Below are 144,179 nucleotides of genomic sequence, written 5' to 3' on the forward strand. Positions count from 1 at the left end.
GTGGCTGCCTCGCGGACCCCCCTAACTTGTTCCCGACGCCAAAACCTCTTATATATACCCAAACTTCCAGAACATAACCTAGATCGGGAGTTCCGGCGCTGCAAGCCTCTATAGCCACCGAAAACTAATCTAGACCCGTTCAGGCACCCTGCCGGAGGGGGGAATCCCTCTTCGGTGGCCATCTTCATCATCCCGGTGCTCTCCATGACGAGGAGGGAGTAGTTCACCCTCGGGGATGAGGGTATGTACCAGTAGCTATGTGTTTGATCTCTCTCTCTCTTGTGTTCTTGATTCGCACAATCTGGATGTATCGTGAGCTTTGCTATTGTAGTTGGATCTTATGATGTTTCTCCCCCTCTACTCTCTTGTAATGGATTGAGTTTTCCCTTTGAAGTTATCTTATCGGATTGAGTCTTCAAGGATTTGAGAACACTTGATGTATGTCTTGCACTTGTTTATCTGTGGTGACAATGGTATATCACGTGATCCACCTGATATATGTTTTGGTGATCAACTTGCGGGTTCAGTGACCTTGTGAACTTATGCATAGGGGTAGGCACACGTTTTCGTCTTGACTCTCTGGTAGAAACTTTGGGGCACTCTTTGAAGTTCTTTGTGTTGGTTGAATAGTTGAATCTAAGATTGTGTGATGCATATGGTATAATCATACCCACGGATACTTGAGGTGACATTGGAGTATCTAGGTGACATTAGGGTTTTGGTTGGTTTGTGTCTTAAGGTGTTATTCTAGTACGAACTCTAGGATAGATTGAACGGAAAGAAAAGCTTTGTGTTATTTTACTACCGACTCTTGAATAGATCGATCAGAAAGGATAACTTTGAGGTGGTTTCATACCCTACAATAATCTCTTCATTTGTGCTCCGCTATTAGTGACTTTGGAGTGACTCTTTGTTGCATGTTGAGGGATAGTTATTGTCGGCGTTCTGGGAACGGGGGTCCCCAGACTTGCCTGCCTGCGGCCCGCGTCGTGGCTCCACCAGCGGCCCTGTACGGCCCACCTTCACCAGCAAACACTCAAGACCCTCGCGAGGGGCCAAGCCTCGCGAGGCGGACGACACAAGACCTCCTTGGGGGCTTCCCCACCAGGCTGGCTCGCGAGGGGCGGAGGATCAAGGCAAGGGACACCTCGCGAGGTTCCTGTGACGCAAGCCATGACAACCGGAGCCAGGCGGGCGCTAGTGCGCGCAGTGTCCTCATTTCCTCTTTGGTGCTAAAGAGGCAAGCGCAGGTGAGGAGTCCCGAGGCATCAGGCAAAGGTTTCCATATCGGTGCAACAAGAACAAGACCAGTAGGATAGCAGGACGGAAGTCACCGTGGAGCCCAAGACGGTGTCACCACCAAAGCCTTTGGCAGGCGAAGACCATCTTTTGTCAGGATAGCTTGTACTAGTTGTCCCCCTTCAAATTGGCCGTTGTGGGATCCCTTCCCGCCTAATATTTGGGAAGAGGAACCGGGCCTCTATATAAAGGACTAGCCACCACCGCAGGGGATGATCGGATCTGGGATCTTTGACCGGATTCATTCCACAAAAGTCACCACACTCACCAAGGACAAGAGCACCTCTCCTCAGGAGGTTGTTCTTCCCTTGTAACTGTTCATCCTCAGCCCAAGAGGCAATCCACCACACCACACTAGAGTAGGGTATTACACCACATCGGTGGCCCAAATCAGTATAAACTCTTGTGTCCCTTGTTCTTTGGGATCGTCGAGATAGGCCGTGAGATCATGATGTGTGTGAGTGATACGTCTCTATCGTATCTATAATTTTTGATTGTTACATGCCAATATTCTACAACTTTTATATACTTTTGGTTACTTTTTATACTATTTTTTGGGACTAGCATATTGATCCAGTGCCAAGTGGCAGTTCCTGTTTGTTGCATCTTTTTTGTTTCGCAGAAAATCCATATCAAACAGATTCCAAACAGGATAAAAACTGACGGATATTTTTTTGGAATATATGTGATTTTTGGGATGAAGAATCAATGCGAGATGATACCCGAGGGGGCCATGAGGCAGGGGGCGTGCCCTGGTCCCTCGCGGCCAACCCGTAAGGCGGTTGGTGCCCTTCCTTTGCCGCAAGAAAGCCAATATCCGAATAAAAATCGTGTCCAAAATTCAGCCCAATCGGAGTTACAGATCTCCGGGAATTTAAGAAATGGTGAAAGGGCAGAATCAGAAAACGCAGAAATAGAGAGAGACATATCCAATCTCGGAGGGGCTCTCGCCCCTCCGCCGCCATGGAGGCCATGGACTAGAGGGGAAACCCTTCTCCCATCTAGGGAGAAGTTCAAGGAAGAAGAATAAGAAGGGGGGCTCTCTCCCCCTCTCTCCCGGTGGCGCCGGAACGCCGCCGGGGCCATCATCATGTGACGGCAATCTACACCAACACCTCCGTCATCTTCACCAACATCTTCATCACCTTCCCCCATCTATCTACAGCGGTCCACTATCCCGCAACCCGTTGTACCCTCTACTTGAACATGGTGCTTTATGCTTCATATTATTATACAATGATGTGTTGCCATCCTATGATGTCTGAGTAGATTTTCGTTGTCCTATCGGTAATTGGTGAATTGCTACGATTGGTTTCATTTTCTTGTGGTTATGTTGCTGTCCTTTGGTGCCCATCATATGACCGCGCGCGTGGATCACATCATAGGGTTAGTTGTATGTTGATAGGACTATGTATTGGAGGGCAAGAGTGACAGAAGCTTGAACCTAGCATAGAAATTGATGCATACGGGATTGAAGGGGGACCAATATATCTTAATGCTATGGTTGGGTTTTACCTTAGTGAACGTTAGTAGTTGCGGATGCTTGCTATTAGTTCCAATCATAAGTGCATAGAATTCCAAGTCAGGGATGACATGCTAGCAGTGGCCTCTCCCACATAAAACTTGCTAGCGGTCTAGTAAAGTAGTCAATTGCTTAGGGAAAATTTCGCAACTCCTACCATCACTTTTCCACACTCGCTATACTAACTTTATTGCTTCTCTACCTAAGACAGCCCCTAGTTTTTATTTACGTGCTCTTTATATTCTTGCAAACCTATCACGTTACACCTACAAAGTACTTATAGTTTTATACTTGTTCTAGGTAAAGCGAACGTCAAGCATGCGTAGAGTTGTATCGGTGGTCGATAAAACTTGAGGGAATATTTGTTCTACCTTTAGCTCCTCGTTGGGTTCGACACTCTTACTTATCAAAATAGGCTACAATTGATCCCCTATAATTGTGGGTTATCAAGACCTTTTTCTGGCGCCCTTGCCGAGGAGTTATAGCGTGGGGTGAATATTCTCGTGTGTGCTTGTTTGCTTTATCACTAAGTAGTTTTTATTTTGTGATCTTGTTTTCTATCTTTAGTTATGGGTAGGAAACTCAAAATACCAAAAAAATTAGTGGTACCTACTGAACCAATGGTTGAAGAACCACTCAAAATCTATCACACTACTGAAGCTTTTTACTTGGATCATCTTCAATCCCTATGTGCTCGGGCTGAAACCCCAACTAGCTTAGTTGAGGGAAAATCTTTAGATGAGCATGCTTGTTATGTGTGACACCGCATATCTGAAAAAGGGAAACTTTTACTGGATCAAATTCATCGTTTGCAGTGCTATGCTTGGAATTTATGTGAAATATATGATTTTACATGTTGTTCTGAAGACCCTAAGAAACACCTTCCCTACCCAATGTGAGTTTAGTGATAATGGAATCGTATCTTCGTATGCTAAGGGTGTTTAATTACTATGATGTTCAACAAATTGAAGAATTTGTTGCTTTTAAGGGTGCTTATGAAATTGCTTCTTTGATTGTAAAGTATGATGCTACTCTTTACAAATCTGAAAATTTTGCCATACTTAAATTTTTTATGATAATTATGCTTCTAATGCCTATGTTAAACCATATATTGAGGACTCCTCTGCTGTCCAAGAAGAGACTAATATTTTGCAATAGTCTATGGAAGAAGAAATTAATGACATTGTGAGCTCATTGGATGAAAAAGATGAGGAGGAGAGCGGATTACAAAAGGAGGAAGAGCGGACTGATCACCCGTGCCCACCTTCTAATGAGAGTAACTCTTCAACTCATATATTGTTTAAATTCCCTTCGTGCTTACAGAAGGATGAATGCTATGATGATTGTTATGACCTCGTTGATTCTTTTGAAACATCCCTTTTTGATGATGCTTGCTATGCTTGTGGCCAAGATGCCAATATGAATTATGCTTATGGAGATGAACTTGCTATAGTTCCTTATGTTAAACATGAAATTGTTGCTATTGCACCCACGCACGATAGTCCTATTATCTTTTTGAATTCTCCCTACTACACTATATCGGAGAAGTTTGCCCTTATTAAGGATTATATTGATGGGTTGTGTTTTACTACTACACATGATGATTTTGATAGATATAATATGCATGTGCTTGCTGCTCCTACTTGCAATTATTATGATAGAGGAACTACATCTCCGCCTCTCCATGTTTCCAATAGGATAAAATTACAAGAAACTGTTTATACTATGCATTGGCCTTTACTATGTGTGCATGAATTGTTCTTTTATGACATGCTGATACGTCTCCGTCGTATCTACTTTTCCAAACACTTTTGCCTTGTTTGGCACTCTAACTTGGATGATTTGAATGGAACTAACCCGGACTGACGATGTTTTCAGCAGAATTGCCATGGTGTTATTTTTGTGCAGAAAAAGAAGTTCTCGAAATGACCTGAAAATCAACAGAGAATTATTTTTGAATATATAAAAATACTGGAAGGAAGATCCACGTCAGGGGGCCTCCACCTGTCCACGAGGGTGGGGGGCGCGCCCTACCCCCTGGGCGTGCCCCCTGCCTCATGGGCCCCCTGACGCTCCACCGACCTCAACCCTGACTCCATATATTCACTTTCGGGGAGAAAAAAACAGGGAGAAGGATTCATCGCGTGTGACGATACGGAGCCGCCGCCAAGCCCTAAACTCTCTTGGGAGGTCTGATCTGGAGTCCGTTTGGGGCTCCGGAGAGGGGAATCCGTCGCCATCATCATCATCAACCATCCTCCATCACCAATTTCATGATGCTCACTGCCGTGCGTGAGTAATTCCATCGTAGGCTTGCTGGACGGTGATGGTTTGGATGAGATTTATCATGTAATCGAGTTAGTTTTGTTAGGGTTTGATCCCTAGTATCCACTATGTTCTGAGATTGATGTTGCTATGACTTTGCTATGCTTAATGCTTGTCACTAGGGCCCGAGTGCCATGATTTCAGATCTGAACCTATTATGTTTTCATCAATATATGAGAGTTCTTGATCCTATCTTGCAAGTCTATAATCACCTATTATGAGTTATGATCCGTTAACCCCAAAGTGACAACAATCGGGATACTTACCGGTGATGACCGTAGTTTGAGGAGTTCATGTATTCACTATGTGTTAATGCTTTGTTCCGGTACTCCATTAAAAGGAGGCCTTAATATCCCTGAGTTTCTGCTAGGACCCTGTCGGCGTCCTGGGAACGGGGGTCCCCAGACGTGCCTGCCTGCGGCCCACCCATCTTCATCGACAAGGCATTCAAGACCCTCACGAGGGGCCAAGCCTTGTGAGGCGGACGGTGCAAGACCTCCTCAGAAGCAGCCTCGCCAAGCAGGCTTGCGAGGGGCGGAGAGATCAAGGCAGGGCAAACCTCATGAGGTCCTCATGACGTAAGCCGTGACGATCGAGGCCAGGCGGGCTCCAGCGCGTGCAGTGTCCTTGTTTCCTCTTTGGTGCCAAGGGGTCAAGCGTAGGCGTGGAGTACCGAGGCATCAAGCAAAGGTTTCCATATTGGCGCAACGAGACCAAGACCAGAAGGACGGCAGGACAGAGGTCACCATGGAGCCCAAGACGGCGTCATCACCGGAGCCTTTGGCAGGCGAAGACCACCTTTTGTCAGGATAACTTGTACTAGCTATCCCCTTTTGAATTGGCCGTTGTTGGCTCCCTTCCCGCTCAATATTTGGGGAGAGGACCAGGGCCTATATATGTATAACTAGCCACCACAGTGAGGAAGAGGGACGACGAAGATACAAGAAGAGAGAGGATTGACCTCATCACAAGTGGGAAGCAGATACAAGTTCATCTCACCCACACAAGTTCTCCTAGCACAAGAGCACCTCAACCTCAGGAGGTAGTTCTTCCCTTGTAACTGTTCTTCATCAGCCCAAGAGGCAATCCACCACCACACTGGAGTAGGGTATTACACCACAACGTTGGCCCGAACCAGTATAAATCTTGTGTCTTTCTGTGTTGTGAGTTTGTTGAGTTCATCTGCGAGATCTTAGAAAGCTAGGGCGTGGATCGATAGGGAGAAAACCTCCGCGCGCACCCAAGTGTTCGAACCTCAAGGGTTTGGCGGAACCCATAATCTGACATTTGGCGCGCCAGGTAGGAGTGCGCAGAAGCTTCCTTCCGTTGCTCCGTGCTCTGTTGCTTCGTCGTCTCCATGTCATACACGCGCCGCGCTCGTGCCGAGCGCCGGGCTTCCCTCGCCGCCCATGTTGCTCAGACGGCTCCTGTCGACAGGCCGCCTCGTCGTTCCCCGTCGTCTTCCGCCAACGCCGCCACCGGCCCAGTGGGGAACGAGTAGCAAGCATGCTCGCTGCATCCCATGGTGCGGCGGGACGACCGCACCGCCACTCCATCGCTGACCCCGGCCGTATCTTCTTCCCATGCACGTCGCCCTCCCATGGATGCACGGGCTGCACTCCTCATGGCGCACGAGATCGTACGCTACCGTCCGGTCGACGACCTCTACGAGGACTGGCTCGACCGCATCGCAGAGCTTGTCCGCGCTGCATGGGGCTCCCCTGTCCTGCCCCTCTCTCCGCCTCGCCCTCCGCCAGCCATGGGCGACGTAGCTCACGGAGCGCCTCCACCAACTCAGCCCCAAGACGGCGCCCTAGCGCCAAGAAGTGTGGCTCCGCGACGCGACCCGCCATGCCCCGCGCCCGCGCGTGAAGAGAGAAGCTGTCAAGAAGTCCCTCGACCGCAACAAAATGCTCCGCCGCTCCTCGCGTCATCGCGTCAGGACTGGCTGCCGCGGCAAGTCCGCGCGCCACCTGTAGCGGCAGGGCGCGGACCCCATCAAGATCAAGCTCCACCCCCAAGGCGGGTCCCGGTGACCACAGCTGGCTGCCGCACCTTCACCCCCGAGCTGCGTAGTGTCGCCTAGTCGGGCAAGTTCAAACCGGATCTGCGTACTCGCTACGACGGCACCCCGACCCCGAGGAGTTCTTATAACTCTATGAGTTGAGCATCGAAGCGGCCAACGGCGACGAGAAGGTCATGGCGAACTGGTTCCCCATGGCTCTCAAGGAAGGCGCCCGCTCCTGGCTCCTGAACCTGCCTCCAGGCTCAATCTCCTCCTGGGATGAAATGCGCACCCGCTTCATCGCCAACTTCTAGGGCACTCGCGACCGCCCCCCGATCGCGGGCGACCTGCACTGCATCAATCAACAACTAGGAGAGACCCTACAGAAGTACATTCAGCGCTTCAACAGCGCACGGATCAAGATCCCCAAGGTGACCGATGAGGCCATTATCTCTGCATTCTCCGATGGCGTCCGCAATGTCAAGGTGAAGGAGGAGCTCGCCATCCATGAAGAGTTGTGCATGACCCTGGAGCTGTTCAACATCGCGACCAAGTGCGCTAGAGCTGAGGAGGGGCGCCTCTCCCTCCTCGAGTTCCCTACTGTGGACCCGGAGGAGAAGAAGGCCGAGGCCAAGGACGTGGAGCGCAAGGGAGCAGCCGTGCTCACAGCGGAACCAGACATAAACCGTTGCAGAGACCAACCAGAGTCATCCAAGGGCAACTATCCGTTCTGCGCCTTCCACAACCTGAACACCCACAACACCAGCGATTGTGAAGAGCTCAGGGCCATTTGCGAAGGGCGCTTCGGTCGACGCCCCGAGCTCGGTGACCGGGGCTACGACCGAGGAGGAGGACATGGTGGTGGACGCTGGGACGACCGTGGCCCGCGCTAGGAGTGGCGCGATCGGCCTCGTGAGGACCGCTGGCAGGACCAGCCTCGTGAGGGTGCCTGGAGGGATCAGCCTCGTGAGGATCGTCCCCAAGGCAACGCCGGACTCCCTCGTCTGCCACCACCGCCAAGAAGGAATGACGAACACCATCAGCACGAGGGGGCTGGGGGCTTCCAGGAACCATGTGCTATCGCCTATATCTTGGGCGGAGCCCAGGCCCCAGCCTCGCAGCGTATCTTCAAGCAGTTTGCTCATGAAGTGAACGCAATCCTCCCCAAGCTCGAGGCCACGCGCCCGCTCAGATGGTCCCAGTGCCCCATTATGTTCAATTCGGCAGACCAACTCAAGTGCGCAGCTACCGCTGGCACCCTCCCGATGCTCTGCTCCCTAGTCATCAGCAACGTGCAAGTTACCAAGACCCTCATCGACGGCGGCGTAGGGCTCAACGTCCTGTCCGTCGACACGTTCGACAACCTCCAAGTGCCGTATGACCAGCTTCAGCCCACCAAGCCTTTCTCAGGAGTGACCAACGGTTCTACCACACTGATAGGGCAGGTCCGCCTCCCTGTCACCTTCAGAGAATGCAAGAACTACCGCACCGAGCTCATCGACTTCGACGTTGCGCACATCCGCCTGCCGTACAACGCCATCCTCGGGTATCCAGCCCTGGCCAAGTTCATGGCGGTGACCCATCACGGCTACAATGTCCTCAAGATGTCGGGAAGCAGTGGGATCATCATGGTCCCATGTGAAGAAAGAGACGCGGTGTGCTCCCTCGAGCGTGCCTTCCAAGCTGCAGCAATCGACGACCCCGACAGCAAGGGCGAGGGCCCTCCTGAGGCCATCCCTAAGAAGAAGAAGCAACTACGACGCACAGGACCTCAGGAGGGTGACGCCACAGCCGAAGCCTCATCAGGATCATTGCCCGCTCCAGGGGCGTCTCCCTCCATCGCACAGGAAGGCGCGCCCGGCGCCCTTCTCGGGCAGGGCTCGAGGGCTTTCTTCTGGAAGGCCTCAGACTTTGCCCACATCACGAGAGCGCTCGGGCACCACTTGGAGGCGTGCTTCATGGCACGCTTCCCTCAAGAGGGCACAGGGCAAGGATCGCCCACCATACAGGAGTTCATCACCAAGACCACCCAGGAGTAGCAAGACACAAGGGCCATGCGCAGCGACCGCCGCTCATGAGACGCAACTTCCCATCCAGGCGAGGATGCCGAGCTGCGTGTTTGCATCGACGTTCCAAGGCTCAACAGGGCCACTTCTCAGGAGCTTTTCTGGCCTTTGTGCATGGGACACTGCGAGGGCCCATCGCACAACTACGTTCGCATGCCCTTTGGCCTGCTGAGTGTATCGTTCGCCTACCAGTGCAACTTGCGGCGCATCCTAGCAGATCAGGAAACCAGGCACGACGCCGTCCTGATGGAGATGGAGACGGTCCTCAAGGAACCACTTGAGCCTCCGGAGCCTCCCGAGGCTCAGAGGTCAGGAGGCTCGTGAGGAGCAACTCCTTCGCCATGCACCTTCAGCTGCCTCAACTCTCCTTCGTCAACATGACCAGGTGACATCTTTCCAAGTTCATTCAGCTGGGAGCGCCCCTCGGGCTGCATCATTCCCAGGCCGCGTAGGTCCGTCCCTGTGGCATGTATCCCTTTTCTTATGTCTTTAGCTTACCTTGTTGGGGGAACCCCTCGGGCTACATCATCCCCAAGTCGCTCGGGCCTGACCTAGCGGCACTTATCTCTCATGCACTTGCTTAAGCCTGCTACTCTCATGTTCGATCTACCTATGATTACTACCTCCTCAATCGTCGCCTCCCACGGGGCCTCAGTACGCTGGCACGGCGCTGGTGCATGGGTCCGTCCCTGCCACATCGATAAACCTGAGCGGTCGAGCTCTGGCTCACGGCACGCCCCGCGCACGTCACCTCACCAGGCCCTCAGTGCCTTTGCCCCCTCGTGGAGCAACCAGTGGAAGGCTAGCAACCATAACGGCAGATCGTGTTCTTCCTTGTGCTGGCTCGCAGGAACCTCATGAGGATAGCACCAGGCGGCACCGCGAGCTCCCACCTCTTCCAAGTAATCCGCTTGCACATTAAAAGGGGGATCCTTAGCATCGCGACTCAGGAGCTCTTACTGGCTCTCCAGCAATCACACCCTGGCCTTGACCATGGCACGCGACCTAGCATACCAGCGGTGGCTGAGCTCGCTCGAGGGCTGGGACCTGAGTTCGTAGAGCACAAAGGAGAGCATTGAAAGGGGAGAACTCGTATGGGCCTATCCTAGCTACGCTGCGGATTGTCCCGCACCGGCCTGGCGCATCACGAAGAATCGACCCCGGACCGCCAAGATAAGTCACAAGCTCAGATCAACCAATCGTTCGGACCTAGGGGACACGCTCGCCACAGCCCTGTTGCGAAAACGTCGCCTCCCTTTCTTATCTTACCACAGTTGCTTGAGCGCTAAAGGGGACCACCTGAGCATCGCGCCTCAGAGGCTCTTACTGGACCTCGGGCCGCTCACCTCCTGGCCTTGACCACGGCACGCGACCTGGCATACCAGCGACAACTGAAGCCTGCCTGGGGACCGGGACCTGTCAGTGTAGAGCAACAAGCTGTCACGAGGTTGGAAAGGGAAGACCGAGCCTAAACAGGACTTGTGCTAACAAGGCTTCCTTAATTAGGATAACATCAACAAAGACATTGCAAACCCTTTACATGCCCCCACGAGGTACTTCTTGATTCCTCGCAGGGAACAAAAGATGCGAACCTAGGAGAATCCTATCTGCACACCCCCGGAGCCAACGCCATCTTCAACAGTGGGCCGCGGGAGGCCGGCGCCAACCCATCCAGATCAGCGATGGCGGCGGCCGGACGTTGCAGCCTTGCTCCAGAAGCGGCGAGAGCTCGGGGGCACGTAGCTCTCGTCGCTCGTCTCTTGAGTCTCGTAGAGCTCGGGAGAACCGCTGGACTCCCAAGAGTCGCTGCTGCTGGAGCAGCCCCGAGCGGGGCGCGCCTCGTCCTGGCGCTCTCCTCCGGGGCAGCAATCCAAGCGGCGATCCTCTGTGTTGAAGACCTTGAAGAACAGCATGGAGGTGCCGTCGTACTCGAAATGGATCGTGAGGGCGCCCTCCGCACGGCAAACCCGCGCGATCTCGCCCCAGCCATGGGTCAGAAAGATCTTGCCGGTGGAGACTGCTTCAACCTCTACTCCGATCGCCGGAGCGTCACAGTCTGCATGCTGTAATCAGAGATCGAGAGGCCCCCTCGGTGGCATCACGTCGGAGAAGAAGCGCGGGAAGTGGATCCAGGAGCTTGGGGGCATCGCCGCCCACAGCACGAGCTCGCATGAGGAGTCCATGGCGTGGACTCCAGCAGCGACGGCACTCATCACCGCGGCGCGCCGACCTTGGCCCCGGTGCACGCGCCAATGCCCGTCGCTTCTTCCTCCCAAACCCCCGGCTTTGGCGTACAAGGGAAATGGATACCCAGGAGGAGGACGCTCGCACCAAGGCCTCGTTACCACCTGCATCTCCATGGTGTCGCGGCGGTGGATCGACCTCTTCTTCGGCGGGAGCAGCGCCGGCACGTCGAGAGGAACCTTTCCCATCTCCTTAGCAGAAAACCTACGGATCGGCGCCATTGAAGCTGCTGCTAGTAGTGGAGTGGAGGAAGGAGGGAGTGGAGTGGGAGAAGATGAGCGACGGGGGCTCTGCCCCCATCCCCATTTATAGCAGGAGAAGGCCAACCAGCACCCCCCAATCACAGGTAATGATGGCTTTCCTTGCATGTTGCAGGGGCTTGTCTGGTCAGGCAGTTGCCGAGGTAGCATGGGGAAGCGGAGACGCCCACGTCCAATCAACCGCCACGTGTCAACCGAGGCCGCAGGCTTTGCGCTTGACCCTTTGGCTTCGCTTCGAAGACAAGCCCGAGCGCGCCTTGGGCCCGGGGGCTACTGTCGGCGCCCTGGGAACAGTGGTCCCCAGACTTGCCTGCCTGCGGCCCACGGCGTGGCTGGGCTGGCAGGTTTGTATGGCCCATCTTCATCGACAAGGCATTCAAGACCCTCGCGAGGGGCCAAGCCTCGTGAGGTGGACGACACAAGACCTCATCAGAAGCGACCTCGCCAGGCAGGCACGCGAGGGGCGGAGAGATCAAGGCAGGGCAAACATCGCGAGGTCCTCGTGACGTGAGCCATGACGATCAAGGCCAGGCGGGCGCCAGCGCGCGCAGTGTCCTTGTTTCCTCTATGGTGCCAAGGGGGCAAGCGCGGGCGCGGTGTACCGAGGCATCAAGCAAAGGTTTCCATATTGGTGCAACGAGACCAAGACCAGAACGACGGCAGGACGGAGGTCACCATGGAGCCCAAGACGGCGTCATCACCGGAGCCTTTGGCAGGCGAAGACCACCTTTTGGCAGGTGAAGACCACCCTTTCAAATTGGCCGTTGTTGGCTCCCTTCCCGCTCAATATTTGGGGAGAGGACCAGGGCCTATATAAGTAGAACTAGCCACCACAGTGAGGAAGAGGGACGACGAAGAGACAAGAAGAGAGAGGATCGACCTCATCACAAGTGAGAAGCAGATCCAAGATTATCTCACCCACACAAGTTCTCCAAGCACAAGAGCACCTCAACCTCAGGAGGCGGTTCTTCCCTTGTAGCTGTTCTTCATCAGCCCAAGAGGCAATCCACCACCACACTGGAGTAGGGTTTTACACCATAACGGTGGACCGAACCAGTATAAATCTTGTGTCTTTCTTTGTTGTGAGTTCGTTGAGTTCATCTGCGAGATCTTAGAAAGCTAGGGTGTGGATCGATAGGGAGAAAACCTTCGCGCGCACCCCAGTGTTCAAACCTCAAGGGTTTGCCGGAACCCGTGATCCGACAGACCCCACTGCCACGGGAGTGTAGGACATAATATGTCATGCAAGTTCTTTTCCATAAGCACGTATGACTATATTCGGAATACATGCCTACATTACATTGATGAATTGGAGCTAGTTCTGTGTCACCCTAGGTTATGACTGTTACATGATGAACCGCATCTGGCATAATTCTCTATCACCGATCCATTGCCTACGAGCTTTCCATATATTGTTCTTCGCTTATTTACTTTTCCGTTGCTATTGTTACAATCACTATAAAACACCAAAAAAATGACTTTTGCTACTGTTACCTTTTACCACCGTTACCACTACTATCATATTACTTTGCTACTAAACACTTTGCTGCAGATATTAAGTTTCTAGGTGTGGTTGAATTGACAACCCATTTTCTAATATTTGAGAATATTCTTTGGCTCCCCTTGTGTCGAATCAATAAATTTGGGTTGGATACTCTACCCTCGAAAACTGTTGCGATCCCCTATACTTGTGGGTTATCAAGACTATTTTCTGGCATCGTTGCCGGGGAGCATAGCTCTATTCTTTGAGTCACTTGGGATTTATATCTGCTTATCATTATGAGGAACTTGAAAGATCCAAGAACCAAGATTTATCCCTCAACTACGAGGGGAGGTAAGGAACTGCCATTTAGCTCTGCACTTGATACACCTTATGTTTTGAGTAAGCTTGCGGCACCTAAACCTGCTTCTGCTATTAATTCTGATATGTCACATGTTATTGATGATGCCACTTCTGCTATGCATGATACTTATGATGCAACTACTTCTATGCTTGATACTACTGTGCCACCTGGTGAATTTCTTGATGAACAACTTGCTAGGGCTAGAGAGAATGAAATTATTGAAACTGATAATATTGATGAAAGTGATGATGACGACTCTCCCCCCTAGATATGAATTACCTGTTGTGCCTAAGGTCTATGTTATGGATGAAGAAACTGCTAGAGATTTTCTTGCTTGCACTGATAGGAGTGATCTTAAGAAATTATTAGCTAAGCTGAAACAAGAAACTTTGAATGCTAGAATGAAATATGATACTGCTTATGCTACTTCACCTATCTTTGTTACTGATAAGGATTATGATTTCTCTGTTGATCCTGAGATAATTACTTTGGTTGAATCAGATCCTTTCTATGGCTATGAATCTGAAACTGTTGTGGCACATCTTACTAAATTAAATGATATAGCCACCCTGTTCACTAATGATGAGAAAACTCGCTATTATTATATGCTTAAATTATTTCCGTTCTCATTAAAGGGTGATGCTAAGATATGGTTTAATTCTTTTGAACATGGTTGTGTTCGTAGTCTCCAGGATATGATTTATTACTTTTATGCTAAATATTTCCCTGCTCATAAGAAACAAGCTGCTTTAAGGGATATATATAATTTTGTGCAAATTGAAGAAGGGAGTCTCCCACAAGCTTGGGGGAGGCTTCTCCAATTACTTAATGCTTTTCCTGATCATCCTCTTAAGAAAAATGAAATACTTTATATCTTTTATAATGGACTAACTGATGCTTCCAGAGACCACCTGGATAGTTGTGCTGGTTGTGTTTTCAGGGAAAGAACACCAGATGAAGCTGAAATTTTATTGAATAATATGTTGACTAATGAAAATAATTGGACACTTCCTGATCCAATTCCTGATCCAATTCCTACACCAACTCCTAAGCCAACTCCGAAGAAAAGGGGTATTCTATTTCCCAGCCCTGAAGATATGCAAGAGGCAAAGAAACCTATGAAAGAAAAAGGTATTAAAGCTGAAGATGTTAAGAATTTACCTCCTATTGAAGAAATACATGGTCTTAATTTACCACCTGTTGAAGAAATGCATGGTCTTAATCCATCACCTATTGAAGAAATACATGGTCTTGATAACCCGACACAGGTAGTATAGGTAAATTCTCTCTATAGATATGATAAAGCTGAAATCCCATTTACTAAGTTTGCTAGCCCATGCTTAGATGAGTTTGATAACTTTATGGTTAAGAAAGAAAACTTCAATTCTTATTTTGGTAGAGAATTAAAACGCAATGCTGATATGCTTGAACACTTGGGTGATTATATGGATAATATTAAAGGTGAACTTAAACTTATTAGTAAACATGCTTCTATGGTTACCACTCAAGTAGAACAAGTACTTAAAGCTCAGAATGATTTGCTCAATGAATTAAATAGTAAGAAAAATGATAATGTTGCTAGAGTTATGACTAGAGGTGGTAAAATGAATCAGGAACCTTTGTATCATGAAGGCCCTATGAGAATTGACCAGGATTCTCAGAAAAATAATGTTGATGCACCTAGTACCTCTAAGAGGAAGAAAAGAGAAATGATAGGACTTTGCATGCTTCTAGTGAACCTGTTGATGACACACCTGAGAATCCCAATGATATTTCTATTTATGATGTTGAAACACAATTTGGTAATGAACATGAACCTAGTAATAATGTTAATGATGATGTTCATGTTGATGCTCAACCTAGTAATGACAATGATGTAGAGATTGAACCTACTGTTGATCTTGATAACCCACAATCAAAGAATCAATGTTATGATAAGAGAGACTTTGTTGCTAGGAAGCACGGTAAAGAAAGAGAACCATGGGTTCAGAAACCCATGCCTTTTCCTCCCAAACCATCCAAGAAAAAGGATGATGAGGATTTTGAGCGCTTTGCTGAAATGATTAGACCTATCTTTTTGCGTATGTGATTAACTGATATGCTTAAAATGAATCCTTATGCTAAGTACATGAAAGATATTGTTACTACTAAAAGAAAGATGCCGGAAGCTGAAATTTCCACCATGCTTGCTAATTATACTTTTAAGGGTGGAATACAAAAGAAACTAGGACATCCAGGAGTACCAACTATACCATGCTCTATTAAAAGAAACTATGTTAAAACTGCTTTATGTGATCTTGGAGATGGTGTTAGTGTTATGCCTCTCTCTTTATATCGTAGACTTGATTTGAATAAGTTGACACCTACTGAAATATCTTTGCAAATGGCTGATAAATCAACTGCTATACCTGTCGGTATTTGTGAGGATGTGCTTGTTGTGGTTGCAAACATTACTATTTTAACGGACTTTGTTATTCTTGATATTCCCGAGGACGATAGTATGCCTATTATTCTTGGAAGACCCTTTTTGGATACTGCAGGGGCTGTTATTGATTGCAACAATGGCAATGTCACTTTTCATGTCAATGGTAATGAGCATGCGGTACACTTTCCGAGGAAACAACCTCAAGTCCACACTATCAACTCTATTGGAAAAATTCCATCGATTATTTTTTGAGGTTTTAAATTTCCTCTTCCTACTGTCAAGAAGAAATATGCTATTCTTATTGTTGGGGATGTGCATATCCCCGTTGAGGTAACCTAGTGTTATTCAAAAATTCTCCGGTTCCATGTTATTCAGAATGAGTTTGTTAACAAGACTTGATCAACCTTGTTAGTGGATTCCTTTTGATGAGCATGAGATGGATGAATTTAGAAAGCACAACTCTCTGTACCCTCTTTTTACTTTCTGTTATTTATATTAAATAAAGCAAAAATAGTAATTTCTGTCTGTTTTCTGAATTATCAATGCAATAAAAATACCCCGAAAATAAAAGTTCTCCAAATGCCCTAAAATTTAAATATGTTTTTTTTCTGGAATATTTGAGAATATCTGGCACTGAGAACACGGCGGGGGGAGCAAGCACCTGGCCATGAGGGTGGAGGGCTCGCCCTACCCGCTAGGCGCGCCCCCTGCCTCGTGGGCCCACGGTGACTCCCCTCCACTTATTCTAGCTACCACACTCTTTATTCCTCCCACAGACATCACTAACCAGCTCAAACCCGAGTCCAAGTGATGAGGACATCAATACCATTGTTACACCCACAGCCCCTGCTGCTATACATACTGGACCAATTACTAGAGCTCGCGCACGCCAATTGAATTATCAGGTACTTTTGTTTCTTGGTAACGATTCTAATGTTCATGAGAATATGATGCTGCCTAAATTGGATACATTTGTTTTGCTTACAAATGAAGGGCCTAGCTTGGACAAGAAAGATGAACCTCGGAGCAAGTTCAAGCATGGAGATGATGGCATGCGCAAGGGGAACAAGAACGGACTTACAAGTGATGATTCTAGGACTCTGAAGCCACCATAATGAGTGCATGAAGCATGGGTCGAAATATACAAGATGCTACTTCATAAATTTCATCCAGAGGCTATTCTAGGTGCTGCGTCACCTTATTATTGGGCCAGGCCCATGTATTTTCGAAGTACTTAAGTATAGGATGTTTTTAGAGTCCGTATGTGTGGGGAAACAAGAGTTAGGGTTGGTTTCGGACCCCTCCACCAAGGGCCACGAAATTCCCCCTCTCTCCTCCATATATACAGTCCTTAGGGCATCGTTTAGACTTTGGGTTTTGTTTAGATTAAAAGTTCGCCATAGCTGCAACTTCGCGTACTTCGTTTGTGTCCAACGACCAGACCAAGACGTCATAGAACCCCACCTTGATCAATAAAGCTTTCATCTTATATTCGCAATATCCAGATTGCAATCTCAGTTTCTTGCTTATTCTTCGTTTGCTCGCAGGAAACAGACCCTCGTGGTCAGGTTGATCGTGCTCCGGCGTGGTCAATAACCCCTCGGAAGTTGGTTTAGCGATTGCTAAGGCGCAACGTCTCGCACATTCGTAGTCGGATCGTCAAGGTCGGCTCCCACAGAAACGATAGCCACCATCTCATCGAAACATCGGGACACCTTTGCCTCTATCAAGTGGTATCAGATTTCCAGGTTGCTCGGTGAGATTTTACAGTTTTTTGTAGTTTAGATTGAGTTTGTTCTTCATACCTACAGTCCACGAAAAAAAGCCAAAAAATTAGGGTTAGTTCATCATATCCAAACCAATCTGAGCCTTTGCATAGTCTTTTTAGTATTTTGCTATGTTGAATTTGCGGTTGCATCGTCGTGTCTAGTTGTTGGTCTTAGAGTCTAGTCTTTTAGAGTTTCGAGTTCTGGTCATAAGTTGTCACGCTGCCGCCGCACCATCATCATCGCCCCTGCCATCTACCACCACCGCTTATCCGCCACCAATCCGTCTCCATATACCATCACCAATCCGTCTCCATATACCACCACCAATCCGTATCCATATACCACTGCCAATCCATATCCATATAGCACCACCGCTGCCATATCCTACCATCATATATCCACCACCAATCCGAGTTCCTTTCATATTAGATTTGTTTTCGAGGTCCGTCTACTTTCCGATTCGTGTTTCCTTGCCTGAGTAGGTTTCGGAAAAAAAAGTCTGGAGACCCCTAGGCAGTTTTTAGGCCAAAATTTTCACAGGCAAATTTTTTTCCCTATCCTATTTTTAGGCTTTTCTGAGTCTTTTGAGCCACGTGCCATCATAGTGATTTTTTGGCGCACCTTTTCGTCGTCGCTGCCCTAATTTCGAAAAAAAAGTCGTAAAAAAAATTCCGTGCCCATCCTGTCAGTTTGTCGAGGGAAGAGTTTTGAGACACTCGCCATTATAGTGATTTTTCGCAAAAAAAGGAGCGCAAAAAAAGAGGAGCGCCAAAAAAAGAGCGAAAAAAGGTTCCAGAGTGTGCTCTTCCCTTGTTTACGTGTAGCGCCATGATTTTTGTTAGTGTTCTAGGCTCGCGTCTCTAGCACGGTCTAGCCTAGGACCAGCACAGTCCCGTCGTTGAGCGTTTATTCAACTTTGCATCTCTGAATTGATTATTGCTGACCCTTTTTCTACCATATTATAAGCCTTCCTAGCTCCACATATACCTACGTCGTGCGTTTGACTCTCCCTGGTAATCGCTCTATCCAAGCTTTGAGAGTTCCGACTACGACGGTTGCCGATCACCGCCTGCTGCTGGGTAAGAACTGGTAAGAATTTGAGATTTGCTTGACGGATTTGTGACACTCCACCACCGCCATTTTCTAGTAGTATGTAGGATCATATTCTTGTGTGTTTCTATTGCTGCTAACCATGGCAGGATCACAACCCGACGCGATTGACTGGGAGAACATGAGGAACAAAGAGTTACATGATAAGTTTCAGCAAATGATGAGTGGACAGGTGGAAGATGTGCTAAACAGATTTGAAGAGGCCATGGAGAAGATAGATGGCATTGAGAAGGCGTTCAAAACAAAGCTCGATAACAAGTTTAATGAATTGCTCGCGCGTCTTCCACCGCCCACTGCACCTGTCGCACCTCTACAACAACAACAACATCGTCTTCCAAATCAAGTGGGACGAGCACAACGCGTTCCCATTGAGCCTGGTCAAACTTCTGGTGCTGCTGTACCTACTGTTAGTGCTTCTGTCGCTCCTGCTGCTACTGCAGAGGTAGAGGACCATTACGAGGATGAGGTTGATCATAATCAGAACTACGTGCAACCACCAGCACCACCACCACCAGGTCGTCCTCATGCATATCATCGCAACGGTAGGGCTGCACCACCACCTAAGGTACATGACCATCTTCCTAAACTAAAATTGAATATTCCACCATTTGAGGGTAGATATGTTCCTGATATATATCTTACTTCGGAGTTAGAAACTAAACAATGATTTACATGTTTACAATATCCTGAGGAGAGACGTGTTCCTGCTGCTGTTTGTGCTTTCACTAGCTTTGCATGTGTTTGGTGGTCTGAACATTGTAGATTATATCCTATTCCAGCTACTTGGGCTACTTTGAAAACTGCTATGCGTACTCGTTGGGTTCCACCATATTATCAACGTGAATTACTTCAAAAATTACAGCGCTTAAGACAAGGAAAAAATTCTGTAGAAGAATATTATCAAAAATTACAAACTAGCATGATTAGATGTGGTATTGTTGAGGAGAATGAAGCTATGCTTGCACGTTTTATGGGTGGATTAAATAGAGAGATTTAGACCATTCTAGAGTATAAGGAGTATACTAATATCACTCGTTTATTCCATCTTTCTTGTAAAGCTGAACGTGAAGTGCAGGATCGACAGGCATTGGCGCGAACTAACTTTTCTGCAGGTCGATCTTCATCATGGACACCACGTGCATCCTCTACTTCCACTCCACCAGCACCTCCATCAGGTGCCACCTCCAGTCGTGATACAAGAAAGCAGGCACAACCACCACTATCTGCCAAGAGCACACCTGTCGGGCCTGCGCAGAGCTCTTCTTCTTCCATGGCATCAACAGGGCACACAAGTGATATTATTTTTCGTCGTTGTAAGGGAAGAGGACATTTTGTGAGAGAATGCCAATCTCAGCGCGTGATGATTGCTACTGAGGATGGTGGGTATGAGTCCTCTAGTGACTATGATGAGGAAACTTTGGCTCTTATTACACATGAAGAACACGGTGGAGACGATTCTGATCATGAAACGCAATACATGGCTGCTGAAGATGCTGACAGGTATGAATGTTTAGTTGATCAACGTGTTCTGAGTGTGCAGGTTACACAAGCTGAGCAAACTCAGAGGCATAATTTGTTCCATACAAAGGGAGTTGTGAAGGAACGTTCTGTTCGCGTCATCATAGATGGAGGGAGCTGCAATAAATTGGCTAGCATGGAGATGGTGGAGAAGCTATCTCTCACCGCAATACCACATCCACATCCTTACTACATCCAATGGTTCAACAACAGCGGCGAGGTTAAGGTCACACGTACTATTCGTGTGCATTTTAGTATCTCTACATATGCTGATTATGTTGATTGTGATGTGGTACCTATGCAAGCATGTTCCTTATTACTTGGTAGACCATGGCAACTTGAGAAAAATTCTGTACACCATGGTAGAAACAATCAGTATACTGTTGTTCATAACGATAAAAATATTACTTTGCTTCCTATGACTCCTGAATACATTTTGAAAGATGATATTAATAGAGCTAATAAAGCAAAACAGGAGAAAAATAAGAGTGAAAATCAGATTGTGGCAAAAGAATTTGAGCAACAAATGAAATCTAATAATAAACCATCTAGTGTTGCTTCTGAAATTAAATTGAAAAGTGCTTGTTTACTTGCCACAAAATCTGATATTAATGAGCTAGATTTCAGAAAATCTGTTTGCTATGCTTTTGTGTGCAAAGAGGCATTATTTTCTTTCGAGGACGTGCCATCCTCTTTGCCTCCTGCTGTCACTAACATTTTGCAGGAGTTCGCTGACGTCTTTCCAGAAGACGTGCCACCGGGATTACCACCTATTCGAGGGATTGAGCATCAAATTGACTTAATTCCCGGTGCATCATTACCCAACCGTGCACCATAACATACCAATCCAGAGGAGATGAAGGAGATTATGCGTCAAGTACAAGAACTGCTCGACAAAGGTTATATATGTGAATCCCTTAGTCCTTGTGCTGTTCCTATCATTTTAGTGCCGAAAAAGGATGGTACGTCTCGTATGTGTGTTGATTGTAGAGGCATTAATAATATTACTATTCGTTATCGTCATCCTATTTCCAGGCTAGATGATATGCTTGATGAATTGAGTGGCTCTACAATATTCTCCAAAGTTGATTTGCGTAGTGGATACCATCAAATTCGTATGAAATTGGGAGAAGAATGGAAAACAACATTTAAAACTAAGTTTGGATTATATGAGTAGTTAGTTATGCCTTTTGGTTTACCTAATGCACCTAGTACTTTCATGAGATTAATGAACGAAGTTTTACGTGCTTTCATTGGACGATTTGTGGTAGTTTACTTTGATTACATATTGATTTATAGCAAATCTTTGGAGGAACATTTGGAACATTTACGTGCTGTTTTTATTGCTCTACGTGATGCACGTTTGTTTGGTAACCTTGGAAAGTGCACCTTTTGCACCGACCGAGTATCTTTTCTTGGCTATGTTGTTACCCCACAGTGAATTGAAGTTGATAAAGCCAAGATTGAAGCTATTGAGAGTTGGCCGCAGCCCAAAACGGTCACACAAGTGAGGAGTTTCCTTGGTCTCACTGGTTTCTATAGGCGTTTTGTGAGTGAATTCAGCACCATTGCTGCACCTCTCAATGAGCTTACAAAGAAGGATGTGCCTTTTGTTTGGGGTATCGCATAGGAAGAAGCCTTCACGGTATCGAAAGATAAGTTGACACATGCTCCTTTAGTCCAACTTCCTGATTTTAATAAGACTTTTGAGCTTGAATGCGATGCTAGTGGAATTGGATTAGGAGGTGTGTTATTACAAGTTGGCAAACTTGTTGCATACTTTTCTGAAAAATTGAGTGGGCCTAGTCTGAACTATCCTACTTATGATAAAGAATTATATGCTCTTGTTTGGACCTTAGAAACACGGCAACATTGTTTATGGCCCAAGTAATTTGTTATACATTCTGATCATGAATCTTTGAAACACATTAAAAGTCAAGCAAAACTAAACCGTAGATATGCTAAATGGGTTGAATTCATTGAGACTTTCCCTTATGTCATTAAACACAAGAAGGGTAAAGAAAATGTTATTGCTGATGCATTGTCTCGTCGTTATACTATGCTTTCACAACTTGACTTTAAAATATTTGGTTTGGAGACCATCAAAGATGAATATGTTCATGATGCTAAATTTAAAGATGTATTGCAGAATTGTAAGGAAGGGAGAACTTGGAACAAGTTCATTCTTAACGATGGATTTGTGTTTCGTGCTAACAAGCTATGCATTCCAGCTAGCTCCGTTCGTCTTTTGTTGTTGCAGGAGGCGCATGGAGGAGGATTAATGGGACACTTTGGCGTCAAGAAGACGGAGGATATACTTGCTACACATTTCTTTTGGCCAAAGATGAGACGGGATGTTGAGCGTTTTGTTGCTCGCTGCACTACATGTCAAAAAGCTAAGTCACGGCTCAATCCTCATGGTTTATATATGCCTTTGCCTGTACCTAGTGTTCCTTGGGAGGATATATCTATGGACTTTGTTTTAGGTTTACCTCGAACAAAGAAGGGGAGGGATAGCATATTTGTTGTCGTGGATAGGTTCTCGAAAATGGCACACTTTATACCATGTCATAAAAGCGATGATGCTGTTAATGTTGCTGATTTGTTCTTTCGTGAAATTATTCGCTTGCATGGTGTGCCAAATACTATTGTTTCTGATCGTGATACTAAATTTCTTAGCCACTTTTGGAGATGTTTGTGGGCTAAGTAGGGGACTAAACTGCTTTTTAGTACTACTTGTCACCCCCAAACTGATGGACAAACTGAAGTAGTCAATAGAACATTGTCTACTGTGCTTAGGGCTGTTTTGAAGAATAATAAGAAAATGTGGGAAGAATGCTTGCCTCATATTGAATTTGCTTATAATCGTTCATTGCATTCTACTACTAAGATGTGCCCTTTTGAAATTGTGTATGTTTTCCTACCTCGTGCACCTATTGATTTGTTGCCTCTTTCATCTTCGGAGAAGGTTAATTTTGATGCTAAAGAACATGCTGAATTGATTTTAAAAATGCATGAGTTAACTAAGGAAAACATTGAGTGTATGAATGCTAAATATAAAATTGCTGGAGATAAGGGTAGAAAACATGTTGTGTTTGCACCTGGAGATCTTGTTTGGTTACATTTGCGTAAGGATAGATTTCCTAATTTGCGCAAATCAAAGCTAATGCCACGTGCTGATGGTCCTTTTAAGATGTTAGAGAAAATAAATTATAATGCATATAAACTTGAGCTGCCTGCAGATTTTGGGGTTAGTCCCACTTTTAACATTGCAGATTTGAAGCCTTATTTGGGTGAGGACGATGAACTTTCGTCGAGGATGACTTCATTTCAAGAAGGGGAGGATGATTAGGACATCAATACCTTTGTTACACCCACAGCCCCTGCTGCTATACATACTGGACCAATTACTAGAGCTCGCGCACGCCAATTGAATTATCAGGTACTTTCGTTTCTTGGTAACGATTCTAATGTTCATGAGAATATGATGCTGCCTAAATTGGATACATTTGTTTTGCTTACAAATGAAGGGCCTACCTTGGACAAGAAAGATGAACCTCAGAGCAAGTTCAAGCATGGAGATGATGGCATGCGCAAGGGGAACAAGAACGGCGTTACAAGTGATGATTCTGGGACTCTGAAGCCACCATAATGAGTGCATGAAGCATGGGTCGAAATATACAAGATGCTACTTCATAAATTTCATCCAGAGGCTATTCTAGGTGTTGCGTCACCTTATTATTGGGCCAGGCCCATGTATTTTCGAAGTACTTAAGTATAGGCTGTTTTTAGAGTCCGTATGTGTGGGGAAACAAGAGTTAGGGTTGGTTTCGGACCCCTCCACCAAGGGCCACGAAATTCCCCCTCTCTCCTCCATATATACAGCCCTTAGGGCATCGTTTAGACTTTGGGTTTTGTTTAGATTAAAAGTTTGTCATAGCTGCAACTTCGCGTACTTCGTTTGTGTCCAACGACCAGACCAAGACATCATAGAACCCCACCTTGATCAATAAAGCTTTCATCTTATATTCGCAATATCTAGATTGCAATCTCAGTTTCTTGCTTGTTCTTCGTTTGCTCACAGGAAACAGACCCTCGTGGTCAGGTTGATCGTGCTCCGGCGTGGTCAATAACCCCTCGGAAGTTGGTTTAGAGATTGCTAAGGCGCGACGTCTCGCACGTTCATAGTCAGATCGTCAAGGTCAACTCCCACAGAAACGATAGCCACCATCTCATCGAAACATCGGGACACCTTTGCCTCTATCACCAAGCTCATTTTGCTGCCATTTTCGATCTCCTTGATCAAAGCACCTCTCACAAAACTGCTTTGGGGGGTTGTTCCTTGGAATGTGACTCCTCCAATGGTCCAATTAGTTTTTGTTCTAGTGCTTTATTCATTACATATTTTTGCTGCTTAGGTGACCCTGTTCTTGAGCTGGCATGTCAAATTTATGTGGTCAAAAGTATTTTTGATGCATGATATTGCCTCTAGGCACTTGTAAGAGTGGTTGCTATCAATATTGTTGAGTTTGGTTCACTTTTATTTTGAAGTTACTAAAATTTCAGAAATTTTTCAGAGGAAGAAATATGTTTTGGAAAATGTACCAAGGTGGTCCTTCAAGGAAGCAAGGACCCAGGCTCGCAATACGCGATGCCGACGAAGAACCACCGAGGGAAGCTCAAGTGCGGGCTTGTGAATGGCCTTCCGAGGACTTTATGGATCGAGCAGGAATCAAGGAAGAATTTAACGCGTATGTGTGTAATGCCGATCTTGAGAGCTTCGAGGCAGATAAGTGCCGCCAATACCACTATCTCACTGATTCCTTTGTGAGGAGGTTTGAATTTTCATCGTCACACAATTCTCAAACTGTCATGTTTGATCTCTATGAAAATTCTTATACTATGGACTTAGAGGATTTCAACACTGCTTGCAAACTTCCACAATGGGGTTGTCCTAATGAACCTCGCAAATCTGAATTTAGAGATTTTCTTGCTAGTATAACTGTGGGGGAATCTAGAGACATAACACAAGCTACCATAGGGAGCATTCATTTTCCTACTATACATTATTTTGCTCTCTTCATAGGTAGATGCATTAATGGTAAAGATGAAGCACGACATATGTGTGTGCTTGATCTTAGCGTTCTCAGAAGCGCTATTTTAGGAGATAAACAATACAACTTGGGGGCTATCGTTGCACGTAGGTTGCATAATAATCGTACTCATGGAGATTTCTTTGGTGGAATTTATGCAACCCGTCTAGCTAATTTTCTTGGTATACCCATACGTGGGCATGATATTGAGTTGCCTCTTGTTTATATAGATTATGAGGCCATGGTTCGTCATCAGTTTGTTGAGATGAACGATCAGTTCCTCCGGTACCGACTAATCTTTGACAGACGACGCACCTATCACGTTGCTCTCCTTGCTCCTGCTTTCTTTGACTCTCAGGAAAAAGGGAGACATGTTATAACTAGGGAGGAGGCGGACGAGTATAAGAGGAGGACGGAGACGGCCCATCTCCAAGCGGTAGCTCATGAGGAAATAGCTGCTGCATCTCAGTACGACCCTAGCTACAACTTTGGATATCCGCCAGGCCAGCCGTGGCCACAGACCAACTTAGGCCAAAAGCCTAAGCTTGGGGGAGTACGTATTTCTCACCGACATTACATTCATGTTCACGCAGTCATTGCTAGTTGTCGGTGCTTATACTTTTTCATTGTATCATCCGTGCTAGTTTATTTTCCTTTTTATGCTTTCTTCTTGTGTGTTTAATAAACCTTAAGAAAAACAAAAAAATTAGTTGTAACTTTTAGTTAGTTTACTTTCCATGCTTGTAGTAGTAATTAAAAAGAAAACCCAAAAATATTTCTCATTCTTCTTTTGCTTGTTGGGAGCTTTCCCATGTAAATAGTTTTATTACTTTTCTTGATCTTTGGGGGTCAAGAGGAGAAGACCATAATTAAAATGTTAAAGTGGCTCTTATATGCATTATGGTTGATCTGACAAAGATCCCATATTACCTTGTCTTCTCTCTTGAATTGAATGCTTGCAGATTCCAGCTTAGTCCAATGCACGTGCACTATTATTATTATCCACACTATTCGATCGTGCAAGTGAAAGTCAATAATGATGATTATATGATGAACTTATTGAGATGAGAAAAGCTGGTATGAACTTGACCTCTATTGTTTTTGTAAATATGATTAGTCCATCGTTCCTGATTCAGCCTATTATGAATAAACATGTTTGCAATGATAATTGGAGATTATAGTTGATTATGCCATGCTTAATTAGCTAGGAGCTTATAATGGTTTACCTTGCGTGCCAACATGCTATTAAAATGGTTGTGATGTGGTATGATAGGGTGGTATCCTCTTTTGAACGATTTGAGTGGCTTGACTTGGCACATGTTCACGCATGTAGTTGAAACAAAATCAACATAGCCTCTACGATATTTATGTTCATGGTGCATTATATCCTACGCATGCTTACATTCGGTGTTGATTAATTAATGCATGTTCATGACTGTTGTCGCTCTCTAGCTGGTCGCTTCCCAGTCTTTTGCTAGCCTTCACTTGTACTAAGCGGGAATACTGCTTGTGCATCCAATTCCATAAACTCCAAAGTTATTCCATATGAGTCCACCATACCTACCTATATACGGTATCTACCTGCCGTTCCAAGTAAATTTGTATGTGCCAAACTCTAAACCTTAAAATAAACATTCTGTTTTGTATGCTCGAATAGCTCATGTATCAACCAGGGCTGTCAGTATCTTCCATGTTAGGCGGGTTATTCTCAAGAGGATTGGACTCCGCTCCTCACTCACGAGAAAATGGCTGGTCACCGGGATTCCCAGTCCCATGCTTTATGCAAATCAAATCAAAATAACTGCAAACAAAACTCCCCCGGGAATCTTGTTAGTTGGAGGCACTCGTTGTTTCGAGCAAGCCATGGATTGATGTTTGTTTGTGGAGGGGGAGTATAAACTTTGCCATTCTGTTTGGGAACCACCTATAATGTTTGTAGCATGGAAGATATCGCCATCTCTTGGTTGTTATGTTGACAATGAAAGTATACAGCTCAAAATATTATTCATATCTATTTCAAAACCGAGCTCCGGCACCTCTACAAATCCCTGCTTCCCTCTGCGAAGGGCCTATCTATTTACTTTTATGTTGAGTCATCATCCTCTTATTAAAAAGCACTAGTTGGATAGCACCACTGTCATTTGCATTCATTACTGTTAGTTTACATTGAGTATGACTTGACTGGATCTCTTTTACCATGAATTACAATGTCTAGTCAGTCCTTGATCTTTAAAGGTGCTCTGCATTTATGTTTTGCGGTCTCAGAAAGGGCTAGCGAGATACCATCTTGTTATATCATATCATGATTGTTTTGAGAAAGTGTTGTCATCCGAGATTTATTATTATTGCTCGCTAGTTGATTATGCCATTGATATGAGTAAACATGAGACCTAAATGTAATTGTGAATATGGTTAGTTCATAATCTTTGCTGAAAACTTGAATGCTGGCTTTACATATTTACAACAACAAGAGCAAACAGAGTTTGTAAAAGTTTTTCCTTATCACTTTCAGTTTATCAACTGAATTGCTTGAGGACAACCAAAGGTTTAAGCTTGGGGGAGTTGATACATCTCCGTCATATCTACTTTTCCAAACACTTTTGCCCTTGTTTTGGACTCTAACTTGCATGATTTGAATTGAACTAACCTGGACTGACGCTGTTTTCAGCAGAATTGCCATGGTGTTATTTTTGTGCAGAAATAAATGTTCTCGGAATGACCTGAAAATCAACGGAGAATTATTTTAGAATATAAAAAATACTGGAAGGAAGATCCACGTCAGGGGGGCCTCACCTGTCCACGAGGGTGGGGGCGCGCCCTACCCCCTGGCGCGCCCCCTGCCTCGTGGGCCCCCTGATGCTCCACCGACCTCAACCCTGACTCCATATATTCACTTTCGGGGAGAAAAAAACCAGGGAGAAGGATTCTGTAACGCCCCAGATATAACTTTCCATATTTGTATCCAACTCTTGCCGTCTCCGGCGCTAAGTTATATTTATTTCTCGGGTTCGGGTCTTTGTCTCCGTGTGTGTTTTTCTTTTCCGTGCATCTCTTATCATGTCATCTCGTGCATTGCATTTGCATACATGTTCATCTCATGCATTCGAGCATTTTCCCCGTTGTCCGTTTTGCATTCCGGCGCTTCGTTCTCCTCCGGTGGCCATTTCTAGCTTTCTTTCGTGTGTGGGGATTAAACATTTCCGGATTGGACCGAGACTTGTCATGCGGCCTTGGTTTACTACCAGTAGACCGCCTGTCAAGTTTCGGGTCATTTGGATTTCGTTTGATACTCCAACGGTTAACCGAGGGACCGAAAAGGCCTCGTGTGTGTTGCAGCCCAACACCCCTCCAATTTGGCCCAAAAACCCACCTAACTCTGCTCCATGTCCTAGATCGTTCGATCACGATCGCGTGGGCGAAAACCGCACCTCATTTGGACTCTCCTAGCTCCACTTATGCCTATATATACACCCCCATTCCGAAATTCGCGGGTCTCCCTCCCCTAACCCTAGATCCAACTCCTCCCGCCGCCGCCGGACACAACCGCCGCCGACGGACATTGTCCGCCCGTCATCCCGCCGCCGCGCCCAGCCACTCAGGGGCCGCCACGTCACCCCCGCCGCCGCCGCCTCCCACCGCGGCCCGGGAGCCCACGTCCGGCCCCCGCGGCCCGGTGAGCTCCGCCGCCGCCCGGGTCTCGCCTCCCGCCCGGATCCGCCGCCTCCCTCGCCTCCGGCCACCGTGCCGCCGTCTCCGGCGACCGCGACTCCGGCGAGCCGCGCCGCTCCGCCTCGGCTTCCGCGCCGCCGACGTCTGAGCCGGCCCCGCCGCCCTTCGCCGCGCCTCCTCGTCCTCCGGGCCGGCGCCCCTCTTCCCCGGCCAAGGCCCGGCGAGTCCCCCTTCTTCCGGCCGCCGCCACGGCCATTTCCGGCGAGTTCGTGCTACAGTACTCCGGCGCCGTCTCGGTTCCCGCGCCAGATCTGAGATCCAAAGTTTCCTCCTCGGTTGACTTTCGTCTGAAACCCTAGTTTTTTTTATGCATACTTTGACTGCTTGTATCTCCGCAACCGTAGCTCCGTTTGGGCATATGATATATCAAAATCTTCGTCTCGGCATGTACATCATTTCATTCCATTGCATCATTTGCATTTGAGGTCATCTTGTTGCCCAAAATGCTGTTAGAAGGAGGCTTCGTGAGTTAAATTGCAGATCCGTTAGTTCATCATGCACTTTTGTCATTTTTGCCATGTTTAATCCGTGCATGATATGCCTGTGCCCCTTTGGGATGAATTGTTAAGCATTTGGTCTTCTTTCCAGAGGTGCCACCCATGCATTTTTAGGATGTGTGTGTTGTCTTGTGCAAGCTTGCGAAGAGAGGTACCTGAGATTGCTGATTTCAGGGACTTAGTGATTTTCACTAAGTCTGGGATATTTTAGTTCGTGATGCTATATGTCCAGCTTGTTTCCTAGTGATCCGTGCCTCTTTTGAGGATGATCAGTAAGTGAGTTTTGATATTTATGTTATGCTATACGCATCCATGTCTTTGTTTGCATATGTGGAGTGCTCTAGGTTGACTCACTCGAGCTCAACTTTTGCTTCGTTGTTAATCTGGGCAGATCGTCAACTTGTTTGCGATTTTGCCGATGCTACCGTTAGTGTTCCATGCATGCTATGCCTTTGTTCTTGACATGTGTAGCTAGAATATTGTGCCTTCTTGCTGGTTATATGCTTGCCTTGCTATTACTTGCACCGTAGTGAGTGCATCGAGCTCGTTTACATGCCTTCGTGAGTTATAATTTCAGCATGTCTCAGTTTTCACTAAGTCTGAAAACTGATTGTGTTCGAGCTATGTTCGTGAGCTCGGTAGAGTATTTTGTGAACCCTTTTGGCCTCAGGTCACTTTGGGTGTTTTGTTAAGATTGTTGAGTAGCTCCATGACATGTTCTTACTTGTCATGTTCAGGTTCGGTATCATGTTGGTTTGCTGCTCCGAAGAGGGCTTCGTGATCTGAAATTTCAGGCTAGTGTTAATTTCACTAAGTCTGGAATCTGTTTTGCATATTCATTTTTGCCATGCTTGTTTGAACCTCTTAATGGATGGATTTTCCTATGGCTTAGTGCTAGTGTTTTGTTAAACATATTGTGTACATCACTGCCATGTATTTTGTTTTCATGTTTGGTGGCTGTAGCATGTTCATTTCGTTGCGTTTAGATGCCAACTTGCTGTAAATCGCAGACCGGTGTCATATCTTAAAACGCTTGCCATTTCCAAACCGTAACTCCGATTCCAATGATCTTTATATCGTTTTCAAGCGATTTCATCCCCTCTATCCAGTGGCACACTTGGTTTTCCAAGTTGAGGCCAGGTTCATGCATTTCCTGTCATATCTTGCATTTTGCATCCCGCATTGCATCCCGCATAGCATATCATCATTTCATCATATTGCTTGGTCTTGCACGTGGTTGATTGTATCCTTGTTGCTTGTTTGTATTGTTGGGTAGAGCCGGGAGACGAGTTCGCTACCGAGGAGCCCGTTGAGTTTGCTCGTGAGGATCCAGTCAACTTTGACAACTGTGCAGGCAAGATGATCATACCCTCGAAATCACTACTATCTTTGCTATGCTAGTTTGCTCGCTCTTTTGCTTTGCCACTGCTACGATGCCTACCTTTTGCTTGTCAGCCTCCCAATTGCCACGTCAAACCTCTAACCCACCATTGTCCTAGCAAACTGTTGATTGGCTATGTTACCGCTTTGCTCAGTCCCTCTTATAGCGTTGTTAGTTGCAGGTGAAGATTGGAGCCGTTCCTTGTTGGAACATTTATTTACTTGTTGGGATATCATTACATTGCTATGTTATCTTAATACATCTATATACTTGGTAAAGGGTGGAAGGCTCGGCCTCTCGCCTAGTGTTTTGTTCCACTCTTGCCGCCCTAGTTTCCGTCATATCGGTGTTATGTTCCCGGATTTTTGCGTTCCTTACGCGGTTGGGTTATAATGGGAACCCCTTGATAGTTCGCCTTGATTAAAGCTTTTCCAGCAATGCACAACCTTGGTTTTACCATTTTCCACCTAGCCTTTACTTTCCCTTGGGTTCTGCAGACTCAAGGGTCATCTTATTTTAACCCCCCCCGGGCCAGTGCTCCTCTGAGTGTTGGTCCAACCGTCAGCCACCGGTGGCTACCAGGGGCAACTCTGGGCTGGCCTACCGGAAGTTTGGACAATCTGAGTGTGCCCTAAGAAAGAGATATGTGCAGCTCCTATCGGGATTTGTCGGCACATTCGGGCGGTGTTGCTGGACTTGTTTTAACCTGTCGAATTGTCTTGTTGTATCGGGTTACCGAGTCTGATCGGTGTGTCCCGGGTGGAGGTCTATTCCTTCATTGACAGTGAGAGCTTGTCATGGGCTAAGTTGGGACTCCCCTGCAGGGATTGAACTTTTGAAAGCCATGCCCGCGGTTATGGGCAGATGGGAATTTGCTAATGTCCGGTTGTAGATAACTTGAACCTTAATTAATTAAAATGAATCAACTGAGTGTGTTGCCGTGATGGCCTCTTCTCGGCGGAGTCCGGGAAGTGGACACGGTGTTGGAGTAATGCTTGCGCAGGTTGTTCCTTCTAGTTTCTCGCTCGCGCCTTGCCTCCTCTTCTCGCTCTCTTTTGCGTATAAGTTAGCCACCACATATGCTAGTCGCTTGCTACAGCTCCACATACTTGCCTTATCCTTCCTATAAGCGTAAATAGTCTTGATCGCGTGGGTGTGAGATTGCTGAGTCCCCGTGGCTCACAGATACTACAACTCCAGATGCAGGTCCAGGTGATTCCGCTCTAGGTGACGAGTACGAGCTCAAGTGGGAGTTCGACGAGGACTCTCAGCGTTATTATGTTTCCTTTCCCGACGATCAGTAGTGGTGCCTAGTTGGGGTTATCGATTCAGGGCCTTGTCGCATGTTGGGGGTCTTTTCTATTTTGGCGCCGTAGTCGGGCCATGAGTGATTTGTATGATGAATGTTATTTATGTACTCTGATGTGACGTGGCGAGTGTAAGCCAACTATGTTATCTTCCCCTTTTTATTATGTATTACATGGGATGTTGTAATGATTGCCTAACTTGCGACATTGCTTTCAATGCGGTTATGTCTCTAAGTCGTGCCTCGACACGTGGGAGCTATAGCCGCATCGAGGGCGTTACAAGTTGGTATCAGAGCCTTCCCCGACCTTAGGAGCCCCATTGCTTGATCGTTTTTAGAAGCCGAGTTGTGTCTAGAAAAATGTTTTGAGTCACTTAGGAATTATATATCGGAGAGTTAGGAATTCTTTTTACTTCCCAGTCTCCTCATCGCTCTGGTAAGGCATCCTGGCGTAGAGTTTTGACTCTTCTCTTCTCAAATTTCACTAAATTTTTTTTTAGGATCACGCGAGTATCTTGGTTTTGTTCCGATGGTTTTGTGACGAGAACATTGTTCTTGGTGCCTCCTGTCTTTAGGGGTTGTGGCAGTGTCCCGGGGAGTTGAGTTCCGAGGTGTTGTCGTCACAATTTTATCGTTGCAATTCTGGTATACTTGAGATTTGTGCGCGACATCGAAAATCTCTTTTATGCAGTTCGTTGGTGAGATAACCTCGACGCCACCCAGTACTGGGGCGGGAGTTCGGGAGTATCGCCATAACTTGTATAACGGATGCTTTTCGGAGGTTGAGATAGATGGGTTTCCGAAGGTTTCTTGGTTATGTGTTGAAGGATGGATACAGCTGGATGTAGGATTTGCTAGCTTGAGTGAGATATTATGCTCCCCTGTATCCCCAACACCTGATTGCATAACCGGGAAATTTCGGGAATTTCATAGGTGGGAATTCAAGTAGCCTTAGGATATCTTTCCAACAGATGTATGATATGAAATTGGGGTTCGACGTCTAGTGGTTCGCCTATTCACGGTCGATTTTACAGTGGTCTTGTTGTGTCTTAAAGAGTCCTTGGCTATGCTGACTCGGGGACGCTTCGTATGTCATGTGCACTGCCTTGTACATGATGGTGCTGTACGATCGAGCCCGTGTAGGTCCCACCACGAAAACTTCGGACGAAATTTCTATCATCTGTTTGTTCCGGCTTATTCCTCAAGCCAACCCTTGGTTTTATTTTCAGTTGTGGCATTCGAGTTGCTTCGACGTCATATGTTGATTCCATCCCCCGTTGATGTACCCCTTCTACCTGATTCTTCGTGGCTTCGCAATTTAGGAATATGTGACCACTTCAAGAGAAGTGCATTCGTTCATTTTGTTCGGATGTGAAGACTATATGTTGCAATTTTCCAAGCTTGATCTCCGTATGGGTTATCACCAGATTCGCATTCGTGAAGAAGATATTCCCAAGACAGCATTCAGAACAAGCTTTGGTTCATATGAATACACTGTCATGTCTTTTGGCCTCGCCAACGCTCCTCCGACGTTTTCTCGCATGATGAACTTCATCTTCAACGCCTACACCAATGACTTCGTTTTGGTCTATCTCGATGACATTCTGGTTTTCTCGAAGAACAAGGAAGATCATGCCAAGCACTTGCGTTTGGTTCTTGATAAGCTCAGGGAACATCAGTTCTACGCCAAGTTCTCCAAGTGTGAATTTTGGCTCGATGAGGTTCTTTATCTTGGTCATATCATCTCTGCCAAGGGCATTTCCGTGAATCCCGAGAAGGTATCCGCAATTGTGAATTGGGAACCTCCTCAGAACGTGAAGCAACTCCGCAGTTTTCTCGGTCTCGCAAGCTATTGCCGAAGATTCGTTGAAAACTTTTCCAAAATCGCGAAGCCTCTCTCAAATCTTCTTCAGAAGCACGTCAAGTACGTTTGGTCTCCGGAGTGTGATATTGCTTTCAACACGTTGAAAGAGAAGTTGATCACTGCTCCAGTTCTGACTCCGCCTGATGAAACCAAGCCGTACGAGGTCTTTTGTGATGCCTCTCTCCAAGGTCTTGGCGCAGTATTGATGCAAGAGAAGAAAGTTGTTGCTTATACATCTCGCCAGTTGAAGCCTAATGAGAAGAACTACCCCACTCATGATCTCGAGTTGGCGGCAGTTGTGCATGCTCTTTTGACTTGGAGACATCTTCTATTGGGAAGGAAAGTGGACATTTTCACCGATCACAAGAGTCTCAAGTACATCTTTCACCCAGCCTAATCTCAACCTAAGGCAGACTCGATGGGTCGAAATGATTCAAGAGTACAATCCGAGTATTGAGTATACTCCAGGCAAGGCTAATGTGATTGCTGACGCTTTGAGCAGAAAAGCATATTGCAACAGTCTGATTCTCAAGCCTTATCAACCCGAGCTTTGTGAAGCTTTCCGCAAGCTGAATCTTCAAGTTGTTCCTCAAGGTTTCCTCGCCAACCTTCAAGTTTCTCCTACCTTAGAAGACCAGATTCGCCAAGCCCAGCTTCTTGATGCTATGGTGAAAAAGGTGAAGATTGGGATTGCAAAGAGTCAGTCCAATTACAAGTGCTACCGCCTTGATGACAAGGACACTCTCTTCTTCGAGGATCGTATTGTTGTGCCCAAAGGTGAACTTCGTAAAGTGATCATGAACAAGGCTCACAACTCTCTTCTCTCCATCCACCCTGGTAGTACGAAGATGTATCAGGATCTCAAGCAAGCTTATTGGTGGACTCGAATGAAGCGCGAGATCGCTAAATTCGTGAATGAGTGTGATGTCTGCAGAAGAGTGAAGGCAGAACACCAAAGGCCAGCTGGTCTCCTCCAACCTCTTGCCATTCCAGAATGGAAGTTTGACCACATTGAAATGGACTTCGTGACTGGGTTTCCAAAGTCCAAGCGTGGCAATGATGCTATATTTGTTGTCATCGACAAGCTCACCAAAGTGGCTCACTTTCTGCCTATCAAAGAGTCGATCACTGCAGCTCAATTGGCGGAACTCTATACCTCTCGCATTGTCTCTCTGCACGGTATTCCTCAAGTGATCTCTTCAAACCGTGGCAGTATCTTTACCTCCAAGTTTTGGGATTCTTTTCAGAAGGCCATGGGCACCAACATCCGCTTCAGCACAGCTTTCCATCCTCAAACAAGCGGTCAAGTCAAGCGTGTCAACCAGATTCTTGAAGATATGCTCAGGGCTTGTATGATCTCCTTCGGCATGAAGTGGGAGGATTGTCTTCCTTATGCTGAATTCTCTTATAACAACAGTTTTCAAGCAAGTTCGGGCAAGGCCCCTTTTGAAATTCTGTATGGCAGGAAGTGCCGTACCCCTCTCAACTGGTCTGAAACCGGTGAACGTCAGCTGCTGGGTAATGACTTAATCACAGAAGCAGAAGAAATGTGCAAAGTCATTCGTGATAACCTCAAAGCAGCCCAATCCCGCCAGAAGAGCTACTATGATAGTAAGCACCGTGATTTGGCTTTCGAGATCGGAGATCATGTTTATCTCCGTGTCTCTCCTATGAAAGGTACTCGTCGCTTCGGTATCAAAGGGAAGCTTGCCCCTAGATACGTGGGACCTTTCAAGATTGTCAGCAAGAGAGGCGACCTCGCCTATCAGCTCGAGCTTCCTTCAAACTTTTCCAATGTTCATGATGTGTTCCACGTCTCTCAACTCCGAAAGTGCTTCAAGACGCCTGACCGCACCGTCAACTTCGAGGACATTGAGCTCCAAGAAGATCTCTCCTATCGTGAGCACCCAGTTGCTATTCTTGAAGAGACTGTACGCAAGACCCGCAACAAGTCAATTAAATTTCTCAAAGTCAAGTGGTCTCACCATTCTGACCGTGAAGCTACCTGGGAACGCGAGGATCACCTCCGTTCTGAGTACCCGGAGTTCTTTCAGTCCTAAATCTCGAGACGAGATCTTTTCGTAGTGGTGGAGTGTTGTAACGCCCCAGATATAACTTTCCATATTTGTATCCAACTCTTGCCGTCTCCGGCGCTAAGTTATATTTATTTCTCGGGTTCGGGTCTTTGTCTCCGTGTGTGTTTTTCTTTTCCGTGCATCTCTTATCATGTCATCTCGTGCATTGCATTTGCATACATGTTCATCTCATGCATTCGAGCATTTTCCCCGTTGTCCGTTTTGCATTCCGGCGCTTCGTTCTCCTCCGGTGGCCATTTCTAGCTTTCTTTCGTGTGTGGGGATTAAACATTTCCGGATTGGACCGAGACTTGTCATGCGGCCTTGGTTTACTACCGGTAGACCGCCTGTCAAGTTTCGGGTCATTTGGATTTCGTTTGATACTCCAACGGTTAACCGAGGGACCGAAAAGGCCTCGTGTGTGTTGCAGCCCAACACCCCTCCAATTTGGCCCAAAAAACCACCTAACTCTGCTCCATGTCCTAGATCGTTCGATCACGATCGCGTGGGCGAAAACCGCACCTCATTTGGACTCTCCTAGCTCCACTTATGCCTATATATACACCCCCATTCCGAAATTCGCGGGTCTCCCTCCCCTAACCCTAGATCCAACTCCTCCCGCCGCCGCCGGACACAACCGCCGCCGACGGACATTGTCCGCCCGTCATCCCGCCGCCGCGCCCAGCCACTCAGGGGCCGCCACGTCACCCCCGCCGCCGCCGCCTCCCACCGCGGCCCGGGAGCCCGCGTCCGGCCCCCGCGGCCCGGTGAGCTCCGCCGCCGCCCGGGTCTCGCCTCCCGCCCGGATCCGCCGCCTCCCTCGTCTCCGGCCACCGCGCCGCCGTCTCCGGCGACCGCGACTCCGTCGAGCCGCGCCGCTCCGCCTCCGCTTCCGCGCCGCCGACGCCCGAGCCGGCCCCGCCGCCCTTCGCCACGCCTCCTCGTCCTCCGGGCCGGCGCCCCTCTTCCCCGGCCAAGGCCCGGCGAGTCCCCCTTCTTCCGGCCGCCGCCACGGCCATTTCCGGCGAGTTCGTGCTACAGTACTCCGGCGCCGCCTCGGTTCCCGCGCCAGATCTGAGATCCAAAGTTTCCTCCTCGGTTGACTTTCGTCTGAAACCCTAGTTTTTTTTATGCATTTTTGACTGCTTGTATCTCCGCAACCGTAGCTCCGTTTTGGGCATATGATATATAAAATTCTTCGTCTCGGCATGTTATCATTTCATTCCATTGCATCATTTGCATTTGAGGTCATCTTGTTGCCCAAAATGCTGTTAGAAGGAGGCTTCGTGAGTTAAATTGCAGATCCGTTAGTTCATCATGCACTTTTGTCATTTTTGCCATGTTTAATCCGTGCATGATATGCCTGTGCCCCTTTCGGATGAATTGTTAAGCATTTGGTCTTCTTTCCAGAGGTGCCACCCATGCATTTTTAGGATGTGTGTGTTGTCTTGTGCAAGCTTGCGAAGAGAGGTACCTGAGATTGCTGATTTCAGGGACTTAGTGATTTTCACTAAGTCTGGGATATTTTAGTTCGTGATGCTATATGTCCAGCTTGTTTCCTAGTGATCCGTGCCTCTTTTGAGGATGATCAGTAAGGGAGTTTTGATATCTATGTTATGCTCTACCCATCCATGTCTTTGTTTGCATATGTGGAGTGCTCTAGGTTGACTCAATCGAGCTCAACTTTTGCTTCGTTGTTAATCTGGGCAGATCGTCAACTTGTTTGCGATTTTGCCGATGCTACCGTTAGTGTTCCATGCATGCTATGCCTTTGTTCTTGACATGTGTAGCTAGAATATTGTGCCTTCTTGCTGGTTATATGCTTGCCTTGCTATGACTTGCACCGTAGTGAGTGCATCGAGCTCGTTTACATGCCTTCGTGAGTTATAATTTCAGCATGTCTCAGTTTTCACAAAGTCTGAAAACTGATTGTGTTCGAGCTATGTTCGTGAGCTCGGTAGAGTATTTTGTGAACCCTTTTGGCCTCAGGTCACTTTGGGTGTTTTGTTAAGCTTGTTGAGTAGCTCCATGCCATGTTCTTACTTGTCATTTTCCGGCTTGGTATCATGTTGTTTTGCTGCTCCGAAGAGGGCTTCGTGATCTGAAATTTCAGGCTAGTGTTAATTTCACTAAGTCTGGAATCTGTTTTGCATATTCATTTTTGCCATGCTTGTTTGAACCTCTTAATGGATGAATTTTCCTATGGCTCAGTGCTAGTGTTTTGTTAACCATCTTGTGTACATCACTGCCATGTATTTTGTTTTCATGTTTGGTGGCTGCAGCATGTTCATTTCGTTGCGTTTGGATGCCAACTTGCTGTAAATCGCAGACCGGTGTCATATCTTAAAACGCTTGCCATTTCCAAACCGTAACTCCGATTCCAATGATCTTTATATCGTTTTCAAGCGATTTCATCCCCTCTATCCAGTGGCACACTTGGTTTTCCAAGTTGAGGCCAGGTTCATGCATTTCCTGTCATATCTTGCATTTTGCATCCCGCATTGCATCCCGCATAGCATATCATCATTTCATCATATTGCTTGGTCTTGCACGTGGTTGATTGTATCCTTGTTGCTTGTTTGTATTGTTGGGTAGAGCCAGGAGACGAGTTCGCTACCGAGGAGCCCGTTGAGTTTTCTCGTGAGGATCCAGTCAACTTTGACAACTGTGCAGGCAAGATGATCATACCCTCGAAATCACTACTATCTTTGCTATGCTAGTTTGCTCGCTCTTTTGCTTTGCCACTGCTACGATGCCTACCTTTTGCTTGTAAGCCTCCCAATTGCCACATCAAACCTCTAACCCACCATTGTCCTAGAAAACCGTTGATTGGCTATGTTACCGCTTTGCTCAGCCCCTCTTATAGCGTTGTTAGTTGCAGGTGAAGATTGGAGCCGTTCCTTGTTGGAACATTTATTTACTTGTTGGGATATCATTAAATTGCTATGTTATCTTAATACATCTATATACTTGGTAAAGGGTGGAAGGCTCGGCCTCTCTCCTAGTGTTTTGTTCCACTCTTGCCGCCCTAGTTTCCGTCATATCGGTGTTATGTTCCCGGATTTTTGCGTTCCTTACGCGGTTGGGTTATAATGGGAACCCCTTGATAGTTCGCCTTGATTAAAGCTTTTCCAGCAATGCCCAACCTTGGTTTTACCATTTGCCACCTAGCCTTTACTTTCCCTTGGGTTCTGCAGACTCAAGGGTCATCTTATTTTAACCCCCCCCCCGGGCCAGTGCTCCTCTGAGTGTTGGTCCAACCGTCAGCCGCCGGTGGCTACCAGGGGCAACTCTGGGCTGGCCTACCGGAAGTTTGGACAATCTGAGTGTGCCCTGAGAAAGAGATATGTGCAGCTCCTATCAGGATTTGTCGGCACATTCGGGCGGTGTTGCTGGACTTGTTTTAACCTGTCGAATTGTCTTGTTGTACCGGGTTACCGAGTCTGATCGGTGTGTCTCGGGTGGAGGTCTATTCCTTCGTTGACCGTGAGAGCTTGTCATGGGCTAAGTTGGGACTCCCCTGCAGGGATTGAAATTTCGAAAGCCGTGCCCGCGGTTATGGGCAGATGGGAATTTGCTAATGTCCGGTTGTAGATAACTTGAACCTTAATTAATTAAAATGAATCAACTGAGTGTGTTACCGTGATGGCCTCTTCTCGGTGGAGTCCGGGAAGTGGACACGGTGTTGGAGTAATGCTTGCGCAGGTTGTTCCTTCTAGTTTCTCGCTCGCGCCTTGCCTCCTCTTCTCGCTCTCTTTTGCGTATAAGTTAGCCACCACATATGCTAGTCGCTTGCTACAGCTCCACATACTTGCCTTATCCTTCCTATAAGCATAAATAGTCTTGATCGCGTGGGTGTGAGATTGCTGAGTCCCCGTGGCTCACAGATACTACAACTCCAGATGCAGGTCCAGGTGATTCCGCTCCAGGTGACGAGTACGAGCTCAAGTGGGAGTTCGACGAGGACTCTCAGCGTTATTATGTTTCCTTTCCCGACGATCAGTAGTGGTGCCTAGTTGGGGTTATCAATTCAGGGCCTTGTCGCATGTTGGGGGTCTTTTCTATTTTGGCGTCATAGTCGGGCCATGAGTGATTTGTATGATGAATGTTATTTATGTACTCTGATGTGACGTGGCGAGTCTAAGCCAACTATGTTATCTTCCCCTTTTTATTATGTATTACATGGGATGTTGTAATGATTGCCTGACTTGCGACATTGCTTTCAATGCGGTTATGTCTCTAAGTCGTGCCTCGACACGTGGGAGCTATAGCCGCATCGAGGGCGTTACAAGTTGGTATCAGAGCCTTCCCCGACCTTAGGAGCCCCATTGCTTGATCGTTTTTAGAAGCCGAGTTGTGTCTAGAAAAATGTTTTGAGTCACTTAGGAATTATATATCGGAGAGTTAGGAATTCTTTTTACTTCCCAGTCTCCTCATCGCTCTGGTAAGGCATCCTGACGTAGAGTTTTGACTCTTCTCTTCTCAAATTTCACTAAAAAATTTTTTAGGATCACGCGAGTATCTTGGTTTTGTTCCGATGGTTTTGTGACGAGAACATTGTTCTTGGTGCCTCCTGTCTTTAGGGGTTGTGGCAGTGTCCCGGGGAGTTGAGCTCCGAGGTGTTGTCGTCACAATTTTATCGTTGCAATTCTGGTATACTTGAGATTTGTGCGCGACATCGAAAATCTCTTTTATGCAGTTCGTTGGTGAGATAACCTCGACGCCACCCAGTACTGGGGCGGGAGTTCGGGAGTATCGCCATAACTTGTATAACGGATGCTTTTCGAAGGTTGAGATAGATGGGTTTCCGAAGGTTTCTTGGTTATGTGTTGAAGGATGGATACAGCTGGATGTAGGATTTGCTAGCTTGAGTGAGATATTATGCTCCCCTGTATCCCCAACACCTGATTGCATAACCGGGAAATTTCGGGAATTTCATAGGTGGGAATTCAAGTAGCCTTAGGATATCTTTCCAACAGATGTATGATATGAAATTGGGGTTTGACGTCTAGTGGTTCGCCTATTCAAGGTCGATTTTACAGTGGTCTCGTTGTGTCTTAAAGAGTCCTTGGCTATGCTGACTCGGGGACGCTTCGTATGTCATGTGCACTGCCTTGTACATGATGGTGCTGTACGATCGAGCCCGTGTAGGTCCCACCACGAAAACTTCGGACGAAATTTCTATCATCTATTTGTTCTGGCTTATTCCGCAAGCCAACCCTTGGTTTTATTTTCAGTTGTGGCATTCGAGTTGCTTCGACGTCATATGTTGATTCCATCCCCCGTTGATGTACCCCTTCTACCTGATTCTTCGTGGCTTCGCAATTTAGGAATATGTGACCACTTCAAGAGAAGTGCATTCGTTCATTTTGTTCGGATGTGAAGACTATATGTTGCAATTTTCCAAGCTTGATCTCCGTATGGGTTATCACCAGATTCGCATTCGTGAAGAAGATATTCCCAAGACAGCATTCAGAACAAGCCTTGGTTCATATGAATACACTGTCATGTCTTTTGGCCTCGCCAACGCTCCTCCGACGTTTTCTCGCATGATGAACTTCATCTTCAACGCCTACACCAATGACTTTGTTTTGGTCTATCTCGATGACATTCTGGTTTTCTCGAAGAACAAGGAAGATCATGCCAAGCACTTGCGTTTGGTTCTTGATAAGCTCAGGGAACATCAGTTCTACACCAAGTTCTCCAAGTGTGAATTTTGGCTCGATGAGGTTCTTTATCTTGGTCATATCATCTCTGCCAAGGGCATTTCCATGAATCCCGAGAAGGTATCCGCAATTGTGAATTGGGAACCTCCTCAGAACGTGAAGCAACTCCGCAGTTTTCTCGGTCTCGCAAGCTATTGCCGAAGATTCGTTGAAAACTTTTCCAAAATCGCGAAGCCTCTCTCAAATCTTCTTCAGAAGCACGTCAAGTACGTTTGGTCTCCGGAGTGTGATATTGCTTTCAACACGTTGAAAGAGAAGTTGATCACTGCTCCAGTTCTGACTCCGCCTGATGAAACCAAGCCGTACGAGGTCTTTTGTGATGCCTCTCTCCAAGGTCTTGGCGCAGTATTGATGCAAGAGAAGAAAGTTGTTGCTTATACATCTCGCCAGTTGAAGCCTAATGAGAAGAACTACCCCACTCATGATCTCGAGTTGGCGGCAGTTGTGCATGCTCTTTTGACTTGGAGACATCTTCTATTGGGAAGGAAAGTGGACATCTTCACCGATCACAAGAGTCTCAAGTACATCTTTCACCCAGCCTAATCTCAACCTAAGGCAGACTCGATGGGTCGAAATGATTCAAGAGTACAATCCGAGTATTGAGTATACTCCAGGCAAGGCTAATGTGATTGCTGACGCTTTGAGCAGAAAAGCATATTGCAACAGTCTGATTCTCAAGCCTTATCAACCCGAGCTTTGTGAAGCTTTCCGCAAGCTGAATCTTCAAGTTGTTCCTCAAGGTTTTCTCGCCAACCTTCAAGTTTCTCCTACCTTAGAAGACCAGATTCGCCAAGCCCAGCTTCTTGATGCTATGGTGAAAAAGGTGAAGATTGGGATTGCAAAGAGTCAGTCCAAGTACAAGTGCTACCGCCTTGATGACAAGGACACTCTCTTCTTCGAGGATCGTATTGTTGTGCCCAAAGGTGAACTTCGTAAAGTGATCATGAACGAGGCTCACAACTCTCTCCTCTCCATCCACCCTGGTAGTACGAAGATGTATCAGGATCTCAAGCAAGCTTATTGGTGGACTCGAATGAAGCGCGAGATCACTCAATTCGTGAATGAGTGTGATGTCTGCAGAAGAGTGAAGGCAGAACACCAAAGGCCAGCTGGTCTCCTCCAACCTCTTGCCATTCCAGAATGGAAGTTTGACCACATTGAAATGGACTTCGTGACTGGGTTTCCAAAGTCCAAGCATGGCAATGATGCTATATTTGTTGTCATCGACAAGCTCACCAAAGTGGCTCACTTTCTGCCTATCAAAGAGTCGATCACTGCAGCTCAATTGGCGGAACTCTATACCTCTCGCATTGTCTCTCTGCACGGTATTCCTCAAGTGATCTCTTCAGACCGTGGCAGTATCTTTACCTCCAAGTTTTGGGATTCTTTTCAGAAGGCCATGGGCACCAACATCCGCTTCAGCACAGCTTTCCATCCTCAAACAAGCGGTCAAGTCGAGCGTGTCAACCAGATTCTTGAAGATATGCTCAGGGCCTGTATGATCTCCTTCGGCATGAAGTGGGAGGATTGTCTTCCTTATGCTAAATTCTCTTATAACAACAGTTTTCAAGCAAGTTCGGGCAAGGCCCCTTTTGAAATTCTGTATGGCAGGAAGTGCCGTACCCCTCTCAACTGGTCTGAAACCGGTGAACGTCAGCTGCTGGGTAATGACTTAATCACAGAAGCAGAAGAAATGTGCAAAGTCATTCGTGATAACCTCAAAGCAGCCCAATCCCGCCAGAAGAGCTACTATGATACTAAGCACCGTGATTTGGCTTTCGAGATCGGAGATCATGTTTATCTCCGTGTCTCTCCTATGAAAGGTACTCGTCGCTTCGGTATCAAAGGGAAGCTTGCCCCTAGATACGTGGGACCTTTCAAGATTGTCAGCAAGAGAGGCGACCTCGCCTATCAGCTCGAGCTTCCTTCAAACTTTGCCAATGTTCATGATGTGTTCCACGTCTCTCAACTCCGAAAGTGCTTCAAGACGCCTGACCGCACCGTCAACTTCGAGGACATTGAGCTCCAAGAAGATCTCTCCTATCGTGAGCACCCAGTTGCTATTCTTGAAGAGACTGAACGCAAGACCCGCAACAAGTCAATTAAATTTCTCAAAGTCAAGTGGTCTCACCATTCCGACCGTGAAGCTACCTGGGAACGCGAGGATCACCTCCGTTCTGAGTACCCGGAGTTCTTTCAGTCCTAAATCTCGAGAGGAGATCTTTTCGTAGTGGTGGAGTGTTGTAACGCCCCAGATATAACTTTCCATATTTGTATCCAACTCTTGCCGTCTCCGGCGCTAAGTTATATTTATTTCTCGGGTTCGGGTCTTTGTCTCCGTGTGTGTTTTTCTTTTCCGTGCATCTCTTATCATGTCATCTCGTGCATTGCATTTGCATACATGTTCATCTCATGCATTCGAGCATTTTCCCCGTTGTCCGTTTTGCATTCCGGCGCTTCGTTCTCCTCCGGTGGCCATTTCTAGCTTTCTTTCGTGTGTGGGGATTAAACATTTCCGGATTGGACCGAGACTTGTCATGCGGCCTTGGTTTACTACCGGTAGACCGCCTGTCAAGTTTCGGGTCATTTGGATTTCGTTTGATACTCCAACGGTTAACCGAGGGACCGAAAAGGCCTCGTGTGTGTTGCAGCCCAACACCCCTCCAATTTGGCCCAAAAAACCACCTAACTCTGCTCCATGTCCTAGATCGTTCGATCACGATCGCGTGGGCGAAAACCGCACCTCATTTGGACTCTCCTAGCTCCACTTATGCCTATATATACACCCCCATTCCGAAATTCGCGGGTCTCCCTCCCCTAACCCTAGATCCAACTCCTCCCGCCGCCGCCGGACACAACCGCCGCCGACGGACATTGTCCGCCCGTCATCCCGCCGCCGCGCCCAGCCACTCAGGGGCCGCCACGTCACCCCCGCCGCCGCCGCCTCCCACCGCGGCCCGGGAGCCCGCGTCCGGCCCCCGCGGCCCGGTGAGCTCCGCCGCCGCCCGGGTCTCGCCTCCCGCCCGGATCCGCCGCCTCCCTCGTCTCCGGCCACCGCGCCGCCGTCTCCGGCGACCGCGACTCCGTCGAGCCGCGCCGCTCCGCCTCCGCTTCCGCGCCGCCGACGCCCGAGCCGGCCCCGCCGCCCTTCGCCACGCCTCCTCGTCCTCCGGGCCGGCGCCCCTCTTCCCCGGCCAAGGCCCGGCGAGTCCCCCTTCTTCCGGCCGCCGCCACGGCCATTTCCGGCGAGTTCGTGCTACAGTACTCCGGCGCCGCCTCGGTTCCCGCGCCAGATCTGAGATCCAAAGTTTCCTCCTCGGTTGACTTTCGTCTGAAACCCTAGTTTTTTTTATGCATTTTTGACTGCTTGTATCTCCGCAACCGTAGCTCCGTTTTGGGCATATGATATATAAAATTCTTCGTCTCGGCATGTTATCATTTCATTCCATTGCATCATTTGCATTTGAGGTCATCTTGTTGCCCAAAATGCTGTTAGAAGGAGGCTTCGTGAGTTAAATTGCAGATCCGTTAGTTCATCATGCACTTTTGTCATTTTTGCCATGTTTAATCCGTGCATGATATGCCTGTGCCCCTTTGGGATGAATTGTTAAGCATTTGGTCTTCTTTCCAGAGGTGCCACCCATGCATTTTTAGGATGTGTGTGTTGTCTTGTGCAAGCTTGCGAAGAGAGGTACCTGAGATTGCTGATTTCAGGGACTTAGTGATTTTCACTAAGTCTGGGATATTTTAGTTCGTGATGCTATATGTCCAGCTTGTTTCCTAGTGATCCGTGCCTCTTTTGAGGATGATCAGTAAGTGAGTTTTGATATTTATGTTATGCTATACTCATCCATGTCTTTGTTTGCATATGTGGAGTGCTCTAGGTTGACTCACTCGAGCTCAACTTTTGCTTCGTTGTTAATCTGGGCAGATCGTCAACTTGTTTGCGATTTTGCCGATGCTACCGTTAGTGTTCCATGCATGCTATGCCTTTGTTCTTGACATGTGTAGCTAGAATATTGTGCCTTCTTGCTGGTTATATGCTTGCCTTGCTATTACTTGCACCGTAGTGAGTGCATCGAGCTCGTTTACATGCCTTCGTGAGTTATAATTTCAGCATGTCTCAGTTTTCACTAAGTCTGAAAACTGATTGTGTTCGAGCTATGTTCGTGAGCTCGGTAGAGTATTTTGTGAACCCTTTTGGCCTCAGGTCACTTTGGGTGTTTTGTTAAGCTTGTCGAGTAGCTCCATGCCATGTTCTTACTTGTCATGTTCAGGTTTGGTATCATGTTGTTTTGCTGCTCCGAAGAGGGCTTCGTGATCTGAAATTTCAGGCTAGTGTTAATTTCACTAAGTCTGGAATCTGTTTTGCATATTCATTTGTGCCATGCTTGTTTGAACCTCTTAATGGATGATTTTTCCTATGGCTCAGTGCTAGTGTTTTGTTAAACATCTTGTGTACATCACTGCCATGTATTTTGTTTTCATGTTTGGTGGCTGTAGCATGTTCATTTCGTTGCGTTTAGATGCCAACTTGCTGTAAATCGCAGACCGGTGTCATATCTTAAAACGCTTGCCATTTCCAAACCGTAACTCCAATTCCAATGATCTTTATATCGTTTTCAAGCGATTTCATCCCCTCTATCCAGTGGCACACTTGGTTTTCCAAGTTGAGGCCAGGTTCATGCATTTCCTGTCATATCTTGCATTTTGCATCCCGCATTGCATCCCGCATAGCATATCATCATTTCATCATATTGCTTGGTCTTGCACGTGGTTGATTGTATCCTTGTTGCTTGTTTGTATTGTTGGGTAGAGCCAGGAGACGAGTTCGCTACCGAGGAGCCCGTTGAGTTTGCTCGTGAGGATCCAGTCAACTTTGACAACTGTGCAGGCAAGATGATCATACCCTCGAAATCACTACTATCTTTGCTATGCTAGTTTGCTCGCTCTTTTGCTTTGCCACTGCTACGATGCCTACCTTTTGCTTGTCAGCCTCCCAATTGCCACGTCAAACCTCTAACCCACCATTGTCCTAGCAAACCGTTGATTGGCTATGTTACCGCTTTGCTCAGCCCCTCTTATAGCGTTGTTAGTTGCAGGTGAAGATTGGAGCCGTTCCTTGTTGGAACATTTATTTACTTGTTGGGATATCATTACATTGCTATGTTATCTTAATACATCTATATACTTGGTAAAGGGTGGAAGGCTCGGCCTCTCGCCTAGTGTTTTGTTCCACTCTTGCCGCCCTAGTTTCCGTCATATCGGTGTTATGTTCCCGGATTTTTGCGTTCCTTACGCGGTTGGGTTATAATGGGAACCCCTTGATAGTTCGCCTTGGTTAAAGCTTTTCCAGCAATGCCCAACCTTGGTTTTACCATTTGCCACCTAGCCTTTACTTTCCCTTGGGTTCTACAGACTCAAGGGTCATCTTATTTTAACCCCCCCCCTGGGCCAGTGCTCCTCTGAGTGTTGGTCCAACCGTCAGCCGCCGCTGGCTACCAGGGGCAACTCTGGGCTGGCCTACCGGAAGTTTGGACAATCTGAGTGTGCCCTGAGAAAGAGATATGTGCAGCTCCTATCGGGATTTGTCGGCACATTCGGGCGGTGTTGCTGGACTTGTTTTAACCTGTCGAATTGTCTTGTTGTACCGGGTTACCGAGTCTGATCAGTGTGTCTCGGGTGGAGGTCTATTCCTTCGTTGGCCGTGAGAGCTTGTCATGGGCTAAGTTGGGACTCCCCTACAGGGATTGAACTTTCGAAAGCCGTGCCCGCGGTTATGGGCAGATGGGAATTTGCTAATGTCCGGTTGTAGATAACTTGAACCTTAATTAATTAAAATGAATCAACTGAGTGTGTTGCCGTGATGGCCTCTTCTCGGCGGAGTCCGGGAAGTGGACACGGTGTTGGAGTAATGCTTGCGCAGGTTGTTCCTTCTAGTTTCTCGCTCGCGCCTTGCCTCCTCTTCTCGCTCTCTTTTGCGTATAAGTTAGCCACCACATATGCTAGTCGCTTGCTGCAGCTCCACATACTTGCCTTATCCTTCCTATAAGCGTAAATAGTCTTGATCGCATGGGTGTGAGATTGCTGAGTCCCCGTGGCTCACAGATACTACAACTCCAGATGCAGGTCCAGGTGATTCTGCTCCAGGTGACGAGTACGAGCTCAAGTGGGAGTTCGACGAGGACTCTCAGCGTTATTATGTTTCCTTTCCCGACGATCAGTAGTGGTGCCTAGTTGGGGTTATCGATTCAGGGCCTTGTCGCATGTTGGGGGTCTTTTCTATTTTGGCGCCGTAGTCGGGCCATGAGTGATTTGTATGATGAATGTTATTTATGTACTCTGATGTGACGTGGCGAGTGTAAGCCAACTATGTTATCTTCCCCTTTTTATTATGTATTACATGGGATGTTGTAATGATTGCCTGACTTGCGACATTGCTTTCAATGCGGTTATGTCTCTAAGTCGTGCCTCGACACGTGGGAGCTATAGCCGCATCGAGGGCGTTACAGATTCATCACATTTTATGATACGGAGCCGCCGCCAAGCCCTAAACTCTCTCGGGAGGGCTGATCTGGAGTCCGTTCGGGGCTCCGGAGAGGGGAATCCGTCGCCATCGTCATCATCAACCATCCTCCATCACTAATTTCATGATGCTCCCCACCGTGCGTGAGTAATTCCATCGTAGGCTTGCTAGACGGTGATGGGTTGGATGAGATTTATCATGTAACCGAGTTAGTTTGGTTAGGGTTTGATCCCTAGTATCCACTATGTTCTGAGATTGATGCTGCTATGACTTTGCTATGCTTAATGCTTGTCACTAGGCCCCGATTGCCATGATTCCAGATCTGAACCTATTATGTTTTCATCAATATATGAGAGTTCTTGATCCTATCTTGCAAGTCTATAGTCACCTATTATGTGTTATGATCTGTTAACCCCGAAGTGACAATAATCGGGATACTTACAGGTGATGACCGTAGTTTGAGGAGTTCATGTATTCACTATATGTTAATGCTTTGTTCCGGTACTCTATTAAAAGGAGGCCTTAATATCCCTTAGTTTCCGCTAGGACCCCGCTGCCACGGGAGGGTAGGACAAAAGATGTCATGCAAGTGCTTTTCCATAAGCACGCATGACTATATTCGAAATACATGCCTACATTACATTGATGAATTGGAGCTAGTTCTATGTCACCCTAGGTTATGACTGTTACATGATGAACCGCATCCGGCATAATTCTCTATCACCGATCCATTTCCTACAAGCTTTCCATATATTGTTCTTCGCTTATTTACTTTTCCATTGCTATTGTTACAATCACTATAAAACACCAAAAATATTACATTTGCTACCGTTACCTTTTAACACCGTTACCACTACTATCATATTACTTTGCTACTAAACACTTTGCTGCAGATATTAAGTTTCCATGTGTGGTTGAATTGACAACTCAGCTGCTAATACTTGAGAATATTCTTTGGCTCCCCTTGTGTCGAATCAATAAATTTGGGTTGAATACTCTACCCTCGAAAACTGTTGCGATCCCCTATACTTGTGCGTTATCACATGCCGATGCATAGGAAGAGAGTTAGACTTCATCATTGCTTGATATATGTTGCTTTGTGCTCACTACTAAATCACAAATCATTATTAATTAAAATTGGCTTGGATATACCATGGGATCCGGGTTGATCCATTACTTGAGCACTTTATGCCTAGCTTAATGGCTTTAAAGAAAGTGCTGCCAGGGGACAACCCGGAAGTTTTAGAGAGTCATTTATTTCTGTTGAGTGCTTTTATAAAGTTTAAAAACAAAAAAATGTAGAGGGGAACCCAAAACTTTTCAAAAAGGAAAGTGAAAGTGAGAAAGACAAGCATTGTCGAAGTGGGGGAGCTCCTTGAACTTTGTTCATGCTCACGGAAACTTTGTGAATCTTGATTACAGAAACTTTTCAACAAAAATAATTATCCCCTTGTACAAATCCATTGTAGCATAAAAATAATGTGCCAAGATTTGCCTTTGGGATGTTTACATTGCTCGTTGGTTTGTGCGGTGCAAAACATAAACTTTCGTTGTAGTGCGCGATTTAACATTTTTTACTGGAACGTCAAACGGTTCTGAAACTTTCTGCACTGTCTTTCTATAAAAATTGTTTATTTTTCCTTTTTCAGAATTTTTGGAGTACCAGAAGTATGGTGAATGTTCACATTACTTCAGACTGTCCTGTTTAAGACAGATTCTATTTTTGATGCATTGTTTGCTTGTTTTGATGAAACTATCAATTTCTATCAGTGGATTAAGCCATGGAAAAGTTATATTAAAATAGCTATAGTGCAAAAATAAAATATGAATTGGTTTGCAACATTACTTAGAGTAGTGATTTGCTTTATTATACTAACGGATCTTACCGACCTTTCTGTTGAGTTTTGTGTGGATGAAGTGATCAAAGATCGAGGAGGTCTCGATATGAGGAGAAGGAGGAGAGGAAAGATCTCAAGCTTGGGGATGCCCAAGGCAACCCAAGTAAATATTCAAGGAGACTAAAGCGTCTAAGCTTGGGGATGCCCCGGAAGGCATCCCATCTTGCCTTAATAAGTATCGGTATGTTTTCGTTTTCGTTTCATTCATGTGGTATGTGCAAATCTTGGAGAGTCTTTTGCATTTAGTTTTCACTTTTCTTTGATGCACCATGCTAGTATGAGATAGTCCTTGGTTGATTTATAGAATGCTCATTGCACTTCACTTATATCTTTTGAGTATGGCTTTATAGAATGCTTCATGTGCTTCGCTTAAATCATTTGAAGTTTGGATTGCCTGTTTCTCTTCACATAGAAAACCACCATTTGTAGAATGCTCTTTTGCTTCACTTATATTTGTTAGAGCGTGGGCATATCTTTTGAAGAAAGACTTAAACTATATTGCTTCACTTATATCTATTTAGAGAGATGACAGGAATTGGTCTTTCACATGGTTAGTCATAAAATCCTACATAAAACTTGTAGATCATTGAATATGATATGTTTGATTCCTTGCAATAGTTTTGTGATATAAAGATGGTGATATTAGAGTCATGCTAGTGGGTATTTGTGGATTGTAGAAATACTTTTCTTGAAGTTTGTGATTCCCGTAGCATGCACGTATGGTGAACCGTTATGTAACGAAGTAGGAGCATGAGGTATTTATTGATTGTCTTCCTTATGAGTGGCGGTCGGGGACGAGCCATTGTCTTTTCCTACCAATCTATCCCCTAGGAGCATGCGTGTAGTACTTTGGTTCGATGGATAATAGATTTTTGCAATAAGTATGTGAGTTCTTTATGACTAATGTTGAGTCCATGGATTATACGCACTCTCACCCTTCCATCATTGCTAGCCTCTTCAGTACCGTGCATTGCCCTTTCTCACCTCGAGAGTTGGTGCAAATTTCGCCGATGCATCCAAACCCCGTGATATGATATGATCTATCACACATAAGCCTCCTTATATCCTCCTCAAAACAGCCACCATACCTACCTATCATGGCATTTCCATAGCCATTCCGAGATATATTGCCATGCAACTTCCATCATCTTCATATACATGAATTGAGCATAATTGTCATATTGCTTTGCATGATCGTAAGATATCTAGCATGATGCTTTCATGGCTTGTCCGTTTTTTGATGTCATTGCTATGCTAGATCATTGCACATCCCGGTACACCGCCGGAGGCATTCATATAGAGTCATATCTTTGTTCTAGTATCGAGTTGTAATATTGAGTTGTAAGTAAATAAAAGTGTGATGATCATCATTATTAGAACATTGTCCCATGTGAGGTTATCAAAATTAAAGTGGCCAAAGAAGCCCCCCCCCCCCAAAAAAAAATAGAGGCCAAACAAGCCTACAAAAAAATAAGAGAAAAAAATAAAAAATGAGAGAAAAGAGAGAAGGGACAGTGTTACTATCCTTTTACCACACTTGTGCTTTAGAGTAGCACCATGTTCTTCATATAGAGAGTCTCTTGAGTTATCACTTTCATATACTAGTGGGAATTTTCATTATGAGCAAGAAAGTTGATGAGCAAGGTCTTCATGAGCAAGCAAGTTTCAGTTTGAGCAAGCAAATGCCCCCCCCCCCCCAAATGCCCTAGGTCTTCATGAGCAAGCAAGTTGGATGCACACCCACTTAGTTTCAGTTTGAGCTTTCATACACTTATAGGTCTAGTGCATCCATTCCATGGCAATCCCTACTCCTCGCATTGACATCAATTGACCGACATCTCCATAGCCTGTTGATTAGCCGCGTCGATGTGAGACTTTCTCCCTTTTTTGTCTTCTCCACACAACCTCCATCATCATATTCTATTCCACCTATAGTGCTATATCCATGGCTCACGCTCATGTATTGCGTGAAATTTGAAAAGGTTTGAGAACATCAAAAGTATGAAACAATTGTTTGTCTTGTCATCAGGGTTGTGCATGATTTGAATGCGTTGTGTGGTGAAGATGGAGCATAGCCAGACCATATGATTTTGTAGGGATAACTTTCTTTGGCCGTGTTATTTTCAAAAGACATGATTGCTTTATTAGTATGCTTGAAGTATTATTGTCTTAATGTCAAATGATAGACTATTGCTTTGAATCACTCGTGTCTTAATATTCATGCCATGATTAGATTACATGATCAAGATTATGCTAGGTAGCATTCCACATCAAAAATTATTTTTTTATCATTTACCTACTCGAGGACGAATAGGAATTAAGCTTGGGGCTGCTGATACGTCTCCGTCGTATCTACAATTTTTGATTGTTCCATGCCAATATTCTACAACTTTTATATACTTTTGGCAACTTTTCATACTATTTTTTGGGACTAACATATTGATCCAGTGCCTAGTGCCAGTTCCTGTTTGTTGCATGTTTTTTGTTTCGCAGAAAATCCATATCAAACGGAGTCCAAACGGGATAAAAACTGACGGAGATTTTTTTTGGAATATATATGATTTTTGGGAAGAAGAATCCACGCGAGACGATGCTCGAGGGGCCCACGAGGTAGGGGGGCGTGTCCTGGGGAGCCAGGCGCGCCCCTGACCCTCATGGCCACCCCGTAAGGCGGTTGATGCCCTTCTTTCGCCGCAAGAAAGCTAATTTCCGGATAGAGATCGTGTCCAAAATTCAGCCCAATCGGAGTTACGGATCTCCCGGAATTTAAGAAACGGTGAAAGGGCAGAATCAGAAAACGCAGAAACAGAGAGAGACAGAGAGACAGATCCAATCTCGGAGGGGCTCTCGCCCCTCCGCCACCATGGAGGTCATGTACCAGAGGGGAAACCCTTCTCCCATCTAGGGAGAAGGTCAAGGAAGAAGAAGAAGAAGAAGGGGGGCTCTCTCCCCCTCTCTCCCGGTGGCCCCGGAACGCCGCCGGGGCCATCATCGTGTGACGGCAATCTACACCAACACCTCCGTCATCTTCACCAACATCTTCATCACCTTCCCCCATCTATCTACAGTGGTCCACTCTCCCACAACCCGCTGTACCCTCTACTTGAACATGGTCTTTATGCTTCATATTATTATCCAATGATGTGTTGCCATCATATGATGTTTGAGTAGATTTTCATTGTCCTATCGGTAATTGGTGAATTGCTATGATTGGTTTAATTTGCTTGGTGTTATGTTGCTGTCCTTTGGTGCCCATCATATGAGCGCGCATGTGGATCACATCATAGGGTTAGTTGTATGTTGATAGGACTATGTATTGGAGGGCAAGAGTGAGAGAAGCATCAACCTAGAATAGAAATTGATGCATACGGGATTGAAGGGGGACCAATGTATCTTAATGCTATGGTTGGGTTTTACCTTAATGAATGTTAGTAGTTGCGGATGCTTGCTAATAGTTCCAATCATAAGTGCATAGAATTCCATGTCAGGGATGACATGCTAGCAGTGGCCTCTCCCACATAAAACTTGCTATCGGTCTAGTAAAGTAGTCAATTGCTTAGGGACAATTTCGCAACTCCTACCACCACTTTTCCACACTCACTATACTAACTTTATTGCTTCTCTACCTAAAACAGCCCCTAGTTTTTATTTACGTGCTCTTTATATTCTTGCAAACCCATCCCGTTACACCTACAAAGTACTTCTAGTTTTATACTTGTTCTAGGTAAAGCAAACGTCAAGCATGCGTAGAGTTGTATCGGTGGTCGATAAAACTTAAGGGAATATTTGTTCTACCTTTAGCTCCTCGTTGGGTTCGACACTCTTACTTATCGAAAGAGGCTACAATTGATCCCTATACGGCTATATGTGTGGGTTATCAACGAGCTAGAGAGGGGGAGAGATCTTCGTGCGCACCCCAGTGTTCGAACCTCAAGGGTTTTGCTGGAACCCGAAATCCGACATTTGGCGCGCCTGGTAGGGGTGCGCTTAAGCTTTCCCCTTCGTCAATCCGCGCTTCGCCACTTCACCAAGTTCATGGCCAACGCTCGCCGGGCCCGCGCTGAGCGTTGAGCCGCCCTCACCACCCGTGTCGCTCAGACAGTCCCTGTCGGCGGGACTCCTCGTCGTTCTCCATCACCCGCCGCCAACGCCGCCACCGGCCCGGCGGCAAATGAGCAGCAAGCCTACTCACTGCACCCCTTCATGCAGCGAGACGGCCGCATCTCCACCCCATCGCTGACTCCGGCCGGTTCGACGTCCCATGCTCGTCGCGCACCCACGGACGTGCAGGCCGCGCTGCTCATGGCATGCGAGCTCCTGCGTTACCGCCCGGTCGATGACCTCTACGAGGACTGGTTGGACCGCATCGCCGAGCTCGTCAGTGCCGCAGGGGCTCTCCTGCACCATTCCTCTTGCTGCCTCGCCCGCCCTCGGCTGCGGGCGATGTGGCTCATGGAGCGCCTCCGCCCCCTCCACGTCAAGACGGCACCCTCGTGCCAAGACACGCGGCTCATGGAGCGCCTCCACCTCCTCTACGTCAAGACGGTGTCCACGCAGAAAGATACGCGGCCCCGCGGCGTGATCCACCATGTCGTGTGCCCGTACACGAAGAAAGAAGCTGTCAAGAAGTTCCCCGTCCGCAAGAGAACGCTCCGCCGCTCCCAGCACCGCCACGTCAGGATCGCTTGCCACGGCAGGGGCACCCAGATCAAGCTTCGCCTCCACGATGGGCCTCGGTGGCCATGGCAGGCTGCCGCGCCTTCACTTCCGAGCTGCGTAATGTCGTCTGGCCAGGCAAGTTCAAGCCGGATCTGCCTCCTCGCTACGACGGCACCCCCGACCCTGCGGAGTTCTTGCAGCTCTATGAGCTGAGCATCAAGTCGGCCAACATCGACGAAAAGGTCATGGCAAACTGGTTCCCCATGGCTCTCAAGGATGGCGCCCGCTCATGGCTCCTGAACCTGCCCTTGGGCTCGATCTCCTCCTGGGACCAGATGTGCGACAGCTTCATCGCCAACTTCCAGGGCACTCGCGATCGCCCCTCCCCCCCCCGTGTAGGTGTCAAAACCAGCGGATCTCGGGTAGGGGGTCCCAAACTGTGCGTCTAAGGTCGATGGTAATAGGAGATAGGGGACACGATGTTTACTCAGGTTCGGGCCCTCTTTATAGAGGTAATACCCTACCTCCTGCTTGATTGATCTTGATGAATATGAGTATTACAAGAGTTGATCTACCACGAGATCGTAATGGCTAAACCCTAAAAGTCTAGCTTGACTATGATTATTCGGGGGAGTCTACAGACCCAGCCCTCCAGTTTATATAGACACAGGAGGGATCTAGGGTTACATAAGGTCGGTTACAGATAAAGGAATCTACATATTTGATCGCCAAGCTTGCCTTCCATGCTAAGGAGAGTCCCATCCGGACATGGGCAGAGTCTTTTGTCTTTGTATCTTCACGGCCCATCAGTCTGGCCCATATCCAATAGGTCGGACGCCCGAGAACCCCTTAGTCCAGGACTCCCTCAGTAGCCCCTGAACCAGGCTTCATTGACGAGGTGTCCGGCGCGCAGATTGTCTTCGGCATTGGAAGGCGGGTTCCCCTTTCCGAATACTCCAAGATGGTCTTCGGATGAAACGAACGTGTCCCGATCTGCAAGACAAGTACTACACACACAGTTGTAGAGAATATAATATTTCACGAGTCCCATCTGCTGACAGCTTTTTGCAAGATAACATCATGTCTGTCCGGTCATTATATCGAACCGTTTTTGTCTGCCGTTTCGCGTTTCAAGATGCGGTTTCCATTGGCACGTCTTGTCAAAGCAGAGATCGTGTCCCCTTATCGTGGTATTCTCATCAATATGAGTGTGGTAATCCAACCGTGCCATTTGCATAGCCTTGGGAATAGGCGAGTTTTAGGGCGAGTGGGGAGGCGTTCGATATTCACTGCCTTTATAAGGAGATCAGGATTCCCTTTCTTCACCCACGCCTTCTCTCTTCCTCTGCCCTTCCATTCTTGAGCTCTAGCGCCCAAGTTCTCATCTTCCCACACTCGAGCAAGCACTCAACCATGTCTGGATCCGGAGGTCAAGGCAAGTGGATGGCCTCCTCTGTCAAGGAGAAGCATATTACTGAGCTTCGGGCGGCCGGGTATCTAGCGAAGGAAATAGTCCACCGTCTTCCAGCCAAGGGGCAAGTCGTCCCTACACTGAAGCCCAATGAGAGGGGTGGTATTCATCCCTCATTTCATGTGCGGGCTAGGGTTTCCACTCCACCCTTTCGTCCGCGGGCTGATGTTCTATTATGGGCTAGACTTCCATGATCTAGCCCCGAACTCTTTCCTCAACATCTCGGCGTTCATTGTCGTGTGCGAGGCCTTCCTCCGCATCCAACCCCACTTCGGGTTATGGCTCAAGGTCTTCAACGTGAAGCCGAAGGTGGTAGATGGCCAGCACGTGGAGTGCGGAGGCGCCATGGTGTGCAAGCTGACCAACGTCTCTTGGCCAAAAGGTACTTTCGTGGATACTGTCAAGGAGTGGCAGAAATTGTGGTTCTACATCACAGAACCTTGCGGTGCCACCTGGGCCGTGGCTGCCGAATTCAACTCCGGAGCTCCAATGCGGCTCACCTCCTGGATTGAGAAGAGCCCAAATTGGTCTTCGTCAGACGAGCTGATAGCGTTGCAAATGCGCATTCAAAGCATGGTGGATAAAACATTAAGCTCGTCGACGTAATCCAAGTAATGCTAGTTCGCCGGATCCTTCCATGCCAAAGCCGAAACCGCCCTTTATGGGAATTCAACCCGAAGAAGCACCAAACTCTGGAAAGGCTCTTCTGAACCACCCACGAAGACGCCTGGAAGTTTCTCTTCAAAGGCAACGAGACACTGCCAACCATAGATTCAGACCGCGGGCCCGACATTACCCACCCCACCAATGAGGTAAGCCTTTAACACATCCTCTACTTGCTTGTTTCAAGGAGGATATCTGACCTTTTATTATCATTGCTTCTTCAGGAATGGACAGAGCAGGCGAAGCAGATTCGGTGTCTGGCTTTGCTACCTGAGGAACCAATCATCGCCCGCCTGGCAAAGATGCTGGTCCCGTCGCCCTATACGGCGCCGGAGAACAAGGCCAAGAAGAAGGGCAAGGGGGTCTGGAGTGGCCCCCACCTCGAGGGCGCTTTGGACGTGATGTCCGAAGACAAGACCTGCTCCTCTGCCGCCGAAGAACCATGAGGAGGGGGAGGAGAGCGAGTCTCCCCCTGATGGGGGGAGGAAGAAGAGGGCGGCCTCCACAAATCTGGAGGTGGAGGCGCCTAAGAGGGGGAAAGGCCCCCTTGTGGATAACTCCGCATGGGACGTCGACAGCAGCCCGGAGCGAAGCCCCCGGACCAAGCCCCTGGCCGCATCGTGAGTACAAAGAACCCGCACTTGTCTATTTATCCGGCCTCTCCACTTTATGGTATTAATATAGTTAATCATGTTATTGCAGTCTGGCCCACGATAGCTCCCAGCCATCCTCATCAAGAGGCTCACTAGATTCAAATGCAATGGCCCGCGAGACACCGCTGACCGCTTACTCTCCCAAGGCCAAGGGAGACGACAAGGTGCTATCCCGAAGGACATTCCCAGGCTAGGGAGAGGTTCAGGAGGCCGTCATGGTGGCACCACAGGGCGAAACGTCGGCCGTCGGACACATGGGGGAACATACCCCCATGGAGACTGACGATGGGGGCCATGCTCAGTTCGGCCCCCATCCGAGCACAGATCCGGAGACCCATACGGCCCCGGAATCCAACAAGCAGCCTCCTTCAAGAGAAGGAGGTGTGCCCGTCCTGTCGGTGACCTCTATCCAACCAGAGGCGCAGAATAATCTATTGGAAGCGCTACGGGGCGCTTCCATTGTGGAAGAATACCCTATCCTTATGGGTACGATGATTGAGAAGGTTCAGTCCGTCAAGAGCGGACTAACCGAAGCTTGCAGCGGCCTGCTGACAGGTTTTGAGGTAAGTGGCGTAACAGGGAAAATCCCAATATAGACAGTAGCCCCTGAGACACTGTCCAGTGTTCGGAAAGAAAAGCCGGACAAAGGATCAATTAAATTTTGCAGGAAACTAACTAAAAATGTGTCTGATGTGAATAAGCAGGCGTCGTTGTTGGCCACGACCTCACATACTGCCGAAGTATCCGGACTGAAGCAGAGACTGGAGCGGGCCGAGGAGAAGCTCGGCCAAGCGAGGAAGCAGCTGGAAGATTAGCACGGTATGTAATGACTCGCTATATATTCAGAAAGAAGAAATGACGTCTATTGGCCGTAGTGTCATGATATGTGTAGGAGCAACGACTGAGGTCGAGGCCCTTAAAAAGGCCCTGGCCGAAGCCAAGGGGAGAGTTGTCAAGGAGCAAGCCGCTCATAAGAAGCTTAAGGCCCAGCAGAACGAGGTTCAACATGAGCTTCAGGACGCTGTGAAGAAGTATGAGACCTTGGAGGGCGATGTTTCAGCTCGAGAGGCCGAACTCGCAAAGGCTCGTCAAAGCGCAGAAGCGGCCCGGGTTGAAGCCCAAGGTGCCCTCTAGGAGATCCAGGAGGCCAAGAAGATCGCGGCGGGTAAGGCGTTTAGTATGCAAAGCAAGTATGTGAAGAAGAAGTATTTCTTACTAACCCGGATTCGGAGTTCTCCAGGGGCGTTTGCAGATCTGCCGCGCAGTGTGTCTGACGGTGCGGAGTTCTTCAGAGCCGAAGAAGGGAGCTCAACAGAGAAACTATTCTGGTCGCAATACCTTGCGCCAGAGCATCCAGTGCCCTTCACCGATCAGCTAAAATAGCTGGTCGAGCTGCATAGGGTGGCCGAACTAGACATGAAGGATTTGATAATCCGGCTGTGTCTTGCCGAAGCTATGCCCGGCGGCTACTTTGGGCTCGTGAAGCGGCTGGTGAACGCCTGTCCTCGGCTGGACGCCGTCAAGCAATCGGCCTGCATTGAAGGTCCGCGCATGGCCTTCACCCGCATCAAGGTGTGGTGGGCGAAGATGGACGCCATCAAGCTGACGACCGAGGGGCCGCCAGAGGACAAGGAGCACCGCACACCCGAGCAGTATTTTGCAGATGTCCTGGAGGGGTCTCGCATTGTAGCAACGCAATGTGCGCAAGACATTTTTTTCAAATGAATACATTCATGTTGTCTTTGCCTTGTATTATGAAACAAAATAGTTATGTAATATAATATTTTGCTATTTAAAGAATTTCTCCTCCTGTGCGGCCGTGTTATGTCAAATCTAAGAGTTGGCTAGTCGTCGGCTTCTGCCCCCACATAGGAAATACGGGGGTGTTTAGGATGTAATCTAAACACTCTTGATCCAATTGTTTGGTCCTTAAAGGAGGTGTTTAGCACGATGAACCAGGCAATCGAACTATGCGGCTTTAGCACCCTCACTTAGCCATAGGAGTTTAACAATAGAAATATAGGCACAACCCCTAGTAACCGAACTAGGATGCCGTAAACACTTGATCTGGTAAGTACCAATCCCTTGCGTAATGCAGAAAAAATCTCTAAGGATTTGAGACCTCCGAAGAGCGGACCGGCTCTCGCCCCATCATGACAGTCAGTTTTTGACTTTCTCTACTGAGGTGCTCATCCGGGTAAACCAGGGCACAATTGCAGTAGTTCTCCCTTTACTACCCTAGCCGATACAGCGGAACATAAGGTAGTAAGCACAGGAGCCGGGGAACCCGACTATTGACCAAAGACATGATTTGGAGCCAATGCATATAGTGCTAAATTTGGGGTGCCGAACTATACTGTAGAAGTGTTCAGACTTTTGTTGCCGTGTTGTGGGGTGCTATGAAGCCCCTGGCAAATTGAAACGTACCAGAGTGTACGAGTACTATTTGATAAAGTTATCAAAAAAAGGAAATAGGAGAAAAGGTAGTAAGCTAGAGCCGTAAAATTTCGGCCGCAAACTTTTTCCATTATAATTTCATTGGTGCATTGAAGCGCATTTATACAAGTAGCGCAATAAGCAGAAGGCTATGTACTATGCCTTAACCAAGGGAGAGCTGCGTGTGGGTCCTGAAAACAGGTAAAGGGATCGTTAAAGAAACAACCTAAAAATTCCCCAGCGCATCCATGCTTCTTGTCGTCTTGGTGTTTTTATCCTTCGAAAAGAATCAATGGTCGAGCCGTCAGGAAAGGCCTATGAAAAAGAAACCTGAAAAAAGGGAAAAGGGAAACAGTGATAGTGTGTGTGTCTGGGGCGGTCGAGCCGTATTGCGGATCACAAGCTGGTTATGCCTCCATCCATGCCCATGGTATTTTTAGTGCGTAGTTATGTACGCGTGGTACAATAGCCGTCACTTTGTCGGGACTGGGACGGAGGCCGAATTGCTAGTCGAGCTCTTGACGAGCCGAGTTGTCTTGCTGTAGAATGGTCCTGACTCTCTTGACAGTGTCTGGGGAATCGACCGCCGAATTGAGGTTCTGCTTAAAAAGGCCGCTCCGTACTTCTGCCGCTAAGGCAGCGGTGTGCTCCTCGGTGCGGAGGGAGCATTCCGTGTTTCCATTAACTGTTATGACGCCTCATGGTCCGGGCATCTTGAGCTTAAGATAACCATAGCGTGGCACCACATTGAATCGAGAAAATGCGGTTCGTCCGAGAAGTGCATGGTAGCCACTGCAAAAGGGGATGATATTGAAGATTAACTCCTCGCTTCAGAAATAGTCCGGAGATCTGAAGATAACCTCTAGTGTGATTGAGCCCGTACAGCGGGCCTCTACACCTGGTATGACTCCTTTAAAGGTAGTTTTTGTGGGCTTGATCCGTGATGGATTAATGCCCATTTTGCGCACTATATCCTGATAAAGCAAGTTGAGGCTGCTACCAACGTCCATCAGGACTCGCCTCAGGTGGAACCCGTCGATTATTGGGTCCAAGACCAGTGCGACTGAACCACGAGGACGAATACTGGTCGGATGATCCCGATGATCGAAAGTGATCGGGCATGATGACCATGGATTAAATTTTGGGGCGACTGGCTCTATCACGTAGACGTCCCTGAGTGCACGCTTTGCGCTCCCTCTTGGGGACGTGGGTAGCATATATCATGTTCACCATTTTGACCTGAGGGGGAAACTTCTTCTGTCCCCCTGTGTTCAGTGGTCGGGGCTCCACGTCGTCGTCTTCGCTTTGTGATCCCTTCTCCCTGCTTTCGGTGTTTAACTTGCCGGTCTGTTTAAAAACCCAAAAATCTCTGTTGGTATGATTGTGTGGTTTGTCTGGGGTGCCGTGAATCTAGCACGGACGATCGAGTATGCGGTCCAAGCTGGATGAGTCCGAATTGTTCTCTTTGAACGGCTTCTTCCGCTGACCGGGCTTAGAGCCATCGAATCCGGCATTGACTGTCGTGTCATTGGTGTTGTCATTGTTGTTTCGATGCTTGTATCTGTTGCGTCGAGACTTGTCATTGCTATTTTTGGCTTCAGGGGTGCCGGCGTCGCTTGCATTGTTTTTGTTACGGGCCAGCCAACTATCCTCGCCCGCACAAAAGTGGGTCACGAGTGTCGTGAGGGCTTCCATGGACTTTGGCTTCTCTTGGCCGAGGTGGCGGGCGAGCCATTCGTCGTGGATGTTGTGTTTGAAGGCCGCTAGGGCTTCGGTATACGGATAGTTGACAATCTAGTTCTGTTTAGTTAAGAATCTAGTCCAGAATTTCCTGGCAGACTCTTCGGGTTGTTGAGCTATATGGCTTAAGTCATCTACGTCCGGAGGTAGAACATATGTGCCTTGGAAGTTGTCAAGGAAGGCTTCTTCCAAGTCCTCCCAGCTCTCGATGGAATTTTATGGCAGGCTGTTCAGCCAGTGTCGGTCTAGCCCTTTGAGTTTTAGGGGAAGGTATTTAATGGCATGAAGGTCGTCGCCGCGGGCCATATGAATATGGAGAATGAAGTCTCCGATCCATATTGTGGGGTCTATAGTTCCATCATATGATTCTATATTTACAGGTTTGAACCCTTCTGGGAACTCATGTTCCATGACTTCGTCAGTGAAGCAAAGAGGGTGGGCGGCGCCTCTATATCGGGTCGCATCACGATGTAGCTCTGATGGAGTCCGTCTGCGGCATTCGGCCCGCGCATGACTAGGTCTGCCACTTCCGAATAGATGGCCATCGTCACATGTCGAGGCACGTCCTCACGATCCGTAGATCGATATGGTATGTCCTGCTCTATTGTTCAGGTCCTGCCTAAGGTCATATGTATGACCACGGGTTGTTGTACCTCTGCCTTTGCGATGAGGCGGGGCGGGCTGGTGATCGGCTTGAGTTGCCGTTTTATCTCAACCACGTGGTGGTTGGTTAGCCGCATTGCGTGATGGGGGTATGTGCTCCAGCGCCTCATCGTCGAACTAAGGTAGCAACTTGTGCTTTGGGTAGCTTTTGGTTGGGCGCTTAAGGCCGTATTCTTCGGCTGCTAGGACATCGGTCCATTTATCATTGAGAGGATCTTGGTCAGCTTGAAGCTACTGCTGCTTCTTTTTCAGCCTCCTTGCAGTGGCTATTAGCTGGCGCTTGAAGCGCTCGTGCTCTAGAGGTTCCTCAGGCATGATAAAATCCTCAGTGCCGAGGCTCGTCTCATCCTCAGAGAGCGGAAGATAATTACTGTCCTCCGAGTCTTCGTGCGTGGCATGTTTACCAGGGCTAACTAGCCCATCCTCCCATTCATCCTATTCGGTAGTTTTATCAACGGGGTCTTCGTTGTCTTCGGCGCCTTCCGGAGTGTTATCTTCTCCTGTGCCGGTGTTGCTGTCTTTGATATGGTGTGACTTGGAGTGGCGCCGCTGACACCGGCGCTTTGGTTGGATCTCGGGAGGTTTATCCTCAACCGGATCCTCTTTGTCATCGCCACTATTCTCTTTCGGTGCATCCACCATGTATTCATCATACGAGGAAGTGGCCGTCCAGCGTCCGGTAAATGGCGGGTTTTGGGCCTCTTCTTCTTCTCCGGCATCGTCGTCCATACCGTCGATGTCGTTGGAGCCGTAATCGAGCGTGTCAGTTAAGTCTTCGACGGTGGCTATGAAGTGGGTGGTGGGTGGGAAGCAAAATCCTCCGTCATCAGCTTCCAGTTCGAACCGGATACAATTCGGTTGTGAGCCCCCCACTAAAGCACGTCACCCAAAGGTGAGTGTCGGAAGATGTCCGCGGAGCTGAATTCGACGATCGATGACCTATGCAGCTCGACGTATGCGGACGCACAAGGTTCAGAGCCTGTAGACGGAGACAAGTCCGTGGTTCTGGGGACATAGATGTCACTTGAAGTTAAGTCCGTGTGCGGCTCCAACACCGCTGAGTCTGCGGCTTCCGCGACGGGGTTGAGCTTCCCATCTTCGCATGGCGCGGACTGCTCCAGATCTAGGGCCCGATCTGCGACAGGTGCTATCTCATGTGTATGGACCGATGATAGATTGGCGTTATGTTCATCGTGGTGGCAGGGAGAGGCTGCCGTGGTCTCGAATCCGACGAAGATCAAGTCTCCACGGATATCTGCGACGTAGTTCAAGCTTCCAAATCTGACCTGGTGGCTAGGGGCATAGCTCTCGATCTGCTCCAGATGTCCAAGCGAGTTGGCCCGCAGTGCGAAGCCGCCGAACATGAAGATTTTTCTGGGGAGGAAGACTTCCCCTTGGACAGCGTCATTGTAGATGATTGAAGGAGCCATCAAACCTCTTGACAATGGCATAGTGGAACTCTCAATGAAAGCACCAATGTCGGTGTCAAAACCGGCGGATCTCGGGTAGGGGGTCCCAAACTATGCGTCTAAGGTCGATGGTAACAGGAGACAGGGGACACAATGTTTACCCAGGTTCGGGCTCTCTTTATAGAGGTAATACCCTACTTCCTGCTTGATTGATCTTGATGAATATGAGTATTACAAGAGTTGATCTACCACGAGATCATAATGGCTAAACCCTAAAAGTCTAGCTTGACTATGATTATTTGGGGGAGTCTACGGACCTAGCCCTCCGGTTTATATAGACGCGGGAGGGATCTACGGTTACATAAGGTCGGTTACAAATAAAGGAATCTTCATATTTGATCGCCAAGCTTGCCTTCCACGCTAAGGAGAGTCCCATCCGGACATGGGCAGAGTCTTCGGTCTTTGTATCTTCACGGCCCATCAGTCCGGCCCGTATCCAACAGGTCGAACACCCGAGGACCCCTTAGTCCAGGACTCCCTCACCCCGGCCACGGGTGACCTGCGCCACATCAAGTAACAGCCAGGAGAGACCCTCCCGAAGTACATCCAGCACTTCAACAGCGTGCGCCTCAAGATCCCCAAGGTGACGGACGAGGCCATCATGTCAGTGTTTTCCGATGGCGTCCGCGACATCAAGATGTAGGAGGAGATAGCCATCCATGAGGAGTTGTGCACGACTTTAGAGTTGTTCAACATAGCAACCAAGTGTGCAAGAGCTGAGGAGGGGTGTCTCTCCCTCCTCGAGCTCCCTGCTGCAGACCCAGAGGAGACGAAGGCCAAGGTCAAGGATGTGAAGCGCAAAGGGTGGTCGTACTCGCGGCAAAACTAGATACTAAGTGCGGCCGAGACCTCCCCGAGTCGTCCAAGCGCAGTCGTACGTTCTGCGCCTTCCACAACATGTGCAGCCATAACACCAACGATTGTTAAGAGCTCAGGGCCATTTGATATGGACACTTCCGTAGACGCCCCGAGCACAACGACCGGGGCTACGACCAAGGAGGTCGACGAGGTGGAGGACGTTGGGAAGACCGTGGCCCTCGCCAGGAGTGGCACGACCAGCCTCGCAAGGACCGCTGGCAGGACCAGCCTCGTGAGGGCGCCTGGAGGGACCAGCCTCACGAGGATCATCCTCAGGGCAACCCTGGTCTCCCTCCATTGCCGCCGCCACCAAGGAGGAACGACGACCCCCAACAGGACAAAGGGGCTGGGGCTTCCAGGAGCCACGCGCCATCGCCTACATCTTGGGTGGCGCTCATGCCCTAGCTTCCCAACGCACCTTCAAGCAGTTCTCCCGCGAGGTGAATGCAGCCCTCCCCAAGCTCGAGGCCACGCGCCCGCTCAGATGGTCCAAGTACTCCATCACCTTTAGCTCGGCGGACCAGCTCAAATGCACGGCAACCGCTGGCGTCCTCCCGATGCTCTGTTCACCCGTCATCAGCAATGTCCAAGTCACCAAGACCCTCATCGACAGCGGCGCAGGGCTCAATGTCCTGTCCGTCGAGACGTTTGACAGCCTTCAAGTGTCGTACGATCAGCTCCAGCCCACCAAGCCTTTCTCAGGAGTGACTGACGACTCCACCACCCTGATAGGGCAAGTTCATATACCTGTCACCTTCGGTCAGCGCGACAACTTCCACACCAAGCTCGTCGAGTTCGACGTTTCCCACATCCACCTGCCATACAATGCCATCCTTGGGTACCTAGCACTAGACAAATTCATGGCAGTCACCCACCATGGCTAGAACAGCCTCAAGATGTCGGGAAGCGGCGGAATCATCACAATCCCCTTCGAAGAAAGAGACACGATGTGCTCCCTCGAGCGCGCCTTCCAAGCTGCAGCAGTCGAAGACCCTGGCAGCGCATATGTGCATTACCCTCTTGAGGCCAACCCCAAGAAGAAGAAGCAGCTACTCCGCACTGGGCCTCAGGGGAGTGGCTCCTCAAGCGGCGCCACCTCAGTATCGGTGCCCGCGCCTGGCGCGCCTCCCTCCCTTGCATAGGGAGGCGCGCCTGGCATCCTCCTCGGGCAAGGCTTAGGAGCTCTCTTCTGGAGGGCCGCAGACCTAGCCAGCATTACGAGGGAGGCGCTCAGGCACCACGTGGAGGCGTGCTTCGTGGCACGTTTTCCTCAGGAGGACACCGGGCGAGGAGCGCCCGGCTCTCGGGAGTTCATCGTTAAAGCCAGTCAGGAGATTCAGGAAGCAAGAGCAATACGCGGCGACCGCCAGCCACCTGGCGCTGTTCCCCATCTAGGCGAGGGTGGTGAGGTGCACGTCTGCATCGACATCCCGGGGCTCAACAGGACAACATCTCAGGAGCACTTCTGGCCTTCGCGTCCTGGACAGTGTGAGGGTCCACCTCACAGCTACGTACGCATGCCATTCGGCTTGCCGAGCATGCCGGACGCCGTCCAGCATAACCTGCGGAGCATCCTGGCAGGTTAGGAGGCCAGGCATCATGCAGTCTTGGCGAAGATGGAGATGGTCCTCAGGAGGCCACCTGAGCCTCCAGAGCCTCCCGAGGCTCTAGGTCTCGACAGCTCGTGAGGAGCGACTTCTTCACCACGTGTCTTCAGCTACCCCAACACTCCTTCGACAGCCAAACCAAGTGACATTTTCCAAGTTTATTTTGCTGGGAGCGCCCCCTGGGCTGCATCATTCCCAGGCCGCGTGGGTCTGTCCCTGCGGCATGTATCCGCTTGCATCTTTAGTTCACCCTACTAGGGGCGCCCCTTGGGCTGCATCATCCCCAGGCCGCTCGGGTCTGACCCAGTGGCGTGTATCGTTCTTGCATTTAGCTAAGCCAATTTGTTTTTCATGCATAATCTATCTATGGTTATCACCTGCTTGATTGTCACCCACCATGGGAGCAGCGCGCTGATCATCTTTCTTCAGGATCCTTCACATAAGAAGGCTAGGCACGGAGTCTATGCTCGGGCCCGTCCCTGCATCGTTGATAAATCCAACGGATGAGCTCTGTCTGGCGGGCCGACCCCGTTCACGTCACCTCCTGGGGTCATTGGTTCTTGGCCTTCTCATGCGATAACCTCAGGAAATTCATTCGGCGCAGGTTGTCTAACCATCTCGCAGGAACACCACAGCTATCAAGAACCAAGACCACGCACAACCCGCCTTGAGGTAGGGCCTCGTGAGTCCTGCGCTGGCTCACGAGTGCCCAGACACACCTCGTCTAGCCCTACCGTGCAAGCCACGTGTCAGGGAGGGGCTGTACATGCCCCGGGGGCTCTCCGCAGTAGGGAGTCCCATCCCACGTGCCAGTGGAAGCACCATGCTCCGCGCTGGCAGTCAACACTGCCAAGGAGCAGCTATGCCCATGCAAGTGCGGAAGCGCTATGTTCCGTGCTGGTGATAACCAACTGAGGGCGGCCTCACGGCCATATCAACCTTAGGGAGCCTTCGAGCTCAGTGTCTGGCCCCATCACAACACCTCCCCTCGGGAGAGTCGCGCGAGGGGGCTGGGCATGGGGGTTGTGCTCGGGTCACGCCCAAGCGTACGCCACCCTGCTAGGTCCCTCGTACCTGGTCGTCACGCGCCCTCCCAAGCGAAGCCAAGGTACGAAGGTCGTTTGAACATCAAGGAGGACTCCTGAGCATCGCGACTCAGGAGCCTAACTGACTATGTAGCCCCTCACTCCTTGGTCCGTCCTAGTGATCCGGACGGCCCAATGGCGGCTGAGGTATGTGCGGGGTTGGGCCCTACTGACGTAGAACACTAGGCCTACTCCCAGATCTCCTGTCTATAGGCTGTTTGTGCGTCAACGGAGACTCCTAAGCATCGCGTCTCAGGAGCCTAACTAATCACATAGCCCCTCACTCCTTGGTCCGTCCTGGTTATCCGGACGGCCCAACGGCGGCTGAGGTATGCGCGGGGTCGGGCCCTGCTGATGTAGAATGTAAAGCAAATGGAAAGGAAATCGCAGAATTTCAAAGCAAATATTACAAGACATATTGTTCTCCTGAAACCAAACGCAAATTTAATGCCTCCACGAGGCATGGTGCATATTGTAGAAACTAAAATCGGAAAGGAGCCGCCAGCAAGTTATCCCGTCATCCCTGGACAACGCCGTCGCCGGCAAGGGATCCTTCTTCTTCAACGGCATCGCCTTCACCTGCACCACCAGCCGGAGTTGCAGGAGCAGTAGCACCGCCGGTCGGGGGCGCGGGAGCAAAGGAGCAGAACCTCTTCAGTAGGGCCTCCACCTGACCCTTCACGGCCGCGGCAGCGGCCGCGTAATGCTAGTCGTCCACAGGCTCCAGCAGCTCATCAATGCGGGTGGCAGGATCGCGAAGATGGAAGTGGCTGAAGACGCGCGTCAGTGCGGCTGAGGAAAGAACGCGGGGTTCTTCCTCCGCCATGGGGCCGATGCCGCTCACGACGTCCTCCAGCGCACCGACCAGATAAGGAAGTAGCTGGGTGGGGCCCTCGTTGGCGGCGGCCAGTGGCTCCTCCAAGCCCTTCTCGTAGAGTGACTGCAGCACCGTCCAATACCTCTCCTCAGGGAGCTTGAAAGCCGCACAGTCCTCAGCCAGGACCTTAAGCTTGGCCCTCTCTGCTTGTAGCCTCTGCTCCAGCTCCTCTTGCTGGCTACGCTCCGTGGCCAATGCCTTCGCCAACTACTCCAGTTCGGCGTCGCGATCCTTGACGGCGTCCTCTCGGGCCTTCATCTTCTCCTCATCTGCCTTGCGGCCTCGGGCTTCTTCCGCGCGCTCCCTCTGCACGGTCTCCAGCTCGGCCTCCAGCGAACGGCAGCTGTCCTGGGTGGCCCAGCATCCTTCAGCATCGCCTCGCGGGCGGCCATAGCTCGGGCGACGGCCTCCCTGTCCTTCTCGGAGTCCACAATAGCCTGGCTCAACGTCGCCTGGACGGACCCATGGGAGTGAAGCCAGCCAGAGACTAGCTCCAGGCGCCCGGCTACCAGGCGACAGTCGGTGCCTTGAAGATCTTCTCGTAGCAGGGCCATCGCAGAAAGAGCGCGCTCCAGGACGTCAGGAGAGGCGGAAGAACCCGGAGACAACAATGTGGCAGAAGGGGGAGGAGGCGACATCGTCACCATGGCCTGGGAAGCCAGAAGCTCATGAGCTTTGGGGACCCCAGAGCCCGAGCCGGACGTTGGCACCTCCGGAGCCAGTGAGGCCTTGGGGGCTGACTCCTCCCGAGGATGCTCCACCAGGCCTCGCGAGGATGATCGGGCTGGAGAAGCACGAGCGTCGTTGCTGCCCTTATCCATGGAGAGGAGTGCGGCCGCAGGAGGCGATCTGGGCTCGAGCAGTACCACCTCGTCCCCCTTTCTCTAATTTGTCGCGGGCGTCGGCCTAGTTGCACAACAAAGAGGAGTCAAGGACAAGCACCAGAAGCAAGAACAAGGCAAGACAAGAACACTTACTGGTCCACCGCGGCGTAGTCCCTCCGATTCATAAGCTTGAAGCCGGAGATCCTCGCAGCCTGAGGCAGCAGATGGACCGGAAGCAGGGGCAGCAGATGGACCGGAAGCAGCCCCAGGTGGTGTCGAGGCAGGAGTGTCGTACCGGGAGAGCAGCGCCGACCCACCCTTCGTCGGAACCACGGGCGGCTCCTCCCACGTCGGGAGGATGCCGGCCTCGTCATCGTTATCTGGCAGGGTGCGGAGGATGTCGGCCTTGCGCAAGGGGAAGGTCTCCCCCATCCACTTGGGGGTCGCCTCCGAGTCGCGCTCCTCTTCTTCCCCATCCCTGTGGGAATCACCAGAAGACACGTCCACCGTCGCTGTCGCCACCAGGACTCCAGGGGGCGCCGGCAGCACCAGGTGGCGCCCGTCAAAGGTGGGCATGGCGGCCACGACCAGCACCCCGTCCTTCCGAAGGAACAAGGGAACATGGGCACTCATTGGATACTCTTTGTCGTCCCCGACCAAGAGGCGGAGAGCCACGGCCAGCTCCCCTTCATACAAGGCCTCCAGAATCAAGCGAAGCTTGTATTTTCCGTCCCCGAGCGTCCACAAGGGACATGAGCGCGCCTGGAGAGGAGCCACCCTCAGCATCAGGAACTCCCTCAGGAGCATGGCCCCTGTCAGCTTCGCCGCCTTCGTGTTGCCTGGCCTCATGTTGGCGGTCATCTTCTGCAGCACTGACTTCGCCCTATCGTCAGTAAGCTTCGTGCGGGACCACCCCTCGTCAGACTGGGTCATCTCTGTCGGCAGCTTCAACCATGGGTGGACGCACTTGGCATCCATCATGACCCACTTGCTCCTGAAGCCATCGGCCGTCTTTTCGGCCATCGAGATCACGTTGGCCTTGCCGGCTACGACGAAGTTGGCGCACCCCGAGGTGTGGCCGTCGTTGATTCGGAGGAAGAAGAAGTGGCGCAGCAGTGCCACGGATGGCATAACCCCGACATACGCCTCACAGTAGAAGGCAAAGATCGACAAGAGAAGAAAGGAGTTGGGATGGAGATGGAGGGCCTGCAACTTGTAATGTTGGAGGACTGCATAGAAGAAGTCAGAGAAGGGGGGAACCAGGCCAGCGACGATGCTACTCTTAAAGAAGGGGTAAAAGGAGCTCTTCGAAGCCTTCGGCACGGCGGAGCCAGCCCGGAGCTGGGTCTTCCACTTCTCGTTGTTTTCCCCCGCCGTCAGTAGGCACGTGGCAGCGAGGTTCTTCTCCGAGACGGCACTATTGTTGGGGCTGTTGGGGCTCGCGGCGCTCCGCACTTGCCCTTTGGCTTGGCCTGGAAGCCAATCCCGAGTGTGCCTTGGGCCCGGGGGCTACTGTTGGTGTTCTGGGAAAGGGGGTCCCCAAACTTGCCTGCCTGCGGCCCACGGCATGGCTCCACCAGCGGCCCTGTACGGCCCACCTTCACCAGCGAACACTCAAGACCCTCGCGAGGAGCCAAGCCTCGTGAGGCGGATGACACAAGACCTCATCGGGGGATGCGCCACTAGGCTGGCTCGCGAGGGGCGGAGAGATCAAAGCAAGGGACACCTCGCGAGGTTCCTGTGACGCAAGCCATGACGACTGGAGCCAGGCGGGCGCTAGCATGCAGTGTCCTTGTTTCCTCTTTGGTGTTAAAGAGGCAAGCGCAGGAGAGGAGTCCCGAGGTTTCCATATCAGTGCAAAGGTTTCCATATCGGTGCAACAAGACCAAGACCAGCAGCACAGCAGGACGGAGGTCACCGTGGAGCCCAAGACGGCGTCACCACCAGAGCCTTTGGCAGGCGAAGACCATCTTTTATCAGGATAGCTTGTACTAGATGCCCCCCTTCAAATTGGCTGTTGTGGAATCCCTTTCCGCCTAATATTTGGGAAGAGGACCCGGGCCTCTATATATAGGACTAGCCACCACCACAGGGGATGATCGGATCTGGGATCTTGGACCGGATTCATTCCACAAAAGCCACCACACTCACCAAGCACAAGAGCACCTCTCCTCAGGAGGCTGTTCTTCCCTTGTAACTATTCATCCTCAGCCCAAGAAGCAATCCACCACACCACACTAGAGTAGGGTATTACACCACATCGGTGGCCCGAACCAGTATAAACTCTTATGTCCCTTGTTCTTTGGGTTCGTCGAGCTAGGCCGTGAGATCATGATGTGTGCGAGCTAGAGAGGGGGATAGATCTTTGTGCGCACCCCATTGTTCGAACCTCAAGGGTTTTGCCAGAACCCAAAATCCGACAGTTATATGATCCAATTATGTTATTATTGTTGAGAGAACTTGCACTATTGAAAGTATGAACCCTAGGCCTTGTTTCCTAGCATTGCAATACCATTTTCGCTCACTTTTATCATTAGTTACCTTGTTGTTTTTATATTTTTCAGATTACAAAAACCTATATCTACCATCCATATTGCACTTGTATCACCATCTCTTCGCCGAACTACTGCACCTATACAATTTACCATTGTATTGGGTGTGTTGGGGACACAAGAGACTCTTTGCTATTTGGTTGCAGGGTTGTTTGAGCGAGACCATCTTCATCCTACGCCTCCCACGGATTGATAAACCTTAGATCATCCACTTGAGGGAAATTTTCTACTGTCCTACAAACCTCTGCACTTGGAGGCCCAACAACATCTACAAGAAGAAGGTTGTGTAGTAGACATCAAGCTCTTTTCTGGCGTCGTTGCCGCGGAGGTTAGTGCTTGAAGGTATATCTTTAGATCTTGCAATCAAATATTTTTGTTTCTTGTTTTATCACTAGTTTAGTCTATAAAATAAAATTACAAAAAAATGGAATTGAGGGTACCTCATATGCTTCATCTTTTTAATATCTTTCATGAAAATAAGGATTCCGATAATTCTGCCAAAATACTAGAAGAAGAATGCATTAAAATGTTTGGCACTCAATCTTTGAATGATGAGCATGATTGCAATGTTGTTAGTGCGAACTCTTTGAATATCCATAGTACTAATGATGATTGCACTAGTCATGATGAAAATGTCTCTTATAAGCATGTCAGTTTTTGTGGAGTGCATAGGGTTTGCAAGTACACACCAAATAGGGAAGATAGATTTTGCAAGAGGCATAAGTATTTAGAAACTAAATGGTTGTAAGAAAGGCTAGATGTTTGTGCTAAAAATTTAAATTTTCTTAGCCATCCTTGTGAACTTTGCAATGAACGTGGTCATTTAAATATCCAATGCAAATTTTTTCATGATCGAATCGTGTCCAAAAATTGTGATGACTTGATTTCCCTTGCACATCATAATGAACTTAGTTTGCTTCTTGGTTATGAAGAAATGAAACGTATAACTAAGGATCTTCCAGAATTTGTCCTCGATAAAGTTCTTGATTTTTCTCTAAAGGAAATTTATATGTATTGTGCGGTGAATTGCATTGAAAATCCTTATATTGCCAATTACATAAAGACAATAAAACAAATAGAAGATGAATAGAATACTAATGAAAGGGAAGAGACTTCCCAATATCCTCCTATTATTTCTTATGATGAATCAGGTAACAAGGAGGAGCCTTCTATTCAACCAATCTCATTAATAAGGAGCTCCAAAAGGAGGGTTAAACCCATACTTAATGTGAAGAAGAAAAAGAAAAGACGGAGAAGTAAAGGTAAAAAGGTACCACTCCTAGATGATGTTGCTCCTATTACTCATTGTGATGATGATAATTACTATACTATTGGTGCTATCCATACTATTAATTATGAGAGCGATTATGCTTATGATATGCAAAGGCCCAATCTTGGGGATGCTATGTTTGATGAGAATGACATGTTTGAGAATTTATTTGCTACAATTAATGTTTGTCCCAAGCTTGCAAATGCTATGTTTCATGAATATGATATATTTAACCTCCCAAGTTTTGATATGCAAATTTATTATGATTATAGCATGGCTCCTGTTTATGATGGTTATATTGATGAAAGTGGGTTTAGAAGAGTGTCAACTTTAGGAAGTAATGATCCCACTATTTTGGAAGGTGTTGAATCTTATTGTGACAATTACGAAAGTGGATTTGGAGAGGTTGTGACTTTATTTAGTAATGATTCCACTATTTTGGAAGAGGTTTCAATTGATTGTGATGAGAACAAAGTTGCTACTTATGCTGATTATTGTGATGACACTTATGCTATAAAAAGTAGTGATGATTATATTTATAAAACTTGTCATGATTATGATTACCCTTTTTCTGAACATTACTCTTTTAATGTGGAAACTATTTATAGTATTTGGGTTTCTTATGATACTCCCATTATTCCGAATGAGAAGAATTTTGCTTATGTTGAGAATAGTAATTTTTCTATGCTTGTAGATCATGAAAAGAATACTTTATGTGATAGTTATATTGTTGAGTTCATTCAGGATGCTACTTAAAATTATTATGAGGGAGGAATATATGCTTGTAAGAGTTGCAATAATATCAAGTTTCCTCTCTATGTGTTGAAAATCTTGAAGTTATCCCTGTTTTACCTTCCTGTGCAAGTTGATTCTTGTGAGCATCATTGAAATCATCATGCCTAGCTAGGGGCGTTAAACGATAGCGCTTGTTGGGAGGCAACCCAATTTTATTTTTGTTCCTGTTTAGTAATAAATAAACCATCTATCCTTTGTTATGATTGTGTTTTTTATGTTTTAGTTAGTGTTTGTGCCAGGTAAAGCCTTTAGGATGTTCTTGGGTGACCGTTATTTGATCTTGCTGTAAAAAACAGAAAGTGTGCGCTCACGAAAAAAATCATTTTTTTAACAGAGAGCAATAAACTACCAATTCCAACTGAAGTAGATCAATATACAAATTCCCTAGGACTTCCTAATTTCTCAGGATTTTTGGAGTTACATAAGTATTCGAGAGTTACAGATTACTACAGATTGTTCTCTTTTTGGCAGATTCTGTTTTCGATGCATAGTTTGCTTGTTTTCAAGTTTCTATGGCTTATATTGCTTAATATAAATTGTAGAAATAATATGGTACAGTAGGCATCATGTGATAAACATTATGAATCTTGTCTTGACAGTACCTAAGTGGTGATTTGGCTTCTTATACTAACGGAGCTTCTGAGTTTTCTGTTGAGTTTTGTGTTGTGAAGTTTTCAAGTTTTGGGTAAAGATTCGATGGACTATGGAATAAGGAGTGGCAAGAGTCTAATCTTGGGGATGCCCAAGGCACCCCAATGTAATATTCAAGGACAACCACGGGCCTAAGCTTGGGGATGCCCCGGATGGCATCCCCTCTTTCGTCTTCGTTCATCGGTAACTTTACTTGAGGCTATATTTTTATTCACCACACGATATGTGTTTTGCTTGGAGCGTCATTTTATTTTCTTTTTTTGCTTGCTGTTTGAATAAAATACCAGGATCTGAAATTCTTAAATGTTAAAGAGTCTTCACATAGTTGCATAATTATTCGACTACTCATTGATCTTCACTAATATCTTTCGGAGTAGTTTGTCATTTGCTCTAGTGCTTCACTTATATCTTTTTAGAGCATGGCGGTGGTTTTATTTTGAAGAAATAGATGAACTCTCATGCTTCACTTATATAGTTTTGAGAGTCCTAAACAGCATGGTAATTTGCTTTGGTTATGAAACTAGTCCTAATATGATGGGCATCCAAGATGGGTATAATAAAAATGTTCATATAGAGTGCATTGAATACTATGAGAAGTTTGATACTTGATAATTGTTTTGAGATATAAAGATGGTGATATTAGAGTCATGCTAGTTGAGTAGTTGTGAATTTGAGAAATACTTGTGTTAGAGTTTGCAAGTCCCGTAGCATGCACGTATGGTAAATGTTGTGTGACAAATTTGAAGCATGAGGTGTTTCTTTGATTGTGTGGCACCTCGGCTCAGAGAAACTGGAATGCCCCGTATTCTAGCCCAGAGATCGAGGAGAAGTCTCTGGAATACGGCACTACTTGACATAGAACAAATCAGCTCTTATTACAAGAATAATAATAGAAGGGTCTGATGTTACAAAGAAGCACATCAGCATGGTGACACTATGCCTGCGATACTACACTTGCTCTAGGCTAGCTGCGGAACAACTCGAAGCAGTAGAATAGTTCTAGCAGTGGGACAACGACAAAGGTGGTGAACTCCACTCCGTAGGGACTCTGGCTGGGACACGATCTAGCTCACACGAACGGAAACCACGACAAGCAATCAAGCAATCACGGCATCACCTGCAATCTGGCATGACACGCCAGGTCAGTACATTGAATGTACTTGCAAGCTCACAACAACCAAAAGCATCAAGGCAAGACAACAACATAGCATTAAGCAGGTTAATTAAATTAACATCTACCATGATACGACAGCAACTACTAAGCATGATATGAAACTACTACAATACTGATAAACCAACATCTCATTCCCAACAACAACCTCATACTTGGCTAACCGGCCAAGCAATATACCATCTTGACCACCTCGTGGTCCATATGATCACCTCGTGATCAAAACATCCACATGATCACCTCGTGATCAAAATATCCACACGGTCACCTCATGACCACATCACAAACTGAATGATCATCCTCAAGATCGTCTCAACATCATCATCAACATCCTACCAAACTGTTACTGCCCACATACATCATATAAATCAACTATAAGTCATTCCGTCACATGAGTGTTGATCGAACGGTGTGACCTAGTACGGACGCGGCTATCGATAGCTAAAACACACAATCTGCAGAGGTAGCGCACTTTACCCACACCATGGAACCCATGGCCTCGCACTCCCATTCGGGTGGACGAACGGTGTTCCGACAAAACTGACCTACTGCCATGACACTCTCGCGGCAACTCCGACCAACACCCTTTTCGGGTTCAGTCCTGGGTGTCCCTGTGCCTACCAAAGGCACCAACGGCCACCGTCGTGGCAAAACAAAAACGGTCCCAAGCGGGGACAAAAAGGCACCTAACAACAACTACGGGCACACAAGGCTTATGCCGTCCTACCTGATCAGGGTAGCGCCCGCGCATAACCTTCCCTCGTTGGAGGAACCAGCGAGAGGCACGACAATAGACCACATTAGGGCCTTCCCACAAAGGCAAATGTGGTTGCATAGGAAAATCCCGGTTCGGTGGCACCTGACCAACTTAATGATAGAATTTATCCCCAAAATATAGCAGTATTAACTGATACTCCGATATCAGCTATCAACCTATAATCCAAGTCATAGAAATATCCAACAAATAATCCAAAGCTTAATATCATCTTACCAAAATACTCCGAGGATAGCATAACACTACTATCACGATGAATCCAAGAATGATAAGACTACTACTCAGATATCAAGAACTAACTATCCAACTATGATCCACATGCAAGCATCATCTCCAACATCATACTCCAAAACATAATATCATCTAGCATCATGATGAAAATAACACTAGCCACTAATAATCCAAAGGAAACATGATATCCAAAGTAATACTCCAAAATAATACTAGATACCATCATGAAAATAATCATAAAAGCCACTAAGAATCCAGAGCCACATGTCATCCACATAATCATCAAAACATAAGTCCTAGAACTCCAGGCAATATCATGGCAACATCAACATCAAGACAATACTCCAATAAATAAACAAATCATACATAGCTAATGCAATATTTTAAACAAGTTCAAATAAATAAACCATGTCATTTCATTGCAATCGTGCAAATGGAGGGTGTGGCTTGCCTGGGGTGGAATAAATCACCGGGAGTAAGTGCGAGAAACTCGCGGAAGGGATCGCCGGAAAACGTACTCTCTCGGAGGGGGCTGAATAAGGGCAGGGGCAAAATGTTCATTTTAAGAATGTCAAAACATGGTGAAAATGGCTCCATCAGAACGGGCTTGACGGAACAAAGACGTGGGCTTTGGAATCACCTAATTTGGAGCTACAGTTGAAAAGATACACTTGTTTTTTCTGTCAGGGACCTATCTATAAGAAAAATCTTAACAAATTGGGCTTGGACAGAAAACAGAAAGTGTACTTTAAAGAAAACGCCTTCGCTTCAGGGAAAACGCATTCCCTGCTAAAACAGACACAGAATACACTTTCAGATAAGGGAAGCGTACTTTGGCTGAAGAAGGAAAAGACGCTTTCTGAAAGCTAAAACGCACTCACAGGTTTACGCCTCCACTTAATCCAGTCAGCAGGGTGGGGCCGCGGCTTGAGCCACTGCCAGGTGGGACCGCGGGGTCCACGACCAGCTGGTAGGGAGCGGCCTCATCTCCTTCCTGTCACCCGAAGCGCGCCAGCAGAGCAGAGGAGGTAGCAGCATGGCCGGTGCTGGCCCAGCCATCTCCGGCCACCTCCCGTCGGAGTGAGGGCACCGGCGAGTGCAGCGAGACGTGACGCACCCGTCTGCACCCCGCAGCAGCGCCACGACAGATCGGAACTACGGCGGCTTGCGGCGACCGAGAACGAGGGCGGGGGCCGGAACTTGGGCGCGTGGCCACCGCAGCTCCGGTGAGGAAAAGATGGATGGGAGAGGTTCGTCGGGGTCTGGTTGAGCTACTGGTGGAGGAGGAATGAGGAGAGGGGCTCCGGCTTGAGCCAATCGGGGAGCGTGGCCACGGCGGCCATGGCGGCCAACCGAGGCGATGAGGGGCTCTGGAGTGGAACTGATGGGTCAGGGATGTTGCTATGAGTGAGTGAGGTCGAGTGGTGAGGTCGAGAGGCCTCTTGTGGGCTTATATAGGCGGGGGAGGAGGCACGGCCTCGGGAGCTGCCGCTCGCGTCCGGCCAAAGCTCTGGTGAGGCTCAGCGGGCACGGGGTGGCACCAGAAGGCGACGGGGGAGGTGCGGACGAGCTACAGAGGTGCACATGGACGAGTAGAGCTCGGGAACAACAGGAGGAAGAAGCCATGGCGCGAATAGAGACGGTCGGCTACATGTTTCTCGTGGGCGCACGGCGACGAGCGCGGACGGAGGGCTTACGGACGGGGCGATGGCTCCAGGAGGACGGCGACGACTCGGGGAACATGCTGGACAGGCCCGTGCTCGCTGAGACGCCGAGCAGAGAAGGGGCCCGAGCAAGAATACGCTCTGGACGCGGCCAGTGCGTGCCAAAATGGTGGTCACCGTGCAGACTGGCAAGGAGAACATGCCAAGGGTTGGGAAATGATGTCTAGTGGCAAGTTCTTCCAAGGGAGGTTTCAACTGCGGTGGTAGATCGATGAAAGGAGTTGTGGTTAAATGGTAATCATCCTCTGATGTTTACTGCAGTGAACTTGAACGTGCACTGGTGATTTACAGGGACTAGGTTGGGTCCAAAATGTTTGTCTGGGTGATTACCTTAGGAAGGACTATAATACTGGAGGTTTTGGGGGCATAATGGAGCACAAACTAATATAGTTGCTTTGTAACTCACATTATGGGTCCAGAATCAAAATCATGATGGTTCACTCACATAGAGTAACCACTTGAGATGAAATTTTCCAAGGCTTAGTGATTTGGTCATAAGAAGATGATGTAAAAAGTTTGCACCAAATGGATTCACCAAAATGGTACTTCCTTCACAGCTATTCCCTTTGTCCAGAAAATTGCAAAAAATCTAGAGAAATATTGGCTTTAAGAATTGATCCCAAAATTGGTGGAGAGAATTTAATTGGGTAGGAGAATGCTCTGGTAAATTTTCAGGCAAAATGAAGCAATATAAAATATACTTGCTTCACAACCTGAAAATATTGACAGAATCAAAGATTTGATCCTGTGCTCACATAGATCAAGGGATGGAGCTGAAATTTCGATGACTATGATAATATGATAACATGAAGGAGTGTGAAAAATTTCAACTCATTTGGAAACTCCTAGCTAGTACTTCCTTCACAATGCCTTCTGTCTGACAGAAAGTTTGAAAAATTGCCGAGGAAGATTGGCTAGGCAGATAAAGTTTAATTTTGGCATGAGGTAACGATTTGTACATAAGAGAATTACCAAAAGATTTGGGAGAAATCAGGAAAGCATAGGTGGCACTTCCTTCACAAAGTGCCCCTCTGGACAGAAATGAAGAATAATTATTGGGAAATTATTCTTGGGCTAGGACTGGAAAGTTTGGGCATATTTGAGCAACATATGACCCAAAGAAATTATGATAATTATTTGGGAATTTTTGGATGGACAGAAATATGGGTTGCTTCACAACCTAGGGCATATGAGGTTATTCCTTTTATAGAAAAAGGAATATTCCCGAGAAAAAGAAATTAGGCTTTGGTCAAGCAGTGAAGTGACATGATATTGGAAAGGTTTTGAGATTGATGAGCCACTTGGGAGGGGGATGAGGATTATTTCCCAGGTGGCAAGGCCACAGAACCACTCCAAAAAGAAAAACAGAGCAAAAAAATCAAATAAATCAAAAGAAAAAGAAAAGGGCCAAAAACCAAGCTGTTACAGATTGTCCTCCTTATGAGTGGCGGTCGGAGACGAGCGATGGTCTTTTCCTACCAATCTATCCCCCTAGGAGCATGCGTGTAATGCTTGGTTTTTGATGAGTTGTAGATTTTTGCAATAAGTATGTGAGTTCTTTATGACTAATGTTGAGTCCATGGATTATACGCACTCTCACCCTTCCATCATTGCTAGCCTCTTCGGTACCGTGCATTGCCCTTTCTCACCTTGAGAGTTGGTGCAAACTTCGCCGGTACATCCAACCCCCTGTGATATGATACGCTCTATCACACATAAACCTCCTTATATCTTCCTCAAAACAGCCACCATACCTAACTATTATGGCATTTCCATAGCCATTCCGACATATATTGCCAAGCAACTTTCCACCGTTACATTTATTATGACATGCTCCATCATTTTCATATTGCCTTTCATGATCACGTAGTTGACATCGTATTTGTGGCAAAGCCACCGCTCATAATTTTTATACATGTCACTCTTGATTCATTGCCCATCCCGGTACACCGCCGGAGGCGTTCATATAGAGTCATACTGTGTTCTAGTATTGAGTTGTAATCTTTGAGTTGTAAATAAATAGAAGTGTGATGATCATCATTAATAGAGCATTGTCCCAAAAAAGGGGGAAGGCCAAATGAAAAAAAAAAGAAAGGCCAAAAAAGGGAGAAAATAAAAGGGACAATGCTACTATCCTTTTTCCACACTTGTGCTTCAAAGTAGCACCATGATCTTCATGATAGAGAGTCTCTTATATTGTCACTTTCATATACTAGTGGTAATTTTTCATTATAGAACTTGGCTTGGATATTCCAACAATGGGCTTCCTAAAATGCCCTAGGTCTTCGTGAGCAAGCAAGTTGGATGCACACCCACTTAGTTTCTTTTGTTGAGCTTTCATACATTTATAGCTCTAGTGCATCCGTTGCATGGCAATCCCTACTCCTCGCATTGACATCAATTGATGGGCATCTCCATAGCCCGTTGATTAGCCGCTTCAATGTGAGACTTTCTCCCTTTTTGTCTTCTCCACACAACCTCCATCATCATATTCTATTCCACCCATACTGCTATGTCCATGGCTCGCGCTTATGTATTGCGTGAAAGTTGAAAAGGTTTGAGAATACTTAAGTATGAAATAATTGCTTGGCTTGTCATCGGGGTTGTGCATGATGGGAGCATTTTGTGTGACGAAAATGAAGCATGGCCAAACTATATGATTTTGTAGGGATGAGCTTTCTTTGGCTATGTTATTTTGAGAAGACATAATTGCTTGATTAGTATCCTTGAAGTATTATTATTTTTATGTCAATATTGAACTTTTGTGTTGAATCTTATGGATCTGAACATTCATGCCACAATAAAGAAAATTACATTGATAAATATGTTTGGTAGCATTCCACATCAAAAATTCTGTTTTTATCATTTACCTACTCGAGGACGAGCAGGAATTAAGCTTGGGGATGCTTGATACGTCTCCAACGTATCTATAATTTTTGATTGTTCCATGCTATGATATTATCAATTATGGATGTTTTACATGCATTTATATGCTATTTTCTATGATTTTTGGGACTAACCTATTAACCTAGAGCCCAGTGCCAGTTTCTGTTTTTTCCTTGTTTTTGAGTATCGCAAAAAAGGAAAACCAAACGGAGTCCAATTGACCTGAAATTTCACGAAGATTATTTTTGGACCAGAAGAAGCCCATGGAGTACCGGAGATGGGCCAGAAGAGTCCTGAGGTACCCACGAGGGTGGGGGCGCGCCATACCCCCTAGGCGCGCCCCCTACCTCGTGGCCGCCTTGAGGACCTCCCTGACTTGTTCCCAACGCCAAAACCTCTTATATATACCCAAACTTCCAGAACATCACCTAGATCGGGAGTTTCACTGCCACAAGCCTCTGTAGCTACCGAAAACCAATCTAGACCCGTTCCAGCACCCTGCCGGAGGGGGAATCCCTCTCCGGTGGCCATCTTCATCTTCCCGATGCTCTCCACGATGAGGAGGGAGTAATTCACCCTCAGGGCTGAGGGTATGTACCAGTAGCTATGTGTTTGATCTCTCTCTCTCTCGTGTTCTTGATTCGCACGATCTTGATGTATCGTGGGCTTTGCTATTATAGTTGGATCTTATGATGTTTCCCCCCCTCTTCTCTCTTGTAATGGATTGAGTTTTCCCTTTGAAGTTATCTTATCGGATTGTGTCTTTAAGGATTTGAGAACACTTGATGTATGTCTTGCACATGTTTATCTATGGTGACAATGGGATATCACATGATCCACTTGATGTATGTTTTGGTGATCAACTTGTGGGTTCAGTGACCTTGTGAACTTATGCATAGGGTTTGGCACACGTTTTCATCTTGACTCTCCGGTAAAAACTTTGGGGCACTCTTTGAAGTTCTTTGTGTTGGTTGAATAGATGAATCTAAGATTGTGTGATGCATATCGTATAATCATACCCACAGATACTTGAGGTGACATTAGAGTATCTAGGTGACACTAGGGTTTTGGTTGATTTGTGTCTTAAGGTGTTATTCTAGTACAAACTCTAGGATGGATTGAACGAAAAGAATAGCTTCATGTTATTTTACTACCGACTCTTGAATAGGGGCCTTCCTAATGAAGGCATTGTCTTGGGTCATAAAATTTCTGAAAGAGGTATTGAAGAGGACAAAGATAAGATTGATGCAATGGAGAAAATGCCATGTCCTATAGATGTAAAAGGTATTTGTAGTTTCTTAGGTCATGCTGGTTTCTATAGGAGATTTATCAAAGACTTTTCTAAAATTTCTAGGCCTCTTACGAATCTTTTGCAAAAGGATATTCCTTTTGGTTTTGATGATGATTGTTTAGAAGCCTTTGAAACACTCAAGAAAGCCATAATTTCTGCACCTATTGTTCAACCACCTGATTTGAACTTGCCTTTTGAGATTATGTGTGATGCTAGTGATTATGTTGTTGGTGTTGTTCTAGGACAAAGAGTTGATAAGAAACTGAATGTTATCCATTATGCTAGTAAAACTCCAGATAGTGCTCAACGAAACTATGCTACTACTGAAAAAGAATTCTTAGCAGTGGTGTTTTCTTGTGATAAATTTAGACCTTATATTGTTGATTCCAATGTAATTGTTCACACCGATCATGCTGCTATTAAATATCTTATGGAAAATAAAGATGCTAAACCTAGACTTATTCGATGGGTTCTCTTGTTACAAGAATTTGATTTACATATCATTGATAGAAAAGGAGCTGAGAACCTAGTAGCTGATAACTTGTCTAGGCTTGAAAATGTGCTTGATGACCCACTACCTATTGATGATAGTTTTCCTGATGAGCAGTTAGCTGCAATAAATGTTTCCCTCAACACTCCTTGGTATGCTGACTATGCTAATTACATTGTTGCTAAATATTTACCACCTAGCTTTACATACCAACAAAAGAAAAAATTATTCTATGATTTAAGACATTACTTTTGGGATGACTCACATCTTTATAAAGAAGGAGTAGATGGTATTATTAGATGTTGTGTACCTGAGGATGAACAGGGACAAATCCTACGGAAATGTCGCTCTGAAGCTTATGGAGGACATCATGCCGGAGATAGAACTGCTCATAAGGTATTGCAATCTGGATTTTATTGGCCTACTCTCTTCAAGTATGCCCGTAAGTTCATCTTATCTTGTGATGAATGGCAAAGAATAGGTAATATCCGTAAGCGTGAAGAGATGCCTATGAATTATTCACTTGCTATTGAACCATTTGATGTTTGGGGATTTGATTACATGGGACCTTTTCCTTCCTCTAATGGGTATACACATATTTTGGTTGTTGTTGATTATGTTACTAAATGGGTAGAAGCTATTCCAACCAATAGTGCTGATCACAACACCTCTATTAGAATGCTTAAGGAAGTTATCTTCCCAAGGTTTGGAGTCCCTAGATACTTAATGACCGATGGTGGTCCACACTTTATTCATGGTGCTTTCCGTAAAATGTTGCCAAGTATGATGTTTACCACAGAATTGCACCACCTTATCATCCTCAGTCTAGTGGTCAAGTTGAACTTAGCAATAGAGAAATAAAATTAATTTTGCAAAACACTGTTAACAGGTCTAGGAAAAATTGGTCTAAGAAATTAGATGATGCACTTTGGCTTATAGAACAACATATAAAAATCCTATGGGTATGTCTCCTTATAAAATGGTTTATGGAAAACCTTGTCGTTGCCTCTTGAGTTAGAACATAAAGCATATTGGGCCATCAAAGAACTCAATTATGATTTCAAACTTGCTGGTGAAAAGAGGTTATTTGATGTTAGCTCATTAGATGAATGGAGAACACAAGCTTATGAAAATGCAAAATTATTCAAAGAAAAGGTTAAAAGATGGCATGAAAAAAGAATCCAAAAGCGTGAGTTTAAAGTCAGAGAATATGTACAACTCTCGTTTCAGATTCTTTGCAGGAAAACTCCTCTCAAAATGGGAAGGCCTCTCAAAACGCTATAAGAGGGGCTGAGCAAAGCGGTAACATAGCCAACCAACGGTTTGCTAGGAAAGGTGGGTTAGAGGCTTGACATGGCAATATGGGAGGCATGATATAGCAAGTGGTAGGTAGCGTGACATAGCAATAGAGCGAGCAACTAGCAAGCAAAGATAGAAGTGATTTCGAGGGTATGGTCATCTTGCCTGAGATCCCGCAAGGAAGAAGAATGATTCCATGAAGAAGATAAACGGACGTAGTCGAACGAATCCTCACAACTCTGGAACGAAACCGAAGCTAACGAGAGAAGCAACCCGGAAAGAAGCAAGCAACAAAGTAAACAACCATCACATAAACATGGCATGATGCACAATCAATTATGATGCATGTACGGTTTAAATATGCATGGCATGGAAAAGTGCACAAACAAAACTACAAGTTAAGTGAAGCCTAATATGCAACGAGTTGCATATTGACGGAACACCACATCAATTATTTAGTTCACTCCCGGTTAGGTACTCAACAATATTAAATGTTGGTTAACATGGCAAGAGGCGAAGCATAACAAAACTATACTATCTAAACAATTTAAATGGGGCCGGATATAACAAGCAACAAATCCGGTAAATCCCCATATGAATTTAGCAAATTAATGCAAACAACAATTTTAAACATTCTTGATGTTGTTATCATGATGCGGATGACATGTGCAAGTTTTATGCAATATTTATGAAAATGTTGATAAGAGCATGATATGGAGCATTTGTCGTCATGGCGGGAGGAAAAAGGGGCCACGGCAATGAATCCGAAATGATGCCACGGCAACATAACGGTTCCGGTAGCTCATGGAGATACTGGTGCAAAGGAGGTGTGGCAGGAGCGTGCAAAAGATGGTGGGGTGATCCCGACTACCAGGTTCCCATGGGTCAGTGGCATGGAAAACGAGTGACAATTCGGACATGGTGCAGACAAAGGGTGCACCTCATACGACACAAGCATTCATTCTCGGACGTCCGTTCTCGGCGGTTATACCTTCAAAGCATGCAAACGGAGCGGTTTGGGTTCGTAGAGGAAGTAGTCGTTCACGGGACGTCGAGGGAAGTAGTGGTTCATGTCCGTAGATGTTCGAGGTCACGATACAGAACTTGACGTCCACGGGGTCTTCGGCGATGGTCGTGGTACACGTTTTGAAGGGGAAGTAGAGGTTCTCGCGATCTTGGCGATGGTAGTGGTTTATGTCATCGACAGTCGAACATGGCGATCCGAAGAGGGTACTTGCCGGATCCACAACACTATAACCGTTCATGGCAGAGAACTTGATGTTCACGGTTCTTCCAGAAATGGCGTGGTACTTGGGGAAGTGCACATCGACGGCAGTCAAACTTGATGTTATTGGTTCAAGGGTCTTCGACGTCGGTAGTTGTACACATATCGTAGAGGAACTTGGTCTTGCGAAGAGGTACTTGACGGTAGTGGTACTTGATGCGTCCGTGGGTCGTCGTGTCGTGGTACTTGGCAAAATTCTCGGAGAAGATGCTTAATGGTCCGGGTACAGGTCTTGGCGTGTCGTTCTTGCCAAACCAAAACCCAGCGAGACAAAAGGGCCTCAGGCAGGCAGCAGCAAGGAGGCGGTGGTGCGGCGGGAAGAAGCCAATGGTGCACGGGGCAACGGAGAAAATGTGGTGCCTGGACATGGGCGCTGGCGCACATAGTGGACATGGAGGCAGGGCGATGAGGAGGCGCATGACTCGGTGACGAGGAGGACCAGCGGGTCCAGGGGTGGAGGTGACCAGCAGGAGGTGGTGCTGGAGATGTTGGTGGTGGCCGGCGACGATGCTAGGGGGGAGGCCGCTCCAGCGCAGACGAGGCGAGGAGCTCAGGCGCAACATCTGGCAGGGACGGAACTAGACGAACCAAGAGCTGATGGGCCCATTCCCGGCGGCGGCGCTGCTTGTCTAGCGCTCGGGAGGACACGAGCAGGGGCGTGCGCGGGGACGGTGGGAGAACGAGAGGGTGAGGAGATGGAGCGGAGGAAGATGAGGAAAGGGAATCGAGCGAAGGCCCCTGGCGGCGCGAGAAGGAACGACGGAGAGGAGGGGATTGAGCACACCTGGCGGCTAGGGTTTGCAGCGGGGCTGCGGGAATCCTTGGGACAGGGAGGCCGACCCATCAGAGAGGGTAACGGCCAGAGGCCTGGTCATCCGGTTAAAAGAAAGAAAGAAAAAAAAGGTTTTCCTCTCCCTTACAGAGAAGAAAAGAGAGGCCAAAGGATTTATTTGGGGGGTCTAATAAATTCAAAATAAGCTGAAAGTTGGCAAGTGACCTCTTTGATATATAGCAAGGCTCCACAAGAAGGATTGGGGCCAAAAGGAGAATAGAGCAAGGATGTGAGTATACGGAAATGAAGGAAACTATAAAATGCAAGTGGGTTGGTGATTAGTTACAACTAAATGGAATATTTAATATAGCTCCCTAATATCGGGAGGATATGTTATAAAGAGAAATCACCATGTGAATTCCCTCGGTTTAAATGGACTGAAGATCCATACGGTGTATTTATTTAAGTTGCAAAGATTAATGACATGATGGCATGATGACATGATGCAATGCAAAAAAATGAAAGAGCAAGCACAAGTGAAACACACGGTGATCACGAAAATATGGAAGTCTTCTGAAGCGTCGGTCTCGGGGTGTCACAGTTTTTTTGTGTTTAATTAGTGTTTGTGCCAAGTAGAACCATTGGGAAGAAATGGGGAAAGTCTTGTTAATCTTTCTGTAAAAAACAGAAACTTTAGTGCTCACGAGAACTGCTGCCATTTCTATTTGCAAAGTGATATTTAGTTAATTATTTTTGCAGATGATTAATAGATAAATTCCTCACGTCCAGAAATTTATTTTAGAATTTTTGGGGTTCCAGATCTTGCGCTAGCTACAGATTACTACAGACTGTTCTGTTTTTGACAGATTCTGTTTTTCGTGTGTTGTTTGCTTATTTTGATGAAGCTATGGCTAGTAAAATAGTTTATAAACCATAGAGAAGTTGTAATACAGTAGGTTTAACACCAATAAAAATAAAGAATGAGTTCATTACAGTACCTTGAAGTGGTCTTTTGTTTTCTTTCGCTAACGGAGCTCACGAGATTTTCTACTTTAAGTTTTGTGTTGTGAAGTTTTCAAGTTTTGGGTAAAGATTTGATGGATTATGGAACAGGGAGCGGCAAGAGCCTAAGCTTGGGGATGCCCATGGCACCCCCAAGATAATCTAAGGACACCTAAAAGCGAAAGCTTGGGGATGCCCCGGAAGGCATCCCCTGTTTCGTCTACTTCTATCGGTAACTTTACTTGGAGCTATATTTTTATTCACCACATGATATGTGTTTTGCTTGGAGCGTCTTGTATGATTTGAGTCTTTATTTTTTAGTTTACCACAATCATCTTTGCTGTACACACCTTTTGAGAGAGACACACATGATTCGGAAATTATTAGAATACTCTATGTGCTTCACTTATATCTTTTGAGTTATATAGTTTTGCTCTAGTACTTCACTTATATCTTTTAGAGCATGGTGGTGGATTTGTTTTATAGAAACTATTGATCTCTCATGCTTCATCTAGATTATTTTGAGAGTCTTAAATAGCATGGTAATTTGCTTAAATAATCCTAATATGCTAGGTATACAAGATTAATAATAAAATTCTCTTATGAGTGTGTTGAATACTATGAGAAGTTTGATACTTGATAATTGTTTTGAGATATGGATATGGTGATATTAGAGTCATGCTAGTTGAGTAGTTATGAATTTTAGAAATACTTGTGTTAAAGTTTGTGATTCCCGTAGCATGCACGTATGATGAACCGTTATGTGATGCAGTCGGAGCATGATTTATTTATGGATTGTCTTCCTTATGAGTGGCGCTCGGGGACGAGCGATGGTCTTTTCCTACCAATCTATCCCCCTATGAGCATGCGCGTAATACTTTCCTTTGATAAATTGTAGATTTTTGCAATAAGTATATGAGTTCTTTATGACTAATGTTGAGTCCATGGATCATACGCACTCTCACCCTTCCATCATTGCTAGCCTCTCTAATACCACGCACCTTTTGCCAGTATCATACACCCACCATATACCTTCCTCAAAACAACCACCATACCTACCTGTCATGGCATTTCCATAGCCATTCCGAGATATATTGCCATGCAACTTTCCACCATTCCGTTTATTATGACACGCTCCATCGTTGTCATATTGCTTTGCATGATCATGTAGTTGACATTGTATTTGTGGCAAAGCCACCGTTCATAATTCTTTCATACATGTCACTCTTGAGTCATTGCATATCCCGGCACACCGCCGGAGGCATTCATATAGAGTCATATCTTGTTCTAAGTATCGAGTTGTAATTCTTGAGTTGTAAGAAAATAAAAGTGTGATGATCATCATTATTAGAGCATTGTCCCAAGTGAGGAAATGATGACGGAGACTATGATTCCCCCACAAGTCGGGATGAGACTCCGGACAAAAAAAAGAGGCCATAAAAAGAGAAAAGGCCCAAATAAAAAAATGAGAGAAAAATAGAGAAGGGACAATGCTACTATCCTTTTACCACACTTGTGCTTCAAAGTAGCACCATGATCTTCGTAGTAGAGAGTCTCCTTTGTTATCACTTTCATATACTAGTGGGAATTATTCATTATAGAACTTGGCTTGTATATTCCAATGATGGGCTTCCTCAAAATGCCCTAGGTCTTCGTGAGCAAGCAAGTTGGATGCACACCCACTTAGTTTCTTTTTGAGCTTTCATATACTTATAGCTCTAGTGCATCCGTTGCATGGCAATCCCTACTCACTCACATTGATATCTATTGATGGGCATATCCATAGCCCGTTGATATGCCTAGTTGATGTGAGACTATCTTCTCCCTTTTTGTCTTCTCCACAACCACCATTCTATTCCACCTAAAGTGTTATGTCCATGACTCACGCTCATGTATTGCATGAAGATTGAAAAAGTTTGAGAAGACCAAAAGTATGAAACAATTGCTTGGCTTGTCATCGGGGTGGTGCATGATTTAACTACTTTGTGTGGTGAAGATAGAGTGTAGCCAGACTATATGATTTTGTAGGGATAACTTTCTTTGGCCATGTTATTTTGAGAAGACATAATTGCTTAGTTAGTATGCATGAAGTATTATTATTTTTATGTCAATATTGAACTTTTGTCTTGAATCTTTCGGATCTGAATATTCATACCACAATTAAGAAGAATTACATTGAAATTATGCCAAGTAGCATTCCACATCAAAAGTTCTTTTTTTTATCATTTACCTACTCGAGGACGAGCAGGAATTAAGCTTGGGGATGCTTGATACGTCTCCAACGTATCTATAATTTTTGATTGCTTCATGCTATATTATCTACTGTTTTGGACATTATTGGGCTTTATTATACACTTTTATATTATTTTTGGGACTAACCTACTAACCGGAGGCCCAGCCCAGAATTGCTGTTTTTTGCCTATTTTAGGGTTTCGAAGAAAAGGAATATCAAACAGAGTCCAAACTGAATGAAACCTTTGGGAACGTGATTTTTGGAACGAACAAGATCCAGGAGACTTGGACCCTACGTCAAGCAACCAACAGGGAGGCCACGAGGTAGGGGGGCGCGCCTACCCCCCCCCCCCCAGGCGTGCCCTCCACCCTCGTGGGCCCCCTGTTGCCCCACCGACGTACTTCTTCCTCCTATATATACCTACGTACCCCTAAACGATTAGATACGGAGCCAAAACCCTAATTCCACCGCTGTAACTTTCTGTATCCACGAGATCCCATCTTGGGGCCTGTTCCGGAGCTCCGCCGGAGGGGGCATCGATCACGGAGGGCTTCTACATCAACACCACGGCCTTTCCGATGAAGTATGAGTAGTTTACCTTAGACCTTCGGGTCCATAGTTATTAGCTAGATGGCTTCTTCTCTCTTTTTGGATCTCAATACAAAGTTCTCCCCCTCTCTTGTGGAGATCTATTCGATGTAATCTTCTTTTGCGATGTGTTTGTTGAGACCGATGAATTGTGGGTTTATGATCAAGTTTATCTATGAACAATATTTGAATCTTCTATGAATTCTTTTATGTATGATTGGTTATCTTTGCAAGTCTCTTCGAATTATCAGTTTGGTTTGGCCTACTAGATTGATCTTTCTTGCAATGGGAGAAGTGCTTAGCTTTGGGTTCAATCTTGTGGTGTCCTTTCCCAGTGATAGTAGGGGCAGCAAGGCACGTATTGTATTGTTGCCATCGAGGATAACAAGATGGGTTTTTTTTATCATATTGCATGAATTTATCCCTCTACATCATGTCATCTTGCTTAAAGCGTTACTCTGTTCTCTTGAACTTAATACTCTAGATGCATGCTGGACAGCAGTCGATGTGTGGAGTAATAGTAGTAGATGCAGGCAGGAGTCGGTCTACTTGTCTCGAACGTGATGCCTATATACATGATCATACCTAGATATTCTCATAACTATGCTCAATTCTATCAATTGGTCAACAGTAATTTGTTCACCCACCGTAAAACACCTATGCTCTTGAGAGAAGCCACTAGTGAAACCTATGGCCCCCGGGTCTATCTTCATCATATTAATCTTCCAATACTTAGTTATTTTCATTGCTTTTATTTTACTTTGCATCTTTATCATAAAAATACCAAAAATATTATCTTATCATATCTATCAGATCTCACTCTCGCAAGTGACCGTGTAGGGATTGAGAACCCCTTATCGCGTTGGTTGCGAGGATTTATTTGTTTTGCATAGGTGCGAGGGACTGGCGCGTAGCCTCCTACTGCATTGATACCTTGGTTCTCAAAAACTAAGGGAAATACTTGCGCTACTTTGCTGCACCACCCTTTCCTCTTCAAGGGAAAACCAATGCAAGTGCTCAAGAGGTAGCACCCTCTGGCGGAGTGATTCTGCCGGGGGAACTTCCCTCCCAGAGGGGGAAATCATCATCATCATCACCAACAACTCTCCCATCTTGGGGAGGGTAATCTCCGTCAACATCTTCAACAGCACCATCTCATCTCAAACCCTACTTCATCTCTTGTGTTCAATCTTGTTACCGGAACTATAGATTGGTGCTTGTGGGTGACTAGTAGTGTTGATTACATCTTGTAGTTGATTACTATATGGTTTATCTGGTGGAAGATTATATGTTCATATCCAATATGCTATTTAATCCCCCTATTATCTTGAGCAGGATTATCATTTGTGAGTAGTTACTTTTGTTCTTGAGGTCACGGGAGAAATCATGTTGCAAGTAATCATGTGAACTTGATATGTGTTCGATATTTTGATAATATGTATGTTGTAATTCCCGTAGTGGTGTCATGTGAATGTCGACTACATGACACTTCACCATATTTGGGCCTAAGGGAATGCATTGTGGAGTAGCAATTAGATGATAGGTTGCGAGAGTTATAGAAGCTTAAACCCTAGTTTATGCACTATTCCGTAAGGGACGGATTGGACCCTAAAGTTTAATGCCATGGTTAGAATTTATTCTTAATACTTTTCTCGTAGTTGCGGATGCTTGCGGGTGGGTTAATCATAAGTAGGAGGTTTGTTCAAGTAATAACAACACCTAAGCGCCGGTCCACCTACATATCAAATTATCAAAGTACCGAACACAAATCAAACCAACATGGTGAAAGTGACTAGATGAAAATCCCGTGTACCCTCAAGAACACTTTGCTTATCATAAGAAACCGTTTTGGCATGTCCTTTGCCTCAAAAGGATTGGGCTACCTTTCTGCACTTTTGTTACTACCATCGCTACTTGCTCGTTACAAATTACTTTGCTATCAAACTACTCTGCTACTTATAATTTCAACACTTGCAGACATTACCTTGCTGAAAACCACTTGTCATTTCCTTCTGCTCCTCGTTGGGTTCAATACTTTTACTTATCGAACAGAGCTACAATTGATCCCCTATACTTGTTGGTCATCAAGATGCTGCTTCCCATCTAAACACTTTTGTTGATATGTGTGATATGCAAAAGAAAATAGATGTGGATAATGAGATTGTTAAATTGAAGCTATTTCCGTTCTCACGCCGAGATCGTGCTAAAACTTGGTTTTCATCTTTGCCTAAAAATAGTGTTGATTCATGGAATAAGTGTAAAGATGCTTTTATTTCCAAGTATTTTCCTCCCGCTAAGATTATCACCCTTAGGAACGATATTATGAATTTTAAGCAACTTGATCATGAAATTGATGATACAAAATTGCCCTACTCATGGTTTGAATTTGTGGATGATTATACAAAATTTTTATGCCGGATTGAATTTTGCTTCTAGAAATCCTTTAGATTTGGCCACGGGAGGTACTTTTATGGAAATTACTTTAGGAGAAGTTAGTAAACTCCTAGATAATATTATGGTTAATTATTCTCAATGGCATACCGAAAGATCTTCCACTAATAAAAGAGTGCATGCGATTGAAGAGGTTAATGTTTTGAGTGGAAAGATGGATGAGCTTATGAAATTATTTTCTAGCAAGAGTGCTTCCATTGATCCTAATGATATGCCTTTGTCTACTTTGATTGAGAATAATAATGAATCTATGGATGTGAATTTTGTTGGTAGGAACAATTTTGGTAATAACGCGTATAGAGGTAATTCTAATCCTAGGCCGTTCCCTAGTAATTCCTCTAATAATTATGGTAATCCCTACAACAATTCTTATGGAAATTATAATAAGGTGCCCTCTGATTTTTAGAATAGTGTTAAAGAATTTATGAGTTCACAAAAGAATTTCAATGCTTTGATTGAAGAAAAATTGCTTAAGATTGATTATTTGGCTAGGAACGTGGATAAAATTTCTCTTGATGTTGATAGTTTGAAACTTAGATCTATTCCACCCAAGCATGATATGAATCAGTCTCTCAAAGCTTTGAGAATTTCCATTGATGAATGCAAAGAAAGAACAGCTAAGATGCGTGCTAAGCGAGATTGGTTTGTAAAAACGTGTTCTTCTAGTTTCCTTGAAAATAATGATGAAGATCTTAAGGTGATTGATGTGAATACTATTGAATCTTTGTTTTCCAATATAAATCTTGATAAATATGGGACTAGAGATGAGTCAACTTTAGTTAAAAGGCGTCCCAATGATTCAGAGTTTTTAGATCTTGATGCAAAAATTGATAAAAGTGGGATTGGAGAGGTCAAAAGTATAAGTAGCAATGAACCCACTCTTTTGGATTTGAAGGAATTTAATTATGATAATTGTTCTTTAATAGATTGTATTTCTTTGTTGCAATTCATGTTGAATTCTGCTCATGCTTATAATCAAAACAAAGCTTTTACTAAACATATCGTTGATGCTATGATGCAATCCTTTGAAGAAAAGTTTGAATTGGAAGTCCCTATCCCTAGCAAACTTTATCATGAGTGGGAACCTGCTATTAAGATTAAGGTTAAAGATGATGAGTGCCATGCTTTGTGTGATTTGGGTTCTAGTGTTTCCATGATTCCAAAAACTTTATGTGATGTGCTAGGTTTTCGTGAATTTGCAGATTGTTCTTTAAATTTGCATCTTGTAGATTCCACTATTAAGAAACCAATGGGAAGGATTAATGATGTTCTTATTGTTGCAAATAGGAACTATGTGCCCATAGATTTCATTGTTCTTGATATAGATTGCAATCCTACATGTCCTATTATTCTTGGTAGACCTTTCCTTAGAACGATTGGTGCAATTACTGATATGAAAGAAGGAAACATTAGATTTCAATTTCTGTTATGGAAGGGCATGGAACACTTTCCAAGAAACAAAATTAAATTTCCATATGAATCTATTTTGAGGGCTACTTATGGATTGCATACCAAAGATGACAATACCTAGATCTATTCGTGTTTTATGCTTAGCCAACGGTGTTAAAAAATAGCACTTGTTGGGAGGCAACACAATTTTATTTTTGTTTTTGCTTTTTAGGTTCTGTTTTGCAATAAATAATTCATCTAGCATCTGCTTAGATGTTGTTTTGTGTTTTAATTAGTGTTTGTGCCAAGTAAGACCTATGAGATAGCAACCGTAACAGAAACTTTTGCGCCGAGGAAAATAGTTTTAGTTTTTAACGGAAGGGTGATAAAATACTGATTTTTTTGCAGAAGATTAATAACAATTTCTTAGGTTGTCCTGATTTCTAAAAAAAATTGGAGTTACATAAGTATTCGAAATATCCAGATTACTACAAACTGTTCTGTTTTTGACAGATTCTGTTTTCTATGTGTTGTTTGCTTATTTTGATGATTCTATGGGTAGTATTAGGGGGTATGAACTATGGATGAGTTGGAATACAGTAGATATTACACCAATATAAATAAAGAATGAGTGCATAACAGTACCAAACGTGGTGATTTATTTTCTTATAGTAACGAAGCTTATGAGATTTTCTGTTGAGTTTTGTGTTGTGAAGTTTTTGAGTTTTGGGTAAGGATTTGATGGACTATGGAATAAGGAGTGGCAATAGCCTAAGCTTGGGGATGCCCAAGGCACCCCAAGGTAATATTCAAGGACAACCAAGAGCCTAAGCTTGGGGATGCCCCGAAAGGCATCCCCTCTTTCGTCTTCGTCTATCGGTAACTTCACTTGAGGCTATATTTTTATTCACCACATGATATTTGTTTTGCTTGGAAGTCTTGTATAATTTGAGTCTTTGCTTTTTAGTTTGCCAAAATCATCCTTGATGTACACAGCTTTTGACAGATACACGCATGAATCGTGATTTAGTAGAATACTCTATGTGCTTCACTTATATCTTTTAGGAGCACGGAGGTGGTTTTATTTTATAGAAATTGATGAACTCTCATGCTTCACTTATATTATTTTGAGAGTCTTTGAACAGCATGGTAATTTTCTTTGGTTATAAATTTAGTCCCAATATGATAGGCATCGAAGAGGGATATAATAAAAACTTTCATATAAAGTGCATTGAATAATATGAGAAGTTTGATTCCTTATGATTGTTTTGAGATATGAAGATGGTGATTTTAGAGTGATGCTAGTGAGTAATTGTGAATTTGAGAAATACTTGTGTGAAATTTTGTGATTCCCGTAGCACGCATGTATGGTGAACCGTTATGTGATGAAGTTGGAGCATGATTTATTTATTGATTGTCTTCCTTATGATGGGTGGTCGGGGACGAGCGATGATGTTTTCCTACAAATCTATCTCCCTAGGAGCATGTGCGTAGTACTTTGTTTCGATAACTAATAGATTTTTGCAATAAGTATATGAGTTCTTTATGACTAATGTTGAGTCCATGGATTATACACACTCTCACCTTTTCACCATTGCTAGCCTCTCTAGTGCCATGCAACTTTCGCCGGTACCATAAACCCACCATATACCTTCCTCACAACAGCCACCATACCTACCTATTATGGCATTTCCATAGCCATTCCGAGATATATTGCCATGCAACTTTCCACCGTTCAGTTTATTATGACACGCTCCATCATTGTCATATTGCTTTGCATGATCATGTAGTTGACATCATATTTGTGGCAAAGCCACCATTCATAATTTTTCATACATGTCACTCTTGATTCATTGCACATCCTAGTACACCGCCGGAGGCATTCATATAGAGTCATATTCTGTTCTAAGTATCAAGTTGTAATTCTTGAGTTGCAACTAAATAAAAGTGGGATGCTCTTCATTATTAGATCATTGTCCCATGTGAGGAAAGGATGATGGAGACTATGATTCCCCCAGAAGTAGGGATGAGACTCCGGGCGGAAAAAAAGAGGCCAAAAAATGAGAGAAGGCCCAAATAAAAAAATGAGAGAAAAGAGAGAAGGGGCAATGTTACTATCCTTTTACCACACTTGTGCTTCAAAGTAGCACCATGATCTTCATGATAGAGAGTCTCCTATGTTGACACTTTCATGTACTAGTGGGAATTTTTCATTATAGAACATGGCTTGTATATTCCAATGATGGGCGTCCTCAAATTGCCCTAGGTCTTCGTAAGCAAGGAAGTTGGATCACACCCACTTAGTTTCTTTTTGAGATTTCATACACTTATAGCTCTAGTGCATCCGTTGCATAGCAATCCCTACTCACTCACATTGATATCTATTGATGGGCATCTCCATAGCCCGTTGATACGCCTAGTTGATGTGAGACTATCTCGTTCGTTTTGTCTTCTCACCAACCACCTTCTATTCCACCTATAGTGCTATGTCCATGGCTCATGCTCATGTATTGCGTGAAAGTTAAAAAAATTGAGAACATCAAAAGTATGAAACAATTGCTTGGCTTGTCATCGGGGTTGTGCATGATTTGAATATTTTGTGTGATGAAGATCACTACAAAAAAATACACTTCCATGATGATACATGTTTGTCACAGTAGGTCACGTTTTTTGTCATGCATGTACATCCATGACGATTTTATGACAAAATCAAGACAATCATACATGTGCTATCGTAGAAGTGTTCCATGACAATACCAAAATTATCATCACCGAAGTGTCCACTTCCATGACGATAAATGGTGCGTCATGGAAATGCTTTCGTCAAGGGTAACCGACACATGGCATCCACTGTAACAAGTCGCCGTTAAGCTATCGGGTTCTGGTTTAGATCTGATAACCCGTTAACAGGCCGGACCAATGGGGGTTTTCCACGTGTAAAATCATCATTGGCTAGAGGAAACACGTGTCTGCTCGCCATTGGGACATATGTCATCCACTCATTGGACTGAAGGAGCCTATGATACATCGACATGTGGCACGTCCCAACAGAGGCCCATTCTTGTGAAAAGGCCGACCCGTTTGACTTGGTCAAAAGGTAGCGGGTCGGCCCACGGAAAGCCTGTTAACGGCATGTTCGTATATAGCCCATTTACATCACACTAACTCAGGCCCCGTTACGGCCTATCCGAATTAGGCCCAGTAGTGTCACCTGGGCCACCCAATATGATTTCAGCCCGTTGTAACTTCTGGCCCATGATGTCTTCCGGCCCATATGACGCCCTTCGTAACTCTTGGCCCATTAACGGCCCATGGTGAAACTGGCCCGTAATGAACAGTGTATCGCTTTATACCCATTAACGGCCCATTATTCCATTGGGCCATTTCCAGCCCATGTTATCTTTCGGCCTTCTCAGGGCCCATTTATTCTTGGACTCATTTCCAGCATTCGGTTACTTACGGTCCGTTACTTGCCTTTTCTACTTGTGGGCCAAATTCAGCCCGTGGTTACAGTCGGCCCGTTTGTGGCCCATTAATCCATTGGGTCATTTTCATAGCGCCATCAAATACAGATGATAAATGACAGCCCGTTATGGTCGGCCCATGAACGGACGATTCCAACTCTAGCCCATTTATGGCCCATAATGTGGTCTGTTATTGGCCCATATTTGGACAATCGATCATATGACCCATAGGAGGCCCGTTGATGCTACACCCCGTAGAAGGCCCATTGTTCCTACGGCCCGTAGACGGCCCATTGTTTCTACGGCCCGTAGGAGGCCCAGGGTCACTACAATAAATATGTAGCCCATGGTTATTGTGGCCTAGTTTTAAAACATGGGTTATTGCGGCCACTAGCAAACCGCAGAAAAAGAACTGCACTGACTACAAGAAAACAAATAAACAAGACAACAAGGAAATAAATAAGCAAGCAACTTACGCTAGGCTACCATGTCTATTACACATATTACATCCACTTGGCATCAAAGTTTATCACCAGTGCAAATATAGGAAACAAAGCAGCATATCACATACACTGGTTGTCAAAGTTGGCGACCGGTGCAAATAAACACCGCAGCAAAACAAGTCCAGAACTAAAACCACTTCAGAAGAGCTCAAGAAACAATATCCTGGGTACCCATAATGTTGGCAAGATGCCTAGCAAGCTTATTAACTTTCTCTTGTTTGGCGCTTAAATCCTCCAGCGCTTGTTGTTGCACCAGAAAGTATGCATCTGAATTCCGCAGGGACTTCCTCAGTCCTTCGGCTTCCTATAGCAGAACATCTGATCGATGTCTTTCAAAGTGAAGTTGAGACTCAAGAAGCCGAACTGATTCAGGCAGCGAGCTTACAGAGCTAGTGCCAGCAATAGTGGCCAGTAACTCGGACACTACATCAAGACAGGACTTTGGGGTTGTCTCAGTGTCTTCAATATTGTTTTTATTAGCTTTCTTGGAGACCAACAAGGATGTCTCACTATGTGGACCTTATCTGCATTACTTCCTTTACCATTGCATAACGGGGTACTCTTCTCCAATATTTTATCCGCATTCTAAAAGAGAAACTAATAGACACATCACAAGTTTACCATGTTGTACAATAATAAAGTGGACAGGATAACAGTATGAAACAAACATATAGCTATGTAGTATGGTCGCTATATGTTCTATATCATTCTAGTTTATGTTTCCAAATCAAGATAGAGATAGTTCAAATTATATCTATCTAAGACAAAGCAGCACAGACAGAATATAAGTGTGGGAAACTACACAGCAATAACAACACTTCTAATGTGCATGGCATGAGAACATAACTGTTTATTCAATTGACACTGAAATCAACATAGAGCAAGTTACAACAACAAACATGTTAAAGAAACAGGTTTAAAACATACCTGTTGCGCCATTGGAGTTTCAATTGCATCCTTCAAATTAAAAACTAGTTGGTATGAGTAAATACAGCGATGCAATAGCAAAGGTGTATGAAGCATAGCTACGGAACCTGGCCTAAGAACAATTCCTCTTTTGCTTTAAGAGTTGACTTGGGGTTCGGAGTGGTGTTCCTTGTGCTTTGGGCACTGTAGTTGCCTTACTAACTGCTCGTCTTTGGGTGCTCTATGGTGGAGACGGTGCTGTGTCAACTGGAACTGGGTTACTATCTGCTGGGTTGGGGTTAGAAGGGGTGTAGCTGGTTCTCTGTCCAACTGGGTAGGGGTACAATTTGCGTGAGTCTGGGTTATGTGTCGTGGGGCTGGTTCTTGGGCAAGTACAACCGTGGTTCTATCTGCATCGACAGGTAGCATGATATTTTCTGAAGATCGTGTTTTTACTCCCAAGATACTGCCATCACCCCCTCCAATTCAAATGTTTGATAAGCAAGAAAAGTAATTGAATGTACAGACATTGTAAGATAGACATGTGCAATGGATCGTAAGGAAGAAAACGGGGCATGAAATAATTCACATTTATGTTGTCTAACCAAACAGAATAGCGTGACATAATTTCACATATATGATGGTTAATTAAATAGGATAGCATGACACAATTTCACATGTATGATGGCTATCTAAACAGGATAGAATGACATACTTTAAAATATGATGACTATGTAAACATGATGACATGATATAACTATACGATGTGTCTATTAAAGTGGTTGGCATGCCATAATTCACAAACATGCCATCGATGGAAACACGATGGCATGATATAATTCAAGGATAGAATGACATAAATCAAAATATGATGACTATGTAAACAGGATGAGATGATATAACTATATTATGTCTTTAGAAAGTGGGTTGGCATGCCATAATTCAGATAAATGTTGTCTATGTAAACATCATGGCAAGATATAATTCCAACATATGATTTATATACTAAGCAAGTGAGCAGAGGGCAATCACATATATGATGTGTCAACTAAGGAGATGGCATTCAATATTGTGTATATGATGTAAAAACTAAGCATTGCAAGACAACATATGCATGATATGAGTAATATAACCCTGCCGAGTTTGAGCATACACCTCAGGGGGCTATGTGTAACTAGCAAGATATCTGCCTCTGAGTCCTCCTCTGAGGAGCTATGTGTAACCAGCAAGATATCTGCTTCAGCAGGTAGCATTGTCTACTTTGAAGACCTTGTTTTCACTCCAGATTTCTCCATCGCCAATTCAAATGGCTGATGCACGGGAAGAGCAGTTGAATATACAAACATTGTCGACAAATGCAATGAGTAATAAAAAAGTACGACATCATATAATTCACATATATGACGCTTGGCTAAACAGCATGGCATTGCATAATTCACATACATAATGCCTTGCAACAAGATAGCATTGCATAATTCACATATATAATGTCTTGCAACAAGATGGCATTGCAAAATTCACATACATAGTCATTAGACACTAAACAGGTGGCATTCACACAAAGCATATGTAAACTAAGCGAATGACTTGCCAATGCAAGACATCATATGCACGATATGAGCAATATAACCCTACCAAGTTAGAGCATGCATCTCGAGGGGAAATAGGACTGGCCATCTATCTCTGAACCCTCCTCTAAGGAGCTATCCGTAACCAACAAGACATGCGCTTCGTTAGATAGCATTGTCTGCTCCGAAGACCTTGTTTCCACTCCAGTTTTTCCATGACCGTGTCGAATGGCTGATGCACAGGAAGAGTAATTGAATGTACTAAAATTGTTAACAAATTTAATACGTAATTAAAAAATGATGGCATGATATAATTCACATATAAGATGACTGGCTAAGCAGGGTGGCATTGCAAAATTCACATATATGATGCCTGGCTAAACAAGATGGCATTGCATGATTCACATATACGATAAAGAAAGTAACAAATGGCATTCACACAAAGCATGTCTATACTAAGCAGATGGCATATTTGATGTATAAAGTAAGCAATGCAAGGCACCATATGCATGATATTACCAACATCAGCATGCCAAGTTAGAGCAAAGACCTCCTGGGGTAAATAGGAGTGGTCTTCTCCTTCTGAATCCCCATCAGAATAATTTTTTTCCTCTTGATTACAATTCGAAATGGGTGGAGGGGGCTATGACGGTGTCCTGGACTAGGGGTACTCACCACGTCGTCTCCCGATCTGTTAGATTGGGCCGAGGACCCCCGTGGCCGTATACTCATGGGTCAGTTCGGACAGCTGCCGCATACGTGGAAGATTCCACAAGACTTGGTGATCAAGACAAGGACTCCTCCCCACCGGCGTATTCGGCTAGGACTCTTGTTATCCTAGGCCTCTGGTGCATTATATAAACCGAGGCCAGGCTAGTCGATAGATATATACAACAATAATACCAAAGGCTAGCTTCTAGGGTTTTAGCCTCTACGATCTCGTGGTAGATCAACTCTTGTAATACTCATATCATCAATATCAATCAAGCAGGATGTAGGGTATTACCTCCATCAAGAGGGCCCGAATCCAGGGTAAACATCGTGTCCCCCGCCTCCTGTTACCATCGATCCTAGACGCATAGTTCGGGACCCCCTACCCGAGATCTGCCGGTTTTGACACCGACATTGGTGCTTCAACTCGGCGTACTCGGGTTGGGCAGTATCGTCAACTCGGCGTACTGACAATACCACGAGATACCTCGGAAGCAGTCCGGCATAAAGCTCGGGTGCTAGTGGCTGGCTCCATAGAGGGCATTTCCAGAATTAAGCTCGGCTAAACTCCTTCAACTTTTTTGGACCAAGATGATCTATGGCATCTTGGATATAGTCCGGCGTTGGAGCTTGGACACAGTCCAGCGTTGGAGCTCGGATACATTTCGGCTTGGAGCTCGGAAGCAGTCCGGCATCGGTGCTCGGCTGCAAAAGATACCTCGAATGCAGCCCGGTGTTAGAGCTCGGACACCAGAGGACACTGCCTCCCGGGAACAACTTCAAACCCGAGGTGTGGCATGAAAATAACAAGGCATTGATAAAGGCCAGAAACTTAAAGGGGCTCCTCGGATACCCGATGTGTAAACTCGTCGAATGCATTTCGGCGATCCTCAAGATCGAAGATGAGAAGATTTGTTGAACCAGTTTTCAAGACCGACAACCGAAGATGAAGAATAGTTCGGAAGAATCGAGGAGCGTCCCTAACTTGAAGACCGGTTCAGGGGGCTACTGACAGTGTCCTGGACTAGGGGGTACTCACCACGTCGTCTCCCGATCTGTTAGATTGGGCCGAGGACCCCCGTGGTCGTATACTCATGGGCCAGTTCGGACAGCTACCGCATACATGGAAGATTCCACAAGACTTGGTGATCAAGACAAGGACTCCTCCCCACCGACGTATTCGGCTAGGACTCTTGTTATCCTAGGCCTCTGGTGCATTATATAAACCGAGGCCAGGCTAGTCAATAGATATATACAACAATCATACCATAGGCTAGCTTCTAGGGTTTTAGCCTCTACGATCTCGTGGTAGATCAACTCTTGTAATACTCATATCATCAATATCAATCAAGCAGGACATAGGGTATTACCTCCATCAAGAGGGCCCGAACCTGGGTAAACATCGTGTCCCCTGCCTCCTGTTACCATCGATCCTAGACGCACAGTTCGGGACCCCCTACCCGAGATCCGCCGGTTTTGATACCGACAGGCTGCCTTTGCGCCCACCATGGAGCGACATCGGCATGAAATTTTATTGCCACGCAAAGCTCGTCTCTTTTGCTCTACATGTTCAGTTCCATTGTGTATAATTACTGACATGCATAGGAATAAAATATAGTGAGATTATGTAAGGAGTGCATGCACAAATCCAGAGTGATGGTAGCAAACTATGCATAGACCCAAAACCAATGATAGCAGGCAGATAATAGCTTTAGTTAAAAACTACAAATAATGGCTCCTTTAATGTTTGTTTCCACCCAACATGAAACTCATAGTAGACACCCGAGATTAACCAGATAGTAGACAGATAATATTGATTGCTTCCCCAATATGTACCCCACAACCATTTAAAAACTCAAGTTTGAGCATTAGTTTGGACCTGACTTGGAGTCTAATAGGTGAACAAGACAATAAGTAGCATGTCATTGTATTAAGCATGCATAATGTAAGCAGACACGACAGAGTGTGACCTCTCTTGCGGACCCGCGTAGTCCTCAAGGTCATCTGCTCAGTTGATGATGGTAATGTAGTTGTCGTGGCCGCCGGCGGCGGGGAAGAAGATCTGAGGTGGCGAAAGACAGTCTGGATAGCAGATCCCTGCTGTGGTGAACCCTTCCATCGTTGGAGCAGCTGAGCTGGGGTGGAACACAGTGCAGCGGGAGCAGGACAAACCACACAAGGTTTTATTTCACACATATATGTAATGGAAGTAATTGTGTAAGGGCTTGTTTGAATTTGAGGATTCTAACAATGCAGGGATAGGTAATACATAGGAATGGGATAGGAATGCACGTGCAAAAGAGGGAATTTAAAAACACAGGATTTCTACCAATCTGGGTGTTTGGTTCACAAGAATTGGAAGATCATAGGATGCAAAGAAGCATGGTGAGATTAAGTCAAACCATAAGAAAATGTACGGTTATAATGCTATTATGTTACTATCTCTTACTCTTGTGCTTCATGAATAGGAATTTGAAAAGGAGGACAAGTGGATATTAAAATTCCTATGGTTTTTCTTTCAAGGAGAGACTAAAGGAACAAATCCTATAGTTTTCCTTTGCTCCATTCCTTTGAACCAAATGCATGAATAGTAGTACCATAGGAAACTTTCTGATTCCTATGTTTTTCCTACACTTTTCCTTTCAAGCACTGGCGATCTAGTAGGCAGGCATGAGCAGGGAAAAGCCTACACTCAAAATTGTTTTTGTGCTACTTCTAAAACATGTAGAGTAAAAAAGAGATGCAACAAGTGTACAACCTCTTTGGCAAAGCCATGTCGATCTCAGCGTGATTAGATTGGTCGGTGAGGATGCTCCGGCTAATTTGGCTGTCGGAGGAGGGGAAGAAGATCTTAGGTGGTTGGAGATGGAGCACGGGGTATTGCTCCGCTGTGATGGAGGGTTTCGTCATTAGACTAGCTCCGCTGAGTTGTACGACGGCGAGGCTGAAACAGGACAATAGACACAACGTTAACCTAAATGGAATTCTAATATATAGCATCTCCAATAGATGATGTAAAATACATAACCACAAAGTGCTAGATGTAAAATATATCAGCCGCTCATCTCTGAACTTAACTGTTGAAGCTGAATTTAACTGTCGAAACTGAATTTAAGTGTCAAAACTAAATTTTGCTGTCGAAACTAAACTCACTAGTAGCAGAAAAGCAGTAGCAGTAGGAGTGCCTAGAGCAGTAGCGCATGCGAGAGCCGGGGTAGCTGGTCCTGTAGCAGCATCTTGGGTAGCAGCTGCAGGGGCTCGAGTGAGAGCAGGATCTGCTGCTCGTGCAGCAGCAGCACACGCAAGAGTAGAGCAGCAGGGGTGAGGCTACACGTCAGTCGACTGAATTTTTCATCTCTCGCCAATCGATTGTCCAGCCATTGGATATGAAATCAAGGGTATGCAGTTCATCTTCAACCTCCACCCCCCCTGAGCCTCCAGCCACCACCGGCCAAACCGCTGGACCCAGCCATCCATGGCCGGCAGCGCTCCCGCATGACCTCGCCGCCCCGCCACCCTGAAACCACTCCCCACCGCCGGTCTGCCGCTGCCTGGCCATCCCTCTAGGCCCCCTCGCGCTGAGCTTTTTCTCTGGCGATCCCCATGCCACCGCCTCACCACCGTGCTCCCTCCACCGCCGGTGACCACCGCCCCCACCCTGAACCCTAAGATAGATAGTGGGGTACCTCTCCGGTGAGCTCCCTCCCCACTGCGGCTGGTTCTTCCTTAACTCCGGTGAGCCCCCCACCCCCTGAAAATTGACTGACCCAAAAGTCAATTTAGTCGACTGAAGTGTAGCTAAATTGGAGCAGCGGTGCAAGCAAGAGCAAGAACGAGAGCAACAGCGCAAGAAAGAGTAAGAGCGAGAGCAGCAGCGCAAGCAAGAGCAAGAGCGAGACCAGCAGCGCGAGCAAGAGCAGACCAGGCAGGGGACCGAGTGCAAGAGCAAAGCAGTAGCGCGAGCAAGAGCCAAAGCAGGAGCAGCTCATACTGATGTGGACGTCACCATAGAGGGAGCGACACCGTGTAGGAAGTGGCCAGCGACGCCGTTGTGGATGGAGCCATGCCATGTCGGCTCGGGACCGAGCGCCGGCAGCTGCGTGAGATCGAATCAAGAAGAAAATGCGGCGATTAGGGTAGAACCTCTTTGGTGGCGCCGATTAGGCCTCAGCTTCATCCGAGGAATCGGTGATGATGCTGCTCTTCCAGTGGTGCAGGTGAAGACGGGAGTGTGGGAATGGAGGTGCAGCGAAAGATGAGGGGAACATCGGGGTAGCTCCTTCGAGGAGGAGGAAGGGGTGGCTGAACCGACGGGACGACAAGATCGGTGACGGATACTCATCTGGTGCGGTGGATGAGAGACGTCGAGGTGTTGATGTGGACGACATCACCGGGGAAGAGGCTCCGGCTGGGTGGCGGACGGAGGAGGGTGTGGGGCTTCGAGGGTTTTCGCGGCCTCGGTGTACGAATGGGTGGGCGGATGGGATGGGAAGGGGGGACCATGGATTAGGGATGCGCTTGTCCGAAATGTGGGGTAAGTTACGAAAGTACCCCCACCGATTTGAGCTAGGCGGTTCTTTTGGTTTAGGGGTATCACGAGCATTTCACGTGTCAGGATTTTGCAGGAGGTGGGAGTTTTCGCGCGCGTTGTAATTTTGGGATAACAAGGCGCAGGTTGAGATGGAGGGAGTTTTCGGAGCACAACGAGACAAAGATATATCTTTAATATTTTAGGGTAACAAGGCGCGGGTTGAAGAGACAGGAGTTTCACAACATGATAGACAGAGATGCTAGCTTGAAATTTCGGCATAACAAGGCACGGCTTGAAATTTCGGGAGAACAAGCTTAACGTGTACAAAAAAAGACAATTTGCACCTCATCACTAGACAGGGCCATGTCCCGTTTTACTATATTAATAGAAATGCATTCGAATACAACAACAACAAAACTAAAAAAATTGGGACAACGAACATAACGTGTACAATACCAAATCAATTTGCACTTCCCTCAACAATAAAAAAACAATTCGTGTTGTCTAGCATATGGACTAAATTTGAGTACATTTTCCCTGTTTGAATGGGATTGTACTCAGGTTAGTTATACAACCATCTAAATATTATCTTCACAACACATGACATGAATATAGGAGTAGTAAATTCCTATATAAATATGAACTACATGTACACACGATCTCAAATTCAAATATATGTATCCATTTTATGTTGAATTCAAATCATAGTACATGTATGCTCTAGCTAGATGTTCGGAATCTAAACCATGTATGATACTACGCACAATGTGTTTAACACGCACAACACACCCACAAACATCATTTAGACTAGTAAGGTACACCTGCATTGCATGCATGAGATTTGGCAACCAAATTATGGTTAAATACCACATTATAGCATGTAAGCTTTGAATCATATATGCATGACCTAGATGCTCGTTTAATTCTTATAGTTCATCTCATTCAAAATCATTTAGTTTTTATAAAAAAGCTAATCTATTTTAAGATTCATGGAATTGTGCGTTGTAAAGCATAAAGTAAAAAACAAATAATGGCAATTCATGTAGAAATTGTTTTGGGCAATTATGATACGGAAGATTCTAGAACAAAGGAGAACTGCTTGCATGTTTTGAGGTTTGTGCATTATGCTTAAGTTCAACCATGGAGTCTTCTAGATTGTACATGTGGCAAAATCTGGTGGAATGTAGATGATATCCAACGGCCAGTTATGCTCGGATTTGCCATCTCTGCATCGTTGGATTGGCTTCATAAACGACCATGTTTCAATATCAAAGTTATTCGCACACTATATAAAATATAATATATAATATATAGGGGTATAGATATAGATATGTGATGCGAAAGCCACCCATCATCTCCAATTAGAATTGTGTGTCCATGCATGGATGCAATGTGGCCAAACGATGTCTGCCATCGGTGTCTCAAATTCAAATCAACCTGACCTTGTTCAATGTGTATACAGTATAGCATGCTCGTTTCCAAACCACACCGCGCATATCTCAATTATATTTATGCATGCATGGGTTTCAAACATCACAATGTCTTATTCAAATATTTGAATTCAACTTTACATTGATTATGACCTCACCTAGTATTTTACACCTACACAGTCGTCTTCTCTTTATAGTTGTACCACTAACTTTCTCTCATGCATGCATGCACACACACTACCACTCGGCATTATCCATCGCACAAATGCAATCTCTTTCTTCAGGTCGGTCTCTCATGCATGCACACACACACACCTCCCCCTCTTCATCATTTCAGGCATTCTTTATCTCTCACGTGCATGCGCAACAATCGATGTTCCTCTATGTGTGTCTATATGTAGCTAGGTCTTTCCTAGTTTTCCACACAAACCCATCGATCTATATATCTAGTGAGGTCTCACCATCTTTCCCACGTACACATCGATCAATCTATACCTCTCTATATAGGGTTACATAGATAATACACCCACATTAATTATATATCCAACATCCCCTTCTCATCATCCATGCCTTCCGCTTCATCTCTCAGACGCGCGCACAGTGGCGAAGACAGGGGGCAGCAAGGACCCTGCCCCCCTAACATCACTATACATTGAGCCTAATATGAATGTGATCAGTAGATCAACTGCTGGTAAAATGATTTAAGTTGATGAATTGGCCCTCCTCGTAAAGGATTAGCAATGCTTGGCCCCTAGCTCAATTATTTTTAATGGCTCCGCCACTGCATGCAACCGTGCACGTTCTCGCCTCCTCTCTTTAAATATCGATCTCTCACTTGTGCACTCCTTCATAGTCTCCCTCCACTTGGCCCCTCGCATCATCTTCTAGCCCCCACCAAATTTTTCCACATGTACAATCTAGAAGACTCCATGGTTGAACTTAGGAATAATGCACAAACCTCAAAACACAAGTGCTTCTCCTTTGTTCTAGAATCTTCCGTATCATAACTATCCAAACTTTTTTCTAGTTGAATTGCCATTATTTGTTTTTATTTTATGCTTTACAACACACAAATCCATGAATCATAAAATAGATTAACTATTTTGTAAAAACTAATTGGTTTTGAATGAGATGAACTATAAGAATTAAACGAACATCTACGTCATGCATATATGACTCAAAGCCTACATGTTATAGTTTGGTATTTATTCATAATTTGGTTGCAAAATTTGATGCGTGCAATGCACGTGTACCTTACTAGTACTTCCAGTATGTGCAAAACATGTAAATTGGAATTCCAATGGCACGCTACATAGTGTCTCTCCCTTTTTTAGTTCATGAAGCCACATGGAACATGTGAAGGCATTGTCGCCCCCTTCTTGTGTGGATTGATCACAATGACGTGCTGCTGGTTCCAGAAGAATGTACTCGTCCTCTCTCATGCACACTAGTAGTACATGCACGAAGCGAAGATGTGCATGCACACACTCATTCCCTCGCACGCACATGTGGGTACACGGTGGGACGCATTTTTGCATGAAGATCCACCCTGTGTGATAATTTGATGCGTGTAAAGTCCTTCACACCATTGATGGTCAATTAATACAGCGCATGCAAATTGAGTGGACGTGAGGGAGGAAGTAGTTGAGAAAGACATTACTACTCCACTGCGTGCATGCGAGTAGTTAAATCGTGGGTTGCTACTTCCATTGGTCCCCTTCGTATTTTGTGCCAATTTTTGACAATATTTTAAGTAACATGATATTTATGCATGTCATAAAAAGTGGAACAAAAAAGTGGCCATAAACTAGGACGCAGGCTGCATGATCAATATTTGTCTAGGCTACTGTTGGTGGCCTTTGTATTTAAATATGGATGGAGTGGAGTATTACTAACTTTATCTTAGCCTCGTAGGGCTCTCCCAGCGCCTAGGCTCACCTCCCCGCCTCACCCACCGGATCCCGCCATGGATAATCCCTTAGATCCCAGGATCCCGTGGGCTGCCCTCTCGCTGCGGCCCGTAGCACTGCCGCCTTTGAGTGAACCCACATGTGTTTTAGAGGGTATCCATTGCTCCGCAATCATAGATCGGTGGCACCGGAGGACATGCCAGGGCTGCGTTTCAGGTGCTGGGCAGCAAGGGCAAATCGGATCGAGGAAGCATCGCATCGATTGGAGAGAAGTTTGAAGGAGCTACGCCTGGCGCAGCACAAGGTGGAGGCGCTAGTTGATCTCGGGGGAGAGATATTGAGGGATGTCAGCATCTGGCAGCGTCGCGTTGATTTCGAGCTAGTGCTAATGGTAGAGATCATATTCACGGAGTCAACTGCGGAGGAAAGAACGTGCATGTCTGCGGAATGGCATGAGCAGCGGGTGTAACTGTTCAAATGGGCGGTAGGAGAAGCCAAATCGTAGGACCAGCGGCAGCAGCGCCACTGGGCATGCATCATAGGCGAGGTGAGATGCCCTCCTTCCCCGCCAGCGATGCAGTGACCTGCTCGGTTGTTGCTGTAGTGAACTTGCGGCGCCATGGCGGTTTGCAGTCATGACAATCATTCCATCTATATGTATTGTATTCCTGTGAAAATACTTGGTCATTTGAAAAAAAGATGGTAATTGATTTATCACTAGTTTTTGAATGCTTGGTCGTGACAATCACCCGAAGCCACAACCAGAAGTCTCCATCACGTAATACTTACGGTTGGTCACACCAATAGACGGCCAGTCGGACCCGCGACACACATCAGCTTGGTCTGACATGTACGACCAGTTACATCACTGACTTGTGCGACCGCATTTGAGCAGTAGTACTTGAAATTTGTGTTCTAGGAAACTCATCGGGAGCCGTTTCGGGCCTTGAAACCAAAATCATCAATTAATCTTTAGCTTGTTCCCTTCACATTCCAAAGTGTATAGTATAATTAAGTGCAAACCTGATCACACCTAGTACATGTATGAAACCTGAACGTGTTCCCACTATGCAGGTTTTAGTACTAGTGCTAGTACTAGGTTATAAAAAGGGGAACTAGTACCTAGCCGAAAATCACTCTACCTCTTCCTCCTCACAAGACTTTCCTGTTCGTCTGTCCTTGCCATGGCCGGTGTGCAAAGCTCTAGGTCGAGAACTACTCGTAACAAGGGAGCGGCAACCAAGGCCACGAAATAAAAAAGAGAGGGCTCGTCGCCTGGCAAAGACCTCGAACGATCTCTCACGGGCAGGCGAGGGCTCCCAGGAGCGCCCTAGCCATGGAGGCGAGTGCTCCCGGGAGCGCTCTAGCCGTGGAGGCGAGAGCTCCTAGGAGCACCCTAGCCGCGGAGGTGAACATGCCGAGCTGGCACCACTGGAGTCGTTATCCCAGGACGACATGCCCGATCACCTCGATAAGCAAGAGGAGTTCATCGACGACTTGGTGGAGCTGCTGAAGGAGAGCCTCAACAACATGCCCGCTAAGCACAATGAGCAGGGGGGAGTTGACCGATGACTTGGTGATGCTGCTAAAGAAGAGCATTGCTTCGGATAAGAAGGCGCCGGCGAAATCCTGCAACTTCAGGCGGACAAGGCGAAGCTCCGCAACGAGCTCGACCTGCTGAAGGAGGAGAACACTGGCTGGAAGAAGCTGCATGAGAAGAGTAGTTCCTTGATGATGATGCTACAGGCCCTCATCATGGAACAGAAGGAGGAGTTGGCGAAGCTCCGCATCGAGCACCCGGCTGTTGTCAAGGTACGTAATGCGACTGTGGAACAGTTGATGAAGGCTCGTGTCGAGAAATCCTGCGTCATGGACAGAATGAAGAAGATGGCGGAGGAGATGGAGGTCATGGAGGTGATGAATAAGCAGTTATGACTCCACGGCCAGCAACCCTTCATGTAGTAGAGAGCAGCGCCTTCCTTCTTTTGGGGGGGGGGGGTAATCTTCCTTCTTCTTTTGCTCCTATGCTTCTTCTTTTGTTTCGGGTGTTTCGCTGCAAGTGTCGCATTCTCTATGAGGCATGAATAGAACAATGCTAACGATGAGCAGCGTCGTGGGATCGATGACTAGCAAATTAGATCATTTGTTATCGCCATATCGCACTGGGCTGCCGTGTTTTGTGCTCCTCCATTGTACTAGTACTCCAGTGGAAAACTTGAGTATACCGCACGGTTCTTTGCTCCTCCTCAGGTCATCGGCAACATTTATACGAGCAGTCAAATCACAAGGCCTCACCTCTCATGAAACCGACCAAGCGAGACTGGCCCGCCTTCTAGCCTTTTAAATGTATACTTTTGTACAGTAGTAGTATCGATGGATTGCGCCATGGAGCAAAACTAACAATATGAAATTAAAGAAAAAAGGTGATACATATAGAGAGCGCTCGTTGCCAAATTATGCATATAGTACTATTAAAAAAGCTAGTACGTGCTTAGATGGGGTGCTAAATTCTATTAAAGAAATTAGCATACCTATTTAATTCTTGGGTTTTTATTATTTATGCTACTAGTTGTGTCTCACTACTAAGTTTTGCCATTAGAAGTTACAACTACTCAAAAATGCCATCGATCCGTGAGATGCTTGCTCAAAACTGCAATTAGATATCTCAAAAATGCCATCGTTCTGTTAGATGTTTGCTCAAAAATGCCATTAGACACTGTTATGTTCATGTCAAACCCGTTGACCATGTTATATGACAAAAATAAGCCTAGACCCACATATCAATTATCTCTATCTCACAATGATAAGTGTGGCCCTGCTTGTCAGGAGTATCCAAGCGAATAATTTTACAGGAAAATAAGAACGCTGTTGGGATCAAGTAGGCCCCACACTTTTATTGTACCGTTGTGAGAAAGAGGGAGAGCTGGCATGTTAGTCCATAGGTATTTATGTCATTATAACATGGCAAAAGAGATTTGAGTCACAATAATGGTGTCTAGCACAACACACCCCTCAAATAAAACTAAGCACCCTAAAATTCTTTGGCAACTAAACTGCCGGCTCTATGATGTTGGCCATATATATTGTCGCGGGATTTCCGCGGCCACCTATGGGAATGCGTGGCCCCTTGTTGGTTCGGTAGGGGGACGACACATTGCACAAAGAGCCGACCAGCATACAGCCACGTGGCAAAGAGCACACAAGCGATTTACCAAGGTTTAGGCCGCCATGAGTCGTAAGACCCTACCCCTGCTTTAGTGGATTGATGGGAGAATGAATGCGATGGTGCGTAGTACACTTGCCCGGCAAGGTTTGCCTTGTGGACGCAGCGACTACGTGCGTGTGGTGGCCTGGGGTTGTCCACTTTCCAACCCTCTAACCCCTCCTACGAGTGCCATGGGCCTCCTCTTATAGATTAAGGGGTCACCACAATGGCAAAGTGGTCATTATCCACTGATATGATAGCGAACAGTGCTATCATACCAAACTCTGCAGGCTGACATGGTGCATTAAAAGCACCGCTGAGTGTCACATCACTGGTCACCCAACAAGGCCTGCCAGGCTGTCTCGCCAGCTCTGCACCTGCTCTCTTGACACGTCGTAGGACGGGTGTCATCTATAGGCTTCTCTGTAGGAAATGGTTGCCATGTGGCGAATGGCTGCCACTTAATCATCTTGCGGCTTGACACCACACTAATTGACGACGTGAGTCGTGCTTGAGTGGTTAGTGGGGTGGTTCTGCCCCCGCGAGCCCCGGCAGGATCTGCCGGGGAGTCTTGGTTGCTTGCTTCTGGTCGTGGCCTCGCCCCTTGCCGGGCTCGCCTGCCTGGAAAAGGAGGCCCTTCTCTTGTCGATATCTTGCTCCTTAGGCTCAATCTTAGTCCCTCTAAGCTGCATGTTGGTTCTTCAAATCTCTTGGTCCTTCAATCTCTGATTTGTCCCTGGCTTGTCTGTGCACGAGTCAGGGGAAAATGTCTGCTCCTATATATTTTCCCCGACATAAGCCCCCGGGCCTGAGTCATACGTGTCGCGTGGCACGTTGGGTTAGGCCCCAAATAGTGCGCGGACACGTGGCGGGAGAGGGCTATGACAGTTTGCCACAATGACTAGTCAATCCAACGTTCACCTTGTGCAATTACTGCGCATCGTAGGGTCGTGGGGCGGTTGTAGTTATGGTAAAATGGTAACTTTTTGAAGCATCGCGCCTCTGTCCCACTTTCCACCCTATTAAGAGTAGGGCAAATTGGAGCGGTTCATCTGTTTCTCGCCCCGCTCCCCCGTCTTCTTCCTCTGGAAGCCTAGCGACAGTTCCCCATCTTGCTTCTCCTTCCACTTCCATCCTCTCCAACGAATCCTTCTCGCGTTGCTGCAGTGATGGGGAAGAGACCCGCGGACAAGAAGAAGTCGACGACCGTGACGAAGGAGCCCACCGCTGATGGGAACAAAAGGTCGGCGGAGCTGAACAAGAAGCGGAGCGAAGACGTCATCTTCGTTCCATCCACCTTGAGTGGCCCCGTCCTTCAGGAGAAGTACAAGTACCTATGGGGGTGGCCCGTTGAGAAAGGTCATGGAGCACCTGTGGTCTACAAAGTGGGCAAGATGAATCCCCTCGATTGTATCGGTTCTTCGCCGCTTATTTCATTTGTGGTCTGTGTCCTCCTTTTTCTGAGTTCTTTGAGGCAATCATGAACATCTATGGATTTCACCTCCTTGATTTCACGCCGAATGCAATAGCGACCATGGCCAGCTTCACGCACTTGTGTGAGAACTTCGCCGGGGTGAAGCCCAATGTGGATTTATTCCGGCATTACTTGTCCTGCAGGTGGAGAGCAAAGTTAACCATTCTGGGATCATCAGTTGGATACCCCGGTCGAAGAAGAATTACCTTCCAAGGTACCAACGCGAGAGGTGGTATGAATGGAGAGGGGATTGGTGTTTGATCCAGGACAAAGAAGCCCCTGAGTTTTGTGAAGCGCGGCAAGAGTGTGTCGAGCCCGGCAAGGATTGGAGCGCCAAGGGCCTTTCCAAGGACAGCTTGCACTTGGCAATTAATAGGTTCATCCGCCTGGCAGCTGTCGGGTTAACCATCAATCATGTGGGGGCAGATTTCCTTCTCTGCCGCATCTCACCACTGCAGGAGAGGGATAGGCCTGCATGGCTGTATGGCGGCACCACGGATAAGATGAGAGCGCTGCCAGGGCTGGCCAATAACTTGTCAGTTTATGGCCATGCTTGGTTGTGCGACCAGCTATTTGGTCGCTTTGAGATGTTCAAGCTCCCGGCAACCGTCGTTCCCCTGAACATCAACTCTGCCCGTGATCAGATACTGAAGTGGATGCCGGATTGCAACGCTGAGGGAGTATCGGGCACTTGGCAGCTCCCTTCCCTTGATGAAGAGCTCCAGTAGTCGAGCACCTTGGTGGAAAAGGCCACCAGGGCCGAAGAGGGAATGTATAAATGCACCTCTGCTGCGGAGGTAGCGTACATTCTGAAGAGGGTCGTGGAGGACAAAGATGTCTAGCACGCAGAGATGGAGAAGGCCGCAACGGCCGGGAAAGGCAAAGGGAAGGCTGGGAACGGGAGCTCTTCCTAGAGCGGCAGCGAGGCACAAGCCATGGAGGATACTGCCGGGTGAGAGCTTGCCAGGGTAACTTTGACGGGCTAGATGCTCTAGCCACGGCACCAACGCAGCTCTTAGAGGGAGAGGGGGCGAGTGGGAGGAGGGCACGACAGTGGCCCCTGAAGAGGAATGTCTTGCGGAAAGGCCGCAAGCCCCCGCACCGAACCCAGACCAGCGTACCCGTAGGTGCGCCGCCGGCCGAGGAGCGGCGACCTCCAACCTGACTCCTCCCACCAAGAAGGTGAAGAATATCTCCACCAAGTCTTCCAAGGCCGAGGTGGCATGTCACCAATCCCCTCGCCTTGCTCAGGCCAAGGCACCTTCTGCCAAACGGCCGGTGGTCACGGAGGCGGAGTCCAGCTCCCATTCTGGCCCGAGCTCCTCGCAGATTTCATCTCCCCCGGAGCCCTTGATGCCACGGCAGGCACCGAAGCTGCCGGGAAGCTCCACCATTCTGTCTCTGAAGAGAAGACGAGAGTCCCCTCCTCCCACGGAGTTCAATTTGAACTCCATGCTCATTGCGTAAGAGTAAGGAGGATTTCTCTTTGTGGTAAACATCTTCCTAAGCAGATTTGAATGCTTTTGCTGACTGGCCTCTTGTTCTTGTTGTCACCGACAGGGAAGTGGAAGAGGAGACAGAGACCCTCATCCATCACTCCCGGAAGAAGCTCCGCCGCCTCGGGTCGCTGGAGGGCGTCGAGGGCTCGGCTTCGGCGGGGAAGTATGTGGAAGACCCCGTGTCGAGCCCCCAACCCAGCCCCGGCCTAGGATCGGGGACTTGACCTCGCCCGCCGGACGTGATGGAGACAGCCTTTCCGCCCCTTCACGCAGAGGAGGGGACGAGGTAATGCAGGACGAGGCCCTCCTGGAGGAGCACGCGTCCCCCGTTGTTCAAGCTGAAGATGTCATCATGGAATCCTCCGCGACAAAGACAGTGTAAAAGGCTGCCGGGTCTTCCCTGACAGAGGGTGAGGTTCATGACCCGGCAATGACTGTTGCCGGGGAAACAGAGACCCCTGCCCGGCAGACTTCCCCAGGTATCTAGCTTAACCCTTCTTCCCTTTCATACTCTGGTTGTCTCCACTGATTTCTTTATATGCTTCAAGACTTTCGCTTGTTCATTGGCCCCTTCCATCTGAAGCCCCCCAGGCTGAAGAACTAGACTTGTTGGAAGTGGTGGCGGACATAGGGAGGTCTACCGCAGATGAAACCATGAAGGTCGCGGCTACTGAGGGGAAGGATCTGGCTGCCGAGGGAGCACAAGGTTCCTTGGTAGTGGAGCATTCCCTAGAAAGCGCCTTGGTGACGGAAGTGGTTATCGAGGCGAAGATTCCTCTTCAAACTATGGGTCCACTCCCTTCTTCCAGGGGCGCTGTTGATGCCCCGCCGTCTTCTTCTAACACGCTGGTCGTGGCGCCCTTGTTGCGTGATATCGGAGCCCCCGGGCCTTCCTTGACAAACGCAGAGCTTGATGAAGAGCTTCAGCGTCTTATGGCACCGCTGCATCTAGGAGATGGGGAGGCCAACAACTCAGTTGCCATCACCGTGGATTTCTCCTTCATCGAGTCTATGGCTTCGGGCTTGAAGGAACTGCAGGCCTGACGCTACCAGAAGTGGCAGGATATCAAGGAGTGGTGCGAATCCGCCGGCGAAGTGGATCAAAAGCTGAAGGACAAGTGCCTAGAGTTGCGCGAATGGCACGACAAGCAATTCAAGACGCTCATGAGGCAGCAAGAGATCCTTTGTAATGCCTACGATGCGGCTATATCTCCCACGTGTCGGAGCATGACTTAGAGGCATAACCGCATTGTAAGCAATGTCGCAAGAGGGGTAATTATTACACATCCCATGTACTGAATAAAGGAAAGAGATACAGAGTTGTCTTACAATCGCCACGTCACAGAATACATAAATATAGCATTCCAATCATCCAGATACAATCAAGGTCCGACTACGGAACCAAAATAAAAGAAGACTACCCCTAATTCATAAGATCCCTGATCGCCCCGACTGGGCTCCACTACTGATCAACTGGAAATGGAACAACAAAAGGACCACGATCTTCATTGAGCTCCTCCTTGAGCTCGGTTGCGTTACCTGCACGGTATCATCGCCACCTGCAACTGGTTTTGGAAGTAATCTGTGAGTCACGTGGACAACAATCTCACACCCTCGCGATCAAGACTATTTAAGCTTATGGGTAGATAAAAGGTATGAGAGGTGGAGCTGCAGCAAGTACTAGCATATATGGTGCTAACTTACGCAAATGAGAGCGAGAAGAGGAGGCAAAGCACGGTCGTGAACTAGAAGTGATCAAGAAGTGATCCTAAAACTACTTACGTTCAAGCATAACTCCAACACCATGTTCACTTCCCGGACCCCACCGAGAAGAGACCATCATGGCTACACACGCGTTTGATGCATTTTAATTAAGTCAAGTGTTAAGTTTTCTACAACCGAACATTAACAAATTTCCATCTGCCCATAGCCGCGGGCACGGCTTTCAAAAGTTCAAAACCCTGCAGGGTGTCACAACTTAGCCCATCACAAGCTCTCACGGTCAACGAAGGATATTCCTTCTCCCAGGAAGACCCGATCAGACTCGGAATCCCGGTTACAAGACATTTCGACAATGGTAAAACAAGACCAGCAAAGCCGCCCGAATGTGCCGACAAATCCCGATAGGAGCTGCACATATCTCGTTCTCAGGGCACACTCGGATGAGACATCCTATGAGTAAAACCAACCCTCAAGTTGCCCCGAGGTGGCCCCGCAGTCTACTCGGTTCAGACCAACACTCAGAGGAGCACTGACCCGGGGCGGGGGGGGGGGGTTAAAATAAAGATGACCCTCGGGCTCCGGAAACCCAAGGGGAAAAGGCTAGGTTGTTAGTGCAAATGTAAAACCAAGGTTGGCCTTGCTGGAGGAGTTTTATTCAAGGCGAACTGTCAAGGGGTTCCCATTATAACCCAACCGTGTAAGGAACGCAAAATCAAGGAACATAACACCGGCATGACAGAAACTAGGGCGGCAAGAGTGGAACAAAACACCAGGCATAAGGCCGAGCCTTCCACCCTTTACCAAGTATATAGATGCATTAAATAAATAAGATATATTGTGATATCCCAACAAAATATCCATGTTCCCACATGGAACAAACTCCAATCTTCACCTGCAACTAGCAACGCTATAAGAGGGGCTGAGCAAAGCGGTAACATAGCCAAACAACGGTTTGCTAGGACAAGGAGGGTTCGAGGCTTGACATGGCAATATGGGAGGCATGATATAGCAAGTGGTAGGTATCGCAGCATAGGCATAGCAAAAGAGCGAGCATCTAGAAAGCAAAGATAGAAGTGATTTCAAGGGTATGGTCATCTTGCCTGCAAAGTTCTCCGAGTTGACGTAAGCTTGATCCATGTAAACGTTCTCAACGGGTTCCTCGATCATGTACTCGTCTCCCGGCTCTACCCAAAGCAAGAACACAAGCAAAGGGAGACACAATCAACCACGGGCAATGCGCAAGCAACATGATGCAAAACATGGCATGATATGCGGGATGTGATATGCAATGCGTATGCATACTCCGGAAGGGAAATATTGAACCAGGCCTCAACTTGGAAAAACAAGAGTGCAGCTAGAAAGATGAGTCGATTTCGGTCGAAATCGATATAAAGATCACCGGAAACGGATGCACGGTTTGCAAATGGCAAGCAAAACAAGAATGGCACAAAGCTGCGATTAACAACACGAGGTCATCTAAATGCATCAAGAACAACAAGCTTCTGCACTCTAACATAACAACAAAACACATGGCAGGGATCCACTCAAGATTCTTAACAAAATATGAACACTAAGCTACGGCTAATTCACACAATAGCAGGTTCAAACAAGCATGGCAAAAGTGCAAAAGATATCAGGTTCACAGACTTAGTGAAAATAACAACATGTCAGGATTTAACATCAGGAAGCAATGTTTAGAGCAAGATAACAACATGCTACAGGAACATATCATGGCAAGGCAAGGCATGGCATGAAACTACACAAAGCATATAACAAAAGTCCCTTACTGACCATAAGCCAAAAGGAATCAGAAAATACAATGGCAACCATGTGAACATCGCAACTTTCGTTAACAGATTCATACTTAGCAGAAAACTAGAACATGGCAAAACAGATTCACGTAGACATGTTTACGAGATCGATGCACTCACCACAACACATTGCATGACAAACTAAGCATACATCCAGCAAGTAGACATGATAAATAAGCTAACCATGGAAAGAACAACCTCATAACATGCATGGATCAACTACAACAACCTCGGCAAAATTGATTAACATGTAAACAATCTGCCAGGAACATTTTATAGCAAAAGTAGAGCAAGATTGAGTCATGCTAGGATGCTCCATAATTGCAAACAAAGACATTTATGGATAAAGCATAACATTATCTCAAAATCATCCTTATTGAACATGCTCAAAAGAGGCATGGATCTCTCTGTAGCAACATGAATACATGGCATAAAAATATTAGCAGATCAAAGACTTAGTGAAATTCTAAGTCCCTGGAATCAGCAACATCACGAGAGCTACTTTGCATGCTTGTGCTAGTCACCACATTGATCACAAAAATACATGGCATACACCCCTGTAAAGATGGCATGGCATATAACAAAACACATGTAGAGCTCATAGCCATATGCAGCACACATTAATCATGGCAAAAATGACAAATGTGCAATTACTGATAAGAATCTGAAACTAACATTACATGGCACTCTTGCAACAGAATTTAGGGCATCAAGATGAACTCAAATGAACATGACCCAATGGAACAAAACGAAGAGCACATCAAGATGAACATTTTGATATATCATATGCATGAATCGGAGCAGCACTCATGGAGTTATGGCAGGTCAATCATAGCACCAGAATGTATGATACTCAGGACTTAGCAGAATTCACAGCGAACGTCAAATAGTTAAAAAGCGCACGCACGGGTTTTAGAGGGGTTGCTCACCAATGGGCTCGGCCCATGTGAAGAGGAGGTGAGGCAGGCCGGTGGGGGAACTGAGCTGGGCCGTCAGTGAGCTGGGTCGAGGAGGAGGTGGCCCACGCGGGGCCCACGAGTGGTGCGAGAGGGACGAGCGCGACGAGCTCCTAGCTCGATCCTGAGCAAATGGTGACGGCGGTGCATGCAGGATCCCCGGTGAGGCAGGGGAGGTGAGGGAGCGGCGGATCCGACGGGGCTCGGCTCCCCGGGACCGGATCCGGCCACGACGAGGCGGCGGCGCTAGGGCACCGTGGTGGAGCGGCGGCGGGAGGCGGCGCTCCGGCTTGAGTCCGGCGAGGCGCCGGCCGGCAGGAAGATGGCGGCGCACGGCGGAGCGCGGAGGAGCGGGCGGCGCATGGTGCGGGCGGCGGTGCCGGGCCGGGAGGGCCGCGGCTGGGACCAGCGGGCCTGGCGGCGGGGCACGGAGGAGAGAGGCGGCGGGGAACACGTGGCGCACGTGAGTGGGCGAGGGCGGCGGCGCGATGACGTGTCAGCGCGTGATTCTCCGGAGTGAGGTGGAGGCTGGAAGTGTCCGGCGCAGGAAGAAATGTTCGGTGGCGGCGGGGAAGGTTAGGGTAGGGTTTCGTCCGCGAAATTTTGGACGGGATCACATATATATATAGGTAGAGGGAGCTAGGAGAGTCCAAATGAGGTGCGGTTTTCGGCCACGCGATCGTGATCGAACGACCAAGATGATGGAGGGGGTTTTGGTGGGTTTTGGGCCACTTTGGAGAGGTGTTGGGCTGCTACACACACAAGGCCTTTATGGTTCCTCGGATAACTGTCGGAGTATCAAACGAAGTCCAAATGGCACGAAACTTGACAGGCGGTCTACCGGTAGTAACCCAAGACCGCTTGGCAAGTCTCGGTCCAATCCGAGAACGTTTAACACCCGCACGCGAAAAGAGGTAAAAGGGGACGCCGGAGGACGTAGGAGCGCCGGAATGCAAAACGGACAACGGGGAAAAAGCTCGGATGCATGAGACGAACATGTATGCAAATGTGATGCACATGATGACATGATATGAAATGCATGACATGCAAACACATGACAAGGCAACAACAGCGAATAACTGGAAAACACCTGGCACATCGGTCTTGGGGCGTTACATCCTTCAAACGATGAGGGAAGATGTCATGGCTCGGGAGGGCCGCTTGGCGGACCACAAAGCATCTTTGGATGCCAGGGAGCAAGAAATATCCCTTCGAGAGGAGAATCTTGAAGCTACCCTCCGCGCCAAGGATGAGAGTTTGGAGGCCTTGGTGCAGCAACGCACCAAGGAATTGAAGGACAAGCATGGGGCTACTCTGGACACCTTTACTATTGATCATGCTGCCTAGCTGAAGAAGCTTGTTGAAGATCTGGATGTCGTATCTTCCACCAAGGCCGAGTTTGACTGGCAAGTGGTCAAACTGAATGAAGACCTTGCCGGGAGTGCCAAGGAGGTGGAGGCACTCAAAGAAGAAGCACGGCAAGCAGAGCTTCACTTGGCTGACGTGTAGTCGCAGCTCTCCTCCAAGAACCAAAGCCTTGAGACCGCCAATGGCAACATCTCTGATATGAAGGCAAGAATCGGCTCACTGGAGCAGTCAGCGGAATCCCTTGAATCCCGGCACCAGTTACTGTCCAAGGATTTGGAAACCGCCTGTAACGCCCCGAGACCGATGTGCCAGGTGTCATGCAGTTATTCGCTGTTGTTGCCTTGTCATTGCTTGCGTGTCATGCATTTGCATATCATGTCATCATGTGCATTTCATTTGCATACATGTTCGTCTCATGCATCCGAGCTTTTTCCCCGTTGTCCGTTTTGCATTCCGGCGCTTCGTTCTCCTCCGGTGGTCATTTCTACCTTTCTTTCATGTGTGGGGATTAAACATTTCCGGATTGGACCGAGACTTGTCATGCGGCCTTGGTTTACTACCGGTAGACCGCCTGTCAAGTTCCGTACCATTTGGACTTCGTTTGATGCTCCAACGGTTAACCGAGGGACCGAGAAGGCCTCATGTGTGTTGCAGCCCAACACCCTTCCAAAGTGGCCCAAAACCCACCTAAACCTCCTCCATCATCTCGGTCGTTCGATCACGATCGCGTGGCCGAAAACCGCACCTCATTTGGACTCTCCTAGCTCCCTCTACCTATAAATATGTGCCCCTCCCGGAATTTGCGCGCAGATGAAACCCTAACCTCCTCCTCCGCGCGCCGCCGGACAATTCCTCCTGCGTTGGCCGGACATGTGCGCTGCGCCCTCCACCTCACTCCGGCCAATGAGGGCCTGCCACGTCACCCGTCGCCGCCTCCCGCGCCAATCGCGCCGCGCCACCTCAGTCGCGCCTCCCACCACCTGCCGAAGCCCGCCAGGGCCCGGGTGAGGCCCTCCCGGCCCATCTCGCCGCCGCCGCACTTCGCGGGCACTCCGCCCTAACCCCGCCGGCCGCCTTCGCCCGCGGTCGCCGGGCCCGCTCCGCCGCCGTACGCCGGCGCCGCCACTCCGCGTCTCCGCCGCCGGAGTCCCGCAGCTCCGTCGCCCTTCCGGTGAGCCCACGCCGCCCCGCGCCTAGCTCGCCGGCGTCGACCTCCTCCGCCACCTTGCCCGCACGCCGCCGTCCGGTCACCTCCGGCCTCCGCGCGCCACCTCCCCTTCGTCGCCGGAGCTCGAGGAGTTCGCCGGAGCTCGTCCCGCGCCGGATCGGAGGAAGATGGATCAGATCCACCACTTCCCCATCCAAACATGTCCCGTCTCAGATCTGCACCGCTCCGTCCCAGATCCCTCCGTCCCGCATTGACTTTCGCGGAGGTATAATTTCACTAAGTCCCCGAAATTCCCAGATTCATATGCCCATGTTCATCGTGTCGTAACTTCGCATCCATCGCTCCGATTCATGCATATAGCATATCAAAATGTTCGTCTCAGAGAGTACATCATTTCATCTCATTGCATCATTTTCATTTGAGGTCATCTTCATGCCCGAAATGCTGTTAGAAGAGAGCTACTTGAGATAATTGTCAGATCTGCTGCTCCATTTAGATATTTGTCATTTTTGCCATGATTTTTGTGTGCATGATATGCCCATGAGCTCTATATATGTTTTGTTAAGGGTTTTTCCATCTTTCCAGAGGTGCAACCCATGTATTTTTGTGATGTGTGGTAACTAGCACAAGCTTGCCAAGTGAGGCACTTGGTAATGCTGATTTCAGGGACTTAGCATTTCCACTAAGTCCTTGATCTGTTTATCTCATATGGCCATATGTTCACGTTGTTTCCTAGTGATCCGTGCCTATTTTGAGGATGATCAGTAAGGATGTTTTGTTAATCTTGTAGTGCTCTATCCATCCATGTCCTTGTTTGCAATTATGGAGCACCCCAGCTTGAGTCAATCGAGCTCTACTTTTGCTACTTCGTGAATCTGGGCAGATTGTCTACTTGTTAGCAATTTTGCCGAGGATGTTTTAGTTGATTCGTGCATGCCATGTTATTGTTCTTGCTATGTATAGCTTGTATAATGTGTATTCTTGATGGGTGTATGCTTAGATTATCATGACTTGCTCCGTAGTGAGTGCATCGAGCTCGTAAACATGCCTACTTGATATCTGTTTTCAGCATGCTCCAGTTTTCACTAAGTCTGAGAACTGATTATGTTTTTGCCATGTTCACATGCTTGCAGTTGTATTTTCTGATCCCTTTTGGCTCAAGGTCACTAAGGGACTTTTGTTAAGCTCTTTGAGTATATCCATGCCATGCTTTACTTTGCCATGTTCGGGTCCTGTAGCATGTAGTTTTGTTGCTCCGAAGTGTGCTACCTGATCTGAAATTCCAGACAAGTGTTAATTTCACTAAGTCTGAAATCTGTTTGCCAAATGCATTTTTGCCATGCTTGTTTGGACCTGTTAATGGATGAATTGGCCGTAGCTCAATGCTAGACTTTTGTTAAGCATCATGAATGCATCCCTGCCATGTATTTTTATGCCATGTTTGAGTGTTGTAGCATGTTCATCTCGTTGCATTTAGATGGCTACCTGCTGTAAATCGCAGACCGGTGCCATATTTGAATTGCTTGCCATTTCCAAACCGTAACTCCGATTTCGGCATTCTTTATATCGTTTTCAAGTGATTTCATCTCATATTTCCAGTGGCACACTTGAATTCCCAAGTTGAGGCCAGGTTCATGCATTCCTTGTCAAATCTTGCATATGCATCCCGCATCGCATCCCGCATAGCATACCATCCTTGCATCATATTGTTTGATCCTTGCACGTGGTCAATTGTGTCCTTGTTGCTTGTTTGTCTTGTTTGGGTAGAGCCGGGAGACGAGTTAGCTAACGAGGATCCCGTTGAGTTTTCTTTCGAGGATCCAATCAACTCTGACAACCTTGCAGGCAAGATGATCATACCCTCAAAATCACTACTATCTTTGCTTGCTAGATGCTCGCTCTTTTGCTATGCCTATGCTGCGATACCTACCACTTGCTTATCATGCCTCCCATATTGTTGAACCAAGCCTCTAACCCACCTTGTCCTAGCAAACCGTTGTTTGGCTATGTTACCGCTTTGCTCGGCCCCTCTTATAGCGTTGTTAGTTGCAGGTGAAGATTGAAGTTTGTTCCATGTTGGAACATGGAGATGTTGTTCCTTGTTTGGAACATGTTTACTTGGTGGGATATCACTATATCTTATTTAATTAATGCATCTATATACTTGGTAAAGGGTGGAAGGCTCGGCCTTATGCCTGGTGTTTTGTTCCACTCTTGCCGCCCTAGTTTCCGTCATATCGGTGTTATGTTCCCGGATTTTGCGTTCCTTACGCGGTTGGGTTATAATGGGAACCCCTTGACAGTTCGCTTTGAATAAAACTCCTCCAGCAAGGCCCAACCTTGGTTTTACCATTCGCTACCTAGCCTTTTTCCCTTGGGAGTCGCGCATCCCGAGGGTCATCTTTATTTTAACCCCCCCGGGCCAGTGCTTGTCTAAGTGTTGGTCCAAACTAGAGCCCCTTGCAGCGCCACCTCGGGGAAACTCGAGGGCTGGTTTTAGTTGTACGGATTGCTTATCCGGTGTTGCCCTGAGAACGAGATATGTGCAGCTCCTATCGGGATGTCGGCGCATCGGGTGGTCTTGTTGGACTTGTTTTACCATTGTCGAGGATGTCTTGTAGAACCGGGATACCGAGTCTGATCGGAATGTCTCGGGAGGAGGTCTATTCCTTCGTTGACCGTGAGAGCTTGTCATGGGCTAAGTTGGGACACCCCTGCAGGGATTTGAACTTTTGAAAGCCGTGCCCGTGGTTATGGGCAGATGGGAATTTGTTAATGTTCGGTTGTAGATAACTTGAACCTTAACTTAATTAAAATGAGTCAACTGCGTGTGTAACCATGATGGTCTCTTTCCGGCGGTGTCCGGGAAGGGAACACGGTGTTGGAGTTATGCTTGACGTAGGTTGTTCTAGGATCACTTCTTGATCATAGTTGTTCGATCGTGCTTTGCCTTCTCTTCTCGCTCTCTTTTGCGTATGTTTAGCCACCATATATGCTAGTCGCTTGTTGCAGCTCCACCTCATACCTTTACCTTACCCATAAGCTTAAATAGTCTTGATCGCGAGGGTGCGAGATTGCTGAGTCCCCGTGGCTCATAGATACTTCAAAAACCAGCTTGCAGGTGCCGATGAGTTCGTGCAGATGACGCAACCCAGCTCAGGAGGAGCTCGATGAAGATCTTGTCCTATGCGTTGCTTCATTCTAGTTGATCAGTAGTGGAGCCCAGTTGGGGTCGATCGGGGACCTTTGTCGCATTTGGGGTTCTTCTTTTATTTTGGTTCCGTAGTCGGGCCCTGATTGTATTTGGATGATGTAATGCTTTATTCATGTATTTGTGTGAAGTGGCGATTGTAAGCCAGCTATGTATCTCTTTCCCTTATGTATTACATGGGTTGTGTGAATATTACCTCACTTGCGACATTGCTTTCAATGCGGTTATGCCTCTAAGTCGTGCTTCGACACGTGGGAGATATAGCCGCATCGAGGGCGTTACACCGCCAAGCGCCTCCGGCAAGATGCAGAGTGCAGGCTGAAGAACCGGTTCGATCTGAACAACCTCTGGATCAAGAGCCTGATTGACGTTGCAGAACGTCTTGGCGCTCAAGCTGTAGTGATGGGCATGGACGGCCCAGTCTACTCAGCCAGCACACAGGAGGTCCCGAGTGTCAAGCTGGGGATCTTCTTCGATGACTTGGTTGAAAATTTGAAGGTACATGAAGAGGGGAGGGCCGAGCGTTTCGCGACCGAGTCATGGAGGCTCACTCACGACGCCCTCTTCATGGTCTTGAGCAACATCGCCTGTCGCCACCCAGAGCTCGACCTTGGTGATGGCTTCAAGAAGCTGCCAGCGGGTGCTGACATCGCCGCCGCTGAGAAGAAGGCCGCTCACCTCACCGACATGGTTCTCCGTGTTTAAGTTATCCCTTCTGGTCCTATAATAGAACATAACGTATATTTTGTGTTTAGTCGTTTTATCTCTAGTCTTTGTGTGAGGTTGATACTTCTAGCTGGATCTTTAAGTGTGTGTTTATCCCTTTAAACTCTATGTGCTCGTGTTTGTATGATCCATTCCTATGAATGCTCTGGATGCATGCCGATATCATATTGCCACGATTGTTGTAAGGGTCCGGCCCACAATAGTTCTCTTGGCGTGGATGCGTCTCGGCAGGTTTTTCAGGAAGTAGCTCTTGACGCAGCCTCTCGTCCTACGAGCGTGGCTTTGGACAGGACGATGGAGCAATCAAAGAAACTAGCCAAGGTTCCATCGCATGTGGGCTTTCACGATACAAACACTAACTACAGTTAAGGGATAAACGACTGCAGAAATCTGAAACGCATCAAATAGAAGTGATATCGTGGACTTAGCTTTCATTTCAAGCTTCTTTTTCTATCTGCCGGGCCTCGCGTGTTCAACGCGTCCGCAGCGCCTGGAGAAGCAGAAGGCGGTCTGGAGGTTTCTTCATTCCCGGCAAGGATCTTCATGTATCTCTTGTGGCTGGCGGGCATAGGGGCATGGTGTCAGGCTTCGCCGGTCCCCCTTCCTTTTGCTCCCCCCCCTCGACTCAGTGCAGCGGCTGCCGTCGCATGGGTTGAGCCAGTGCGAGTAGCCTCGCCGAAGTGTGCTTGATGAGGCATCAATCGATGGACTCATATCAACATTCTACTCAGGATCACCCACGATGGGGAAAATAATGGACCGAGCGTCGCATGGTAATTGTTGCTGAGGCATCAATCAATGGAATCATTTCAACATTCTGCTCAGGATCACCTATAATGGGGAAAATACTAGACCAAGCGCCGCGTGGTAATCGTCGACATTGATAACGCCAAGGCTAAAGCAACTCGATTGCCAACGAGGTTGGGGGAAACAGGAAGGAGGGAGCTCGCGTCCGCACATATTGTGCCCCTTCCTCCGGACAGCGTTCGGGTGGCAATGACGCCATACGAGCCGCCGGAGTAAATCTATTGCCATCAGCCATGGTCCTGGTCGTGGCCGTTGCATGGTAAATCTTGGAGAGCGGCAACACGGCGTGAGGGTGGATCTTCCCCCGCTCCTCTTCTGCGCCTCCGCGGGCGCCACGGTCGATGGTGCTATCGAGGATGAAGATGGTGATGAAGATGATGCACGGTGTACGCTTTTAGGTTTGCGCAAGCGCTCCCCCTACCTGGCGCGCCGTTGCGGGATTTCCACAACCACCTATGGGACCGGGTGGCCCCTTGTTGGTTCGGCAGGGGGACAACGTGTTGCACAAAGAGCAGACCAGCGTACGGCCGCACGGCAGAGAGCACACAAGCGATTTACCCAGGTTCGGGCAGCCGCGAGGCGTAAGACCCTACTCCTGCTTTAGTGGATTGATGGAAGAATGAATGCAGTGGTGTGTAGTACACTTGCCCGGCAAGGTTTGCCTCAAGGGCGCGGCGACTACGTGCGTGTGGTGGCCTGGGGTTGTCCACTTTCCAACCTTCTAACCCCTCCTACGAGTGCCATGGACCTCCTTTTATAGATTAATGGGTCACTACAGTGGCAAAGTGGTCATTATCCACTAATATGATATTGAACAGTGCTATCATACCAAAATCTGCAGGCTGACAGGGTGCATTAAATGCACCTCTGAGTGTCACATAACTGGTCTCCTGGCAAGGCCTGTCGAGCTGTCTTGCCAGCTTCGCACCTGCTCTCTTGACACATCGTAGGACGGGTGTCATCTATAGGCTTCTCTGTAGGAAATGGTTTCCATGTGGTGAATGGCTGCCACTTAATCATCTTACGGCATGACACCGCACTGATTGACAATGTGAGTCATGCTTGAGTGGTTGGTGGGGTGGTTCTACCCCCTCGAGCCCTAGCAGGCTCTGCCTGGGAGTCTTGGTTGCTTGCTTCTGGTGGTGGCCTCGCCCCTTGTCGGGCTCGCCTGCCCGGGGAGGGAGGCCCTTCTCTTGCCGATATCTTGCTCCTTAGGCTCAATCTTGGTCCCTTTGAGCTACATGTTGGTTCTTCAAATCTCTTGGTCCTTCAATCTCTGATTTGTCCCTGGCTTGTTGCATGAGTCGGGGGAAAATGTCTGCCCCTATATATTTTCCCCGATATATATTGTATGTATATAATGTGAAGAAACGAGTGGTAGTACTACCACTACAAGATGAACTATAAGAACTACTAGTATGTATGTACTGAAGAGTTAAAGTAACAAGAAGGAACATAACATAGTTCTAGTGGGGGCTCAGCACAACACACCCCTCAAATAAAACTAAGCACTCTGAAATTAAACTAAGCAACTAATCCGGTAGACACTGCATTAGAACCACCATGAGCAATGACACTGCCACCTTACTCGGACTCGTCGTCCACGTGCTCGACTTTGTCCTTGTCCCTCTTCCTCTTGGCCGATACTTCTTTGCTTGAACCGCACACTTGGCTCTCGCTCTTCTTCCAACCCTTGTAGATATTGAAACAAAGGTAGGCATCCATTGCAGTGTAATTGATGTGGTGTATATCTAGTACATTCCACTGCCATGCACGATGAAACTAGGGCGGTGGTTTTGTCAGTTTACCGTATGAAGGATCAGCCATGGTTGCTGCCAGGGTCAGCATTGAAGGCTGACGGGGGGACACCAGCATATTCCTCTAAAGGTCGAAGTGCTCGCCTACAATGAGGCATATCCGACCTTGGACTTCTTTGTCATTCGTAAAGTCTACATAAACGAATTTGACTTTGCCATCCCCGAGGAAGTTCTTAAAATCCTCGCACTCAACATCGGCATGGCATATGTGGTAGACCAAACACAAGTTATCCACGCAAACCTGGATGACGGTGGGCTTCCTCTTCTCTTCCTCCTTTAGATTCTTCTCTTTTCCCAGGACTGTGGTGTATTCAACATCTAGCCCAGTGACCCACTCATCACCCTTTGACTTTTTAAACATGCGTATGAAGCGAGCAAGGCATCCTTTCACCGTTGCGGAAGAACGGGTGTAGATGACGTCGAACTCATTGCCAGTGATGGTTCTAACCTTGTACTCACCGCCGATCATGGAGATTTGGGACGCCATGGATTTGGGAGGAGGGTTAGGATTAGTGGAATTGCTGTAATGTGAAAGGACGGGACGACTAGGAGCGAACTGCCGTAATGTTAAAGGACGGCCGAGGACAAGTAGGAGCGAACTGCTAGCAGTTTTTTGATTGTAAAAATGCTGAGTGGGGCATGCGAACGACAGGGTAGTGGCTTGCCCGGTGGATAAATGGATTCATGCAAAGTACTATGCGGTCCCAATTAGATGTCATGTCTACTAGACGCCCAATTAAATGGCTTCATGCATCTGCGTGTTCGCGCGTCAAGCGTCTCGAAAATTATATGTGATACGAAGCTTTCCATGCTCCCATGATACGGGCTTCCGAGAGCCCATGGATCTGAGATTGAACGGTTGCATGGCGTGATTCTAGACCTATGGGTGAATATCCTATCCTGGAGGGTTATTCTGCAAAGTTTCAGCAACTTAGCATCTGTGTAGTGACCCGACCCGAATGGATCAAGTCTCTGTGCTTAAGTGTCATCCCTGGATTGGTATGCTGACACACACAGTACTCGAGGATTTATAACAGAGGTAAATCACAAGTATAAAGTAACGTAAAATACTATTACCTCAATCCAAAATAGCGGAAGTAACAAGGTTGTGGGTTCCCATCAACACCAACGACAAAGTTGAGTGTAGAAATCGTAACCCTAACGTATCACTTACTCGTCGTAAGATAATCCTGCAACATGAGACGTTGCAGCCACAAAGGTTCAGTACATTGAATGTACTAGCAAATTCACACCGTAGAGAATGATGAACAATGGCTATCACTACATGCATATTTGGCTGGTGGAAAAGCTCTATGCTTATAAGGTTTTTGCGAAAAGCCAATTTTTCCCTACTACAAAGGAATAAATTTTATTTAACTATCATGGTGGTTGTTAAACATTGAGAATGGTTGACAGCATTCTCAATCCCAATTAAGCATCATCATTAAAACCCAACAATATTCATTTAAAGTAACGTGATGAGATTCACATGATAATTCAGGTACTAGATACTCAAGACGTCCATAACCGGGGACACGACTAATCATGATTAGTTTATACACTCTACAGAGTTTTGCGCACTTTTCCCCACAAGACTCGATCTCCTCCGTTGGATTTCTCGCACTACATAGTGTTTGAGAAACGGATGACCAAGACATAGTCTTTCAGAAGTGCTAGCACCTTACGATGGATGGACCGTTACACCTACTTTCCCCTACATCTGCTAGTCTACCCTGTAAGAGTTCGCACGACTTAGTCAACTATGCTAGAGCCCATAATAGCTTGTGGCTGCACATGGAAGTTTCTAGTATGAATAATCTCATGATCCCTTTGAGCCTGGGTGGCGGTCCATACAATAAACAGGCAATCCTGGTCTACCCAGGTGCCTAGACATGCAATCCTAGAATAACCAGGTGCCTCAATCCACCCAGATGTGTGTTTAAGTTGCCACCTTAAGTAAACCATTAATTAACAATCTCACATCTGTCATGAATACTCTCAAAACCCAATCCACGTCTACGAGCATAGCATGGCACTATAAGCATACCGTAATAGTAACTCCCAAGGTTTGAATGCAGGGCAATAGGTTCCTACATCATCAACTACTTCCCAATACCCACATGTTATCAATCCTACTCATGCAATGTTTGAGGGTGAAACTAATGCATAAAAACTGGGTATGAAAGGGATATGATCAAAGTGTGAACTTGCATGCAATGTTGATGAAGATGATTCGCACTCAAAACTCTTGATAGTTCTACTCGTCACACTCCGGTCAATCTATCATAATCAAGCAATAGTAACCACACATAAGCAATCACTCAAAAGGTCAGAAAGAACGAAGAAGGCGATTCGGTAAACTTCAAAACCAAGCAAATAACTCTTGCAACATAAAACAATTTCTAACAGTACCAAAATTAAGTGAATTTGGCCTTATCAGAAAGTTTAGGTCAAGAGCTTCGATTTGAATTTGTCCTTATCAGAAAGTTTAGGTCAAGAGCTTCGATTTGCAAAAAGAATCAACTAAATCGGAGTTACGAAACTCAAGTTAGGATCAAACGAAGTTTGAATTCAAATCTGATCTAATTCAAATTTTAAACTTTTAAAAAACATGTGTGAGTTGGATTACTAGATAGAGGAGATCATAACGAAGACGTGAGCGTTGGTTTCATTGGATTTGGACTAACGAGTAAAAAGTAGTGATAGATTGAAGTACAGGGACTAAACTATAAATAAAATCATCACAGATAGGTCCCTGGCCGAAAACTAAAAAAACACCTATTACAGGTGCAAGGAGTCAGGGCACTACCTCAACAGTTTCCCAAAAAGGAAACCTCGATACTTGCCAGAAGTAATATGTTTTAGTTGTAATGAAGCAGGGCACTTTGCCAGAGAATGCCCCAAAGAGAAGAAAACTTGTGCTAGATATTGAGTTTGCAACAAAAGAAATGGAGTAGTAGAAGTGAGAACATTTTCTTTTATATTGAGGTGTTGAGTTGAGACATGTAATGGAAAAGCAAGAGATAGTAATCATTTGAGAGTGAATAAAGTTAGCATCGTTGGTACTGATATGGATTTTATGAGTTGTTACTCTATGAAGAAGATTTTGATCATTTCTGAGGATATGAGAAATATGGTCTATGGAAGATTTGTGCATTTTAAGGGTGGTAGTACCCTGTAAGAACCGTTGACCCCTGGAAAAGATAAGGATACTCCACTGAGTGGATTTCAGACAAAATGAATACGAGTTTTGTCTCGATATGTGTGATACTCCAAGAGTATGTGGGATGAAGTTGGAGACCGTCAGTTGTTTGGACCAAATGTGATCAAGGAGTCAGAAGAGAATGTTAAGTTGATTCGAGATAGACTGAAGGTAGCTCAGTCCAGGAAGAAGAGTTATGTAGACTCAAAAACTCAAGGAGGTAGTCTATGAAATTAGAGATAGAGCATGTCCTCGTGTGTCCCCTCTACGAGGAGTTAAACGATTTGGAGTTAAGAGAAAGTTAGCCCCGAGATTTGACGGACCATACCGAGTTTTGAGCGTATGGGAGAACTGGCCAACAAGTTGGAGTCACCTGAAGGGCTGTCAGGAATTCATGATGTGTTCCACGTTTCCCAGTTGAAGAAGTGCCATGCAGAGATGGCCAATATTCCCCTGTAAGAACGCTTGACCCTGGAAAGGATAATGATGTTCCACGAAGTGGAATATGGACTTCATAAGTATAAGATTTTATCTCGGTATGTGGGATATCCCACGAGGATGAAGAGATAAATTACTATTGGATATAAAGGAGGTATGATGTCGGAAATATGGATCAATGAAAACTCCATGATGAGTCTGAGTAATCATGTCCTAATTTGGTGCAAATAGAAGGAAGGAAGACAGTACAATTGGATGGATTTAAGAATACTAGGAAGTTGGAAGTTGAAACAATGATCAGTTGCCCGATGATAAGTTCAAGGACTACAAGTGATGAGATGGGCCATAACCCACAGGCCCCAGGACCTGCCAAGAAGCAACCACACTCTTGCTGAAGGAAAAACCCTGGAAGAGGATACGCCCTTATCGATAGACGATTTTATAGGAGTAACGCAAAACCTGAGAGTTGTGAAGGAATGATAGATGTTTGTTTGGCTTGCAGAATCTATGATTTATCCGAACTTGGTTCGTCGACAAGAGAAATTCTGCAATGCTTGTGAGGATGACCGAGTGTTAGAATGCGAGATTCACTAAAGCATATACAGGGTAATGATTTGGGTGCGGGATGGATTGATCACCATACCGACTTACTCTTATTATTCGCCTTGCTATGTGGGATGGTAAATCTGAGTGACTTACCTATAGTAGAGAGACGACGATCAAAACCTTGTTTAAGCCTTAGAATGGTATAGGTATTTTTCCCTTGTAGAAGGCAGCTTTGCCAACCGTAGGTTATACGGTGAGGTTCAACCCAGACCATTTCCTGCAGGAGAAACCATAAATGGTTAACCACCATGAGATATCGATAGTTAGTTAGTATTGGCGCCAGACCCGTCAGCTAAGAAGACCCAATCTCGGAATAACCTTACCAAGAGAAAAGGACAAAAGAATTAGGGAAAAGGTTATGCCACTACCGGTAGAGCCCAGAGAAGGAATTTTCTCAAGGATCTGAGAAGACCGACACTGTCAAGAATAAGGATGGAGTATATGAGTTTTGATGGAACCGTAACCATGCTTCTAAGGGTGGTAGCACCCCAGACCCCGGAGACGACCGATGGACTTGAGAAGACCCCAAACCTAATCTATTTCTTTCTAGCCTCTTCGAATCTCGAGGACGAGATTCATTTTAAGGGTGGTAGGTTTGTAACATCCCAAAATTCTAAATTTTGGAATGTTATAATAAATAGATAGATTGATTGATTTTTTTTTATTTTTGTGTGATTGATTGAATGAAATTCGAAACTTTTGAAAGTTAAAGGAGAGGGAATAAAAGGACTTTCCCAAACTTTCACGTTTTCCATTTTTATCCCCGTGAATTCAAATTCTTTTCATCACAAAACCCTGGAGAGAAGATGACATGACTTCTTCCATTTATTTAATGCAAAGGGGTGTTGAAAATATTTGAATTACTTTTGAAAATATTTCCAGTTCAGAAACTTTAAGCAACTCAATGATTTTCACGAGGGAAGATAAAATGACTTCTTCAAATTATATGAAATATGAGTTGGGAGTTTAAAGAAACTCAAATTTAAAATCCAGTTGAAATTATTTTTCAATTTGGGTTATTTGAGTTTTATTCAAATTATTTTTCTCCAAAAATAAAATATATGGAAAATAGGGTAACATGATTCCCTACAACATAAAATTGGAGAGAAATACATTTGAATTCATTTTGGTATTTTTAAAATGATTTTTATTGGATTTTATTATACCAGCAACACTCTTTGATTTATCTGTATTTGTGTGGATTATATTTGAATTTATAAAAGTGTTTACGTTGTAGAAAATCTTTTTCTGAAATTTTTGATATATTATATGCTTATATAATATTTTTAATTATTTCGTTTTTATTATTTTGATTGTGTGGAAAAATGTTTTTTTTTTTAAAAACCTTCGGACCGGGTCGGCCCAGTTCGCCAGGCCACGGCCCAGCCGGCCCACGCCGCTCGTCCCTGAGCTCGGGGCGAAGTCCCGAGCCAGCACGCCGCGCCACCGTGGGAGCTCGGGACTCCTCCCGAGGTTCGCCCCCCCCCCCTATTTAAGCCGCACCCAGGCCCCCTGGACCCCGATCCGCCGCCGCCCTCTCTCCTCGCCTCCTCACCGCATCGCCGCCTCCCGCATCCCGTCGCCGCCGCGCCGCTGCATCGCCTGCGCCGCCACCGCCTCGCCCCGTGCCGCACCACCACGTCGCCCGCCCGCTAGAGCCGCTGCTGCCGCCCAACGCCGCACCCGCCGCAGTCGCCGGCGCTCGCCGGATGCACGCCGCTGCCGCCGATCTGCCAACCGCCGCCAGCACCGGTTTTTAAAAAAACCGACGAGCCGTCCGACCGGTAAAACCCCAAAAGCGCGAACCGGTTTTTTTCTTTTAGATCGGTTTTTTTGTTAGGCCTATTCGGTGAACGTTCGCTGTTTATCCCTTCGCAGCGAACGAATTCGCTCGTTAGCATTCTGTAACGAACGTTCGCTATTTAGATTTTTCTTTTTATTTTAATTTTTTTAGTTTTCGGCCAGGGACCTATCTGTGATGATTTTATTTACAATTCAGTCCCTGTACTTCAATCTATCACTACTTTTTACTCATTAGTCCAAATCCAATGAAACCAACGCTCACGTCTTCGTTATGATCTCCTCTATCTAGTAATCCAACTCACACATGTTTTTGAAAAGTTTAAAATTTGAATTAGATCAGATTTGAATTCAAACTTCGTTTGATCATAACTTGAGTTTCGTAACTCCGATTTAGTTGATTCTTTTTGCAAATCGAAGCTCTTGACCTAAACTTTCTGATAAGGACAAATTCAAATCGAAGCTCTTGACATAAACTTTCTGATAAGGCCAAATTCACTTAATTTTGGTACTGTTAGAAATTGTTTTATGTTGCAAGAGTTATTTGCTTGGTTTTGAAGTTTTCCGAATCGCCTTCTTCATTCTTTCTGACCTTTTGAGTGATTGCTTATGTGTGGTTACTATTGCTTGATTACGATAGATTGACCGGAGTGTGACGAGTAGAACTATCAAGAGTTTTGAGTGTGAATCATCTTCATCAATATTGCAGGCAAGTTCACACTTTGATCATATCCCTTTCATACCCAGTTTTTATGCATTAGTTTCACCCTCAAACATTGCATGAGTAGGATTGATAACATGTGGGTATTGGGAAGTAGTTGATGAGGTAGGAACCTATTGCCCTGCATTCAAACCTTGGGAGTTACTATTACGGTATGCTTATAGTGCCATGTTATGCTCGTAGACGTAAATTGGGTTTTGAGAGTATTCATGATAGATGTGAGATTGTTAATTAATGGTTTACTTAAGGTGGCAACTTAAACACACATCTAGGTGGATTGAGGCACCTGGTTATTCTAGGATTGCCTGTCTAGGCACCTCGGTAGACCAGGATTGCCTGTTTTTTTATGGACCGCCACCCAGGCTCAAAGGGATCATGAGATTATTCATACTAGAAACTTCCTTGTGCAGCCACAAGATATTATGGGGTCTAGCATAGTTGACTAAGTCATGCGAACTCTTACAGGGTAGACTAGCAGATGTAGGGGAAAGTATGTGTAATGGTCTATCCATCGTAAGGTGCTAGCGCTTCTGAAGGACTATGTCTCGGTCATCCGATTCTCAAACACCATGTAGTGCGAGAAATCCAACGGAGGAGATCGAGTCTTGTGGGGAAAAGTGCGCAAAACTCTGCAGAGTGTATAAACTAATCATGATTAGCCGTGTCCCCGGTTATGGACGTCTTGAGTATCTAGTACCTGAATTATCATGTGAATCTCATCACGTTACTTTAAATGAATATTGTTGGGTTTTAATGATGATGCTTAATTGGGATTGAGAATGCTGTCAACCATTCTCAATGTTTAACAACCACCATGATAGTTAAATAAAATTTATTCCTTTGTAGTAGGGAAAAATTGGCTTTTCGCAAAAACCTTATAAGCATAGAGCTTTTCCACCAGCCAAATATGCATGTAGTGATAGCCATTGTTCATCATTCTCTATGGTGTGAATTTGCCAGTACATTCAATGTACTAACCCTTTGTGGCTGCAACATCTCATGTTGCAGGATTATCTTACGACGAGTAAGCGATACATTAGGGTTACGATTTGTACACGCAACTTTGCCGTTGGTGTTGATGGGAATCCACAACCTTGTTACTTCTGCCATTTTGGATTGAGGTAATAGTATTTTACGTTACTTTATACATGTGATTTACCTCTGTTATAAATCCTCGAGTACTGTGTGTGTGTCAGCATACCGATCCAGGGATGACACTTTAGCACAGAGACTTGATCCAGTTGGGTCGGGTCGCTACAATCTGACTGTTTGATCTCAGATCCAAGGGCTGTCAGCAGCCCGTATCATGGTCGCGTCTACCACGACCGTCACCTCGCTCGTACGCTCGCGCCCTTGGAGATTTCAGACGGCTATAAATGAACATTTTTTGCCTACTTCGCATGCATGAAACTACTTCCTCCGTCCAAGTGTGTTTGGCTATCTGATGTTGGCATGTCATACATAGTCATCACTTAGTCACTCATACGACAAGGTTAGCTATAAGGTTGGTTATAAGAGTATTTTTTTACTTCTCTCTATCTCTTTCTTCATAGTATTTATTGCATTTGCCAAGGAGTGACCTCTTCCAATGAAATGGTTCTTAGATGAGGTGCTAAGGGCATTAAATGGCGTAGCAACTCAAGTCCCCAATGTATAGGTGCTTAGTTTTTTGTTGCTAAGCTTGCTTCATTTAATTAGCTAGACTCGAAATTGTTTTTTCACCTAGGTACATGCGCTTAGCACCGTTTCTTCCTGGGGTCACCAAACTAGTCTCTCTCTTCTTAATTAACTTGCCACATCAGACTTTATGCCTATGTGGCAGGCTTAGCACCTGTACATGGTGGAGCATTGGGAGAGGCACCCGTATACCATGGAGGTGGTCAGGAATCGGGAGACTAGCGCTGGTCATTGCGCCATAGTTAAAATTGAAGGAAATATGCCCTAGAGGAAATAATAAAGTTGTTATTTATATTTTGTTATATCATGATAAATGTTTATTATTCATGCTAGAATTGTATTAATCGGAAACTTGATACATGTGTGAATACATAGACAAAACACAGTGTCCCTAGTAAGCATCTACTAGACTAGCTCGTTTATCAAAGATGGTAAAGTTTCCTAACCATAGACATGTGTTGTCATTGGATGAACGGGATCACATCATTAGGAGAATGATGTGATGGACAAGACCCATCTGTTAGCTTAGCATAATGATCGTTAAGTTATATTGCTATTGCTTTCTTCATGACTTATACATATTCCTTTGACTATGAGATTATGCAACTCCCGAATACCGGAGGAACACCTTGTGTGCTATCAAATGTCACAACGTAACTGGGTGATTATAAAGATTCTCTACATGTGTCTCCGAAGGTGTTTGTTGGGTTGGCATAGATCGAGATTAGGATTTGTCACTCTGAGTATCGGAGAGGTATCTCTGGGCCCTCTCGGTAATGCACATCATAATAAACCTTGCAAGCAATGTGACTAATGAGTTAGTTGCGGGATGATGCATTACGGAACGAGTAAAGGGACTTGCCGGTAACGAGATTTAAATAGGTATGGAGATACCGACAATCGAATCTTGGGCAAGTAACATACGGATGACAAAGGGAATGATAAAGGCAAAGGTGTCCCGATGTTTCGATGAGATGGTGGCTATCGTTTTATGTGGTAGTGGACCTTGACGATCCGACTACAAATGTGTGAGACGTCGCGCGTTAGAAATCGCTAAACCAACTTCCGAGGGTTATTGACCATGCCGGAGCACGATCAACCTGACCACGAGGGTCTGTTTCCTGCAAGCAAACGAAGAACAAGCAAGAAACTAAGATTGCAATCCGGATATTGCGAATAGAAGATGAAAGCTTTATTGATCAAGGTGGGGTTCTGTGACGCCTTGGTCTAGTCGTTGAACACAAACGAAGTACGTGAAGTTGCAGCTATGGCGAACTTTTAATCTAAACAAAACCCAAAGTCTAAACGATGCCCTAAAGGTTGTATATATGGAGGAGAGAGGGGGAATTTCGTGGCCCTTGGTGGAGGGGTCCGAAACCAACCCTAACTCTTGTTTCCCCACACATACGGACTCTAAAAACAGCCTATACTTAAGTACTTCGAAAATACATGGGCCTGGCCCAATAATAAGGTGACGCAGCACCTAAAATAGCTTATGGACGAAATTTATGAAGTGGCATCTTGTATATTTCGTCCCATGCTTCATGCACTCATTATGGTGGCTTCAATGTCCTGGAATCATCACTTGTAACTCCGTTCTTGTTCCCCTTGCGCATGCCATCATCTCCATGCTTGAACTTGCTCCAAGGTTCATCTTTCTTGTCCAAGCTAGGCCCTTCATTTGTAAGCAAAACAAATGTATCCAATTTAGGCAGCATCATATTCTCATGAACATTAGAATCGTTACCAAGAAACGAAAGTACCTGATAATTCAATTGGCGTGCGCGAGCTCTAGTAATCGGTCCAGTATGTATAGCAGCAGGGGCTGTGGGCGTAACAATGGTATTGATGTCCTCATCATCCTCCCCTTCTTGAAATGAAGTCGTCCTCGACGAAAGTTCATCGTCCTCACCCAAATAAGGCTTCAAATCTGCAATGTTAAAAGTGGGACTAACCCCGAAATCTGCAGGCAGCTCAAGTTTATATGCATTATCATTTATTTTTCTCTAACACCTTAAAAGGACCATCAGCACGTGGCATTAGCTTTGATTTGCGCAGATTAGGAAATCTATCTTTACGCAAATGTAACCAAACAAGATCTCCAGGCGCAAACACAACATGTTTTCTACCCTTATCTCCAGCAAGTTTATATTTAGCATTCATACGCTCAATGTTTTCCTTAGTTAACTCATGCATTTTTAAAATCAATTCAGAACGTTCTTTAGCATCAAAATTAACCTTCTCTGAAGATGGAAGAGGCAACAAATCAATAGGTGCACGAGGTAGGAAACCATACACAATTTCAAAAGGGCACATCTTAGTAGTAGAATGCAATGAGCGATTATAAGCAAATTCAATATGAGGCAAGCATTCTTCCCACATTTTCTTGTTATTCTTCAAAACAGCCCTAAGCATAGTAGACAATGTTCTATTGACTACTTCAGTTTGTCCATCAGTTTGGGGGTGACAAGTAGTACTAAAAAGCAGCTTAGTCCCCAACTTAGCCCATAAACATCTCCAAAAGTGGCTAAGAAATTTAGTATCACGATCTGAAACAATAGTATTTGGCACACCATGTAAGCGAATAATTTCACGAAAGAACAAATCAGCAACATTAACAGCATCATCGCTTTTATGACATGGTATAAAGTGTGCCATTTTCGAGAACCTATCCACGACAACAAATATGCTATCCCTCCCCTTCTTTGTTCGAGGTAAACCTAAAACAAAGTCCATAGATATATCCTCCCAAGGAACACTAGGTACAGGCAAAGGCATATGTAAACCATGAGGATTGAGTCGTGACTTAGCTCTTTGACATGTAGTGCAGCGAGCAACAAAACGCTCAACATCCCGTCTCATCTTTGGCCAAAAGAAATGTGTAGCAAGTATATCCTCCGTCTTCTTGACGCCAAAGTGTCCCATTAATCCTCCTCCATGCGCCTCCTGCAACAACAAAAGACGAACGGAGCTAGCTGGAATGCATAGCTTGTTAGCACGAAACACAAATCCATCGTTAAGAATGAACTTGTTCCAAGTTCTCCCTTCCTTACAATTCTGCAATACATCTTTAAATTCAGCATCATGAACATATTGATCTTTGATGGTCTCCAAACCAAATATTTTAAAGTCAAGTTGTGAAAGCATAGTATAACGACGAGACAAGGCATCAGCAATAACATTTTCTTTACCCTTCTTGTGTTTAATGACATAAGGGAAAGTCTCAATGAATTCAACCCATTTAGCATGTCTACGGTTCAGTTTTGCTTGACTTTTAATGTGTTTCAAAGATTCATGATCAGAATGTATAACAAATTCCTTGGGCCATAAATAATGTTGCCATGTTTCTAAGGTCCGAACAAGAGCATATAATTCTTTATCATAAGTAGAATAGTTCAGACTAGGCCCACTCAATTTTTCAGAAAAGTATGCAACAGGTTTTCCATCTTGTAATAACACACCTCCTAATCCAATTCCACTAGCATCACATTCAAGCTCAAAAGTCTTATTGAAATTAGGAAGTTGGAGTAAAGGAGCATGTGTCAACTTATCTTTCAATACCGTGAAGGCTTCTTCCTGTGCGGTACCCCAAACAAAAGGCACATCCTTCTTTGTAAGCTCGTTGAGAGATGTAGCAATGGTGCTGAAATCTCTCACTTGTGTGACCGTTTTGGGCTGCGGACAACTCTCAATAGCTTCAATTTTGGCTTTATCAACTTCAATTCCCTATGGAGTAACAACATAGCCAAGAAAAGATACTCGGTCGGTGCAAAAGGTGCACTTTCCAAGGTTTCCAAACAAATGTGCATCACGTAGAGCAATAAAAACAGCACGTAAATGTTCCAAATGTTCCTCCAAAGATTTGCTATAAATCAATATGTCATCAAAGTAAACTACCACAAATCGTCCAATGAAAGCACGTAAAACTTCGTTCATTAACCTCATGAAAGTACTAGGTGCATTAGTTAACCCAAAAGGCATGACTAACCACTCATATAATCCAAACTTAGTTTTAAATGTTGTTTTCCATTCATCTCCCAATTTCATACGAATTTGATGGTATCCACTACGCAAATCAACTTTGGAGAATATTGTAGAGCCACTCAATTCATCAAGCATATCATCCAGCCTAGGAATAGGATGATGATAACGAATAATAATACTATTAATGCCTCTACAATCAACGCACATACGCGACGTACCATCCTTTTTCGGCACTAAAATGATAGGAACAGCACAAGGACTAAGGGATTCGCGTATATAACCTTTGTCGAGCAGTTCTTGTACTTGACGCATAATCTCCTTCGTCTCCTCTGGATTGGTACGGTATGGTGCACGGTTGGGTAGCGAAGCACCGGGAATTAAGTCAATTTGATGCTCAATCCCTCGAATAGGTGGTAATCCCGGTGGCACGTCTTGTGGAAAGATGTCAGCGAACTCCTGCAAAATGTTAGTGACAGCAGGAGGCAAAGAGGAAGGCATGTCCTCGAATGAAAATAATGCCTCTTTGCACACAAAAGCATAGCAAACGGATTTGCTAAAATCTAGATCATCAATATCAGATTTGGTGGCAAGTAAACATGCACCTTTCAATTTAATTTCAGAAGCAACACTAGATTGTTTATTATTAGGCTGCATTTGTTGCTGAAATTCTTTTGCCACAATCTGATTTTCACTCTTATTTTTCTCCTGTTTTGCTTTATTAGCTCTATTAATATCATCTTTCAAAATGGAATCAGGAGTCATAGGAAGCAAAGTAATATTTTTATCCATATGAACAAGAGTGTACTGATTGTTTCTACCATGGTGTACAGAATTTTTATCAAATTGCCATGGTCGACCAAGTAATAAGGAACATGCTTGCATAGGTACCACATCACAATCAACATAATCAGCATATGTAGAGATACTAAAATGCACACAAACAGTTCGTGTTACCTTAACCTTGCCGCTGTTGTTGAACCATTGGATGTAGTAAGGATGTGGATGTGGTCTTGTGGTGAGAGATAGCGTCTCCACCATCTCCATGCTAGCCAAGTTATTGCAACTCCCTCCATCTATGATCACGTGAACAGAACATTCCTTCACAACTCCCTTTGTATGGAACAAATTATGCCTCTGATTTTGCTCAGCTTGTGTAACCTGCACACTGAAAACACGTTGAGCAACTAAACATTCATACATGTCAGCATCTTCAGGAGCCATGTATTGCGTCTCATGATCAGAATCGTCTCCACCGTGTTCGTCACGTGTAAGAAGAGCCAAAGTCTCCTTATCATAGTCACTAGTGGACTCATACCCACCATCCTCGGTAACAATCATCACATGCTTAGATGGGCATTCTCTCGCATAATGACCTCCACCCTTGCAACGTCGACAAATAATATCATGTGTTTTCCCTGTTGATGCCATGGATGAAGAAGAGCTCTTTGTAGGCCCAGAAGGTGTGCTCTTGGCAGATAGTGGTGATTGTGCCTGCTTTATTGTATCACGGTTGGAGGTGGCAGCCAACGGAGGTGTCGGTGTAGCAGAACGTGTGGAAGTAGATGATGCACGTGGTGTCCATGATGAAGGTCGACCTGCAGAAAAGTTAGTCCGTGCCAATGCCTGTCGATCCTGCACTTCACGTTCAGCTTTACAAGCAAGATGGAATAAACGAGTGATATTAGTATACTCCTTATACTCTAGAATGGTCTGAATCTCTCTATTTAATCCACCCATAAAACGTGCAAGCATAGCTTCATTCTCCTCAATAATACCACATCTAATCATGCCAGTTTGCAATTCCTGATAATATTCTTCTACAGAATTTTTTCCTTGTCTTAATCGCTGCAACTTTTGAAGTAATTCACGTTGATAATATGGTGGAACCCAACGAGTACGCATAGCAGTTTTCAAGGCAGCCCAAGTAGCTGGAATAGGATATAATCTACAATGTTCAGACCACCAAACACATGCAAAGCTAGTGAAAGCACAAACAGCAGCAGGAACACGTCTCTCCTCAGGATATTGTAAACATGTAAATCGTTGTTCAGTTTCTAACTCCCAAGTAAGATATATATCAGGAACATATCTACCCTCAAATGGTGGAATATTCAATTTCAGTTTAGGGAGATGGTCATGATCTCGTACCTGAGGGGAAGCCCTAACATTGCCATTATTTGCATGTGGACGACCTGGTGGTTGTGGTGCTGGTGGTTGCACTTAGTTCTGATTTTGATCAACCTCATCCTCGTAATCTCCCACATAATCATCCTCCTCCACATCAGCAGCAGGAGCCACAGAAGTATCAACAGTAGCACCAGCAGTTTGGCCAGGCTGAAGAGGGACACAGCTTGCTCGGCGGAGGGCTGTTTCCCGACGTGGAGGTAGTCGGTGTTGTTGTTGTTGGTGCAGAGGTGCGGTAGGAGCAGCCGGTGGTGGAAAACACGAAAGCAATTCAGCAAACTTGTTATCGAGCTTTGTTTCAAACGTCTTCTCCATGCCATCTATCTTCTCCATGGCCTCTTCAAATCTGTTTAGCACATCTTCCACCTGTCCACTCATCATTTGCTGAAACTTATCATGTAACTCTTTGTTCGTCATGTTCTCCCAGTCAATCGCGTC

Source organism: Triticum urartu, chromosome 7A, assembly GCF_056163025.1.
Source record: "Triticum urartu cultivar PI428250 chromosome 7A, HENAU_Tu73, whole genome shotgun sequence".
NCBI lineage: Eukaryota > Viridiplantae > Streptophyta > Magnoliopsida > Poales > Poaceae > Triticum > Triticum urartu.